Raw genomic sequence first — 135,713 nt, 5'->3', positions numbered from 1 at the left:
TGATTGTAGCTGAGTAAGTTGTTTAAGGGGCCAGAGGGACCCTTCTCCTCAGAAAAATTACTTATATGAGTCAGGGGTACAGGATGGGACAGGATCATTTCTGTTTCTCAGTACTGTTACAACTTTGCCCAGGGGTCTGATCTGACAGCAAAACCTGAAAGCAAAGGGTTTAATTTTGCATTGGTTTTGGTGTTAATGGACAGAACAAAGTTCATTAAAAATTCTCATTGCACTGTGTTCAATCCTTCCTATCATCTGTGTACATATCTGTGTTACATATTTTAATATTTTATCTCAAAATAAATTCTGGATTATGCAAAAAAAGGGAAAAGAAAATGCAACGACATATTAGAAAATATTATCAGTTACTTGGGAAAAAGTGATTTCTCAAAGCCCTGTAAAAGTCTGGAAAGTATTCTTTTTATTCCTTAGGAAATAACCCTGGGTATCTAATTAATATCATGAAATTAAGGCCATTTATCTGAAAAACTGAAAAAAGATCTATATATGCACCAAAGTTCAGTGTTTGTCCCTGAGCTCTAACACAAGATATACTGTGTGAAAGTCTAACATGGGATACACCATATATCATCTCTATTTAGAGCCCCTAGGCAGGAAGTATGGATAAAAAAAATAATCAAAATTACTGTTTTTCTTTACTGAAAGCCCTCTAAGGAATTCATTGGAATGAGTTCTGTCTGCCCATCTAATTGATAATTATTTAATTAGCAATTTATAATGATAATGGGATTTTACCCCCCACCAGTCCATCTTGTCTGTAAGAAAAATTTAAGTAGACAACCTTATGTATTACTTTACCACTTTTGGCAGTTGGCACAAGATATTGTGGGCCAGCGTTGTGATTTCCTACAGTTAAACCATAAAAGCAATGTATTCATATATTTCCTTTGCCTACAGTGTTTCCTTTTCTCATTACCGTGGGTGACTGGCACTCTCACAATGTGTGTGGGTGCACAGGCTTGTTGTGTCACCGTGGACAGTTCTAAGAGCAGCTTCATTAGTTCTTTTTACAACAAAAGCTAGGTTTTTTTTCCTGCCTTCTCTTTCTTTCCCTTAGTTGGCATGCGGGTTGAATTTTTCTTGGACCCCCTGTGTCATGGTTTGACCCGGAAGGAGTGGGAATTCTGGGAAGCTGTGGTCAAACCAATGAAGGTTTTGAGTTTCATACTGACACCTGGTGTAGCCAGTGGGGTTTGGACACACCTCCGAGAATACACAGGGGTTAAAAGCAGGGCACTGCCCTGGCATTTCCTCTTTGGGACTCGTCGGGCGAGGAGGTCAGATCTCTCTCCCCCGCCCGGCCCGCTGCTGCTGGGCGGGGGAGGGACAGCCATGCGGTGAGGCCTGGGGCCAGGGCCTGGACAGAGGGGGCTTCGAGGATGGAAGGGTGGGGGAGCCCCAAGAGATATCGGGCAGCCAGCCCCTTCCCCCCCCCCCCCCCCCGGAGAGAGAGAGAGCCGGCGGCACCGAATGTGATGGCAGCCCGCCAGGAGGAGAAAGGGGGGAGAGAGAGAGAGAGCCCGGCCGGCCGCAGCAGCAGCATGTGTGGGAGTATCATCTCCCAGGACAGACAGAGACTGAAAACTTTTAACCCTTTCTTGCATGATTGGGGCCTTGCGAAAATGCTAATCCTCCTCGAAGCTGAATAAGAAGGGAGATGAGAGATGAAATGAGATAAGACTTTGGCCCGGAGATTGTGGAGATGATTGGATGGGGAGAGATGATTTGGAGTGGCCTTTTAGCTGGACTTTTCTTGCAGCCATGGACTCAGTTGTTCCTGTGACACAGACTGCATTTAGGGGGAGGCAGTGCCTCAAACCCAGGAGGGTTCATTTGTGAGGACCCCCCGGCCCCAGGGGGTTGGAAATATATGGGGGGGACAGTTGTCCCAAAAGCAGAGACTGTGCCTTTTTGGAGTGAGACAAGGCATCCTTGAAAGACCACCCTAAAAGCAGCTCTGGCCATGTCTCGGTGGTGAGAGCACTGAGCATGGAAGGAACGTGTCACAAGCGGCAAATGGACTTTCCGGGCGGTGCCGGAGTGACAGGGAAGCACACGAGGGTCTCAGTGTGTCTCCACGAGAAGCCTATGGAACAAGAAGGACTCCTTTTCCTCTCCATGAACTGCAGTTTGAGTATACTAATGTGTGGGGCCAAGGCTGAGCAGTTGTTTTGAGAGAATGTATTGGATTGGGAAAGTCAGGGAGTGGGGAGGAGGAAAAGTGGTTTTTGTAAGGTTTTCAATTTTTTTTTCTTTTCCTTATAGTCTTTCCTATTTTTTCCTGTAGTTTTAGGTAATAAAGTGTTATTTATGTTTAAGTTGGAGCCTGTTTTGCTTATTCCTGGTCACATCTCACAGCAGACACCAGGGTGGGGCATTTTCATGGGGGCACTGGCTCTGTGCCAGGCTCAAACCATGACATTTTTTGGTTCCCTGGACCGGGGAAATCGAATCACGGGAGAATGATGAGGTAAAGCTGTGAGATGAGACCAAGAAGAATAAGGAAAGCATGTACTAAGTTAAGGTAGATAAATAGTCATAGTGAATCTAAGGTATTGTTGTATGGAAGTGTTTTGTAATTTTGTTGATAATTTTAGAAAGTGTATTCTCGGAGGTGAAGGGTGGAGTGTCATGGTTTGACCGGAAGGAGCTGGGAATTCTGGGAAGCTGTGGTCAAACCAATGAAGGTTTTGAGTTTCATACTGACACCTGGTGTAGCCAGTGGGGTTTGGACACACCTCCGAGAATACACAGGGGTTAAAAGCAGGGCACTGCCCTGGCATTTCCTCTTTGGGACTCGTCGGGCGAGGAGGTCAGATCTCTCTCCCCCGCCCGGCCCGCTGCTGCTGGGCGGGGGAGGGGACAGCCATGCGGTGAGGCCTGGGGCCAGGGCCTGGACAGAGGGGGCTTCGAGGATGGAAGGGTGGGGGAGCCCCAAGAGATATCGGGCAGCCAGCCCCTTTCCCCCCCCCCCCCCCCCGGAGAGAGAGAGAGCCGGCGGCACCGAATGTGATGGCAGCCCGCCAGGAGGAGAAAGGGGGGAGAGAGAGAGAGAGCCCGGCCGGCCGCAGCAGCAGCATGTGTGGGAGTATCATCTCCCAGGACAGACAGAGACTGAAAACTTTTAACCCTTTCTTGCATGATTGGGGCCTTGCGAAAATGCTAATCCTCCTCGAAGCTGAATAAGAAGGGAGATGAGAGATGAAATGAGATAAGACTTTGGCCCGGAGATTGTGGAGATGATTGGATGGGGAGAGATGATTTGGAGTGGCCTTTTAGCTGGACTTTTCTTGCAGCCATGGACTCAGTTGTTCCTGTGACACAGACTGCATTTAGGGGGAGGCAGTGCCTCAAACCCAGGAGGGTTCATTTGTGAGGACCCCCCGGCCCCAGGGGGTTGGAAATATATGGGGGGACAGTTGTCCCAAAAGCAGAGACTGTGCCTTTTTGGAGTGAGACAAGGCATCCTTGAAAGACCACCCTAAAAGCAGCTCTGGCCATGTCTCGGTGGTGAGAGCACTGAGCATGGAAGGAACGTGTCACAAGCGGCAAATGGACTTTCCGGGCGGTGCCGGAGTGACAGGGAAGCACACGAGGGTCTCAGTGTGTCTCCACGAGAAGCCTATGGAACAAGAAGGACTCCTTTTCCTCTCCATGAACTGCAGTTTGAGTATACTAATGTGTGGGGCCAAGGCTGAGCAGTTGTTTTGAGAGAATGTATTGGATTGGGAAAGTCAGGGAGTGGGGAGGAGGAAAAGTGGTTTTTGTAAGGTTTTCAATTTTTTTTTCTTTTCCTTATAGTCTTTCCTATTTTTTCCTGTAGTTTTAGGTAATAAAGTGTTATTTATGTTTAAGTTGGAGCCTGTTTTGCTTATTCCTGGTCACATCTCACAGCAGACACCAGGGTGGGGCATTTTCATGGGGCACTGGCTCTGTGCCAGGCTCAAACCATGACACCCTGCTTGACTTTTTTTTTAGAGCTCCTTTTGAACAGTGCAGCAGTGTGAACACTAGGAATTGTAACTGATAGACTGTTTGCAGGAGAACTCATGAAAGTTCTCTTTGTTCACTTCACATCAACCAGGTTTATGCAGACCCTCCCCCATCTCAGGGAAAAGGAAATCCACTTTTAATTATACATTGATGGGAATCACTGTATAGTGAAATTGCATCAAGTGGAGAATGCCCACTTTATTCTCTTTTATCTGAAAATCCAAAAGAAGAACTGGAGTAAAAAAAAATGGATATGCAAGCATAGACTTCCCAATACAGAGCCAGGCCTGCTTAATTTAAATCAATCTGCCAACTCCACTTCCAGTCCTGATTAAAATTTTCAGCTGAATCTCTGCACTGTGAGGGTGTCTTGTCCTTAGTCCTTGAGCCTGGAAGGTCTTCTTTTTGAGAGCTTTACCAAAAAAAAATTGCCAAAACACTATTTTTTATTTGAAAGGAAAGAATTGTAAGCATAACATAATTTTAAAATTTGAATTGAATATTTTTTCCCCTTTTTCTCCCTCAGATAAGCATATTGAAATTGTGTAGAAGACTCCTGAGGGCAAAAGAAAGAAGATATATCTGGTGGCAGAATGAAGAGATAACATAACCTGGTGAGAAGTATAAGTAAACAAGAGAAGCACTTTGTGTCATTTTGTGTTGTTATGTCCAGTGAAATGAATGGTAGCATTTTCAGCAGTACTTACAGGAACCTCTGTGATGATAAATCATTTGCGTAATCTGCTAATAAATATGTAATGTTAATTTTCTTTCTTTTTAAAAATAATATCACAAGATACCATTAGTAGAGACAACGAAGCAGGATATTCAGCTTTGTTGTTTATACTATCAAAGTTCACTATGCTCATATTTACCTTTTGAATCTTCCAGTACAAAAAGGAAATACTGGTGTTTTTCTCAGACATTTAGTCAGGAAAGAAATACTTTTGAAAATTTTCTTGAAGATAATTTTTTATATTCTTTCTTAAATTGCTTTATCTTCATTTTTCCAATTAATTTTTTATATACAATTTAGTAACTGGGGTATTTTTTAATATTTCTTGGGGGGGGGGGGAAGTTAATGCCCACAAAAGAAGTGTTGTGAAGACCAAAGAAAAGGCAGCCTGCCTGGAAACTTTGTATGATTCTGCCCTTAGAAGTTTAAGCACACTCACCTAAAGGGAGCTGGGTAAGACAGAAATGTTCTCCATGGATATTAGGAGGAATGTGGGACTGGTAAATGGAAGAAAGTTATGTTCATAGATCTTACCTCAAAGACAAAATCCTGATTACCTCAAGGTCAAAGACACCACGCAGTTCTGTCTAGCAGTAACACCAAGAACATGATGAGCTGTTGATGGTCCCTTGTCTTAGGAAAATAATATGTGCATTACATCCAAGTAGAACCTAGGAAAACTCCATCCAGTTCACACCATCAGGACTGGATATTTTCCTCTGCTGTTTGGTCAAGTCACAAATGACTGACCAATCATCCTTTTGACACCATTCAGATTGAGACCTCTACTCCTCTAATGTCTCACATTATCCCAGATTTTCTTCCACGAACCTTCAGACTTTATTTCTCAGCAAAAGTCTGAACAAGTGAAAAGCATGTAGTTTATATAATAATAATTTATGTAGTCTTAAAGACTTAGAATGAATCCATGACTAATCTTCTAGTCTAGAATATCCAGTAAAAGACATCCTTGAGCCCAGAAACTCTCCTCTGAACTTCATTTCTTTACTCATTTGCAGTTCTCCAAGTCATCTACAGATATGTGTAGTGACAGAGAAGTTCTAAAAAGACCAGGAGTTTTCTACAGCATTTTTTACTTATTTGTCAGAGCCACAAGTTTCCAACTTGAAGGTAAGTCTGGATCAAAGTCTGTAAGATTACATGAGTCTGTCCATCAGGGTTCTGCTATGCCAGAATGGGAACATCATAATTTTCCAGGTGGTCATACTTTCAAAGAACAAGGAAAACAGGAGATGTTTAAGAGCTAAGTACTAATTATTTTGGATATTTTTTGGCGAAACAAAGGCACTTTGTGATGTTATACCAAATAAGACAATTTGAAAAGGTTCATTAAACCCCAGGAAAGAAAGGAGTGACTCTTAAAACACAAATCCCAGTCAGATCCCAGGACTAAATCTAAAATTATTCAGAATAGGCAGCAGGTCATCTTCCTACCAAATAAGATTTCACTGTAGCCAATCACTAAATGACACAGAAGCGTGGAAATTGAGGCCAAAGTTGCTGAGGAGACTGATCCATGTAAAGGAGCCTCAAGAAAAAGACTACAGTGGAACAACTGATGCACAGCAGGGGTTGCCTGGAAGTGGTGCCTTTCTGCCTGCTGTGAGGGAATCATCCAGGGAGAAAAAGATGGGAATGGAACTGACTTGGGAATGGCTGAAGGCAGAAGCCTGAGAATCAAAAAGGTATCTTAGAAATATGGTAAAAAGTAAACCTTAGGTTTGATTGTTCTGGTTAGCTTCCTTTTTACATCCATACTGGAGGTTATTTAAGAGTCCTCAAAGACCAGTCTAAGGTTTGCTGCTGAGAATAAAGCTACTGAGATGGATAATGTTCTTACAACAAAAGAGTTAAAAAAAAAAAAAAGTGGGAACATTTTCTTGTCATGGCTTCGTTACCTGGATTTTCTATAGCTCTCCTAGAATAGACCAGGGCCACTCCTGCTTTCAGTGAAGTTGCTCATTCATTTACTCCCTCATTCAGTTTAGAATCAGGACTTTTTCCTTTAAAGTTCAGAAAAATGTAGTTCAGCAAGTTTCTGTCTGTGGAGAACTTAGGCTCACTGTTTGAGAGAAAAGCCCTTGAGGCTAACATGCTTTAGTTGGAGTTCTGCTGAACTGAACTTGCACATTAAGTACTGTACCTTGCTCTTTCCTCCTGAAGCATCCCTTAAGACTACATGTGTGTGTAAATAAAGGAAACTGGGATACAGCCTCAGGATTTATGCTGTGTCATCTATGAAGAGGCTGTTTGGGTTGCATGGTGAGCCAAGAATTGCTGGGTGGTGGATACAGAAGCCATATCATCCATTCTCAGTGGTATGCAGTGGAAGACAGCCATACCAATAGAAAATTCACCAAGCCAGACTTCCACAGCTGGGCTTTTCTAGTTTTAACTTACTTTAGAACCAGGACTAATGTAAAGCTGATTTAAAATATGTAATATATAAGCCTATCGGTTCTTCAGTAATCTTAGGTCTCTCTGCAAGAGCATTCTATTCCATATAATGAGATATTATTATTAATAATGAGAAGACAGATTTTTCCTGCTTGTACATGTTGATGTAGTATTGCCCAAGTCCTCACAAAGGTAAGGATGTGAAATTGGATTTTAGATTGACAACTAACACTGTTGTTAAAAGCTCAATCTTAAGCAGATTTCCTGAATTCAATCACTTCAGTCTTTAGCAACAGTTTTCAGGTAGCCATCACCATATTTGAGGAGATAGGAATGAGATCAGAATTCCTGTACTCTGCTTGGTTGTGTGTAGCTGCCAAGGCTGACATCTATTAATGGAAAAGCCTTTGACAATAACACTTCTCTTTTCGTGAGAATCTGAATAGCAGTGACAGATCAGGAACCCCATTTTGATGCTCACTGCATATTTTTCTTTTCTCCTCAGTTCAGACATACTCGTTTCATTAAGTTGGGTCAGTTAGGTCAGGCAGCCTTATAATTATCTCCCAGGACCAAAGCTCTGGCTGAACTTTTAGTTCAGAACATTGTGTCTTTCCTGGGACCTCGTGGGGTTATCCTCCATTTCACTTCAAAATTACGAGGATGGATTCTTCTGTGCTTGTGTATACTTTGTGTACCTGCCAAGTCCTCGCCTTCCATTCCTTCAGGTAGTCTCAGAAGTCACTGATTATAAATGCTGATCTGACTCTGTAAGCTTTCAGCAGCACACCTGAGGTTCCCATTTTCTTTCATGGTGAACAGTTTTTCTTTCTTTTCTTTCTTTGACTTTTTTGAGGAACTGATTCCAAAGATTTTATTCACAGTAGTTAACAGGTGTGAATTGGTGTTTGCTAGCATAAGTGTCGTGCTGGGTAGCCCTTTGTTCCCCTCCTGCTGCTTCCCTGCTCTATTATGGCAAAACTTACTTTAATAGGAGTTTTTTTAAATGGTTTGTACAGTGTGTATTTTTAAAGCATATTATGGAATAAAAGTGAATACCTATGAGAACAATGTGTTCCTCTGAACCTCTAACAATTGGGCAGGTTTCTTGATTTCAATGGATACACTCCAGAACAAGGGACTTGTACCACCTGAGCAGGAGTGCTAGAATCTGGCCCTCAACAGATGCAGTTTTGTTTCCACCAGCATGTGCCAATTAAAATGATTCTGCTGTAATAAAATATCAGGAGACAGAAAAGGAACAGCCGTGAACTGAGGCAATACTGAAGAGTTGAGAGCTTTTTCAGCTGACACAGATCTCCTGCTCCACTGGCGATCAATGGCAATAATGACATTCCCTTTGCAAGGTAGTGCTGGGCTGCTGAGGGCTGATTCTGATGCCAGTGGCTGGTGTGAGTCGTTGAGGGATATTAAAAGATCATGTTGGATGGGTGGCAGGAAGATCTGAAGCCACCAGAGATGTGGAGCAGGAATAATAGGAGGAGTGGTAAGAGTGACACCATTTCCAGAATACCTGAATTAAGAAGGAAGGCAGGAGAGGCTGAGCTGTGTTTGAAATACTTTGTCAGCTCAGTTACAAGTAATTGTAGATAGTGTAGATACTCGTGCCTCAAAAATGAGAATGTACTACTAAAACAAAATTTTAGTTTTACAAGTCTTGGCAAGAGTGGGTTTAGCCAGCAAACAAAACCATAAAAAGTGTTCCTTCTGATAAGTATTTTCCTTTCAATGGGGATATATAATCTACTAAGTTAACTCTATTACAGCTGTTTTATGCTTTTGTAACATGACCCAGCCTCATGGATGTTTCTCCTGATGTCCATAATTTGAGAAGACACTGAATCCTGAGCTCATACTAAAAGACATATCTTATCTAAAAAACCCTGTAGAGATAAGAATGTCTATGCACTGTGGCTATTTTTTTTTTTACCTATTTCTCTTTACTGTGGCTAACATTTCTTAATAAGAGTTGCAATGCTTGTATTTGCTGAGCCTTTAAGTAATTACAACTTAATTTCTGTGCTGTGGCACAATTGCAAGTGGATTTCACTGCTACAGATTCTGCTACTTTAATTGTCACATTTGCCCTTCACAGCTCAATTTCTTTGTTTTCCTGCTTGAGACTTTTAAGTCTAGGTTTTTATTTTTCATACACGTCTGTTTAAAATCTCATTGGGATGGGAAATCCAACATCAAAAAGTTAAAAAGAACCCCAAAACCAACCAAAGAAAAGTACAAAAACAGAAACAAAAAAGCCAATCAGAGGGGTTTCAGGAGCAAAGAAAAAAATGTTTACCAAAAAAAGAGGAAACTTTGCTGAACCACCAATATGCCAGGGCACACAGCACTCCTGTATTCAACCCTATTTTTTGCCTCACAAAATTCTACCTGTTTTAAGAGCTCTCAAGCTTCTTGTATTCCCTATAGACTTTGTAACAAACCTTGCAAAATGCCTGGTGCTAGCAGAGGCAGAAAATATCTAGATAAAGAAAAGGGTTATCCTTGGAAGTAGAGAGCTCTTCAAAACTGAAGATCTTTATGGATTTGCAGAGGTCTATTCCCAATAACTAGAACCCAGATATAGAAGGTTAATTTGGTCATCAGACACTGGAAGGGATACAGCAATATAGTGGCAGGTGACATGAAAAGTCTGGCAGAAATGAGCTATAGCAGAAATTATTTTAAAATAAATCAGTTTTTTGTTGAAAGATAAATGTTTGGGGTGGTTTTTTTTTTGTTTTTTGGTTTGGGATTTGTTGCTTTTTGTTTGTTTTAACAGGAAGCTTGCTTTTCCTCTTATGTCCAATTTGGATGCTGAAGGAAGAAGGATGGGGTCTTGCAATCCCTCCCCACATGCAAACTCACATTTTAACCTCCAGGATCACTTTGCCTGAAATCCAGCAGTTTGACACTAAGAATTTTCTCAAAAATAGTCATATAATTGTTTTCAAATATTTAGAAGAAAAATCAACATTTTGAAAGATGATACCTGTGTTCTCCAGACAGGTCCATTCATGTATTCTTTAGCTGTCAGAAGTAGAACTGTAGTTCAGCAATTACCTGCATTACATTCACATCTTCCTTTTTCTGTTAAATCATGCACACACATTTTCAATTTATTAGTACTGGATAAGTGGCCAACTATGTCTAGAAGCCTTGTAATGTGTAAATTACCCTAGCCAGTTCTAAGAAAGAATATGTGTCCATGAAAGTGAATTACTCACAGATCACAAATTAAACCACCTTTTCAAAATTATTTCAGATGGTCTAATTATCTGCGAAATGTAGGATTGGTTTTGTACTGTTGACATTTGTTAATATCCACCAAAAATGCTAGTGGCATTTTTGTATGCACAGCAGGAAAATCAGTATGGAACTGGAACTTGTTGTTAATAAAACTTGAAAAGCACAGCTTAAGGTCTTTGCTGATCTATAAATGGTTTAGGCCTCTCAAGCCTACATACTGTCTTAGGGTGAGAACATATGGAAAATACACATGAAAAAGCAATTACAGAAAGATTTGGATCCAGGGTATTGATATTAATTAGAGGTGAATAATACTGATTTGAAAACTTGACACTTCAGGAATGGCAAAGCAAAGCAATCACTGACATGTCTGGAATTTGTATTACCTGTCCAAGCAATTTTCTTTTTCCTTCTGTAAGTGCATGGTATTGTTCATTTCAATAAGATATTACAGACAGAGACTAGACATTCAATTCCCCCTTCTTCAGACAACTGGGATTTAAATATCCATTCAGTTCAGTAAGTGGTATGTCTATCATAAAACTGCTTTCTAACTCCATGTCTGTGGTTGCATACGCACGGTTGATATATAATTAATAGGCATTTTGCATCCTTCTGAAGAGCATTTGTACAGTAGTCTTTTGGGTTCTTTTAATTTGTGATACAGGCAGTGAGTATCTATCAAAATCATAGTGCTACACATGTAGAAGAAAAAAGATCTTTTTCTTTTTCACATGTAAGAAAAAAGATCTTTTACAGAGTTAGAGCAAAGACAGTAAGGTTGGTGATATACTCAAGATTATGTTTCATATTAAGACTGAGTAGGCTTCTCTATCCATTAAAATATTTTCCCTTGTTATCATATTCTTGAAACAAATTTAGTACTGATAATATGTGTGTGCTGGGAGTGGTTTGCAAAGAAGAAAGCTCTAATGGGTTGTGACCTGACTGTGTTTTTGGGTAGATGCATTAAATGTGGTTTTCTATCTGTTCATCTTCAGAATCAATACAATGGGTGCAGCAGAATCTGCTGAAAGTCCTGAAAGGAGTTCCTGGAGCTCAGTGTTGAAAGTATAAATGGAGCACTTAAGTAATGTCAGGTCACAGCAGGAAATGAAAATTAAACTTTAGAAGCAGCCTTCAGCACGGGGCTATCAGGAGGCTCCTCCAGGCTTTCCCTCACAGGACATGAATATAAGACACTATTTTGGATTGAAGAGTCAGTGGAAGAGATTTTGCAACAAATTAGAGAAAATAAACAGGATCTAATTATAAGTATCAGATTATGTGTCTCCAGACAGAATTCAGCAGGGAAATTGCTGAATTTTAACTCTGATACCAGGTAAGATAAGTAAGTATGAACTCAGGTTCTGTGAGGACAGATATAATTTTGTAGGAGCTCAATGAACAATGTGAGATAAGATGGTATGATCAAGGTACTATATCTTTCTTTTTTAAAGGCCTTATAAAGGATCCCTAATCCAAAAGATCTAACTTTTTAAGAAATAAGAAAAACCAGCTTGGATTAATAACCAAATAATAAAACAGGAGACAGCAGGTAGAAATAAAATAAATGTTTTCACAGCAATGAATGATTGCTCATAAAGCACAGAGGATTTATGCACTCCTTATATTCATAAATAACATTTATTTAGGAAAGGGGATGATTCAGAAGCTTCCAGTGTCTACAGATGACACAAAATTATTTAAGGTTGACAAATCTACAGCTGACTGTGAAGGTTTGGAATAGTATTTTCTAGCCAAATGGGGAACAAAATAGTATAGGACATTCAGCATGTGTTTCAGTGGCTAGAAATAAGCACCAAGAGTCATCTGAAGGGGGACATGTCCATATGATGAAGGCAGAAGCCACACACATAGCCAGTCCTTGGATGTGACATTATATGTCTATGTTTGGGAAACTGAAATATTCTAACTTATGGAGAAAAATAGTCTTAGGCATATGTAAAAGTGGCTTGCAAAATATTCAGGTAAGAGGTTTTGGAATCAATGTGTATGGTTCTCTGAAAACATCAGTAATAGTCAAAATTGATTGTTAAGCATTATTAGAAAAAAAAAAAGGGGTATGCTTCTGCATAAAACTGTTCAATACTGATCTTCGAACTTCTAAAAAGATATAAGAGAGCTGGGAAAGGATTACAAGGGAGATGGGAAGAATGTAACTGCTTTCATATAAGCTCAAGTACATTAGGAGTCTTCATCTTGCAAAAGCCATGTCAGAAAAGAGATATGACAGAAAACTATGAAAAAACATGAATTATGTCAGAATGTGAACAGGGAATCATCATTCACTATTTCTCACAGTATGAGATGCAAGGCTCCCACAGCAAATGAGCTTTTAAGGTTTAAAATTGAGAAAATGCTGCCAGTTGTGGACTTCATTTCTATACAAAACTATAGAGGTTGAAAGTATAGATGGACTGAATAAAACAATAAGGGAAAGTAATGTAGTTTTGGTCCATCAGTGGTTCTTAAACAAGATGACCTGGAGGCAACACTAAGCTGAGTAACTTTATAAGTCCTGCTTTTCTGGAATGCAGGAGGAAAAATGGCTTTATGCATGCCCCCGTCTTTGCATCTTTCTAGCCAATGACCAATGCTGGAGCCAAGGAGCAACTATGGAAAATTTAGTCTAACCTGCATAACCAGAGTGATTCTGCATTTTTATTATGAGATCTGAGATCCTTCCCTTTGACCTGTAGTGCACTGGCTTTTCTGCAGCATAAGAAGTGGAGTAAATAGGCAGAGTCTCTTCTTCAACATTGAAAACCAAGAATAATTTTTTTTTTTAAATCATAATATGCTAAGAGAAACAAAAGAACCCTTCAGGAGATTCCTTCAAAAAAATTTCATTGTCTCATATTTGGCTGTATTAACTCTGAATCATAGAATATTCATAATACTCCTTATGCTGACAGCTCTGACTACAGAAACAGCCTGAAATCATCACCAAGTTAGAGAAACTGCTGGAAGAGAACAGTCTTTGAGGAGTCACAGAAACTTTACATAACCAGTCAGGGTAGCAGCTGTGTAAGGGAAATTCAAGATAATGGTAGATGCACATACTGAATTCAGAGTTGTATGAGTTAGGTAAGAGAGTAGGTATAATACCACTATGGGGAGAAACAGAAACACAGAATAAACAATTCCAAAGGTCAAAATCTTCACGGATTTTAATGACCAGAGCTACTAGTTGTTGATTCTAGTACTCCTATTTCTGGTTGGCAACCCCCATGCAAACACATTCCCACACTGCCCTGAAATACTTGTCTTGCCCCTCTTATAGATCCCTCACAGCCTTTTCCACCCAAGAAAAGGCACCTAGAGCTTATTCATACTTGTATAAAACAGTTATGCCCAATTCTGGAACATTCCAGGATGTGCTGAAGGAAGCATTTTTGCCATGTGGCTCACTGAGTGAGCACTACAGGGTTTATGTCAAATCAAATGCCACTAGAAAGGCTTTATGAGAAGTCATTTTTCCCTGACATGCCTGCTAGATGTTTCCTGCCATCTGGGATTGTTCTGAGCTTTTGCCTGTCCAGGTAGATGTGTTTCTCTTTGCAAGGACAAGTGACATCAGCTGACAGCCTTTAGAGAAAGCTCTTCTATAGTCACAGAATACAGATGAGGAGTGTTCAACCTAGGAGCTGTAACAGCTTAAGGTAATATAGTGGTCACAGCCAAAATCCTAATGTGAGCCACAGGCAAGTAATGGGATAAGGCAGGCTCCCAATATTTGATATGGCAATGTTCTAGGACATTCATTTCTGGAATCTGGATAAGAAAAGAGGAATGTGCCTCAAACCAGGAGACACATGAGACCGACCATACGCCTTAGCAGATAAATTACAACTTCAGACAGTGTGTGAGAAATAATAGAAACCTGATGAAAAATGAAGGCAAGGTAAGAACAGTTTAGCAAAGAAAGGACTTCTTAGCAGAATCAGACCTTGCAAATCAAATTAAACAGATGGCAAAAGCTTTCTCAGTCATATGAGGAGAAAATAACCAAGAGAATCGCTGTGCACTGAGGACTGAATAGAAATTAAATGTAATCTAGGTGTGACCCAAAATCTAAATTTAGATTTCAATAAGTAAAAAAATGATCAAAATGGGAAAATGAGATTAAGTAAAACATGAATTTATTTTTTTATAAGTCATTCAGATAAACTTGTTATCTCACGCCTTTTATTTTGATGGTAACTCGATTGTTGAGATAAAGCAAATGCAATAGATTCAACCTTTCTGCTCTTCAGTAAAGCATTTGATACATTAGTACATGGGGAATTATTAGTTAAATTGAAAAAGATAAGAGCAAGTATCAGGACTGTAAGATAAGTAAAAAAGTGACTGAACAAGAGATGAGAGTGAGTTATGTTGAAAGGATTTCTCTCTCTCCCTGGAGGAAAGTTGCTTGTAGAGTTCCTTTAGGATTGGTCTGGGGATTAATTTTATTTAATATTTTCCTTAATGGCCTAGGCAGAAAAAGTAGGAGTGTACTAATTAATTTGCTGATGATACAAAACTGGGAGATGTCATGAATACAGAGGAGGATTGGAATATTATACAGGAAGAATTAAATGACCTTGAAGACTGGGGTAGTAGAAATGGGATGGAATTTAAGGTCGTGCGCTCCCAGGTCATGCACTTAAGGACTAATGAAAAGAACCAGCTATGAACTGTATGCTCATCAGTGGGAAGTGACAGAAAGAAAAACCACATCGTTGTAACAGTCAATCACAGAATTACTATGAACTACCAGTGCACAGAAAAAGAAAACACAATTTGGAGATATATTGAGTAAAATACTTTTAATGAAGCAAGGAGAGTATTTATGTCAGTGACCAAGGTGCTTGTTAGACATCGCCTTAAATTCCAAATCCCTATGGTTAAGGTGCAAATGTTCTGGCTTTTTTAACAGCTGCAAAGGTATGCTGACTAGTATGATGATCAGAGGAAAGGATGGCCTGTCTGAAAAGAAGCTGTGCCCAGCAAAACAGAGGTTGGAGAGGTAAAAATTGCTATCTCTAAATATACAAAGAGGTAAACACCAGGGAGAAGAAAAAGCTCTTGAATTCACACAATAATTTTGACATGAGAACAAATGGCCTTAAAGTGGCTGTGAACACATTTGGACAAGAAATGGAGGAAAGGAGTAAACACAGAGCGAGACAGATTTATTTGCTGGGCTTATGTGATGTGATTCATGTCCCGGCACAGCCTTGAACCTGATGACTCCTAGTCAGCCCTGTGCCCTATTTGTCAGCAGTCTTGCTCACAGTCCTTTCCTTGGCTGGCTGTATTTTCTGTGACATTCTTGGTTGTACTTGTGGGAATATATTTTATAGCATAACCTCCTTGATATAACATGAATATTAGATGATATCTTTAGCTATCCATTCTCTTCTTTCTTGAGAGGAAAACAGCAATAACAGCCCATGTCTTGCACTGACCAGAACAATGAAATGAAGCAGAAATAGAATGGCTGTTTCTCTACAAAAAATTTGTTGTATTGAAGCAAAAAATCTAAAATAAAAATATAGCCATACAGAAAGTAAGTACTTGAGTCCCATCCACTCAGAAAAATACATTTAGAATTAAGAACTTCACTGAAAGACAGTCTCTAATTTTTGCCTTTTTGTTCCCATTCAGTATATTTGTACACATTTTTGTATGTTCCTCAAGTACGTTTCAAATGTAAAACTAAATCAAACCATTTTTAACATAATTTAATATTATGGTTACTAAGTTTCTTATATTCATGTAGTTCCTTCTCAGAGAAGAATTATACTTGCAATATTGATAGGAATCTTGTGAGGATTACAGACTAATATTTCATAACAATAAGTTGATTCATTTCTCAGAATAAACATTATTTTCTTATCTCAACCAGACCACAATTGTGAGGTTATAATTCCCTAGTTTGATGTCATTGCTATCAACAAGAATAACTGGAGGAGGAGGGAGCCCTCAGTTCTTTCTCTGTTGAGTGATGTGACTTAGTCATAACAAGTGGAAATTGTCCCAAGGTTCTGTACTGTACTTGTGGTATAAAATCAAAACAGTCATATTGCACCATTAATGCCATCTCAAATGGATCTCTTATTTCATCCTGAGAAATTCTCTCCCTAGTATGTTTCAAATCTCATTCTAGTATTATAAATTAGCTATGCAGGTGTTGAGAAGGAGCAGCACATTCTGACATTGGGTAAATACCAACAATCCTGTGGATCCTTCCTTAATGATAAACTAGTAAATTAAACAGGTTTATCACTGACTAAGGAGTTACAGCTATTGAAAGTTTGGGATTATTTGTAATGACTGCTGCATCTGACAAATACTGAATTATAACACTTAGTCTGTATAACCAACAGCTTATTTCCTTTTGTCATGTGCTGTTGTGTTGTGTTTCATCAGCTTCGGAGACGATGCAAAATAATGCAAAGTGACACCATGAAATACAATAAGATGTGACATAACACATTAGAAATTTAAAAAATGAAAAGCTTCAGTCAATTCAGGAAATAGGAGCCCTGTCCAAATTTATTGTGACAAGTAAGAACAGTGCAAACACTAAACACTGTTTTCAAACCAGAGGGCACCATTGTTTTTTGACCACCCAAATTGCTTGCAGATACTGCCATCATCTTTATTTTTAGTTTAATTTAATAGCACAGAGCTGCGAGCTTTTTCAATTTGGGTGGTGTTTTTTGTTGTTTTGGGGTTTTCCTCTCCTCTCTCCCCAGCCTACCATGAGTATCTAAATATCTAAATTGGCATCTGAGCGACTTGGCGTGTTTGTCGGCAGCTTTCCATTCCAAACAAACCCGTTCCTTGACATTTCAAAAAATGTATTGCTAACATGTTTCCAAGAATTCTGTAAAAACCCAATTCTGTGAGCAAGGGCTCAAAATGGGTGAACAAAAAAGCATCTGTTAGTAGAAAAGAAGTGTTTTTAGTTCATATCTAGGGTATGTTAATTGAAAATCTAGAAACAGGCTGCTTTCCTGTAGAGTACTAAAATGAATTCAAATATGAAACAACTCTCTTAAATCTGACTACTCCAGACTTTTCTTTCTCACATTTTCACTGTCATCTATTCATATCTGTCTGGTGATATTTAGGTCTGCATTAATGGATTAAAGTCCACATTGATCTCAGTTGGAAAATATGAGTTGCTGTTGCTGATCACCCTATGCTATTGCCAAAGCCTTCTCCTTTGCTAGTAAAGTCAGATTCTATTGAAGTCTATCCCAAATAGTCATCTGTATAAACAATGATATGTGGTTCTAAACTTCAAGCACATTTTCTGACCAGCTGTACTAACCATTTTTATGTAAGTTTTATTAAGGGCAGCACTACCATGCCGTGAAGTCAGACAATGAAGAGATTAAAACTATTTTTTTAAAAGCCTTTTTAGGGCCTGGATGGCTCATTTGATTGGACACCAGCCTTTCATTGCAGGGAAAAGAAGCTCATATCTAGCCCTGACTGTTGTGTTCAGAAGTAATCTTTATGGGATGCTTGCAAAATGTTTATAATGAAATGAGTACTGGGATTCTTGGTTTATTGTCAGGACAGTGAAGAAGAACAGGGAGCTGTCAACTAGTGCATGTGCAGGTGAAAATTAAGTCTCCTGAAAGGGATTTTTAAAAGTGCAAAGCTCATACAGGCATCTAGCTAAGTGAATAATAGACAGGTTATTGCTAAAAAACACATCTTCCCCAGCAAATCAAAATTAAATTGTATAGCAAATCCTTCTAAATCAATAAGTGCTATAAAAATCTCTGTGGAGATTTATTTTTGTGCACAAAAGGATAAAATCCAATGTTAATTGAAATGGATGAAGAAATAAATGAATTAAATATATGCTCTTCTGTCATACTCCTGACATTTAAAAAAAAATAATGATTCTGAAGCAGATCCTTAGCTGAATGGTACATCTGATTAGCTCCAATAGCCAGATTTTGTGTAAATCAGATAGCAATATATAACTATATAACAATTTTTCAGAGCTGAATCTGCCATTATTTGAGCTTTGTGTATTACATCAGCTGAAAAAGTAGCAAAAAATGTTCATCTACATTTTAATATGAATTGGGATCCAAATTGGTAACATTGCAGTAGAAAAAAAAGTTGTGTAATAAATTTAAGGTTGCTTGAGCAACCTTCCTGAATTTGTTACTGTCAGATATAATAAAATTTGATACTGATGCGATTTAAAGCCAGCTTTTAATGTATTTATGTAACTAGCCACAGATCATTTAAAATCTGGCCTATAAGTGTTATTTTCTGTTTCAGGAATTACAACTGTGGTTGCCTTTTACTTAATTTCAGTACACCCTGAAAAACAAGCCCCAGGAAAGCAGTCTTCCAGCTTTTTGTATTCACTAACTGTAGCCTAAGAACAGCTTAGTGTTTTTCAAAATCTGGTTACAATTATTATTTTTTCCTTGAAGTTTAATAATTATTAGAACTTGGCAAGTTAAAGCTGAGTATCAAAAATCTATAGGCTTTCCATGAGCTAATGGTTGGCTGATACATTAAAATTAATAAACTTTTAAAAGTACAAGGTCTTAGTTTCAAGTTTTATATAGAACTTAGTTTCAAGTTTTATAAAATAGCCAAATTGTTGTCAGACAGTGAGATACCACATATCTCCTTATAAACACATGTATGTGAACACGTGTGATGCATTCACACAGGCTGAGTTTATCTGGTTATGGAGAAAGGTTTCAGGGCCGTACCTGTGATCCCATGCTGTTACAAGGGTGCAGTGCACTGAGCCTCTCCATCCCTGTGTCCTGTTTGTTCTGCACTCTGCAAAGCAGAGGAGGGACCCCAGGGATGGTTAGTGATGGGAGAAGAGCCACGGGCTCCATCCTTAGCTGGTGGCCTCAGAGCTGGCTGCTTGCATTTACAGCACTTCTGAGAGCCCTTTTGCTCTGCACAGGGAAGTCATCTGGGGGCTGCACGCCTCTTCTCACCCCCCCTGGGATGGCCTGGCTTCAAACTGTGCCTTCAATAGAGCAACTTGGAACTGGCATGGCAAACTGCTAATATTGTAATTTATTAACTCAGTGGTGAGTAAAATTGTCATGTATTCTCTATTCTTGCAGTTTCTAAGTGCAGGTTCCTCAGTAATAGCCTGCCAGTTTAATGAAAGTAAGGGGTGGGAGAGAGGAGTGTTTTGTCCATTTATTCCTTGGTTCCTCCGGTACAGCTGCCAAGAGAGTGACCTGAAGTGGGGTCTTTTGTGATGAGGACATCTGCCCACTGGCTCTGGAGCAGCCCACCAATATGTTCCATGTAAGTCACCATGAAACCATCACATGGTAATGTGATGTCACCAAGGACCTGTCCAGATCTGAACTTGTAACCCAGAGGTGAAAGGTTTTCCAACTCAGCCTTCCCCTGGGCCTACCAGTATCTGACCATTTCACAGTCAGAAAAGATTAACAGTCCTCAGACTGTACTGATTTTATGCACCGCATTCTGGAATCACTTTTTCAACTGTGTTTGCTGCACCTTTGGTGCCCTCAGCACAAATGTAAGTTGTATAACAAATACAAAGATGTTCTACACCAGCTCTTAGTAGAAACCATTGAGTTTTTGGATTTTTTTTTCTTAATATGAATGTGTACCTCCTCATGCTGGCTTCTGGAAAAAGCTGCCTTGCAATTTATGAGGATAATATATTTATACAGAACTGGCTATGGGTCGGATGAGGGATCTTAGTACTTTCCTGTACTGAAATTAGTATTAGAGCAGGAAAGATCTGCAAATTGTATGGGATTTTGAAATAAACAGGAAACTGAATGGCAAATGTTGTTCACATACACCAATATGAATATGGATCAATTGGGCTTGGAAAGCAGTGGAAATTCTGATTAAAAAAAAAGGCTGAATTCGCCCCACACAACAGATGTGAAATAAGTTGCTAGTACTTTAGGCAATATTAATATTGCTAATGTTTAGAAATATGTTTAAAGTTCAAATTCAAAGGATGGCAAAGGCTTTTCTCTTATTCTTTCATGTATTAGAGGTTCCAAATAGGGAATCACATACTGGGAAACAGAACTTGTTCCATCTTCAGTAGCAAGGAATTCTGAGAAAGCAATATGCAACCACTGCTACTTTCAAAGTACCACACTATAATGTGTGTATAGCTTCAGGTCCCACAAAGGCAAACAACCTCTTGACCTCACACTTTCGTTTATGGGAAAAAGTTATTGAGCCTATATTTTGCCATATTTCAGATTATTACAACATACAAAAGAAACATATCCATTGAGGGGGAAAAAAAAAAGAAAAAAGAATTAACGAAATCCTAAATTCTCAATTGTTAAACCACTCACTCCACTTCTAATTGTTTTTAAGTCCTGTTAGAGCTCAGTATGGGGAACTGAAAGGCTGAATAAAAATAACTTTAAATCCACATAATGCTAGTTTCTGTCAAATGGCAAGGAGATTTTCAAATGGCAAAGCTTTTTTGCATTCTCCTTTGAGTATTCTGCCTTAGTGTACAAATGAAGGAAAAATAAAAATCAAACAAAAACTGAAGTTTGCTGTGGTGTCCAGATTAGAACCATGTTCTGCACAGAAGTGATGGGCATGTAAGCCCTTCGTATCAGGAGATCTGTCTGGCACTCATCAGGCAGTGTTACTTGATCACAGCTGGATAAAAATGCACACCCAGGGCAAATCTGTAAACACCAGCTTAATCTGCATGGGAAAAGTTACTGTCATCTCCTCCGACAGAAAAAGCCTCCAGGACATTCCAGCAGTAACAGTCACTTCAGTTTGTTACAAATGTTGTCAGATTTAGACACAAAACCATTATAGATGTCAGAAAGCTACTACTGAAAAAAAAATAAATGTATTGCTTTTTAGGTATTTTGGTTTAGAAATATGAGGCAAGTCAGTAGTTTTATGATATGACCAAAGAGTGTGTGTGGAGGAATTCCTATTATACAGCACTTGCCAACAAGCTATGTTTTAGACTGTAATTCACTATTCTCTAGGACATTTAAAGAGATTTTTCTTCAGGGGAGGGATTGTAATTTGGATAATATTTTGCAGGAGTCTTCTTAGTGCATAAACTAAAAACAACTCTATCTTTAGGATGTGCCAAAACACGCTTCTGACTTTTTATGGCTTTGAAAACAGTCATATTTGCAATTGCAAGACCAGAGCCCTTTACTCTTGTAATCAGCCCTGAAAAACACCCTAAATCACTTCATCATCAGAATAGCTATAAACTAATGCAGAAAAAAAGGGCTTTAATCAATTCTGGGCAGTTTAGATAAATAATGCAGTTAGAGATCCATGGTTTGCTTGTCTTTTTCAACAGATATTCTCATTTTCTTCAGAGAGAATATACATCTACAAAAAAAAAACTAAAAAAAGAGGGAAACTTTCATTTAAATTTAATGTGAGCTGGACCAGACCCCAGAGCTCTCAATGTGAAAATCATAATGTAACAAATTCCCACTCCGACCTTGTATCGTCCCTTCTACCCTCCCATGCCCACACTCCTGCATAACAGAGATGTAGAATGACTGGTTTCTGCAATGTGTTAAATAGGAGGAAAGGGAACATTCAGAAGAAAACTAGGTATTTGGGGCTTTCTTCAACCCAAGATTAATGTCAAGAGATTTTTCTTAGCATTAGTGTCAGTGCTAGCCAGGAAAAATGATCCCATTAAACGGCCCCTCATGAATAATTCATGAGGCCCAATTTAGCGTTAGTACTGAGGGTGAGAGATAAACAGGTGATAGAGTTTGTGGGGAAACCATTGCACTTGACATGGTATTTTGGTGTTATTAATATTATTTTTTTTAAATCTGTATATGTATTAGAGGAAGGAGACATAACTTGTGTATTAAGACTCGGGTTACTGTTCAACTTTGAGTTGAGGATTTATGTGATCTGTGTTTCCAAATCATTAGTGATGAGCTATTCCCCCTAAGTGCATTAAACTAAAAAGCTCCATAGACAAGCTGGTAATTTAAGGGCTGTGTTTGGCAACAGGATTCTTCAGTTCTTTGCTGTTCTCTTCTAAGTCCATTGTAAGTATGGAAGAATAGTTACTGAATATAGCAATTAAGGGTTTTTCTGTCCCCAAATTAAAAGTTACATTTTTGCAATAATTGTGGTAGTTGAATAATTTATGTCCATTTAAATTGAATAGCATTTACCACTGATGTTTACTGAAAATCTTTTTGTGTTTAGTATAAAAGGTGAAAACAAAACTGGCATAGAAGTACAGGGAGGGCTGTGAACATGAGATTATTATTGTGGCTGTGCAAACTGTCAGACTTCAAACTACTACTAATTGACTTCTTTAAGTTATAGCATGTATTGGTAGATTCCAATCAAACAGAAGTTACTAAAGATGGGGCTAGAGTTGGTTGAACCATATCAGCTGGTCACAGAAAAGCTCCTAGTAAGGCCATAGTAAGAAGCCTTCAATTTAAGCACTGTGTCCTGCTGATTTTCATGCTTTTAGGAAACCAAAAAGAAGGGAACAGAGTCGCTTAAAGTCTGAGTGTTGCATCTTTTCCATGCTGACCCTTGGAAGGCAAGGCACAATTAAAATCTCTCCTCACCAGTCATGGAGAAATGACCACTAGCCACTCAATGAGTTTGCTTAATTTCTCACTTTTAGTTAGAAACACCAATAGAAAGAGGAATTCTAAATCCCCAGGAGCTCCACATACACAAAATTTGAGAGTTTACTATGCCTACTTGCGCTGGCCCTGGCAATGTGATTGTTTTTGTTTTATCATACCAATTTTTGCATTCAGCCATAGGAAATTACTCTGATTTTCATGAGTAGAATTCCATTGCTACTTCCAAGTTGCAAGGAAGGCAAATGAGATCAGCATACATCCCCCTGGGTTTATTCTGATAAATATTTACTGAAGATTGAATTCTACCAAAATGCCACTAGGATTTTGCTCTAAATAAAAATTATGTCATTGGACTTGTGGCCTCTATTGCCATGATCTGTGATCTGTCAATCCCAGATGCTCATTCCCATGCAGTGGCTACAGTCTGCATGGTTGAGCTGGTTTAATCCAAAACTAGGATGTTTCCACCAGTGAGTGATTGGCCTAGAGGCATGAAGTGACAGGACAGTACTTCAAATTTAATTTACTTAAGTGATGTTGCTGGTCTTTCTAGAGTGGTCACCTCTGTGGGACATTGGTTTTGTAAGCTAAATGCACATTTCTCAGTGTATAATAATCACTATACCCTTAAGCCCCATAGGGCGACATAAATCTACTTTAAAAAAATTCTGTAGTGACATGTCCATGCAAATGATAGTTTAAATTCCTATAGCAAAAACAGCATCAACCTTCCAAGTTTCAGTTCTTGAAAAAAGCACCAATATATCAAGTGCGTAGTAAAAAAAGTTGTACATTTGTAATTGTGCCTCACGAGCATTGAAAAATTTGGGCAAATAAAAATATTCTCTGATTTGAAATTTCTGTTTTACCCTCAAAGTAGTTAAAAAATAAAAGTGAAATGCCATCTTGTGATCCAGATATTGAGGTGAATAATTATACACCACACAGACAACAGGTTTAAAGCATCAGGCTGAAAATGTATTAACCTGATTTTGTAATTCCAAGCACCAATCAAGCAGTCCTAGAGTCCCAGCTGTGGAAGAAAAGGCCTCATGCCATCGACAAGGGATAGGTTATTTCCTGCCTTTGCTTTTCTAGTTGCCTGGGAGATTCAGCTCACTGCTTAGCAGGAATAGGGACAGGGATAAAGGATTCCTCTCTTTGCTTGGCTTTAATGTTTCCTCCTTCTGCGAGGATCATGATCAACTGTGAGGTCCCAAATTTGAATTCATCTGGGGATCTACTCCATGGGTTGGTTGAGAAGCTGAAAGCATGATGAGGACACAGTGCCCCATGTTCCTATATATACCTTTAGCCTAAGGAAAAAAGGAGGAATGGGCATGGCCAATGAGGTTGGTTGCTTCCTTCTGGTGAGTTCAAGGTCTTGTGAAAAAGGAGTAGGAAAGATCCACTTTTCACTGCAAGGAGGGTCTCCCTCTCCTCTTCCCTCCTTCCCTGATTCTCTCCAGAGCTTTTCAGGCTGCTGGGAATATATTTTCTTGCTTCTCTGTTGAAGTATTATTCCCTATGGGAGGAAGAATGGCATTCTGACATATTGGCATTTGGGCATACCTTTCTCTTCTGTAGGACAACTGTGAAGCCCAGTAGAACAAAATTTGTGTAAATATGTATTTGATTCTTTGGATAGTTGATAGCCATGTCAATAGTATCATCTATGTCTTTTCTCAGGTATAAAAATTATGTACTTTTACAAGTTTGGGAGCATCTGTGTTTTCTGTTGCATTTGAGGAGCTACGTAAACATTATTCTGTAAAAATGCTTCTACCTTGGATTATACTTGGCACCAATTTACATTGTAATATTACTGACGCTGCCATTTAATTTGCCTGCTTGCTATGGTCTAAGTGTAGGTAATTTACAAACCTTTAACAATGTTCAGCTTTCCTAAATGGTAGGGAGAACTGCAATTACACTTAAAATGCACTAGTGCACTATGTGTCAGCAAAAAAGGACCTACAAAAGACATAATTACAATGTAATTGCCCACAAGTTCATGAAGTAAACATACATTATTAGAAGGCACTCATCTATTCAATTTAAGTGACATTACAGATAACACATTGCATAAATAGGAAGCCATTTTGTGACTAGTTAGTATAATAATAGGAGTTGAAATTAAAATGTGGTATATGTATTCCTAAAAGCACTTCAAGCTTAGCATCTGCTCCATAGTGCCTTGCATTATGCTCCATTTCCAGTTTTAAGCATTTGAATGTTCTCTAAGGACATACACCAATAAATAATGACACTACAAGGTATCGCCTTTAAAAAAAAGTTTCAAATAAATATTTTGGCTGCCTAAGGCAATTCTTATCCAAGAAAAGACATCAGAAGAAGAAAATGGTTAGCGGCAACAAGGAAAAATTCCAGGAGTTATTTTTGATGAGCAGAAATGTTCAAAACTGTACAAAATTTAAGCTCTATTTCAGTTTTGGTCATTTGATGAAACCTGGATATGTATGGGGATCATGGTTCTCCCACATCACACCAGAAGGAAGATCTAAGGTGTCTGAAAACTTTCATCCTAATTGAACCTTTTAAAGGATTTGTCCTTGTACCCTTTTAATGAATAGCAGCTGAATATGTATGTAGATTAGATTTTGTCACTGGAAGCTGATGATCCCTCCCAATCCCATTCCTTCTGGACTGTCCTGGTTGTTTCTGGCAATTTCTAGAATAGGATTTGCAAGAATTCAGAGCAAATAACTGGCTTATTCTCACAAAACCACTGGAACACCCATTCCTCACATGATGGCATCTTCCTAAATACTTTTGCTGGTTTTCCAGCTTGCTAACAAAATAATGTGTTTATCCTGAGTTCCCAGTCCTTGGCTCCATCTCAGCAAAGAAGTAGAGCCAGAATTATGAAATTGGGGCCTGTAAATTTACCAAAAGCAATGATCTCCCCTTAGATTATGCATGTGCTGTTAAGGACTTAATTAGTGTAAAAAAAACTCAATTAAAAAAAAATCTTTACTGTTAAACTCTTCTGTACTGTGCTCTCCCACTGAAAAACACAGTTCAGTTTGAAAGCCTGGCAAATATCTTAGGGCTTTTAGAGCCCCATATTTAATGTTTGCTTTTTTTGTATGACCTTACAAGAAGTCTGACACAGTGTTGATCCAGAGTAGATTGTTTACTTTTAATTTGCTTATAACAATCTTCTTTGCCAACTTTTACAAACAATGATATCATAGATTTTTACTTGGGATTCCACACTGTTGAACACGCTCAAATTTTTTTTCTCTTTTACCTCTTTCATAAGATAAATATCATGGTGAATTACAAACTTGGTAAGTATTTCCTTTTGGAAAACATTGTCTGATACTTGATATTGTACCAGGACTTAACCTAAATTGTTTTAATTCCTTGTACCTGCTGTGTAGTTAGATGAGATCAACTAGACAGACCTTTCCCATTGGTTAAAGGTCAAAAATAGCCTAAAGACATGTTGTTTACAGCACATCATATTGAGAAATATACTTTTCATAGAAGGTATAACCATATTTTCAATAACAGTGATAAAAATGCTTAAAGCGCTCTGTGGATATAACTACAGAGAATTATTTTTAATCACAAATCTATTTTTAAAAAAATGTAGAAGAACAAAATTCCCAAGAGAATATTCTCATTATTATTTTTCCGTAATTATTACACAGTATGTAAAATGTTGTTCTATTTTTCCAATATTTTAGTACATTTGAAAAACTCCAGACACTTCAGAGTAAGAGTCATATTCTGTTGACATTTATATAACTCTAAATAACTTTAGTGAGGTCTGCCCTCTGCAAAATTGTAAAGGAGTCCCTTATGGATGAAGTTATAAGTGATATTCTTGGGTTTTCTCATTTTAATTATTGTTAGATGACAAGATGGAAACTTATTGGTTTATTTAAACTATTCAAATTATTTCATCCTTCCATAAAAGACTGAAGTTATTAGCAAATTTTTAATGCTTTTGCAAAGTTGGATTTTTTTAATGTTTTGTGATCTTTTTTAACAGAAGTAAATGAAAAACAAATTTGCAAAGGGTATGAGCTATGAGTTTTTAAGAAGTTAAAAAAAAAAGACCAAAATTAGGATATGTAGAGGCTGGGTTGGGATTTTACAGCTTGAATTTTACACTCATTAATAGTAATTGAGATTCAGTGGTCACCAAAATGTTGATATCATCCTATTTTCAGGCACTGATATTTCTTTTTATTTTTCTTAGGAAAAGCTTTCAAGATTCTTTGTTAATTAGTATAAGCTTAACAAAATGCACAACAAGAACTTAAGCACTTGAGTTTGTATTTAGTATACAGAGTTTCATAGGAAAATATTTATTTCTATGATATTTTCTACTAAAGACAGACAGTACAACTTTTTCATCAGTTACACTGGACCTCAGAATCTCAGTATTTCACTTCAAAACGGTTTATAAGGAGCTACTAATAAACAATTGCAAGTTTTCTTGAAGTACTTAGGCTGGAAAATCCCTTTTTTTATTGAGCTGAAATGTTTAACATGCTTGTTGAAAAATTCAAAGCAAGCCAGGAATGATTTGTATTTCAGAAGTCATGTTCATTGGTAGGTAACTACTCAGTTAAGCTGGCCTTTCTTTCTTATGGGAGAACCAAGAAAGACTCCAGACTTGGATGTAACCATTAGTTCTTTAAAACTGGGGATTTTATAAACCTTCATTTAAGGACTGTGCTTATATTAACTAGAGTTTATAGAAACTCTTGAAGTTGTTCCCATGCCGTGTGATTTGAAGGCAACTGGATTTAGAAGCCTTCATTCCCTCTACAGCTGGGGTAGACACAAACATCTCCAGAAAAATGTTCATCAAAGTTAAATAATTACAGGGTTTCTTTACAGTGAAAAGGGCTGCAAGAATGCACATGTCAAACAGTGCATTACTAACAGACCAATAGTTATTTGTGAAAAATATGAATAATGTGAATATTTTGTATTTTGTGGTAGATGGCAAGATGATGAGTTTGTCAGAGTAAAAATAAAGCAACTCTATGAAGACCAAATGCAATTTCTGAAGTAAAAATGGGCATGAATTTTCAAAACATAGAGACTTTGTTGTGTGGTGTTGAGTCTTATCTGTTCACACAAGTCATGTCTGAGAAGAGGGAATAATATTTTTGAGCTCATATGGCTTGACACTGTCAGAAGACTAAAGAGGGAAGATCTGGTAATCCTGTAATTTACAACATTAGTTAAATGAAGCACTGAAGAGGAGGAAAAAACCCCACAAAATTACGATGAAGAATGACTTTCAGATATTTGTGGTGGTAATTTGCCTCTTAGGTGAAATTCCCAGAGTTTTCTTAAAATATTTGTGCTTCAGCCTTGTATTTACCTGAGTGGTACTATCAAGTCCAATGATGTCCACCCAGCTACTTGACAAAACATATCTTGATGCTGACTTTTGAGATGCTTTGGCAAATCGTGATTTGCTAATGTTTTGATGCATTTGTTGGTACTGGAAACTACATTTGTCTCTAGATGGGAAAGCAAGTCATTTGTAATGTCAGATACCTTAGCATTTTTGAATATTCTTGATGATACCTTAAATTCCTAACTCTGCTCCATCATTCTTGGTTTAACTTTTTCAATAATTGTTTACCAAAAAAATTGGTACATATTTTAAAAGAGAACTTCAATAAAATTAGTGTATCTTGAAAATTTAGCAGGTGGAGAGTATATGGCTAACATGGACAGCAGAGTCCATGTTTGTATTTTATATGACAAGAGCACTAACTTGGTAATTAAGTAAATATTGTAATAAGTATGGCTCTGATATCCACTTGAAGGTTATAACTCCCCAGGGAACAGATGCTTAATTTGCGGCCGTGATAATAACAACCTAATGAACCTCCCATCTTTCTGGATAGCTTAATAAACTTCAAAGAAAACAAAACAAGAATCTATGAGTAAAAGTACATCCTTAGCTTTTCATTAAGCAAAATGAGCATGAGTCAAGGCCCAGCATGGCTTCCAAAGTTAAAGCTACCAGCTACAAAGCAAATGTATGCAGAGAAATGTACAACAAAAGACATAGCTTTTAAACCTCCAGTTGAGTTTCCATAAATGTTGCTTACAAAAGCTACCATTCTCTGTGTTAACAAAAAGTTGTGGATATGTTCTTCACTAAATCCTCTTTTCTCATATAATCCACCTTGTGCACTTTATCTCAAGTGTGTTTTATCTGATCTAATCCTGGGTTCATTCATTCTCAGATAGAAGCAACAGGATTATTTCACACTTAAACTAGGCCCAATCTTTCTGGGTCCATAAGAGGACACCTGGGTAATGAGAAAATATCTGTGGAACAAAAGATTAAGCAGGTGCTGGGGAAAAAAATGTTCTTTAAAATACAGCAATTTTTAAGGAAAAGATAAAACATTTTTATTCAGAAAAAATGTTCAGAGGAGGCACTACATTTTTTAAAGAAATAAAATTACACCATTAAAACCAGTGTTACTTGGCACAAGTTTTATTAGAAAAAAAAATCTCTTTCAGTTGTCCTAAAATGACATAGATTTCCCTGGGAATCTAGTCTGGATTTTAATGGGTGTAAAGTGGGCAGTACACAGATATATCAGAACATAAGTTTTAACCAGGTCAAAGAGGCCAGTCATACCCAGTCACAGCTTCTTCCTTGTTCTACCGGAACTTATTTTAGCACACTTACAGTTAGGAGGAGGAAGAGGAGGAGGAGGGAAGATTCATGGCTCAGTAAATTAACTTCAGATTTTTTTTCTTTGCAGTATACTGGGCAAGACAATTCAGGCATAAAAATAAAACCCTCTGCTCCACCCTCTACCCCCTAACACCGGGACATGGATTAGTACAAACCAAGTTCAGTCTCCTTTGCTTGACTTATCCATATCTATAGCTATATCTATATATCAATCTCTGTTCATCCCCATTAGCTTTTAGAAACCACAGGATCACCTCAAATCCTGTCTTCCATCGGTTTCCAGTGTTTGTCAGACTCTTGATGTGAAGGTGTGAAGGCAGAGGAAAAATTTACTGGTTTAAAACAGCAGAGCAATTTTAAACTGATAAAAAAATATCTAATAAAATAAATAATTATTCCCCTATCTTTCTCTCCTTCCCTGTTGTCATCAGCCTCCTCATGGAGCATTGTACAACAGCAGAGATTTCATCCCTTAATTCCACAAGCCCAGTGGGACCATGGACTGATGACTTGACTTTCTGCCTGGTGGTCTTTTGAGTTTTTTCCTCTCCAAAGAAATACAACAGAAGCACAGTATGTAAGTAGTTTCACAGGATTGAAATGAACACATTATTGAATTATTACACTAGAGACTGAAAACAGATATATAGTGGGAAAAAAAAAAAAAAAGAAAGGAAAAACAAGAGTGGAAATTATCTAAATCCTCAGGACTCAGGATGCAGACTAATCTGCCCTACTGGCTAATAAGGAAGAAATGTCCAGTGGGTTCTCATACAGCTGCATGGTAGAAGTTTATTTCTTTTTTCTTTCATAATATACAGTGCTACATTATGTTGTTTACAGAACGAAAGATTAAATGGTCAACAGATGCAAGAATTTTATGGTCTGTGTCTTGCTCTTTTTCCCAATAAGTATTTGGCAGTACTTAAACAGTTCCTTTTACTTTCAGTAAAGCAAGCTTTCCTCACCATCTTGGTGTCCCCAGTTTCTCCAGCTGCTGGCACAATCCTCATGCACTGACCAAAAGGGTGGAGGCTGAAAAAAGGCAGTAAATAAATTAAATATCCAAATCTACAGTTAATAGTGTTTTCAGAAATAACTAAACATGGAGCAGCAATTCTCTGTCACATGCAGGAATTCCTCTAACCAGGGGCACATCTAGATTGATTTGATTAGTTATCTTCCTCAAAAGTGAGAGCACTAATTCAGCACCTGCTGCTTAAGGTTATTTAACTCAGGATGTGTTTTCCATGACACTTGCAGAAAAATGTCATAACCATTTTTTGACTTGTCATCCAACTGCAGTTTACTGAAATGCAAGCAAAGTCAGGCCCCTTGACTAGGTAAGATGAAATTTAAAATTAATTTAATATGTACAATTTCATATAAATTTCAAAATTTTATACATAAAAGTTAATAACACCCATTAAATGTCAGCAGCCTTTGAAGATCTCATAACTTTTAAAAATGTATGTTAAAGCAAGTTTTTGCTTTTACCTATCTCACAGTAGTACATATAAATCAATATAAAGTATATTTATTAAACTTATGTATGTAGGTATTTCCACTTCTTTGTTATAAAATGTCACTTTTAACAGATGTGCTCTTGACCAACCCTTAGTTTGTATATAGAAGATATGTGGCTGTAAAATTTTAGGCACAAAAACAAATAGCCCCTCTCCATGGTTGGGGTTTGGAACTAGGTGAACTTTAAACTCTCTCCCAGTGTAAATCATTCTATCATTCTGTGATTTGACATTCAAGAAAAACAGCTTTCTGGACTCCAAAAGCACAGTTATTGGGCAGGGACAGTCATAAGATATTTCATGGAACAAATATCACCCTTAAGTACTCGAGAATCAACATGGAAAAAAGCCCTGTTTCCTAAGGACTGTAATTTGTGCACCAGTTGCTTTTCTCTTTTATCTGAATACTGCAATAAAACAGTGGCTATTTCTTTTGGAAAATTACAAATTTATTAAAGTTAATCAACCTTTACAGTCTAGTTGGAAAACAAAATCTTTTGATCTTTTGAAACAGTGTTTTGGAACAATCATACAAAAGATACTAAACTGATATTGTCATACTTAATTTTTGATTAGTTAAAAATTATTTGCTCTTTCTTTCTCTATAATGCTCTTCCAAGTATGCAAGTTCAAACAAGTTATTATAGTTTCAATATGAAGTTTAAGGTCTAAAAAAATTGCTTGCGAAGTGATGCATGAATAAATAAGACAGAGCTGGTCTTATCTGTATTTATATGTATATATATATAGATGTATGTATATATGTATAATAATATAGAATTATATGCTATAATCTGTTTATCTTTATATTATGCTACATGCTCTTCTGACCAGTAGATAGTGGTAATTATCTGTGCATAGGTACATGTATGAGAAAGGGAGAACAGATGTCCATGATTATGTAAGTTATGGTAATTAATAGTACATAAATGAAACAAGTTTGTTTTTGTTGATGTGTCACTTGCACACTGCTCCTCTTGAGCATTGGGTTACATCCTGTACACGATCGCCTTATTGTCTACTGTCATAAAAATTCCAGTTCTGTTTCTGAGCAGCCACAGAATGGGACTTGCCAGCTGTCATGGAAAATGTATTCAGTTTCATTTCCACTTAATTTATCTAATCTTAATTCTATTATTATTTTATTACAATTATTTAAGTGCTTGGGGCAACAATCTAAAGTAAAAACAAATAAACAGTAGGAGTTCCAGATAATTTGTAAGTGATCTGAAAGGTCTAATGGAAACAACATCATTATTGCAGTTTTATTTTTTGAAAGGTTAATATTATAGAAGCTTCATCATTGCTGCTATAGTTAACAGTCTGTCAACACTGACACGTTAAATTTCTGCTTCACAAGATTAAAGGCTAAACTATAAAAACTCACCCTGGACAGGGAAAAAAGAAGTTGTGAAATCGTGTTTAGATATTCAAAAACCCTGTAACTACAGGCCTCACATCACCTTCATTTTCAGCACTGTCTACTTGAAACACAGAAGAGCATCCAAGCCTGTGATTAAGCCCATTTCTCTTCTGCTAAACACTTTCAGACAGAGGCCCCTGCCAGCTGCCGTGGCTGTAATGAAATCTGAACACACTCTTAAAGATCCACATTCCATGGTGTCTTTCACCACCATTGATGTGAAGTTGGTGGTTTGTCATCCTGGCCTTGGCTGATCATCTCCTCTCATCCTCTTCAGCAAAAACCGTGAGTAGCTGCATTCAAGTCATCTGTCTCCCAGTGTAAACATGAGTTTGTTGGGTTTGTGCTTAGTCACAACACTTTGCTTCTTTTTAATTGCTGAGCCCACTCACAGTGGCTGTCACAGTCTGTGTAAGCACAGAGTCCTCACTGCCACTCATTATACTTCTCCATCACCTTTGCTGCCTTGCCTAAATCCTCCCCATTGCATGGCTGGTTTAGGGTGCCTTGCAGAAAAATTTATTTTCTCTTTTTTTCCTTTCTAATGCAATGAGCCATTAATTTATGATGTCCCAATCTCATTTAAATATCTTTTTTTCTCTTCTTTTTGTACTCATCGTTTAGATGGTCTGGTACATGTCTCACTCTGACTGAGCAAGAAAAAATGCATAATAAAAATACATAAGGGAGGTGATAACTCAATCAAAAATAAGAAATTATTAATGCACAATTTTAAGCTTATTCTAGAAATTTCTGTTAAGTATGAAAGTAGTAGTCAAGTATTCTAGTGGCCCCATAATGACATCGTGGTTTAATTTATTCCACTGTGTAACAAGAAATTTGATTTGACTAAGAAAATGCAGTAAAATATCGTGAGCCTGATCTAGTTATCACTGAATATGATGCAGGGTTTTCCAGTGGTAAAATGTAAGGGGAATCATCATGAATGACTGAATCTGATGCAATAAGAATTCAAAAAGAAGGTTTTGAATGACATCTCAGCTTCTAACTTCTGGAATTTTCAGCAGCATTTAGCATTTCTTTAAAAGAAATTTGGATTTAACTGGATATAAGCAGCTGCAGATAGCATTACTTATCTAAGATGATTCTTCTCTTTATCTGAAAGGAGACACAGGAAAGAAAGGCATAATTCCAGAGCGATGACTCCATAAATGGTTTATTTAGAAACTGAAACTTGACTTTGTTTTCTAGCAGAAACCAAATGTGTTAGTTTGATTTGGATACAGTATATTGACAAAGGGTGGGTTGTTTCTTTTTTTCATCTAACCCTGGTTGCAGAGATAGAGAAAAAATAATCTGTCCTGAGAGTAAACAATGATCCAAACTCTTTGTTTGCTTGAAATGGCTGACCTTGCTGTGAAGAGGAATCTGCAGAGAGGATGGTGCCTCCAGAAGGAGTGACGGAATCCTGGCAAGGCACTGGATGCCTGTGCGAGCCCTGCCAAGGCTCCGTTCGGCCCTGACCCAGAAGATGTGCAGCCCTGGGGTGCCCGGGGAGGTCTGCTCTGCACAGCCTGGCCCGCATCTCCTCCTGCTGCACTGCCTCTGAGGGGAACTGATATTGCCTCACCAGGGGGAGCAGGAAGGGGCACGATGAGCCAAATTCTGATGAGCCAAAATCCCACGAGCCAAAATGCCATGAGCCAAAATTCATGCCCCCTGTAGTGGCACAGGCGCAGGGGAAGCTCGCTGATGGCCGCCCTGCCTGCAGGCCAGAGCTCTCGTGTCCGGCTCTCTTCTGACGATGGATGCTTCATCTCCTTCTCTGGTTGGTGTGAGAAAGCTCTGAGGCTGTGACACAGAAATCACCTTCTAGCTTGCTATTAAGAAAGTTTGGCAAATTGACTGCTGCTAAAATAAGAGCTATGAAAGTTCCATCTGCAGTTCAGTCACACGGGGCAAATCTCGCAGGCCTTACGCAGTCGGAACACCCATGGAGCGCGCTCAGCAGGAGCTGACCCGCAGGATAATAGGGATGCATACTGAATGAATTGGAAGTAACACCTGGCCTTTGTCTGGAAAATTACCATTTTTTTAGGCCAGTCTTCAAAGCTGAACATTTCTTTAGGACTCTGGAGCCATTGAGGAGGCAGACAAAAGGAAGAGAGTCATGGAGAGACATGTAAAAGCTGTAGGCCCAGCAGAAAGGGCGAGAGGGTATTCGAGAAGGCTGAGGGAACAGAAGTTAAAACCTCAGCATAAAATTCCAGTTCTTCCCATGCGGATCAGTTTTTCCAAGGGTGAAAGGAAAATGAATTTTCCAATGCATCTAAGTGATTTCATTACACAATTGTGTGCTTGCCGAAACTTTAGCCACATACTGTTACCCATCCTTGCTAGTAATCGGTGTTTGGTCTGTGCTTCACAACATGTACTTAGTTTAAACATAAAATACATTCATGTCTGTGTGTGCAAAGAGACACTCACCAAACTCTGTGCCCTGCCTCTCATTACGGAGAGAGGGAGTGCATCTTTTCTGGGCAAAATAAATACTGTAGAGGAATGAATAATGGTTTACCTTTAGGAACAGCCAACATCTATTTACTACATAAATCTAATTGAGGGAAAATGCCACTCTTCTACACTAGCATCCAAGCTTCCAAACAAATGCTCAACTCACTACATTCCAATGCAAAAGAAATCACTGCACAACCCAACTGGAGGGGTATATGCAGAATACTGGGTAGTTACATTCTCACAGATATCTCACTCTAGTCTGAGACTGATCCAGCATAACATAAGTATGTTGAAGCTGATAGAACTACCCAAATGCTTAAAATTTCACACTTTCTCAAATGTTTACTTTTCTGGATCCAACTCTTGTGAATAACTGTGCCTGAAGCTTCTTGGACTATTTTTTGGGGAGGGGTGTGATCAGGTCATAAAAATTAGAATACCATCCTTATAGGGTCTTAGCAGTCACAAACTGCAAGCTGATTATCAGCCTAATTGCATGTCATCCTCCCCTAAATCAGATTAGTCACAAATGCTTATCAACTGAGCCCTAAAATCCTGATATAACTTGAAAACATACAAGTTTTTCTGAAGGTTATCTTGGAGACCCAATAAAAAGAAACCAAACATGGCAGCTTTGAATATATCTGGTGACAGTGCCTAACAGCCAAGAGGAATCAGGGAGAATTGCTATGTAAAGCTACAATCTTTTCAAAAACAAGCCAGTTAGATGACTTCCAGATCTGGAAGCTGCTGTCATTGCCAGCAGCCACCCTCAATATTTTTGCTTTGTTTTGTCTTTGCTAGCTCACAGCTTTGTGACAGCTATTAGTATTTTGAGTAAATTATGCAGCTTTGATTTGCAAAGGCATCTGCTGGTGGTACCAGGCCTGCCCAGCCTGAGCAGTTCTGTGCAGTCTGGTGTGAGCTGTAGAGGTTACATCAGCCTCCGGGTTGGACCATTAGTCTCAGAAAACCTCTTCAAGCATTTCATGCATGACAGGATGCTGCTGTCCCAGGAGAGCAAGCCTGTGCATGGGTGTTAACCCAACTCTGTACAATACTCTTTAGTTTGGTGCAAAGCAAGGAGCCAAAGCCATCATTTTTCAGCATCCCAGTGACATACTGGTAAATCTGGCAGCTATTTCAGGTTTTTACAACCAATATTGTAATCACAGCAGCATGTTACACCTTTGTAGAGATACTTCTAGAGAAACAAAGTCTATAGTATGGACCTAATAACAGGTTCTGTACACCTGTACAGTACACCTTGGTTGAGCAAAGAATTTCTGGTTTACTTTTTTTTTCCTCTGCCTCTTCTACTACCAGAATTGATTTTCCCCCATATTGTCTCTATGTCCAAAATTAAAGGAGAAGATCTATTTCTTTTCTGAGCACCTGTTTCCTGTTTTGAAATGTAGGGTAATTGATGGTGTATTTTTACTTCTAGAACACAAATAAGGTTCCTTATATCTGCAGAACAATATCAAATGCCAGAATGTGGTATACTTATTCTCTAGTTATCCAGCTGATTTTCTGTGTTTATTAGATGTTTAGTACTGTATATGGCATTATAATCAATGCACTATTGACAAAAGAACTTGGATCACACACTATTTATTTAATTTACTACACTGACTCTAATTTAGTAAATTTAATTCATACATTGTGTTTTCCTGGCACATTCAGATACAATATTCAAAAAGGGCACATGGATTGCTTAGCAAACCACTCTTAAGTTATGTCAAGGGCCTTGTTTTTAGACTGTTGATCATTAGCCTATTTACTAACAACCTTGCTTGCTGCACATGTTGGGTGGTAACTTGTGAAGTTTGGCCATAGTTCTGCAGTGTTTCTAATGTCTACTGAAGTCATAACACAAGAAGCATTTTACTGTAAACTGAAGGTACCATAAATTCTAAATCTCCAACATTTTTAGAACCAATTATATCAAAGCAATCTGATTGCTACTCTTTTGCACACAGGATTCTCCCAAGCAGTCTCATATTACAGGCATAAAACACTGATAAGCATTTTAGCTCCAGCAAACTAGCTGCAGCTGTGTCACATTTGTGTTTCCTTATTTTATGTGTGCCAGTTATCTAGATTAAAGTTGGAATAGCATAGCACTCCACTAGATGACAGGCTTGGTTTAAAGCCAGGCCACTTACTGATGTTTATCAAACAATTTTCAGCTACATACAGTAGCACAATTCAAAAACCTGAGAAGACCCTAAATTACTAGGCATGCCATGAGAGGTCATTTTGGTTTTGGATGGAAGATTAAAACATTCCCCTAACAAATACATGGAGTCTCCCTAGTCAGGGGCATCAGTGAAATAATCTGATTTCGTTTTTCCACCCAGTTTTGAATGAATGTGTGACCCTCATGTTTCTGAACAATCTCACCCACTCATTTGAAACCAGAGATGGAAAACATGTCAAATAAGTGGCCCAGGAACTTCAGAAAGTCCTGCTTTCAATAGCTTATTTTTCTGTTCTTTGTTCTTATGATCATTTACTCTTTGTTTGCTTGGTTGTGGTTTCTAAGCTATTAATGACCAATGCAACTCCATGGGCTACCCTGTGCATTAACTTACAGCCCTATTGGATACAAGTTCATCCTGATCTTCTCTTTACCTAAACCTGTACTTTAGACCATCACAGGTATTTGCAGGAAGAGCATGACTGCTGATTCTGATACATCCTGAGAGAGGATGCCTCCTGAGGGGCAGAGGGCAAGATTTTCCTGGATGCTGATGACTGTTGGGACTGATACCGTGACTGGCCTTCTGGGTAGGCTGTGATAGGAAGGAAAACCTGGTTTGACTATCCAATGCTAACATTACCTGCTCCAAGGAGCTTCTTTAAAGCTAGATTACTTTCTGTGTTAGAAACCAAATTGAAGTAAATTATGTGGAAAGTAGACTGGAACTACGTTCTGAACTTACAGGTTGGCCTGTTGCTGCTGTGGAAAAGAAATCAAGAACTTTGTGCTGTACAGAGAAACAAATCAACAGCCTGACTGCATCATTGCCATCTCTGTCCCAGCTTGGGATGCCTGTACTGACCCAAGTTGTGCTTAAAGAGGATTCCTTGCACATTGAAGAGTGATGGTGAACTTGTGCTAACGTCAGAGAGAAACGAGGCTCATTGCCTGGTCCTTCTGAGGGAGAGGAGTGGCTGCTCATTTGCTTTGCCAACACCATGATTTGAGCAAGAAAGCTCTGAGTTAGCAACTCCATCACCTCTTCACTACTTTTGATCAAAACACCTATTATGCAGTAGTTTATAGTAAACAAGCTATAATTACAGCAAAACCAGCTAGCACTTGGCAAAGCTCCATAAATGGATGGAGTTAAGAAATTCCAGGTAACTTGAGCATCTGTAGCAATGATTTTACAATAGAAAACTTTCTCTGATAAAAGTAAACAAGCAAAATACACCCTGATGCTCAGAAAGGTTAAAGAGCTAATGATATGATCCTTGCAAATTCTGGTTCATCCATTATTCTCTTCTTAGTAAAACCAGTGAAACTTGTCCTTTAGGCTTATGTTGTATGCATTTATATTTTGATCTTGAGTAAAAATATCCTGTACACTTTCCCTTAGAAATATCTCTCTGTGTTTTAATATTACAGGATCTGATTGTTCATATTCTGGAGTAAATTTTCCCACTGTTACCAGTGAGAGCAGAATCTGGCTTCTAATTTTTAGAGGATTGAAGCTATCCTTAAAACAGCATATGCTCTACTCTCCACTTTCTTTGATGACTTCTAACATTCTTTTGATGTGGACTCCAGAATAAACCATTTTCTTCTTTAGATATATGTGCTGAAAAAGATGCAAAGCATTGAATAGCAGAGTAAAATATTTTGTGTTTCAGGCCACAATCACATTTAAACCAGAAGCTGCTAATACCTGTTAGTTAAAAGAGAAGAAAATATAGAAGAATAAAAATGCTTGGCAAATCTCTTCAAACTCGTCATAAAAATGTCACTTATGCCCTGGTGTCTGTCTACAGTCATGAGCTGGATATTCAAGCAAAGGTCTTGTGAGCATCCTGATTCTGCTTCTCTACACTCTGCTGAGAGAGTACTTAAGCAAAATGGATAGATAGGAGGGCAAATGCCATTTATGAACACACAAACTCAGTGCTCTGACATGCTGATGGTGGAGGGAGGGGTACAGGCAGATCAGGATTAGATTCACTTAGCATTTACTTTCTCAATGTTATGATGAGAATAAACTCTGATGAACTCAGATGAAGTTAAAAAATATATCCAGTGGCTAGAGAATTGTGAAAGATGCCTGGCAGTCCTGCATGTCACTGAGATGTCACAGCTCTGATTGACTTCATGGAATATAGTTGATGGAACAGAATGCAATCATGTTGTTGAATGTAGTAGTCTGGAAAGATGCTTCAATGTTAAAATAATATGTGTAATGTAAAATCTGGGAAAGAATAGAATAGGATATAATTGAGTAGAACAGAACAGAGTCCTTTCAGAGGTTGGGGTTTTGACTGCAGCTCTGAAATGAATTGAATTTTCTTCTTTCTGTTTTTTTCTTAGTGATTAATTATTATCAGATATTCTTTAAGAGCTGTGACATCTGTTAAATGTAATTACTTTCTCTTCCATATGTAAATCAAGGTCTTTTCTTTAAAAAAAAGGAAGAGGCAGTTTATACTTAAGTGTTTTTATCTGCAATTTGCAAGTTAAGGTGTATGTAAAGCCTGTGGCCATACTGAAGGCTCCGTTGTGCCTCCTAGGCACAGCGTTAATTAAAGGGTGATGTGGCTTGGTACAACTCTGAGGAGAACGCTGGAAGGGATTATACCTTGGAGAGGCACAATGCCTCCAGTGCAGCACAGCATGTCAGTTAAATGCTCACGCTGTGCACCGCCCGTGCTGATGCTGCTCAGCACCTCTGTGGGCCCATCTCCTTCCCACCCCCTCATCCACCTGGCTGGGGTTCCCACCCAGGGGATAACGGGAAGGGACACTCCTGGCACCTGTGTCCGATTCCTGTCTGCCAAGGGAAAGGTGGTGCTGACATCCTTTACATTGCTGATAACTGTTCAGGCAGGATACGACCTGGCCAAGGATAAACAGAAATTGCCAAGTGTCATTCTCTTTTTACTGTGTCAGGTCTTTTAAAAGTCTGACAGCATGTATGATGTTTGACAGCTTCTTACATTTTATCTAAGCCCATCCTATATAGCTAATTTTGAATAATTCTATATCCATGTCTGATTTTGTTCTCCTTCACATTTTTCATCAGGGATCATTTTTCCCTGGGGCAGCTCTCTTGACACTAGTGTAGTTTTAGATATGCAAATAAGATCAGCATCTTACCTATAGACCTTTTGTTTAGAATATTGACAGTGTCCAAAAGATTTATTCCAATCTCTATGTAAATAATATCTGTGATCAATTTAATACACATTTAAGGGTTTTTCAAGGCCGTATTACTCACTGGATTAAATGTACATTTTGGTAATATATTATTGCTATTGTACATCCAATAGATCTAATTCAGCCCAGGGTGATTTTTTTTATAACCGGGTAATAGACCACTGAAAATAGGATTTATTATAGAAATGCCAAGACATTCTTATTTATAGTCTAATAGTACAAATTGCCCCCATAATAAATACTCTTCAGTTATCAAATCATCAGTCTTTTATGGTAACACTGACAAATGATCCCACAGGCAGTATGATATTATTAATGTAATGTATTAACTTTCAATTTTAAATTGGTTATTGGATCTGGAACAACTGTACATTATATGATGTAGTTTAAGCAGGACTTGTGACCTAAATCTGCATAGCTTTGCAGCACTGTATGACTACACATAGTGCTTTAGACTACCCTCATATGCAATGTGAGAACAGTATCACTCTGAGCCCACAGATCTGGAGATTGCATCCACTGAGTGGAAACTGTTACCAAAGAATGTCTAAAAGGAAAATTTTTAAATCATGGAGAAAATTTTTGGTAAGTCATTGTCATTATTAGTTCCAAGAGAAAGCAGGCCAATTGTTAAGAGCTAATGAAAATAAAGACTAGAAAGAATATTCTTTAAAATTAATTTTTGAGGGTTCTTTTCTTACCAGCAGGTGTTTGTTTCATAAGCTGTTCACTGTTGCTATTGAAGAAACAACATTTAGGTATGTATATTTGGTCTGGAAAAAGTGCAGAACCAGGGTCCTTTGTAGAGATTTTTCATTTGTATAAAGTAAAACAAAATAAGCAGGCAGGATTAAGAAAATGTTATAAAAGTAAGCTTTGCAATAAGTATTTATTTTAACAATGAGATTGGCAAGTCTAACAACATAAGAAATATATGCTTAGCAACTTTTCATAGCTTAGATTTGTAGTACTCAGCAGATGCAAATTTATCCTCAGTTCAGTCCCATATTTCAGTACTAGAAATCCAAATAATTTAAATCATTATTATTCTCAGAATGAATTACTATTTAATTATATAAATTTTATGCTTCAACATCACCAGTAATTCATTCAGAATTTTACCTGCTCTTTTACTGCATCAAATCTTGACTGGAAATAAGTGAAAATTTTCTATTTGTCTTTCTGGTCAGTTGGATTATATTTATTTTGCTTAAGAGAAATTTAGCCCATTTTTTCCAGCAGCCAGTTAGGTGTGGTCATTGTTGGTGGCAATGCACTCTAGGGATTTTAAAGGAAGCTAAATAGTTTAGACAGTCTATTGAAAAGAAAAAAAAAGTAGTAATCACAATGGGGTGTTGGGAAGATTTTTTCCCTATGTCTTTCTTATGTTATGCACTTTTCTGTAGTGGAGAAATCTTGGTTTCTTGACTTGCTCACTCTCTTTCCAGCATCCAGCCTCACAAATCAAGTAGAGCAGCTAACTGGCTGATCAAAGTGAGGGCAGCTGGCTATCATCCCCAGACCACATTGTAGTATGGAAAATTTCATCCTGGATCTCCGTCAAAAGTCTTTTCCCTGTCTGTCTGTCCTCTCCCAGTCAGTTAATATAGTCCCTTTTCTTCAGAAGTTCCTGCAGCTGAAGACACGGCTTTATCCCAGGTGGAGATTCCAGTGTTTTTTCACTCTCCACCTGAAAAACATCTACAGATATTTCTGCAGTCCCTTCTACTCACATTTGGTCAGCAGAGCACATCTGTAATTTTATTAATTTACACTGACATGACTTTAGACTGCAGATTAAATACTCATTAATAGGCAGTAAAAGTATGTGTTTATATCTGTCTGTCTTTATCAGAAGAAAGCATCTCTATTTATCTCAGTTACTATGTCATTCATGGTTATCCAAAGTGCAACATCCTTCACTCATCCTGTAAGAATGTTCTCTCTTCAGCTTATCTAAACAAACTCTTCAAATACAGAATGCAGCAACTTAAAGTCCAGTTCAGCATCCCTTGTCTTATCAAAGTTTTTGCCGAAATGAAATCTGAGGTGGCTCATGGACCAGTAGTTGGTATGAAAATTAAGAAAATGGAATCACCCAGGGCACCAAAATGAGCCTGAAACCACCCTTAAGTCCCATTCTCTGCTGTCTGCATAACAGAATTCATCACCAAGGCTTCATTTTGACATCAAACTTTAGATCTAGGTACAAAAAGAATTCAACACTGATTTATATCTGCAGTTACTTTTGGAGATACAATTATACCCACTATCCCAAAGCTAGAGGCCAGGTCAACACACATGCTTAGAATCAGATGTTAAAATGGTGGTGGTGATCTAAAGGCCTTGAACAGTGTTCCATGCTCAGCTCACACTTGATCCTAAGCCCATTGAAGGCACTGTGAATCTTTCCTTTGACGTCAATGGGCTTCAGATCAGGTCCTGAGCAATTTTTTTTAAAACCTCAGAGAAATCAAAACCATTTCCTTTGGAATGAGACTGTTCACACCCCTTGGTGAAGACTATTTCCTTTCCAAACACAGCTTTCATACCCAAGTCACATCAGCTGAATTTCTATTTTTACCAAAAGCTTCATTTTTTAAAGAAGCAGGAAGTATGTTTTTACTTATATTTCATCTACTAGCATCTAAGCTGGTTTTGTTCAACTTTCAAAAATATCCCCAGCTGGGCAGACCAGACCTACAACCAAAAGTGCAAAACATTTTAGAAAGTTATGGTCATGTAAAAAACCCTTTTTTAAGTGGACACTCCTTGCAGAGGGGTTGCCCCAAGCATTGCAGCCAGTATGCTCCAGTAGATTATTTTGTCTAAATTGTACAGCACCATGGCAAATGTTATAATAAAAATGTATAATATAATATTTTGTATATATATAATATAATGTTTTGTATAACAAAACTGATACAACATTAACTGTTATTCAGAACATCATGATAAATACTATATAATTTATAAATTTTTCCAAAATTCAAAATATATTACAAAATACAGTGGACGAGGGAGAGAAGACCTACCTGTCAGGATCCAGTTCTGTCTAACCATTTCCTGAAAATGATGGGGAGATTTGTGGATAATTTTGTCCATTAAAAACAATGCTTGTGATGACCAAGAGAAGAGTGAGGTGCTCCCCCTTTATTGAAACTGTGGGAGTGGTTTGTGTTCACTGCTTAGATAGAACAAGAATGCAAAGACAAGTTCAGAGACACCATGCTGATGCACAGAAAAGGCCAAGCAGAATACAGCAATTTGAATCTATTCCCTTGTGTAAGCAGGTCTCCCATAAAGTTTTTCCTGGGGATATTTCGGAGCAGTGGGCTGTGGATATTACCTGGGAGACTTTCTTCCCTTTGCTGAAAGCCAAAATTCCTGTATTGTTTCATGAACACAAACCCTGCCATATTTAACTGTAAAGATTCACGTGTGCCAGAGTTTAAGTATTGCCATTTCAAAGGATAAGGGTATAAAGGATCCTTGCTCCTTGAACTGAAATAACAGTTTATGGTGATGGAGAGACTATCTTAATTAGATTAGCTGAGTTACCATGGGAAAAAAAGATTAGATGAGCTGTGTTTTCTTTTCCTGCTCAAGCATAGGCATGACAACCCCACCTCAATGATGGCCATCTCCCATTTAATGTGTGATTGCAACTTTACTCTGGAAAACAGCACTCTCTAGATAAGCTGCTTCCTGAGGAATCTCCTATAGACACTTCTCACCAGCTCCACTGCTGCGTTCCTGTTGTATTGGGCCTGCATTCCTTGTGAGAACATCTGTGTAAAACAGATGGACAAGGTGATCTTCATCTGCAGTTTCTGAGAATTCTGAAAAGATGTACCTCTCAGGGGCTCTAGACCTGTGATTTTGATGCAGAAGCAAAAGCATTTATTTTGCAGAGGAAGAACCTAGATCTTATGGGATAACTTATGATGCACAGTAGTCCTGAATAGAAGCTAAGTGAGACAAAACCAGATAAATCCCTTGGTGAAGGATAGTTCAAGCTATATGGTAGATAGTCTTGGGATGAGATAAAAGAGAAGAACTCAATACAGAAAAACAGTCTAAGAAACAAGCAACCTCTTCCAGACTGAAAGCAGCAGTTGAGAAGCCTGAATGAAAAGCATTATCAACTGCATCACTTTCTCCTCCTATGCTAATGAAAGAGTTAGTCTAAACAAATTTATTGTCCAAAAAGGGCTTGTTCTAGAACTTTAAACAAGACCAGTAGAAGGGACAGAGATGACTAGTTTGCTATAATATGTGAAATTGCCCCCAAAATATGTACTGTGCCTCAGATCAAAAACAAGCAGACCAGAAATTATAAAATAAGCTTTGAAGGCAGTGCAGGGGGTCACAAGTGTTTTTTGGTGTGAGGGTCTTAGTGGCCTCAGCTGATGTCAATTTAAAGAGACAAATGATTATACCAGAGGCAGAAAAAAATAATGTGGTATTATTCCCCGAGGTATTGATATCTCATCAGACACATTTTTTGAGTTAAGCAACTAGACAAAAAGGATTTGGGGGGGAAGGGAAGCCAAAAACCAGCCCCAAACCCCCAAACCAAAAACGCCACAGTTCCTCTGAGTATGAATTTAAACAACTAGTTGCCTGGCTTTATTATGTTTTTTTAATCCCATGAAAAACCTGACTTGCTTAGCTGGCTAATTGGGACTCTTCTGCATCATGACAGTTCAGGAAGCCTAAAGAAAAGGGCTATAAATACATACAGAAAGAGAAGCAATGAATAGGCAGTCATCCTGTGGGCTTAAGAATTGCCCTAGCAGATACCAGACTCCCAGTTCTAACTCATTTCTTTAACAGCACTGGTGAACATCAAAGGGTACAGCACAGAGCATGCTGAGTCCCAATTACACACCTCAAAAGTAAATGTTACTTCAATGGAAAGTCTTGGGAAATTCAAAACGAAATAAAGGCCAAGATACCCAAATGCTCTGTAAAAAATGTACACCCTTACTGATAACAATTGTTTCCTCAAAATACATAGTTATTAATATACAACACTACATCATTTAATGAAAAAATGTTTCAGAAATATGTTAAGAGCACATATGGGTATTATACTCTGCAAGATATCAGGAGAAGAAGTGTCAAATAATTAATTTCAGTGAATTTCTATTGTTTTTTAACAAGCCATTTTTAGACACAGGAAATCTTTTCTGAACATAGATCGTGTTTAAAGGAGAAATAAAGTTGGTACAAATAATTGGTGTGTGCTGAAGCTGAGCAAGCATGAGCTGTTTTATTTTTAAAAAACCCTCTTTAAAAGCTGTGTAAACCCTCTGTAGCTAAATACAAGTTCAAAGAGTTATGTCTTTCACATCATTTAGCAAAAAATCATTGCAACAACCGTCTTTGATTGTTGGGTTGGTTTTTTTTCTTTCTTCCCACAGTAAGGAACAGATTTTTCTCTAACACCTTAATATAGTGCAAGGAAACAAACTTAGCCATGTGGCCACAATATTAATTGAAATAATTAATGGATATGGAAAATACTAAATTAGTTGGTATTTAATTTCAGTTGTACAACCTCCCTAACCTTCATGACAGTGTTCACATGCATACTCCTATCACATACACTTGCCTTCCTGCAAGTATATCCAGTATCCAATGAACTGGTTATGGTATGTAATGAAAGTATAGCAGTAACATCTACAGTCACCAGTACACAAAATGTTACTAATTGAAATGTTTTCATAGAAAACAATTTGAAATTGAATTATTTTCACAGAAAAATATGCTCTGCTATGGTAAATATGCCAATACTACCTTGGGTATTATATATAAACTATATAAAAGGAGTATATGTGTGTGAGTGCTGTATTAACCCTTTGCATTAAGCTAACTACAAGAGTTTGTGCCCTTTTCTCCATAGGGTGTTGGTGTTTATTTCCTATTTACGTGGTCCTACCTCTAAGACTGTGAGTAGTTCTGGTTTTGTTCTCAGAAAAGGACAAGAATAATCTTTTCCTAAGGAAATTAACATAAACCAGGATAAAGAAAGTGTGTTGAGCCTCTTCTACTATTATTTGGATTGTAGACTGGATGCACTGCAAATAAGATGTAGAAGATGTGCCAATACAGAAATGCACAGGATCATTCATGCTGAATATCTTCACTGATTGTCTAATTTTGCAAGGCCAAATTGAAAGATTTCCTTTTGTCATGCGGTAAAAATATTGATCATATTTTCATTTCTTCAAATATATCTGAATTATCATTTTTTTAATGTGCTCTTCATTGCTCTATTATTCCCTTCCTCTCACTGTTTTTCTGAGACACTTTTCTTGATTTTGTTTTCTGTGGCCTTTCTTCATTCATTTATCTCTTTCAACCCATGACCATGATATCTTTCCTCATTGTAATGAGTTCCTCTATTTTTTTTCTTTCTTTTCTTCTTCATTAGGCCAGCTCACAATGATTCTGTAATTTACTTTTTAAAAGAATGGACAATTGTACAAATGAAGGGAAGGAATTTATGTTAGACTTCATATTAAAAAAAAGAACTAAGCTTAACTACAAATGATCTAAAATCCTTCAATCACACACTTTTTAAAATAAGTACCTATGAGTAATGCCCTATAATGAGGACATCTGTATTGTGTTAACCCTCCTTTGTGTTGTGAAAGATAGCAGAAAGTCATCTGCCTTGCCCATGTTGGCAGTCCCCAAGCTGCCAGACCAGAGCCTGGGTGCAGATTGCACCAGGTGCCAAAAGACACAAGAGGAGGAGCCAACAGCTGAGATTGCAGGGCAAGTGCTCAGCAGAACCTCTGAGCCCCTCTAAAGCAAATATTTAGATGTAAAAGGAGCCATTTGGGTATAAAAAATTATTTGGATACATCTGCTTGATGAAGCAGCCATTATGCCTGTCCAGGGCTCTTACACATCTCAGTCTCAGGTGTGGTTGATCAAAGGTGAGCAGAGGCAGGTTTGGATACAGGATCAGTCAAACCTATGAACCTCTCCATTAAGACAGATAGCAGCCACAGCAGTACTGAAGCTAAAACAGAGAAATCACACAGCAGGGAAGCAATGCACAGTAAAATGTGAGGAGCTCTGAAGTGTGTGTTCTTCTCTTCACCCCTTTTTTTTTTTTTTTGCATGCTTTTGATCATTTTTAAAATAGTTCAGAACTGCCAGTTAATGCTGAATCTAGATAAATGACAGCAGTTCCTGCATGTCTTAGAACATATGAGATGATAAGGGTTGCTCTAGGTACACACATTTGTGGGGGTAGTTTTGCTGCCATAAGGGCTATTTTTTTTTTTACTTTTTTTCCAGGAAGTCTTGGATTGTGGACCACAATTCATTAGTCATTCCTTGTGGCTCAATATCACCTTCAGCATGATCCAAACCAGAAATATGAGTCACTAATTATCTTTCCTTTGTTTCTTTAGAATCAAGCCTTGTATTTAATTTTTTTGTTTTATTACTTATCAAGTGCACAAAAAGCAAAATTTCTTCTTCATTGATACAAGAACATGTGCACATTTTTATTTTTTGTTGCTTGCTATTTCAGTTTTTCAAAAACACAGAATTATCTGCTTTGTAAGGCTGCAATGTCTCTTGCTGTTTTACAGTAAATCACCAGTTTCAGGACAGTCAGAATTTCAGGAAGATTTATTTTCAAAGTTGCTCCAAAAAAAGGATTTTTCAGGTCAAACTTAACAGGGTAGCCATGTGCCTAGACAATATCACCATTTTTTGCTATTAGCAATTATAAGAAATTTTCTCTTAGTGCACTTGTGCTAGGCTAGTACAGAGTACTTTTAGATTTCGGGCTACTTGGTTCAAACTGCCGTATGTGGAACTTTTCACAAACTACAGTGCACTCAGCCTGTTAAAAAATTCTGATTTAATCCAATTTTATGGATCACTGCTGCTAAAAACAATGATTTTCAAAGCATACCTCTAAAGCCCTCTTATTTCTTAAACCTGCTCTACCTTTCCTTGCACTAAGACTGCCAAGATAAACTGATATATGCCCCTGTAGTTAGAATTGATTCAGGGAATATACACAATATTCCTGCATTTTAACTCTACAACAATTCCCCCAAATTATCTGCATGCGTGGAGAGCCCTGCTTTAGTTCCTGTCAGCCTAAGTAATGAATCCACATCAGTACTTCCATGTTTCTGCCCAGGATTTCCCAGACAAAAATATGCATTCACATACCCTTAAAATATTTGAGGTATGCACAATAAATCCATTACTTTCACAACACTCCAGACGTAGCGGTGAATGTGCAGAAGAACTGGACACCACATGCTAAGTAGCTGCTCTGCCTCCTGGAAAGCAGAGATACCCTGTGCATGTCAGAACCTCCTGGCAGCACAGTCCAGCACCCTCTGGAGCCATCAGGCTTAAGGGAGCAGCTCGGTGGCAGGGCTCAGGGATCCTGCTCTCCCCAGCGCTCTGAAACTGCCACAGGCTCAGGAAAGGGAAATCTCCTCCACCGCCCTGCCCTGCCCGGCCCTGCTGGGCTGCAGAGCAGGGAGAGCCCTGGGCAGCTGGAGCCCCTGTCAATGCAAGATCACATGTGTGCAGCCTTCCAGCAATTCCCACAGAAATGATGGAGCTGTGCTGGTCAGGGCAAGGCTAGGATGTGACTCTGCCACTTTTTCTCTCAAGAAAAGATGCTGGCCTTTGGAATTGGCTGTTGCCGTAGATCAACAAACAGAACCAACAAAGGGCAGAACACGTATCGACATAAGGATCATAACAGGCACATCAAGAAACCCAAGAACAATTTAAGCCAATGGAAACAAGCAAAGCCAAAATATCTACATCTATACACAAGCAGTCTGGTGAAAGATAATATTTACAACAGATGTTCAGTTTCTTGTCCATTTTTTGCAACTCCAAATTTCAGGAGACAAACTCTGCTTTGGCAATGTTACCACACATATTTAATTCAAGGTATTAGAAAAGCATGTATCCACTTTAAAAGTTTACATTCATGTTGTGGGGAAAAAAGAATTTAAAAAGAGAAAGAAAAAAAGAAAATAAAGAGAAAAACATAGGTAAGATGAAGGTGCTAGAATTGACTCTGTTTATTCATCTCTACATGTGACTGTTGCTCTGGTGCACTTCTTCAACCTGAACACACTGACATGTACAGACAATCAGGCACATTGAGCCCAGCAGCAGGGGACAGGGGAAGCAGCTGAGCCAGGGAGGAGACAAATTCAGGGCAGATCTCAGGATGGCAGTGGAGAGTATGTCAGGAATAGCGATTTTACATCCTAGGAAGGATATTTTGTTCTTTCAAGAAACTTCTATTATATAGTGCAAAAATGGGATGTTAGGAATACAAGGTTTAATTCCTGTATTTCAGCACTCAAAAAAAGAGAGAAAGAAAGAGAGAAAGAGAGAAAGAAAGAGAGAAAAAGAAAGAGAGAGAGAGAGAAAGAAAGAAAGAAAGAAAGAAAGAAAGAAAGAAAGAAAGAAAGAAAGAAAGAAAGAAAGAAAGAAAGAAAGAAAGAAAGAAAGAAAGAAAGAAAGAAAGAAAGAAAGAAAGAAAGAAAGAAAGAAAGAAAGAAAGAAAGAAATGTGCAATGCAAATTAGAAAAAAAAACAACCTATGTCCCTTGGTCTCATCGGACAGCTATAGTAAAAATGTATGCAGAATGTAACATATCTTCCTTGTATTAATATACAGTATAAAGAAATAGGTCTAGAGCTCAGGACACAAATGGAGCTTTAGATTAGCTGTCAACAATGTCATATCCATGTTAATAATGCCCTATTCATGCCTGAGGCTGACACTTTCTTATTTTTATTCACAAATTCCATTTAATAACAGCAATAAGTCACTCTAGACAGTGTATTTCTAAGGGATTTCTGCACTTCTCAGGTGGTTAAAGTCACTTGACCTTCGGCCTCATGCCTTAAAAACTCCCTTAGAGATGTGCTAAATTGCCCAGAAATACATTGCCTGTCATATCTTGTTGGTTAATTAAGGGCCAACCTAGATGGCCTATAAGGACTGCCCTTAAGTAATTACTAATTGATCTCCGACTCAAGAAAAATGAATAAATTCCACAGCAGCCACACTGTCACATGGCATTTACTCAAATTCATATTCCTCCAATAGAGGATGAAAAGCACACAGTACAATCCACAGGGTGGATGCAGTGCAGCAAAGTCTCAGTCCCAGAGTTTGTCGTGTCTTACTGGTTGTAACCACTGCTCTCAGCCCTTCACTTGCATTGAGACAAAATGCATTGCCTGAAAATCAGCATTTGTAGAGTTTAAGAAATATCTAGTATTTCCCATCAGGATTTAACAACTTTGAAAGATATTTAAACTTTGTTGCAAATATCCAGCCGAGGAATCTCAGCAAGAGTGTTAAATTGTCACCTGATGAAAGCCTACCAAAACAGCCAGAGGAAACACATTTCAAAAGTCTTTTCTGAAGAAAGGAGGTGGGATTTAGGTTGGTACAAGGAGAGGTTTTTTGTGGCTTTTTTGAACCCAAATTGTTAATCAGTACTCATGACAGAAGTTTCCTGGCATTTTCTGTTTAAAAAAATCCAAAAACCTGCTGCTATCATTGTTTTGATAAGACAACAAGAATGCTTTGAGTTGCATCAGAAATCTGGACAATGTGTAGGAAGATATTTTCAGGTATAAGTAATATGAATACAATGCTCTTAAGAAATGTATACATAACGATATTTATTAGCCTCAGTCAGCCTCAGTAAGAGCACATTTGTATATTATCCCATCCAAGCAGTTTTCAGACACTGACTTCTCACACCTATATTAGCAGTTTTCATGCCTCAAAATTACTCAAAGGGACCCACTGCTGAAATATTTCCCTTGGACTCACTGGATGAAACAAGGACTCATGGGAATCAAAGAACATTTCTTTTTACTTCAGTATAAGGCCAAGACTTTGGTCTTGTAAACATGAAGAGTATAAAATTTTTAAAAATTCAGGAGACACTCCAGTACATCACAGCACATGGTACAGGAGGATAAACCAATTTTTTTAGTGCCTCATATGAAAAGCTGCAGTGGCTCCATGCTTCAGCTGATGCTTTGTGCAGGGCTCTCCACACTCTCCTAAAACCACATTAGGGGAAGAGTAGCATTTACCCTGATTGCATAGAAACAGGGACTCTGAAATCTGGAACCACACTCTGATCACTGCAGGGGTACAAACACCACTGGCACAATGCTAGGAATCACATTAGGATACCTGTCTCACTTACTAAATGTTTAACTGCTTTATCTTCCATACCTTTTAATCTGCTAAATGTTGTGGAGTCAATGTATGTAAAAGAGTAAGTGTGAGTAAGTAAATGGGTAAAAGTAAATGGGTAGCTGAGACAAGTGACATAAATACACCTTCTGGTCATTGTGATTACATAACTGATTGCTAGTGTTTGACTCAGTGTACAGTACTGATTGTTTTAAGATATCAAGAGATTGATAAATTAAATAAATGCAACAGGCATTCCTGAAGCTTGTTTGAAACAAACAGTGAGCTAGGAAGGCCTGCTTCCCCCACCAGGATAAAACCAAAGGCTGAAAAGCACAGTCAAATCCAGCAACTGCCCTTTCAATCAGTCCCCTGGTACTCAGTGTAAAAATTACATCCTGACCTATTTCTGCAGTTGATGCAATTCTGGTATGTTTGATTAAGGTGGCTACTGACAAGATGTGTAAACATACATAATGTAAGCTAATTTTTGTGATATAACATTTTTACAGTTACAGGCAGCAACAAACTGGCATTTCTAGTGTGGGGGTTTTTTCAGAACCTTGGGGCTAAAGTAGATTTTTATGATGTTAAATTAATCTTTAACAAACATCACTATTTATGCAGCCTCTTGCTGTATCAATAAAACCTATTCCTTTTTTAAAAAGGGAATAAAAATAGTAATAATTCTGATTCCTGGATGTGCCTATTTTCTTGCAACTGAAAAGACCTTTGATGTCATCATATTCTGCAATGATTTCTGTGTTTTTCTATAACATTTTTCTCCCTACACATGTGGATTTTATATCCTCTTCATGTTGGTATAGCATGAAGTCTTATGTGGAATTTAGAGGATCTGAACTAAATGTAGCTAAAAGGAACTTTTGGATGAACTGCCTGGGATTTGTTCAGATCTGTTAAAGTAATGGGGGAAAGCACAAAAGGATAAAGAAAGAAAGGCCTTAATCTTTGTTCCATGAGTGATAAAGCAGCATCACATGGGTGAAAATTGGCCTGACCTTCACCCACATGATGCTGCTTCTGCCTCAGCCACTCTTTCTTTGCTCTGATTAAGTGAAGATAGCCTCTTTCTCTGCAAGGAAAAGTCAAAGAACAAAAAGAAAAAAAATTCTGTCTTAACTATAAAAGGTTTATTTTTTTAATCACAGTTGGGCTCATACAAGCCAGTTTCTAATCTTATTTTTTTAAGTCAAAAAAGTGCCTTTTTAGAATTTCTTTGGCTCGGTTTCTTTAGCCCCCCCTTCAAACCTCAGGGCCTAGATCTTAACTTGCTTCCCTTGGATGTGCTTTGTTGCTCATCTCCACTTTTACATGATAGCTGTTTGACTTAAATGGGTTGTGCGCCAAAGGATTGCCCCTTGGGGAATGGAAAAACTGGAGGGAGGGAGAGGAAAAGCAGTACTCAGCTGGTTTAAATGGCACGTACAGTATATCTATTGGCAGGGTATTGCCAATGCTCCAAGGAAACTTTCAGTGCTCAGCTTTCACCACTGAATGCCAGACTCTAAGAGATGATTTCGTGTATCAGGTTATCCATGTTCATACGGACTAAAAAATTTACTGCAACACTGTTGTCAAGCAGCTCCTGTGACTAATATTTTTAACAGCAGGATATTTAAAATTTGACAAGGATATAATAATTCCTTGTCCAGATAGTCAACATGCTTGGAGAGCTGCTAATGTCTTCAAAGGTTTCAAGAGGGCACACTGAAATTAATCTCTTTTGCAATGTGTGCTACATAAATATTTTTGTTACGCTATTGCACCAGGATTAAAATGTATTTTTAATTGGATGTTAATCTACTAAACATCACTTAAATTCATGATTATGTAGGTGTATGTAAGTGAGAATGTATCTGGCTGAGATCCAGTGAATTATTGGCTAAGTCCATGGGCTAGCTTCAATTTGCACTGGTCATTTTTTCCCTCGGGAGCTAAGAATATATGATGCTGTGCAACATAATGGAATGTCATTGTAATGTGCAATGTCTGTTATTGTATTACATATCTGAGGTAGGGAATGAGGAAAGACCTCCCCAGCTTACCTACAGCAGGCATCAGACACTGCAAACACTCTCATATCACTGAGACATGTTATAGTATGAAATAGCAAATTACTTAATAAATTCATGGTAGTTTCTAGAATTGAAATCAGACATGCCAATACAATCATGCTCTGAGTAAGTCTAATGTGACTACTACTGATTAATTAGTGTTAGAAACAAAAAACACCAACTTGCTCTGTTTTGAAATTTTGCAGCCGCTCGTTACAATTTATGAGTACATTCTTAAAATAATGCTGATTCTAATTTTAATATGTGAATACACTGACTCAAACAACAACTCTTTGGCAGTGGTTTCAGAAGCATCAGCATGAGCGCTTTTCTGGCCTGGACAGACTCTGCCTATATGCCCTCACATGCACAGCTGAATCAATTATTTTTTAGTGATATAACTGAAATTCACATGACCAAGTTTTGAAGTGTGTAGTAGTACCGGTCACACCATCTAGGAATATGTTTCCATTTGTTTTCCCAAGTAAATTGCACCATTGTGCCCACAGAGTGTCACACAAAATGTTGTGGTTGTAAATATGTTCAGCAACAGTTAGTATTTGGATGCTGATTCAAAGCCCATTGAAGTCAATGAAAAGACTCCTATTGATTTCAGTGTGCTTTGGCTCCATCATTTGATTCTTTGTTTAGAACTTCTAACAATTATTTAGTGGAAGAGGCAATACTGTGAGCTTTGGGTGCTGCAGTACTCTCACTAAAAATAAAATAATAGGGAAAAAAAATTTTTAGGGGGAAAAATTATAATTTGTATAGTAAATTTAAGTTAGCCATTTAACACATCTAATCATCAACACATACACATTTCTGAACATTTATGGGCATTCATAAATGCTTCCATGGCATGCTCTGTCCATTTTCATACAAATACTACTAAGAATTCAAGATATAAACCTCTGGGTACTGATAAATAGGAGAGTCCTGTGATATCCAGGGGGTCTGCAACACCCACTGGCAAATGTATCAGAGGGTCTGTAGTGTCCTTTTTTTTTCTGAATTGGCACTAGGAGGCTGGTGACATCCCCAGGTTTGCCAGATGGCATCAGGGTCCTGGTTTGAGGCAACTGAAGACAACCCTTAGCCCCAGCAGTTAATTACCAACAACAGATTTTCAAGGTCCTGTATATTTTCTCCATAATCATTTTACAGAATTGTTTTTAAGCTCAGAATTTGACAAACCAGCTGGTTTTAATTTTGTGGCTTGAATCATTATTTCATTAACAAGAGGACAGCATTCATGATGACATATAAAATATTGACGCAATAGGCTAAATTTAAAAAGATGGAACATACTGAAAACCACATTAAAAAACAAGAATGTGTTTTTATTTAAACCACTAAAAATACTTTAAAATACATTTTTGGTTGAATTGTCTGGTTCTTTTAGTGTTTTTCAGTATTAAGAGGCTGCTTTCATACATCCATGAAAGCTCACATTGTGCCTACATGGTACCACCCTCATCAGTAAGGAGGCAAAGTAATTTGGTAAATTCACCTGCTAGTTAGTAGCTATTGACAGGACTAATCTGAAGCCTTCCTCACCATTAGAAGATAATGAGGTCCAGTACTTTTTTAATTTAAAATAATCTGAGCCAGCCATTGTATTTTACTGAAAATGCACGTTTCTACATATTAAATTGCTCTACATACAGCTTGTTTTGTATGACTTTTTCAGTTCATGGCAGCTGCCTTAAACAAGTTTGAAAGGCTCCATTATGGTCTTTTGGGTCAAAAATGGCTTTTTTTAAAGTGCCAAAGTACTTAGTTACAGTGAATTGGTAACACAATATCCACACCATAATATGCATATTGTGCATGACAAAAGGCGGATAATTTGTAATCCCCATTTAAAATAAAAGCATAAATACCTACTGTATTCAGCAAATCTGAAATATTCTACCAGCACATATTTAAAAGAAACCCAATGTGTTCATGTGAAAGACAACAATAGTCTGCACTTTTTTTGTGCAGCTTCCTGAAAATTTATAGCTCTTTATAAATTTTTGGGCTTTTCCCACTTCATTATTAACATGGTTTCACTATTGAAATGTATTTTAGGAAGTCAACAATTTAAAATCTATGTGTAAATAACAGCAATGGAGGCAGGAGAATCTATATTAAGGGGTATCCCCCAGCTCAACAGAAGTTCAGGTCAGGATGGTGTCTCATCCCTCTTGGAGGGCCCATTTCTGGCTCTGCCATCACACCAGGGCTGTGCTAGTGAGTGCTATAACTGCATTGTACATCACAGTCCTCTTGTCCTTCATACAGTCCTTACTTGTCACAGATTTACTGTGGCTGGTGCTTCTCACAGATTTTTATTGATACCGTATATAAACACCATCCTTCCTCCTGTTACAATTGTTTAGTGATCCACATGCAGTACACATAACACAGGGACCTGCATTCATTTGCAAGGCCTGAAGATATTGTTCATTATGTTTTATGTGCCAGAATAGATAAAAATTATTCCCAGAAGGGTGCATGTTTAAACTGGCAAAGAAAGATGATTGACATCTACCATAAGTACTTTTGTCAAAGCTTTGGCGTGTTATCAGTTTGCAAAGCTATTCTAATGAACAGTGTCCATACTCACCAGATGTGCTATCAAGGATATGCCAGATACTTGCAAAATTCTGCTGCAGCCTTAATGCCAAATGTGTATGACACAAACAAGTCAGGCTACAAGTTCTGCTAGATAAATTTGATTGGATAAAGAGTTGAGCCTAAAGGGTCAAAGAATGTAAATAACTCTAGACAGGAGCCTACCCTCCTGGCTAATTTCACTAAATGTGGATTATTATCTCTCTGCTCAAACACTAAATTGCCTTGGATAAATTTGCAACTTTAATACTGATGCAGACAGAAGTAGAAAATGTTTAATTAAAATAAGGCTTTATATCTGTAGCTCAGAAATTAAAAACTACAGTATTTAATATTCCTGTTTGTTTATCCTTTTATTCCCAAGTGCCCACTGCTAGCTCACAAACATTATTGTTTACATAGGGTACAAGAACAAGAACTAAAACAAAGTCTGTCACAAACACATGAGGGAGGAATTAATTCTTTCAGGCTTTCAAGATACCAAGAGCTTGGCAGAGGTTTTCAGCAATGCCTTTTAGTCCCAGTTTTGAAACAAGTACATACAGAGAGCTTTCCAAACTCCCAGCACACGGCAGGCCTGTGCTTGGGCTGGGTTCACATCTGCTCTGACTACCTGAAATCTGCACAGCTGTAGAAGATATCAGTGAAAGGGATCTTGATTTCTCCTGTGACTTTTTCAAGTATTCCCTAGCCACTCATCATTCAGATATGCATTTATGAATTTCTAACATTTAAAGTAGAAAGCACCAAATGAATTATTTTAATTAAGTCATTAATATAAAATATTTTGTTAAAGTTTAATTCTTTTGGGAGCTGTTGGGACTGATAGGAACAGAACATCAGACTTTTGTTTGGCTTTGTTCCAGGAAGAAGGTAACTCATATTTGTGGATTCAGGTAAGAGCTGTTACACAAACTGGGGATATTTTTATTTAATTTCCTTGACAATCTACTGTAAAATTCTGAAAAATTTAACTAGAGTATCATCACTTTCTTATCAACCTACCACCAATCATCCAAACAGATTTTAGATAACTGCTTGAACAATCTTGAAAACTGGCCCAAGAAGGTAATGTTTATTTGTTTGTTACTGATATTTGTTTGCAATGATTCCTCCACACTGTCCCTTGCAAGGTGAAGCTAAAGAACATGAGTTTTGTAATGGAGACTCTACATCTGCCAAAATACCAATTAAAAAGTTTCCTTACTCCTTCTCTGAACTTAGGAAAATTCCACTGCCATGGGATATGAACTCCCATGCTGTAGATGTCTAAAAACACTATTTGTACTTGTATTAAAATATGCACTGTCAATGGTTTCAGGGGTGCCCAGATGCCCCCAGCTATGTGGAAGAGTTAATATTTGGCCAGTGTCTTCCCACTTGTCCCTTCCATGGGAGGAAGATGCTCCATTATGGCCTGGAGGCTCAGTGACAGCACTTCCACCAGCTTCCCTCCAGTTCTCTCTCAGAGTTACTGTGCATTCATACAGAATAATACTTTCAGAGTATAAGTGAATAAAACACCCCAAGTCTATTAGGATGTGTGTCAAAATTACAAACACAGAGATTGGTATATATGCATGCTAATCATTTCTAGTTATGCATGAAGTTAATTTACAAAAGAAGATTTACATTATTTTAATGGCATTCTCTACAAATAATATTCAATTATTTCAGTTTGGTTTTGATGCCTTTTTATGTTTTGCTTGTTTGGAGATATGTATTAATTTGCTTTATCAATAATATGAAAAATTAATGGAGCTCTTATTAAGGTTAAAAGCACCTCAGAGAAGTCATCAATTGGCAGCTCTGTTTTATTACTACGATTACAACAAAGTTGTGTTGCTATCACTTGGCAAAATAGCTATTCCCTTTTCCCTGGTGGTTTCCACTTTTGCTCCTGGAAAGGAGTATTTGGGTGCACTTGCAGAGCAGCACAGAGGAATGGCATCCATGTGTGCTCTGTGACTACCATACCTGGGAAATCCCAGCCTCTCCCTCATCCCCTGGGCACACAGGCACTCCAACTCTGCCGCTCCTGCAGCTCTGCTTCCCCAGCACGACCCTGCCAGGCATCCACCTCCTACATCTCTCCTTCCATGGAGACAACACCAACCCTGGCTCTCCTTGGCCCTATCTATCTCTTCCTGAGCTCAGCTGGGCTCAGCTCTCTGGCCTGAAACAGTGGCATAAATCTGACCATTTTTATCCTACAAGGCCTAACCCTTCCAGTTTCTTGAAGGTGATTTTCGTGTTGATATCTGAAGATGAATGGCAGGATAATACCCATTTGAAATATAAGTGGACTTCAGCATCAGATCAGAAGGGCAGTGAGAAGAGAATGAAAGGAAAATGATGACAGGGCACTTTTTGTTAAGTGCTGATCCAGTGAAGAGGGTCTCTCTCTGGTTAATGCAATTTAGTGATAATTCTTTGGAAAGGAGAAGGGACTCTGTCACAGCTGTATCAACAATAGTCACTTAAAAAAAAAAAAAAAGCAGCAGCTGACTTGACATGTCAAGCATCACATATTTGGCTATGAAAGCAAAGCATAAGCCATGCTGGCCAATAGCACAGACTTGGATTGATGCCACTGAAAAGCTGGTCTGTAAACTGATGCTACCTTATTTCTTGAATTCTAAGAGGGCTTGCTGAGATTTAACAGCAATGCAGAACTACCACATCCCTCATAGACATTTCTTTTCTTGTTACATGAGATCCATGCATGAAGTGAAAAAGAGCAAATGAACATCAGGTTTACATCACCACTGATATGTGAATGATTGATCACCCATTAAATCACATACAGAGCCAGTAACAGCACACGGGGTAGTGTTAAAGCAAAATGTTTGATATTCTGTACTCTAATTAAACATGGAAATAATATGATGCAGTCTGTATTGTAAATGTTATTGCAGATTATAGACCTAGAGGAGAGGTGTTATGCCACCTTTATAGCCTCCAGTTCCTGAAGACTGTGACTTAGAGGTGCCTCAGGGCTGCCCTAAATTACACCAGTTGGTAATGACTCCCAAAGGGCTGCTATGCATCCAGTGGTTGCTGGAGTGTAAAGCACTTTGGCTATGCCAGCAGCCCATCATTTCACAATGGAGGCTGAGAGCAGCTGGCATAGTGCTTGGAGGAAATCCCCAAGTAGTGGTTTAAGACATTTTTCTAACACTTTTTGTCATGAGAGTGATAAAAAATAAAGGCCAGATTTCACAAACACACAGGGGTTTTTTCATTTTTATTTAAGCATCTGCAGTTGTGGTTTGATAAACTGGGAGATGATGGTTTCTATAGGATTTCAGAACAGGTATCAACCTAATACTGCTTCAACTTGGCAGCATTCCAGATCTCTGTTCTGGCCCCCCATTCCCTGCCCATGCAGTGTAGCACCACCAGCTGTCAAAGGCATATTCCTGATTTACATCTGTGTTACCAGAAGTAGCTGGATTTTCCTTGTATATGCAAGCTTTTCAGTTCAGGCCTATATTCCAGCCTTTTCTGGAGCTGCCAAAGACAGCAGTTTGCATGTACAGAAGATCCTTCAAGTATGTAAATCTGCAGCTCCTTCAAAAGTTGGGCCAATTCAGGCAGAGGAGTGATGGGTGCTGTTTTTTTCTATACAGTGTGTGGGCTGGGCCAACCATTCTTACACAAATATCTCAAAAGGTCAGCTGTGAAATTATTACTTAATACTGGCAGTTTGAGGAGTTGAAATTTCATCTATCTTTAGGATGTTCTTAAGTGAACATCCTGAAGACATGAACATCCTGAAGACAGTAACTGTCTGCTGGCAGCAGAAACTCATGACTCCCAAACTAAGCTAATGCAGTCCAAAATTCAACTGACAGTGTTTTCAAACCTCTGAGGCAAAAATCCACCACTTATGATCTTACCAACTGTTCTATGAAACACAGGGGAAAATAAAGTAATTTACAGAGATATACACAGCACAGAAAAGTACCAACCCTCTGGGAAGCTACCCAGGGAGAGGGAATTACCAGTTCTGAACTAAAGATATCTTTAAAAAAAATGTCCATAAGCCCAAATAACATCAAGGAGAAAAATGATCTTATGAAATGTCCTGGATGTGAACTCATAAAGGACTGACTTTCAGCTTCAATGGAGAAAGGTGAGTGTGCATGCAAGGACTGTGCTGTAACCTTCCTAAAAGGAAGCAAAACATCCCATCCCTTTCTCTTCCACCAAGTCTCTCTTTGAGCTAGTGCTGGCTGGCAGGTCTGCACAGGGTGGCAAAAGGTCAAAAGGACGATGGATGAAAGAAGTTAATACTGCATTTTCTCTGTTCCCTACATGTACATCCTCTGTGCAAGCAGGACATGGTCTAAAACTTCTGTCCTCTTCCTGGAAGGTTCAGAAAGCTGTGAGAAAATTTCTTTAGTGCTCTGTACATATTCACAGATAGACATTTTATTTCCCAAAAGAAATTGAGGAAAGTGGATCAGAAAATCATAGGATGAACCATACTATAATGATCAGAAAGGGGGATCATCTAGCCCATCATTTTGCCTGAAGGCAGGATTGATTTCAGTTAAGTAAATTCTGATAGTCTCCTGTCATTCTATTTAATTATTAAATGATTTTTAATATTAGTAGTTCCTGTTACTATCCTCTAAGCATGCCATTCAGTGTTTAGCTACTCTTTCTGGGACCTGAATTATATAATCAGAATTAATATAGGCCTAATACCAGGGGTCTGCCACAGTCTTAATATGCTTCATTCTTTCACTAGATCCTTTCTGGAGCTTGGAAAGCAGCCTAACTAAACTTAAATGTCTTGTACCCTACATATCAAATGATCTCAGCCAAAATTTCTGTTCACTTTAATAGTGTAAACTCGGAGTAAACCCTTGTAAGGCCAATATTTCACTCTACATTTCCAACAAAACTGGAATACAGCACCTGAGTACAGGAAAATCTTTTGCTGTGATGTAAAACCTACAGATTTTTTTGTCCTGTGTACTTTCAGAATTTGTTCTTGAAGGCAGAATGGCTGGGATGGACAAATAAGTAATTAAATGGAGCTAAAGCAGGGACAATAACGAACTAATGCCATTATTTTTACCATAGTTCTTGGGGGAAGCTAAGGTAAAGGCTAAGGTAGAGATATAGAAAGTCAGTTACAGTGATGCACTTCACTTAGCATGGGTTCATGCAGTGCAAAGAGCTTAATGTCTGCAGCTGAGCTGGGCCTAATGGGCAGCAGTTGTTATCTGTGGAAATGGAGTCTGTGAGAGGCAGCCTGGCTACTGTACCTGTCTGTGATGGCCAGTGGGATTTTCAACGTGCGCCTGACCTTTTCTTACTTATTTTGCTTAATTTTCATCCAAAAAAAAAGCCATCATCTGACTGATCATCCCAACCCCGAATTTTGCAGTCTGAGCCCATTGGTGAAGGTTTAGTGAGAAGAAAAAGGGAGAAGAGGGGGAGTCTGCAAAATAAATCTGGGGCTGGGGACAGAGGGGAGCTGCTGCAAGATCCATGCACCTGACCAGCACCCACATTTTTATAAAAGCTTTTTTTAAAAAAGTTTTTCATACAGCTTTTATCCATCAATGTATGCACATGTACAGGCAGTTCTTTGTATGCTCATTTGTCCCCATAATAACCAGCAACTGCTGTGAATCTTCTAACAGGCTAGCAGAGACCTTTGCATGCTGCCTTACAGCACACAGACTGAAAACCCTTTCCCACTCTCCCTGTGCCACAGCAGCCTCACAGGTACTGAGGAGCTCCTGCAGCCAAATCCAGACGAGAACAACCCCACCAGGGCACCACCAACCACTCTATGTCCTGCCAGCTTTGCAGGCTGGTTTATAGTTGATATCCACCAGTAACTTCATGGCCCTTTTAGGACACCAAGCATAGGAAAGATCTTGTTCTCCCCAGAATTAGGGACTCCCAGGCCTCTGTCCTATCTGAGAAGGCATTAAAGTAGGAAAGAAGGTTCCCTGTATTTTCTTGCCCCATATAGAAAGACAGGAGTATAAACTTACCTCTATGGAGGCAAGAAGTTTTAAGAATTTATATCTTGAAACAAGCATTCAACTTAGAAAAAAGCACTGTGAAACCCATCGTATTAATCACCATAAACTTGCAATTTCTTAAGGAAAACACTTACTTACCTGATATAAATTGACCCAGTTTAATAAGAATCTCATTTATTATTTATGTACCTTATAAAGATCCTAACACATGACAAAGCTGAGTAACTAAGTAAGGAAGTTCACACAGCAAAAACTTATTACCTGTTATTGCTATTCCTCGACTGTTTTGATGTTTGCATGCTGCGTATGTTTACACAAAAAGTCAGACTCTCCAACATGATAATGTGAATTTAACAGAAAGGTTGCTGGCTTCATTTTTATTGTACAGCAAAACACTGCTCTGCAAGGTTTAAGTAGGGATAGTTGGTAAGAATGAGGTCACAAATACCAATACTCCATGGAGTTGCAACAGAAATACAGTGACTTCATAGCTTTGTTTTTTCTAGATCCTGACAAGGCTTTGATAAAGTGTGAAAAGAAATACAATTTTATTCCAGACCATGTAGAATCAAGGCATTGTTTACTTCCTCCCCCCACCCCTTTTTTTTATCAAACAAAATCTGCTTCCATCTTATTTAGGTCACCATTTGACATTCCAATTGTATGGGTGTCTTTGCATAAACACAGAGTTTTTTCAGTGAGGTTCAGCTCTATTTACCAGATGAAAGTGGATTCTAAATGTTGAAGTTCTACCAACAAAACTCAGAAGAACAGCAATTTAACGATATGCAGCCAAGTAAAATACCTACACTGGGCTGAATCCTGGCATAGGACAGCAGGAGCAGGATCAGGAGGCAAATCTGGAGTCTGGGGGTTACAGGGAACCCTTATCAACAGCACAAGCACACAGATTTTAATTGGATTGGTTGTTTCCTCAAGGAAGGAAGATCTGTGCTTGAGATTGCTCATTTGGGGGAGGAGTGAAGGGAGGTGGAGCAGACACATAACACCGCATTTTGGGGGTATTGTGGGAAAAAGCCTTTGCCAGTCCTAGCAAAGAAAAGATGCTGCTTGTTTTCCTGAGTGTCCTGCAAAAAGGCTGCTTGACAAGTGCAAGGATTTTTGACAAATTGTCAAAATCTTTGGGGTGGCTCGGATCCTGTCAGAGCATTTTTCTCTCACCTCACACAAAGCTTTTCAACTCCTCCTATTTTAACAATCCTAACAACAAAAAAATCATCAGATATTCTTTTGCTATTTTAAATGGCTATTGTTTCACTGTATTTAATCATTAAGGAACCAGAAGGGACACATTTCATTGAAAAATGTTCGTTTGACCCTCTGTAAACAGCAACTTGAAGCATTTTAACAGGCTCTTCAAACTGTTTGGGCAGAAATAAAGAAGCATCTGGTCTGAAGCACAGTTTCATATTGTATTGTTTATGTTGATAGCTTAAGTTCTTTGCTGTGCATTGTTATTTATGACAATTGAATGTAGAACATTTTTGGTTCAATAAAGTGCTTTCATTCTGCAGCATGGGAATAAGGCAATCAAAGCTGAGGTGACTTGACTGATTTCATTTTGAAGGTGGATTCCAGCAGGCTATTAGTGTTGGAGAAGGGAGGGGGAAGGAAAGGATGGAGCAGGTAACTAGGGGATACAAATTAAAAAGGGTGAGAAATCTGGGAAAGAATCCTGCTGATGGTATGGACTATATGAGAAATTTCCACGAGTCACTAAAGCCATGGGAAGAAATTGCAAGAATCTGCCCAAACAAAAAGGCAAGAATTCTATATAGATGTGTCTTTTCTTTTTTTTTCCTTTTTTTTTTAATGGGAAACTTGCAAGAAGACATCAATGGTTCAATCCTCTTGTCCCTTAAGCCAATAAAACACACAAAAATACATACATTTAAAAAAATATTTTCATTGTGTTTTCTGCATTATTTCAGAGTTAAGCAGCAAACCAAATGATGCATATTATAAATGTAAAATGAGAAAAATGCCAAAGTAACAGTGAAAAATAAGTACCCAAAAATAACATGGAGTTATACCAGTTGCAGCAGAACTGTCCCATGTCAATGATAGTTCCTAAAAAGGCTTTTCAGGACAGTGTTTTCACCAGACATTACATTTATATTAAATATATGTATATAAATTTAATAATATAGATTTATCAAAAATATGTAAACTCAAGTATTAAATATATAAATAAATTAATTCATAAAACCTTAATGTTGATATTCAGGAAATGTAAAAAATGGAACAATGAACTGCTTAAGAGCAAATTTTGTGATTATTAAAGACATGTTAAAAGCCTCTATTTGCTTAGAAGGGAGTGCAGTAAAAGGACTCAAGCTCTAAGGAAATGTTTTCTAAATATTCCAGGAAGGCTTTAAGGGACAGGAACAGGTTTAGGAACCATAATAAGCCTTGCACATTTCCAAAGCAGCCAAGGAAGGCATTTATGATTCTGACTTTTCTGTTTAATTTATTCTGTCCCATGTTTCTGTTTACTGCACAAAGTGCTGGTTGTGAAGCCAGAGCAGCTCGGTTAATTTGATTTCAGAGCTATTTCCCATAGATCATCCACTAGGACACAGCTCCTGTAACAGCAAGCAGAAGCCTGACTAGCCCTAGTGCTTCCTCCCAGGCTATATATTATTATCTTAAAGACTTATTAGACTTTCTCTTTTCAGCCATGTATTCCAGTAGTATTCCAGTCAAAGGAGTATAATGCAATTAACTGTTTTTTTCCTGTTGTAATGGTAGCATCCTCAACCTGTGGTTTGACAGAGCTTTTTAGTCAGGGTGAATTAAGCACTGTATGCTTCCTTTGCCTGTTCTCTCCTCAAGACTTTGGCTCTGCTATTTACTTCTCTCTCAGACTGTTTTCCTTTCATTTGCCTTATTAGTAGGTAGGTCAGTAGCTGATGCCACCTACTGTGGGCATCCAAAGGCTTTTCTTTTGTTTCCTTTTTTTTCCAAAAGCTTGAGAAGTTGCCACTTTCTTTAGTAGTGATTCACAAAAGATATTAAAAAATAATTTAAATCTCTTGTTAGGAAAAAGATACTGCACCTTCCTTTACAGCTACGTACACACCTTTCTTTAAAGCATGTATAGTCCCAGTGCCTCATCTGAATATCTTAAGCTGGCAAAGGTAAGTAAAAATCCAAATGGGTTACGGAGATATGACGTATTAATTAACATTTTTCCATTTTCAGGGCTCTTTTCATCTATAATAGTATGGTGATTTTTTTTTTTCTTACCTTGCTCTACTCATAAACCCCTGGAAGCTGGGGAAGGTCAGACCTTGACTGTGTTGTTAAGACAGAGGGACAAATTGGCATCCATATATCAGATCTGCGCTGCCTCCCTTGAGTATTTTTCCAGGAATCTGAACAAATGCAGAAAATAATGTTGTACTCTGGGTCATGCTTATCTGTAGAGGAGTGTGAAGCAGTGTGTACATGTGCATGTGTGCATATCTCAGCAGGAACAAATAAACTGTTGTAAGAAAAAGCCATTAGTATAGAAGGAAAAAGAAAAAAGAGGTTAGTACGAAACGTGTTCTCAAATACTGGGATGATCAGACAGGTCTTGCATGTGTCTTTTTACTTTTCAGTCTAAGGTAACTAAGAATTTTCTGATACTCTACCATTCTTGTCTTTAATGCTCTGCTGTCATTATATCTGTCCCTTTCAGTCAATCATTGGCTTTGAGAGTGGTCCCACTAATGCCCTTTTTCTATATTACATCCTTTTTCCTACTGGCTACTATCTTATAACATCCTCTGAGTTCAAATTTGAAGCTCTCTTCCCCTGGCTTTCTTCTACTCATGGGCACACTATGCAGCTATTACTCTGTACAGGATCACTCTTATCCTGTTTAAGTTTTGAATTATTGCCCCATATCTACCCTGTGCAATATTCCTTCATCATGCAAGATATTTCTTTGCTTCTATTGCAGCCCTTATTTTGTCTGTTTCTATACCTAGTTTTTGCCAGCTGCCATTGCTCCAGTGCAATTGATAAAGGCATAGCTACAGAGTATAATTAATAGCCTTTTGCAGATTTAAGAGCATATTTTGCACATACCTCACACATGTATATTCTCTGCTAAAAAGAGGTTGCTGACTCCAAAGAGTTAGCAGTACTAAATCTGTACTGATGTAGTAACCTCTGAAGTTCATGGACAAGTTTCTGAGCTTAAATCACTGATGCAAAATGTGAGGTTGGAGGTTTCCAGATGACAGTTTCAATAAATTTGCTAGTGAGAATAGCTCCATGAATTGAATTTACTGATACTGGAATGACAAGGAGCACCACACCTAATTCATTAGGCTGAATTTGTAGAATGACTGTGGTGATTTCCAGTCTGTACAATCATGTTCCCTCCTCATTTTGCTGGTCTTCTTGCACTTCAAGCCCTGGGAAACATCTGCACAATTCAGTATAGATGCCCAGTGGTGTGTGGCCTCTGGGAGGCTTTTACAGTCATAACCATCTGCTCTGTATGTGAAACATACCTAGGCAAGCAGCTACTTTGCTGCATGACCAAACCACTGTCAGGAATTTTTTATACAGCAAAACCAGGCCTAAAGCACAAACTAGAGCTCAGACAAAAATAAGTGTGCACACTCAAAGCTATATTAGTAGACAAAAACTATGTTGAGTGCAGAGAAATTGCAAAGGAGTAATGAATAGCCCTGTAGTACAACACAAATAAATTCCTGTAATAGCTTGTTTGCAAAACTCCATTCACCCTGCTGCATTCCCTCCTTCCCCTTCCAAACTGAAGCTGCATTCAGAATACCCATGCAGAATGACCACAGTTGCTACTACATCAATGTAAACAAAATTGCCCCAGCCTGCTCACAAATGTGTAAGATCCACTTGGTTGTGTGTGTCTGAACATAAGAGTAGCCATAAATATATATGCAATCAAATCAGTTGCAATGTATTGCAATACATCCCCTGTCCTGACTGGTTTCCTCTCTATAAATATGAGATAGATAGATAGATAGGTAGACAGGTAGGTAGGTAGGTAGGTAGGTAGGTAGATAGATAGATAGATAGATAGATAGATAGATAGATAGATAGATAGATAGAGAGATAGATAGTAGATGATAATCTCCCTATTTCATACCTCTCATTTACTGCATCCTAAAATTTTATTCCACTTTATAATCTCGTTTTATAGCACATACAATTTTCTCATCTTTTTGAACACTTCAGGAGGCTCCTTTTTCTCTAAGCATATCTCGTCTCCCAGTAACTCACAAACATAACAATTCAGATTTCTCTGTTGCTTCCTTACTTATAACTTTAATGTTTCTGTTTGAAATGAAACCAAGAATAAAAACACTCCTAACAGTGAATTAACTTGGACATGTAGATGTTCTCTCATGATGCTTTCGCTTTGGGGACTGTATTTGTCAAGCTTTTTCCTCTCACTCCATTTTGTACAAATTTTGCTAAATTTTAAATTTTCTAAAATTATTACATTTCATTTACTGAGAAACAGAACAGTCATATTTCAAAAAGCATTTATGCAATAAAATTACATCTTCAGCTGATTCTGATTTTTCCATGAGGCACTTCTTTCTGCTTTTGGAAACATTGTACTGTGACTCCAGGAAAAAACTTAAGTATCTAAATTGTTGCTGTTGGTGGGAAGTGGGGATCCAAAATTCTCATTTAGAGATCTTTACTTGCAAATTCTGAGCACCACCAGCCATTTTATAATTTCCATTGTGGTATTCATGCAAACAAGCCTAATGGTGCTCATCATGAAGACAGAGCTGAGACCAAACTAAAATGCAGAGAGTAGAAGAATTGTACTCCTGATTCACTGTGAAAGTTGAGTTGCTGAAAAAGAAATTCAGCTGGCAATACAGAGTTCTGTTCCAGTTTATTCACAGGAAGACCAAAGGCTACTATCCTGCTTCTACCAGTACAACAATAATTTGGACAGTAGGTGTTTTTTAATTTCTTGGGTTTGGAATCTTGACAGCTGCTGTTGCCAGATCTTGCCTTCTTGCATTGCCTTTGACGCTGGAAAAAAAATAACAACCGCAGCATGTTTAATTTTACTGTCTTAGAAGGAGAAAAAGTCACTTAAAATTACTTCTGGATTTTCATTAATAAGCTCAATAATCTCTTAAGAAGTCTTTGGCAAGGCAACCAGTAAGAATGAAGGGATTACAAACTTTAGGTTTTAATGAGAATTGGTTGTTTGGGGTGTTCTTGTTCTGCCACAATCTATTGTCAGAAGAATGTGTAGTAAGATTTCAGTGCCTAGAATCACAAAATCAAAGTATGGTATTTGCATTACTCATGTAGGATTTGAATTGGACTAGTCAGATGAATGGTTTTAAATGTGCACATTTGATTTTGTTGGCCATTTTTCCCTTTGTTTTTAGGCAGCACAGATTTTAAGGAAGGAATTCAGTGGCCAGCTGCCCAAATTAAAGAATAGTGAAAAGATCAAAGTAGTGCATATTGCTACTGTGGTAGTTATTAGCATTTGTGATACCTTATTCTCATGACAGAACAGAAAGTGGCATAACATCAATCTTGTTTTGTTACAAAAAATAATAAAAAGGGGAATTGGTACAAGTACAGCTGTTTTCATTATAATCTCAAGAAAGTAATGTCAGAGTCCTCTTCAGAGGCTGTAATGAAAGGACCTTTGAAGAGCTGGGGTATTCTTCTGTTAGTCACAAAGGTACTGTACGCAGTAATTCCTTTTCTTAAGAAATGGCTGTTCTGTTAGACCAACAGGAACTGATCACGAGGGTCCCACTATTGCTGAGATGGGGTCATGTAGAGTGGAAATATGAGCTCCATAACCCTTGACCCCTTTCCCTCTTTATTTCGATTCCTTTAACAATGCATGGTTGGCAGACAAAAACAATGGAAAGTTCCAATCTCTTTTGTTTGGCTTGGGAAAAACTCAAGCCAGCTCAGTTTTGTTTTTACCTAAAAGTATGTCTGGGTTTCAATTAAAAGGAGCTACTTTAGGTTTGCTAGTCTGTGAAACCCTGAAAAAAGCCATTGTTGCCCATCCATGATCTAAGCAACAATGAGATACAGATTCTCACAGTGTGTCAAAGTAAAACTACATCTCAGTTCTAACTGCAGAGGCCAAGAAAGGATGGGGTGCTAGCAAGCTGCATTTTTGAACTACACACCCATTCATGTCTACTTATTAAATCATTATTTTTAAAACAGAACATAGTATTTTAGAAAGTCTATGTCAAGGAAATACTGGCAAAAGGAAGGACCACAAATAGTACAGTTGCTAGAACAGGTATAATTTGAGAGTTTAGCAGGTGAAGCCGTCAACCAACTGTCCCTTACAGAAATGTCATCGGTTTAATTGCAGAGGGACTGAGAAGTCAAAAGCAGTTGATTCAGGACTCTTAGAAAAACAGACATTTGATTTATATCATAATCTAAGATTAATAACACCTATTTCTAATCTGCTAAAATTTTTATGAACAAATGCATTCTTTTACAAGTGTAGACTCATGAAGAGGTGGCTCTTTAACTTCATACTTTCTCTTGTTTTTATACAACAACTCAGTGTCTCCTTGATATCATACCTAGGTGCATGAAACAGTGATTTCTTTTACAAACACCTCCTCAGGGTCAGCTGGTAAATTGATGCATCCTAACTCACTGCTAAAGAGCATTTGAAAGAACCTGGCATGATGAAGCAACGTTCAGCTGTAAGAAGTTTCCTGTGAAAATTTGTAGCAAACACACACATTGCAAATCACCTGCAGAGAACTGTATTAGCTGACACAAATGTGTCCAGCACAAATTTGTCCACACAGCGGGTAAGATGAAATAAAGGAAGAGCACAGTTGAAGTCCTTATCCTATTAAAACATCCATGATTTTTATAAAGTCAGCAGTTTATCTGTGCTCCATTTTGGAATTTACAGTTTACAGCTTTGGGTGAGTTCCCAGCTATGTGACCTATGAAAGTAGATCTCTTCCTGTCTCCCTGCCAGTGGAGGCACTGGGACACTTTTTAAAATTTTCTTACAGGAGAGTTACTTTTGCTTTGTATCATTCTTCAACCCTAAAATTAAGAATAATTGCTTGATGAACTTGATGAACTTTTGCAGTTCAGAAGCAGTTCTTAAGATTAAGTTTGCAATATCATACTGTGTCCTCAGTTCCACTGATAGAAAAGAATTTATAAGATGCAGCTCTGAGGAAGAAGTCACTAAAAAATAAAGTTTCAGGGTGAATTACTCTATCCATCCTTAGTACAGTTTTGTTATTGGAGTAACAAGTATTTAATTTAAATCCAATTACAGAGAAACGTTTACATTAGGGATTACTAAACTTGGGATTTCTATGAGTTGTTTCAGCTTAAAACTCAGCCTGGCAAGATAATAATATTTATGGCTAGACTTAGTCCAGCTAAAAAGAGTTTCCTAGATTCCTTCTGAATAAGACAAAGCATATAACTTGTTGGCTATTGCCAACCACTTGACCAGGTGCAGGAAAGAAAGAAATGTTGTTTTTAAAAATAGAGCTAAATAAAAGAGGAGATCAAGTGGTCCACCTCCCACCTTGTCATTCCAGTGTTGCTGAAAGGAAAACACGTACTTTATCCACACAAAACTGAGGTACAGAAGATAAAGGTACCCCATTAGGGAATTTCTGCAGGCACACCCATGTTTCTTGTCCAGACGAGTACCATCTCATTATATAGGAAGTAAATTCCTATATAATGCACAATTCTAATATTATCAGATTGTTGGAATCCAGTAGTATGATCAAAGCCCACACATTATTACCTTGTTGCTTGAAATAGAAGTAATCTATTTTTCTTTCTTTTTTTTCTCTTTCTTTCATTTTTTTTCCTTTTTTTTTTTTTATTCAGAATTTAGCGAGGCTATGGACCAAATTTTTCTCCTAGATGTGTGCATGGCTTCCATTTTCTGAATTTTGTGAAATCTCTGGATAGGCCTCTGGTAGGCAAAATTTAGCCTGGTGCATGATACTGATTCATCCTGTATTACTCTAATGTTCAAAATCTGAAAGAATATTTGGATATAATACATAAAAGGAAAGACAATATCTGGAAAAGGATGGAGAAAAATTATTCTCTGTTTCAAGGGTGAATTGCCTTAAGTGAGCAGAAATCAGTCACAGGAGGCTGCTTGCTTCACTTATTTTTCTAACTGCTCTAGGCAAATAAAGATTAAACCATTCTTTTATCAGGAAAGCCCTCTCCCCAGTATAAAGACATAATCAATCTAAATTGAAGGAAACTAAGAGATGCACAGAGGGTTTGTTGGGCAACTTTAGGCCATATAAGGACAGAAAAGTGTAGGGTTAATTTTGATTTATATTTACTCCAATATATTCATCAGAAACTGAGGTCTAAGATAAATACCTGAAATATTTTATGATAATTTACTGAATAGTTGATAAAGGAGAGTTTCCTGTCATCTGAATAAATTTTCTATAGAGAGTCACTGTTTTAAAACATGGGTAGCTAAAGTACAAGCTCAGCTTAGTTCCTCATAGTCAAATCAGGATGAATAAAAATAATTTACCCTACCTTGAACCACTGCTACTCTTAATCAAATTTAATCCTGTTTCCCTCTTTTGAAAATCTCAACCAAGTTATGCTTCAGAGAGAAGGCAAACAGTTCCGGTACCCTGGGTTGTCAGGAAAGATTAAAAAGGCTAAATCTTATTTTTATACAAGTCTATACAAGTTCATGATTTCGATAATAAGCATGCATTATGCACAAAAATATCAGATTTTTTTCTGCAAAACCAAAACTTAACTTATACGCTATTTCCAAACCCAACTCAAAATCACATTCATCCCAGTTTTCTCATAATAGAAATGACAAAAATAAAACCTTTTTCTGAACTCAAGAAAAAGTGTGATTTTCCTCAACCTCTGATGATCAGAATAAAAGCGAACAAAGGCTCAAACTACCCATATTCTGAGTTTTAAAAAAGAAAATGTGGCTGTTCGGCCCCTCTCCTGGTCCTTTTTTGGCTAGAAAAGTTTTGTTGAATCCTAGTTTTGTGTATTTCTGAAACTGGGACATAGAACCAAGAATGTTCCTTGGTGAAAGTTTTTTTTTCTGCTTCAAAAGTCCTATTAGTTCTGCCAGAACAGTTCATATTTACAGGAAGGAGAGATAGCAACAGGGATGGAGAACAGCACAAAACCACTGCAGCAGATAATTCATCAGTTAAGTAGCAATAAATGTAAGTGCCCATGAATTTTACTTTTGTGTAAAGTTACACCTTCATTGTGTTATCTCTTCAATGATGTAGCTTTCAGCTTCCCAAAGGAAGTGATAGCATAGATTTTGTAGCATTGATGAACTTCAGAGGTGAATTGAGATTTTAATAACAGCTGAGTAAAATAGAGGCACCAAGAAGCACCAAAGAAGCACCAAGGAGCATTACTGAGTGCAAATTTCTCTGTTCTACTAACAAAAGGACAGCTTCCACCATAGCTTTTTCTTGGAGCCATGAAGAGCTCTTTGGAGCAGCAGTGCGCTTCCAGGAAAAAGACTGATAGGGCTGGAGAGCTTCCATGGGTGTTTCCCCAAATACCGAATGCACCTGGGATTGGAGCCCCTCTTCCTGTCTCACTGCAGGGAAGATGGGGATGGAATTCAGAAGTTGTGTTGGCTGCAGAGGTTGCACTGATGGATTTACAGTTCCACCACAGCAGCTGCCTTGTCTGGAGGTGAGGCACACACCACAATTTCTCCTTCTATGTCTTGCCTTTGTAGTCCTAGATAAACTTTTTTTTTCATGAAAACATAACATTTTGCAACAGTCATTGAGCTCAATCCAAAAGATGCAGCCTTATAAAAACCACAGAATCTCAAACACTGACAAATTCACCACGTCACCAATTTTTAATTGGATTGTTCCATTTTTTTGACTAATCTCTGATGCTGAACTAAATATCCACAATAAATATTGAATTGTTCCAGTTGTTGGTATCAAAAATCCAGTTGTTGGTATCAAAAATCCAGTTGTTGGTATCAAAAAAATATTAAAATCATAACTGCATTTAGTTATTCCTGCATGTACCTTTACTGTGTGCTGTAAGTTTACTTCTAATGTCAATCCAAGATGAAGTCAACTGATCCTGCATTTTTTGCAGTGATTAGAGATTTCAGTGCAGATTTTCTTTTGTGGAAAGTACTGTGAATTTAAGCATTCTATAACAAAATAATCAAACAAGAAGAAATCAGTGAACTGAAACACTGCTAAGGGTAAGCTAATTTTTGAAAAAGACTTTTTCAAAAATTGAATGCCAATTCAGCAGCCCATATTCGTTAGCTGGTGCCTTTTGAAATCAGTTTTTGTATTTCATTCCCACAGCAAATGAAGACGGTAAATTAGTTCAATTGCAGATGAGAACTCAGAGCCCACAGGAAGCTGATTTGTTTATCAGCATCCAGGAACTTACAGCATGAAGCACATCTCCCCCCACCAGGTTCTGTCATGGGGAAAGGAATACTGGGATGTGTGTGCCAGTTTGCTAGCCTGAAAAATGCCCTTCACTTCTGGTGTCTCCCACTTTGCTTGTGTCAATTGTCTACAATTACTTCAAATTTCAATAATTTAAAGACAAATTGATGATATGCAAAACTGTGACATACCAAAGAGAGCTCATTCTTGCTCACTGAAGGCAGGAAATTCACTTCTCTTAGGTTTCAAAACGCAGAGAGAAAAGCTGCTTTGAAAAGAGGCTGTCACCCTAGGATGAAGGCATATGGCACATTTATTTTTTACCTGGTTGTCCACCTTATTGTCCCACAACTGTGGAAGAAGGGGAGCCCCTTTTCAAATCATGCTCTTAAGCCCAAAGTAAGCTCCCCCAACACTGTATAAGGAGTGCAGGAATGTGCTACTTACACTATCTTGGTGGATTTCAGGAAAAGATCTGTTGGGAGGGAAATGAAAAGATAGAGGGCATTTGGAAATGAGGGCACTTACATCTTCGTTTCACTTTTAAGGAATGGAAAGGTAATGGAAGGAACACCAAGTGCTAGTCATCTTTGACACCCTCATTATTAGGAGGTTTTTAAATTTTATTCTTGTGGCTCATATTCAACCTGACAAGTCATGTAGCGATTAAAAATTGGAATGCTGCAACAACAGTGTTAGAATTAGGATCAGTGACTGGTTTAACTCTCCCTGACAAGGAAAGCCTGGCAAATGACTCAGTTCCAGCCAGTAGGGAATCTTCAGCCTCACTGCGCACTACCAATGCATCCTGACATGTCTTGCCAAGACAGCCAACGTGGGCCAAGCAGATGCCCTAGGAAAGTTTTCTCTTCTTACCTTTCTTGCTCCTATGCTGTTCACCGTTGGACTCTGAACTAAATGTTAGGATGTGCTTAATGGGGGCTAGGTGCATTTTCTAGAACTTGAAAAAAGCCGGGAGGTAAGGAATTGGGCTTATGGAAGAGTTTTTTCTTCCTTAACCTTCTGGAAAAATAGAATTCTTGCAATGACTCAGCTACAAGTGTGCGAGGTTCAGAGCCCAGATTCAGATCCATTGAAGATTCTAGAAGGAATTACTGCGGAGCAATTGCATGATCACAGAGGACTGAAGCTTCCTGGGCTCTGCCATGGGTTCTACAACATTAGACAGCCTCAGTGATATATTCAGATAATGATTTTGGCTCCCCTGGTATCTCTCTCTCTCTTTCTCTCTAATAACGTGCTGCCCTTTCTGCTGTATGGTTGCAGGACAGACGTCTTTGACTGATGTGTTTAAGACATGGGTGGCTTAATAGCTGTGTTGTAATAATGACTGATTTTTGGTGTCCTGGGAGAACATCTCTCTTGGCACTTTGGATATAAAAAACAAGTGACATTTTGAAATAAACAAGGTCTACAGGTGGTAGAATTAGCACTCAATCTGTCATCCTGCATGCAAGGTAGAGCCACAGCCACCAGAGGATACAAAACAGAAAATATATTGAGGTAAGAGAATAAAATTAGGAGTTTATTATGAAGCAACTAAAATGCAAACCTTACTCTTCCTTTCTTCAAAGTTGTTGCAGTAACTGGACACATGCATTAAATGGTATTTCCTGGGCAGAAGGGCAAGGATGGGAACAGAGTTTGAGGAGCCACAGTGGAGATCTTGCATTCCCAGGCAAAATGAGGCTGGATTCCTTGGCAGTTCTCCTGGGGGCAGTTTGCAGCATCAATTTTAGCAGGTGGGCAGTTTATTCACTTCCTTCATTTTCTTCACCTCACACAAAGGCTGCAAGGGTTGGATCTCGTCTTGAGGTTTGCATCCTTTCTGTGCCCCTTGGGAATGGATTTCTTTCCTTCCATGCCAGAAGCTGAGATTGGTGGTGAGATTTTAGCCAAATATAACACCAGAAATATCTATGGCTCTGCTGGTTAGAATATCTGAAAGCAAGTAAATAACCATGTTACTGAGGAAAAATACATGAGTGTTTTGAGAGTTATTTTATTCCATGTTCCTGGTTAGCAAAATTTATTTCTAGATGAGAAAATCCAAAATTTTAGTGAAGGACTTCAGTCCCTACTCAGACAAACTCATGAACCATTCCAGCGTAGACTTTATATATGCAATTGCAGACACAATCTGTCTTTGATAAAATGTTTTTGTATGATGGCAGAAAAGATACTAATCAGCTCTTGATTAATATTCATTGTATACATATATGTATTCAGGAAATTAAAAGGCATTTTCAGACAATAAGAGAGCATACAGCACAAAAGATATTCCCAAATAAATTGAAGCAAGCAGTGGTCAAGGCAATCTCTTGAATTCAGAGTTAGCAAAAGACCAGGCACTTCACTTTTTCATTTAGGCAAGAGGATTAAGAAAAACTGAGCTGATAGAATCTTGTGATCCCACCCACTTTGGGTGCATGTTTTCTAATTAATATGGAAATTTGATCAATTATCAAAATGCACTGGCTGATAGAGATGTGCCATTCATCTTCTTTTCAATCCCACATGTGCCTTGGAAGCAGGAGAAGTGTTTCCAGGTTCTGCACTAATTTTGACATTAAAATAATCATTAGTTTTTTAATTATTATTATTATTTTCACATTTAAGGCCATCATTATTAGTATTTTAAATGAGCCAGATCAAGCTTGGTTTCGACAGGACTCTCCTGTCCTCCACCAAGATCATGCAAAATAGCACACACATAAACATATGCACAGAATTACATATAGGGAGATAGAGATATATGACATCAACATAGTTATCTTTAAGTATCCTGGCATTTGCAAAGGCTAATCATTTCATAGACCTATTTGCAGAATCAGCTACTTCTCTGTGAAGTCGCAATAATCATTAAAGTAAATGAAGAAATTTCCACTTCTCTTTCAGCAGGGAACAGAAATGCAGTACTCAACCCCAGCTCCCATTGGACCCCGTGGGACTCTCAGGAGGAGCTGCCCACCCCCAGGAGGGTGCTGGGCACACCCTGCCCTGCTCCTGCCACACTTCCCACACATGGCAGTCCCTCATTAGGAACACAGCTGAAACTGGATTGCTGGGCAAGGAGCACAGGGCAAAGAAAACATTTTCACCTTGCATGTGTTTGTGGTAGTCTACTAGATCAAGGGTCATTTGTTGAGGTGTATGTTTTTCTAATCCCTTTTTTCAAAGACCTTAAGAATTGGATGTGGAAAGACACAGGGGAGCACTGCAAGGATAACTGTAAGAGACAGAGACAAATTAGTGAGCCAAAGTCCAGAAAATGGGTGCTGCTGAGGCAAATTAAGAGGAAAAATGTCAAACCATAAAGATTTAAATGAATGCTGAATGTTTATAGGGACACTTTCGGCCAAAATTTTAAACAGTAACTAGGGAGACCATAACACCCACTGTCACACTAACATGAGAGAACTGGAGCACGTGAGATGGCTGGTTATGGTGTTCTGTTGTCCTAATCCCTCTCAGACTGGTTACAGACCCAGTTAAGAAAGTCTGAGCTCATACAAATCAACAGCTCAGATGGCAAAGGCCAGCCCTAATGCAGTAGGAAAGCAGACTGGGAAAAGCCACTGTTAATTTGCTGCCTTCAGTGACAGGAATCTGCTGGTTCCCACCAGCCAGGCCCCAGAAGCTCAGCCTGCTGAAAAAGTAGGTGAGCAAAACAGCCATCACATTGAAAACTGAGAGACACAGCCTGAAATGAAGCAGATGGATGCTCAGAAAGCTCCACACAGGCTGAATTCAAAATACAACAGCTATCTTCTTCCTGTCATGTCATGTATTGCCTGGGAATGCCCTTCAAGTGAAAATTTGATGAAAGAGAGAAACAATAGAAGGCTTGAATGAAAATTTCATCTTTTTTGTTTATTTATATTTACTTAATTAAAGACTGTAGCTAACAAAAAGTGCTGTTGCAAGAGATAGGTATGTGCAAAACCCCAACTCAAGACCTTAGTGGACAAATGGATCTGACAAAGGCAGCAGGATTCAGATTAACCAGGCTCAGAACAAAACTGAGGAATCTGCCTTGCTGGTTTGAAGTAAGAAGGCTTCAGTAAATGACATTTTTCCATATTAGCCAGAAACCTACTCACTTTGTGTTTCCATAGCCAACTTCCACTTAAAAAACTCTCTGAAAATCTTAAAAGTCTAGTCCTGGGGAAAGATCTCAAAGCTGCTAAAAGTGATGGTGCACCCTGGCAGGGTGCTAGGGAATTATTCTAGAGCAGTAGCTCAAATTATTCATGTGATTAATGAAGATGGTTCACATCCATACTGTTCAATATAGATCCCTACCTAGGACCTTCCTGCTGCAGAGGGTCTTTTACAGCGTAAGGTGAAGAGCAACAAGTCAATGCCAGATTTCTTTTTTTTTTTTTTTTGTATCAAAGACCATGCTGGGATCATTACAATGCTGTTTTCCATTATCAGTGTACAGTTATTTGGGATTGTTTTTAGTGTTTGTCCCATCTCCATGGGTGAGCAAGAGCAAGCGTAATCTTGTGTGTTTGCAAAATACAGTGAGTTTATACTCAGCTGTTCCCAGAGTTTATTCTGTGTGGACAGAGTAGGAATGAGAGGAACAGGAGCCATCTCTTTCTGTCCTTTTAATTTAATTTCTTTTGTTAAGAAAATACTTTTGTCATCAATGAATTTCAGTAGGGATTTATCACCAAGCACAGTAGTTGAATTGTGGTGGGTGAAATTCTGACTGTCTTGATATCAAACAAGAATTACAAATAGCATGTAATAGTTTTATCTAAATTGGAAGAAAGGATTATAAAATTCCTTTAGCAATAACTAGGGGGCTTATGCTTTTTAAATTTCATATATCAGTTTGAATCTCCAGAATTAATGGGAGCATGTTGGAAAGAAACCTCAAATTAGATTACATTGTTTATTTTTGGATAACTCAAAGATTATTTTTCTATCTCACATTCACCAATAAAGAAAGAGTTAAATATAACTTTGGAAGGTATTTTAGTCATAACAGTAATCTCTTTATATATCAGTGGGTCAATAGTTCAGTAAAAAAAGGAACTATAACTTGAATAGACACTAATTAAAAGAATCAATTCTTATCCTACTACATATGTCCAGTCATATTAACACATTTCTAGATTTCTTACTCAGTGGACTAGTCAAGATTAAAGGATTTGCTAATATGGATGAACTGAGTATGCTTCCAAACTGACTGAGCAGATTTGTGAACAAATTAGTTCATTTAAAATTGACAGTGAAAGATTGATTTTGCACAGAATGAGTTACCTAAGGTATTCATCATTTCCTCTGCTTCCATGCACAAGACAGAGATCTGCTTCTTTTTCTTTCTGATTGTAATAGGACTGCTTACTGAGCACCTTTATTTTACAGCCATGATTGCAGCCTGTCATTCTTTTAATTTAGACATATTTTAGCCTCCACAGACCTTCAGAAATAACTTCCTTAAAAGCCTCAGTCTAATGACTCATTACATGAGTTGCTCAATTCATCCACAGTACTTTAAATTATAATGCAAGGGGAAAAATTGCTAATTACACAGAAAAAGATCCAATTACTCCTGAGACCATTTGATTCATTATTCAGATTGTTTTGGGGGTGGGGGCAGGAGGAAGGGTGTCTCTAAACATGGGGTTATGTATCAATGTATTGTGAATGGCTCTTAGATGTCAGATTTACCATCAGTTATCATCATTCAGAGGTATCCAACATCTCTGTATTTTCCTCTACCAATCAAAATAGACTTTCCAGACAGTGATTCATGCATATGTGCCAGTATGCAGTTCTTAATCTTTAGCCATTAAATGCCATTAGAAGAAAGCTATAACCAATCGTTTCTTAATACTGCTACATGCTATGTCACTCACAGAGCTGCCAGGAGGACATCTGTGACCACAAATGCCACAGGACATGACCCACAACTCACAAATCTCTGGAGAGAAGAGTTCCTCCACTGATGAAATGTTGGTGCTTGATTTTCTGCCAGTCCAGACAGTCTGTTTGTGATTTGCTCATGACCAGGTCCCCCCCATGGTTCAGTGTGATGTTTACTGCTGTATAGGAGATGAAATCAAAGGGAATGGCAAAGTTATCAATGTCATCCTCTTCAGAGCCAAAATTACTGAGACTTAACTTGTTTCAGCTACCACCATAAACCCCTTTGGACTCTACAGAGGTAGATCACATTCAGTCCAAACTTGTATTTTGCTTATGGGACATTCAGGGCTCCCTTACCAGGACTGTAATCTCCTCAAATCTGGCTCATGTTTAAAGCAGAAGAGAATTGAAATCAGCTAACTACATTCTGCTCCCTGTCTAACAGTCCTAGTTACTATATAATAAAATATTTTATATGTATGTGTGTTTTTAGTTTAGTTTGCCCAGATGTGAAATGAGATCAAATTTTGATCCGAAGAAGAACATTTGAATGTCATTGTCTGGGTGTTTTCATACCAAAATTAACAATACAAATGAAAGTGATTGTAATGTAGAAAATTTGATAAAATCCTACTCTTTTATCCTACTGCAGACTATTGTTTGCAGCTATACTAATGTGAGATGGAACAATTTTAGAGCTCTCAAAAATAACCATTTTTTTTCAAAAACTTACAGTCTGCTCAGTCATAGCTCCAGTTTTCTATAGACTTTACTAACTGATTGAGCACTGCTATTGTTCCCTGAAACATGTGTTCTTCCATAACAATTACTGTTTTGCAGTGTATCCATTTTAGTCATCATTAAACCCATCTTGCCTACAATGTGTGAGCCAAGCATTCCCATTTTTTGCAAGGTGTCACTTTCTAGTCCGCACTTTCATTTTGTGTCTAACTGTAATCAGCTCATTTTTTTCTCTTCCATTCATGCTTCTTACTTACTTAATTTCCTTTTATTTTACCTAAACACTTCAATACTAATTGCTATTTCTGATTGCAATACAGCTCTCCTTCCATTTTCTAAAATTTTGCAGAACTTCTCCTGACAAGAATGTTATGTTACTTATGATGAATTATGCAAGAGCAATAAAATGCAAAATATGTAAATGGCACACGATTGTTATCTCGCTATTAGAGTGAGACAGTAACAGAATTTGTAATGTCTATTAACAGGTTGTTCACATTTTTAATGCAGCAGAGAATGAGAGAAAAAAAATTCTCTGGACTTTGTTCTGCAGTTGCTGGTGAGAGCAAGACATAATGAAGACACTCTCTCCACCTTCAGTGATTTGTCTTTCACAGTTCAATTCTGCCATTTCACAAGCTTGCTGGCTCCAGGGTTATGTGTCCTGGCAAATTGTTGTCTGTCACTTGTTAATGTATTTCCTCACTTACCTGATTGACAAATTCCCTGCCTTGGCCATTGATTTGTGCAGATACACATGAATGTCTGATGAATTCAATCAAAGACCTCAACACTTTGGGGTAGTTTATCCTGTAGAGGTTTATCTTTAGTGCATTTTGAGAAGTAATCCATAGCTGTTGCCAAATATTTGTATGTGTCAGGGTCAGCAGTGAGAAAACAACTATCACCATTAATTTGTGCTACCTGTACAGTCCCTGTCCTGATGACCCTGACATGGTGCTCCACTGGATCTCATTGTCTACCTGCAGCCAAATCTGACAGCTAACAGGCAAGTTTTGCAAGAGAGTCTCCTGTTTGCTGAATTTAGCAGGACCAGAGACAGTCTCCCCAGGCTCCACAGTAATCCACAGACATAAGAACTGAAGCAGATGCTGAGCAGAGGGAGCCCATCCTTGTGTCCACCCCAGCAAGGGAAGGCTGTGGGTTTTGACCAGCCAGGGGTTTGTAGAAGCCCCTCAGTGGAGAAGGGCAGCATGGTGATGGGCACAAGTATTTCTGTGCCAGTCTGACACAGAGGCAGGTCCCCCTCATCTTGCCTGACAGATTGCTCAGCCAGACTGAACAGAGCTTAGTATGGGTTTCAGCTCTAAGATGAAAGTCAGTGCTCAGGAGCTGAGTCACAGGACGGGAGAGGATGGGAGAAACAGGAGAATAATTTAGCAATCCTGAGTCTCTCATGTGCTACACTTGTTTCCAAATTGCATCCAGTTTCTGTGTTAAGAAAGGGATCTCGATTCAAAAGCCAAATATTTCTGCATCTGCATGAGACCAAATTTTTATATCATCTTTCATTCAGGTCATGGGGAATATCAGTATGAGAATGTCAATGTATGAGAATCTGTGGGACTAGCACCAGTTCAAACCAACTTAAATACTAGTCAATGCTGTTCCTGAACTATCAAATATGAATAAATATAAATAAGCCCTTCTAGCTCATTTTATTGCTAGGGAAGCCTCACTTCACGGACAGCAATGGTGATTTCTGCTAAAATAGCATTCCTTTTGGCATGCTATTTACTTTGAATCATTCTGCCTAGACAGTGACTCCCGGACTCCTTTGGAACCCTCAAAGTCATCACTTTTTTGGGTGAGTTCAGTCAAGCATTGCTGTAGCCTGGGTCAGCTCTGCCTCTGCACTGAAACAGCAGCTTTAGCAGGCCTTGAGCTCAGAACTGGGCAGTTTTTATCCAGTCATAGCAAAGTCATATGGTGAGAAGCTTGAGTAATAAAGTTATCGCAGTAACACAGCACTGGCATTAGCCAGGATTTGCCTTTCTGTAACTATATCAAGCTCAAAATTAAAAACAATGTCACCTCAAAAGAGTCACCATTTTCCTGTTTTTCAGCCTGATTACTTTCCTTTCCCTTTTTTGCAGGTCAGCATCATGAAGAATTTCTGCTCTCTTCAGGAGGAGAGCCTGCAGCTTTCACATTTAAAAAGCTTCTCACTTCCATCGAAGAGATGGAGCAGGTTCTTACCTAAGCCTACTGCTGACAGATTTACTAGGTCTGAGGGAACAGAACAGGCTGTTAGAATAAAAAAATCAAGCCAGATTTTCTGATCTGATTAGACAGGAGGAAGAAACCCAGGAGCCTTAGCTTATTTGTTTGTTTTCTATTTAGAGTGATATTTATTTTTTATTCTCATAAAGCTAAAGGATTAATAGTGGGAATATTAACTGAAGCCAAGCATAGTGAGAGAGCAGATGCTTTGCAAGCCTCTCCATACAGCCTTGCCAATCCTTCACAGAGCAGCTCTGGGTTACCACACTTTTCTCCATTTTTGTGCCTCTTTTCAGCAACCAATGCTAGCCAGAAGGAAATGAATGATGGCTTTGTGATTTAAGGGAGTAATCAGAAATACTAAAACAAAGATTATTTGGCATATTTTTTTTCATCAACACAGGCAAGAATAAAAATTGTTTATTATGTGCGTGTGACTAGACTGTAAAATGCACGCAATAAGAATATGAATAAGGATAATTTCAGGTTTTGATGATTTTTCAGAACTTCAGAATTCTCTCAGGCCTAGAGTGGGAGAAATTTTAAGGAGCGAGGATTTCAGAAGAGTTTATAAGCCAAAGTATGTTTTGAGTTATGCTTACAAACAAAGTGGTAGTTTGTACAAATAGTGTATTTTAAGGCCATTTTTCCTCTTTGCAAAGGACCCCAGAAGACAAATGCATGCAGATTAGCACACCCTGAAATAATATGCTGTAGCTGTAATAATTGCTACTAATTCCCATACTGGAAAGGAACAGAGTACAGGAACACAATCCTGTAAATTGGGTCCCACAATATCCGGAGGAGATCAAGGCCTAGAAAAAGGCACCAAAACTGGTGAAGGGGCTTGAAGGCAGGTCCTGTAGGGGGCTGCTGAGTCCACAGAGTTGGTCTAGTTTGGGGGAGGCTGAGGTGACCTCATGGCTCTCTACAGCTTCCTGAGCAGGGGAAGTCAAAACGGTGGTCCTTCCTGTGCCCACTGGACACCAGTGGGTGTTCAAAAACCCTGGAACCCCTGGCACCATCTGCAAGTCCTGTTTCTTATGGCTGATTCTCCTGACTCCAAGTGTTAGGGACAGGGCAAGCTCTGCAGTGACCCTCACCTTCCCTTGGCCTTGCCCTGCCATCCAGGTGAAAATGCCTCACAGCCTCAGGCACCTCCCAGTGTTGGTGATTCTCCTCATTTCCCAGAGCCTCCTGCCCCTCTGGCCTTGTGGTCCTTCATGGCCAGGCAGTGACGCAGCTGCTGGGCACTCCTGTAAATTCATTCCTATGCTCAGGCTGGGCATTTAAGGTCATTTATACTCCAGATATTCATAAGATTGTGAGGATGCCAAAAGTGCAAGAAATTATTTACTTCTCTTTATGCAAACTTTGAAGAGATGTAGAGAGCAGACAAGATTTCCTCACCATTTCTTGCAGTCACAACCAGAAGATCTAGCACTTAAGTCTTGTGTTGTCCCACGGATTTCATGTCCATCATGGAAGAGTGAGGCATTAGAGGTATGATCTGGAGAGTGCCAGAAGGGGGAAGTGGCTATACAGATATTTCTGCAGACAATTTTTGCATAGTCTTCTTTTGTGCTACCCAGAAATTATTATTCAGTTGATACTTTTCATTTAATTTTAAGAAAAACATTGTCCCTCTTAAAAATAAAAATATAGAGTACTATTTTCTTAATACATTGCACTTGACTGACGAAGCACAGGTTTTTCCAGCTGAAGTTTCTGCTTTCATTTTTAAATTTAAGTTACATTAAAGTTAAAAAAAAAAACCTGTACAATATAAATCTGCTTGATATTGTTGCTCATAAGTAGCAAATGATGCCAAAACCATGTGAGCTGTACAACAGGAATAAAACCTCTGAAATGGATTTACGTAAATCTTAGAGTCAAATTATTGCACTATAAATATGCAATGCACATATTGTTGTGTTCATTTTTTTTTTCAGTGAGGTTTTTCCATGTCAAGAAATCTCATCTAAAAATTTGGCTCAGTCCTGATCCTTTAAAATTCCACTAGCTCTTATAAATTAGCATTTTCATACTTCCTATTTATCACTATGCTTAGAATTGTTGCAGCATGATAGAAAGAATTATTTTTTGAAGACATAAGTAAGCCTGTTATCCACATGAATAAGGAAGATAATACGGTGAATCTCTCTGAAATGCACAGCCTTAGTGTACAATCAGTGTATTTCTTTCATGTTTATTCCTTTGTCACATATTCATTTGTGAGGGTTCCACAACATGTTCAGTACATGTCATGAACTGGTTTACCACAAGTTTTTCCTTTCTGTGCATTTTATTTCACTGGTAAGGCAATCACTGCACATTGGCAGGTTTTTATGCATCTAATAACTTCATTCTCTTATCGAAAATTCATTTAATTGAATTTCAGACTGTTTTCACATAGGATTTGGATAAATGGAACCATAGGTTGCAACCTATGTGTCCCTTAGCAGGAATTCATGTAAGTTACTTCAATTGACATTTAATACACAATTACTGCTGCGCAATTTATCTGTTTGAGTGTTGCTTTTGACAATAGGAACAGTTTGGAGTATTAATGTTCCTGTTACTTGAGTATGCAGACAGTAGACTATAAAGGCACTGGATCACCACCCGCAGCAAAGCTAAGCAAAACTGAACCTTAATAATCTTATTTAATCTTCTGGTGGTCCTTGAATCTTCTAAGTCAAAGATGTTTACCCCTTGGAGTTATGGATAGTCTCTCTTTGCAAGATCAATTTAACTCCTGTTTTGCCAGAAAATACAAAACACCAGAAGCCACCTTCAGTGACATTTACAGAATCCTACCATCTTCTGTTAGTGCTTGGGCTGCAGAGTGGCCTTTTTCTGTTTTCCCTTTGCATGTCCCTCCCTCTGCAGCATATCTGTGCAGGGATTTTAAAAACTGCATCTATTTCATTTGGGTTATCTGCTGCTGCTTTTTATTTATTTTTTAATGAAGCTTTTATGAAATTCTATATTGTACATTTTTCTGCCTATTGCAATTCCAAGTGCATTTATTATTAAAGTTGAATAACTTACTAATGAAAAAAGACAAGAATTCAGCTGCAGGGTACTTGGTGTTTGGGATATTCAACTTGCATGGTTATCTTTAGATTTAACAACACATGCTCACACCCACATGCACACTTGCACACACAGACACAACACCCAGTCGACTATACCAGAACATAATTTTTAAATTTACCATTTTAGCAATAAATTTCTAAATTGCTTTTGGTATACCTCTCAGCTTCCCCTGGATACTTTATAAGTCAAGATTTAGTCATAAAGGTGATTTGCCAACATTAAAATCCTGTGCAAGTGAAGAGCTTTTCCTTCTCCGGTGTTGCACAAAAGTAACTAAGGACAGAATTTAGCCTCATGTGTCAAAGAAGGATTAGGCCTTCCGTGGATTTGGTTTTGATTAAAATCATCATTGTTTAGCTGTACAATATATTTATGAAGAAAAAACATGAAAGAAAAGAATATATTTTGAACATTAGGAAATTGAGGCAAATAAAAAGGTTAAAGAAAACTATTTCATAAAATGGCATGTAAACATGTGGAATACGTTACCAAAGACAAGAGAGGTAACTTAGAACATATGTTTATGAATCAGTATGTTCAAAAGAGAACAAGATGAGTTTCTACACAAAGAGAGAATAGAGTGTGAGGAATGCAGGAAATTAGAGATGGGGGGGCAGGGGGAGGAAGCAGAAAGGTTGGTTTTATGAGGATTAGTAGCTTTTAAGAGAGCAAGGCTGTGAGCAGGTGGAGTTCCCACCCTAGTCTGAATGACAAATGCAAAGCTTGTACTTCAAACTCATATCCTTTTCCAAAGGGGTGAATGGGGTGGGGAGGAGAGTCTTCAGCAGCAGTTGAAGACTAGCAGCTAAATATAATGTTAAAATCTAAATATAAACTCTAGGTTGAGATCTTTAATGCTCCTGAGGTTTTACTGTCAGCATTGCTATCCCAGAACATTTTTGCTTCTTTTGAATGGGGTGCTTCTGCCCTTACTGTTTGATAAAATTAAGTCACAATCAAAAGGCAGAAGTCACTCAATGGCTTCACGGACAATAAAGACCTGATAATCAAAGACATTGGCTTACTACTCTCCCCTTTCTGCAGGAAAGTCAAAAGTAAGCCAGTCACTTTAAGTGTCCTCTTTTCTGCACAATCCTTTCAGGTCCCTGTCCAAAAGAGCTCTTCTATACACCCAGAGGAACACCTGGGTGTACATTTGGGGGCACATCATGTCTTGGCATCATCTTAGAGGTCAGACAGAATATTATGCTAGAAGCCATGAATGCAAAGCTGACCTAAATGCAGTCCAGAACACACAAAAGATGCTTCTGAAAAGCTTCTCCTTGCCCTGATCATCTGGTTAAGTTTTGACTCTCAGGACTCTTTTCTAGAAAGGCCTACACAAGACACTGACTGCACCCCTGGCAGGCCAGTCTGCTTCCCAGAAGTTTCAGGTTCTGTGAGAAGGATCTGTTTTTCTTGATGAACATGATGTCAGCCATCACTATAGGTAAGAAGAGTGACCGAGTGTTCCTCTGCATTTGGGATGTGCATCTGCATTCTTTTACCCCCTTCTTTAGAAGTTCTATATGCTTTAATATTTTTCCGTAATAAAGCCATTGTTTTTCTCTCTGATTGATTGTCTAGTCAAAATGCAATAAATGGGTATGTTTGTATTGCTGGCAACTTCATATCTTTGTGTTTCTTTGCTGGCATACATCCTAGATCAGTTTTGACCTGATTAAAACTTTTACCATTTCCTTTAAAAAGAAAACTTATGTTAAAGTGGGGAGGTTTTAATAAACCAATGTCAGATCTTTTTGTTCACTTCAAATCTTCTCTGAAAAGAAAGGATATTTTTCCCACGGCATTGATGCAAAATAAAGATTTTAAATTTCCTTGTAAAAAGAAAAGTAAGAAAATATGCAGAAAGCAAATTCATGGAGGGTAGGTTTATAATCAGGCAAATCTCTGGGTGAGTGACGTTCGCAGTATGTGTTCACTATCCTCTGTTCAGGCATCAGCCCAATATGGCATGTGAACATGTACATGGACTGACAGAAACACCAAAATACCATGGCGAGGATCACCAGGAGATTCTGCACTGTTGAGGAGTGATGCTGTTGAAAGGCATCGCCCTGTCTGCTCCTACACCAGGCTTAGCGTCTTTCAACATCAGTGACAGCAGAGGGCTTTCTCTGCAGATGGGGGAGGCCACACTCCCTCCCTCCCTCCATTCTTCCACCGCTGTGGTTGCTGTTTGCTCCCCTTCGTCTGCCTGGGCTGTATCAAGCCTCATAATAATGTCCTTGTACCTGTTAGTGACATCTAGGGGAAAAGCCCCCAGATAGGCTTACTTACAGTGTTTGCTGTCCTCTCTTCACTGTAAATTGTATGTGATGAAGTAGCATTGCCTTTATGCCTCCATTTTGTTGCAGGAGGTGGGATGCTCTACGAGTGGATGCTTTTGTTCAGTGGTGGTTTCCTGTGCTGTTAAGTGGCAGCAGATGGTCGCCCCGCAGTGAGATGAGCCCTGGCCATGGTCCTACTGGCAGGGGCAAGAGCACTCAGCTGTCCCTTGCATCCGAACTGGTTTTATCAGGAAAAGCTGGAGAACAAGATAAAGAATCAGATTTCACTAAAGGCTCCCCCATCCCCCCGCAGCATCTGTCAGGGCCTGCTGGCTAAAGCTCCACCACCCTGGGAGGCTTCAGACTCCGAGGGAGAGGGTGTGCTGGGCCGTGCCACGCTCACTCCTGCTCCCAACAATATGGTTCTTGCCTTATATTGCATTACTATGGATGCACAGTTTCCATGAAAGGGTTTTATTTTTTCTTGGCCGCCTGTCCTTGCAGGTCTCCCTTTGCTTTCCCTGAAGTGATATTTCAGACCTGTCTGTTACCATTTCATTTCTGACTTTCCACAATTCGCACTTTTCTTTCTCTGACTCTCGTGTTAGATTTATTCTATACCAAAGGTTCTCTTACATGAACATTAACAATGGTTGAGTTCAAGTTTGCTCTGTGCTGCTCTTCTGGGTACCTACTTTTATTCCCTGGCCTTATGTCCATTCTTTTATAGCATTCAATGTTAAAAGTTTTCTTCTCCTTGCTACACACTTGGTTTCTGGCAGCCTCATTCTGGGCACTGTGTTGACACAACAAATTCTTTCCTCTGGCAGTCACATTCCTGATAACATTAGATCTAGAGCTTGCCATCTGACTGTGAGCTCAGCTCTTCCTGCTACACAATGCACTCCAGCAGGACATTGTGCAATACAAAACACAATTTCCATGGCATTCTCCCAAGATGTGCTGCTGGTTTTCTCTTTGGCTTACAGTGTAAAGCCCAAGCAAGTTCCCCTACCAGAAATATCACTAAATTGATCACTACTATATCATTATTGCAAAGTGATCAGTCAGAGTGACAGATGGCTAATTGGTAAGTGCAAGTGGTGCCCCCAACTGTTCCCTGGAAGAGTCTTGTTAGTAACCCCCTCCAACATCAAGAAAGATTGGATCCCCAAGGTGGGAATGAGTGCAAGTTTAGAGGGGGTACATAATGTATTAAATCCCAGCATTTCATGGTGTTGTTTGCTGTGTCTCAGTCACCAATGTTTCCCTCAGCACCATTCAGAGCTGAGTGGTAAATGAAGCTGCCTGGCACCATCCTCTCCTTGTGCCAGGTAAACCCTTCTACCCCCCATTTATGCACAAACCACTCCCCCAGCCCCAGCATGTGCACTGGGAACACAGGCAAGTAAATACACCCCTGCTGCAAACTGAGACCTGACATTTTTGATGACAGCTTTTAACACAGCTCTTTGAATTTCATTTCCTGAGAAGGTTTCAGCCAGTGAAGCTGAGCTATTCATGCAAAACATATGCAAAAATGAAGCAAGCCCAACAGATGAAATCACTTCTCAAAACATGAACAAACTTTGGTGGAAAATGTTTGCTATTTTTCCCATGATAATTGAAATTTTGTGCCTGAAAAAACAGTATCTGCTTCTGAGCATGGACAGCCAAAGTGCAGATCAAAATGATGACTGGAAGAGCTTTGCCCACCTCTCTTATTGTTTTTAGTTTTGGGGGAGTTTCTTCATGTTCAAAAAAGCAAGGCAAAGCTGTTATGCTTGTTTTTCTGGATGATATGCTCATTTTATTGGGAAGTTATTTGCACACCACTGTTTTCTGCAGCAAAAGTATTGAGCTAAACTAAAAAAAAATTTGGTTTTCAATATTTCTGTCCAAGTTCAGTCCATCAAATTTGAAAGTAAGAGCATGTTCCTGTGATATTTCACCATTTCTACTTGATCCTATTATGCAGATTTTCTTTGTTGGAGGGGATGGCTGGTTTTGGTACTGGGCTGTTAAAGGATTTTTCACAGTTGTGTGTTCAATCATTAATTTGTACAATCTAAAGAAGGATACATTGCTTTAATAGTGTGGGAGGAAATGGCACAGCAACGTTTTTGTCTTCCAAAACATTCTTTCCTGGGTAACGCTGTCCTAGAACTATTGCACCTTCCCCAAAAGTAGTTCTGATTTAAAGAGGAAGGAGTGACATAAATCTAGAGAAACTTCTTGGTCTGCACTGCAATTACATTTGCATAACATTGGCCCATTCTCTTCACACACTTTTTCTATCTTATCACATCAGTGTTGTAATTTTATCGGTTTCCAAATGAGTATAGAAAACAGCTAAAATCTTCCAGTAAAGTTTCAGCTTTGCAAACATGTCATTCATCACCTGACTGAGAGTGTTTCTGTAATCAAAATGATCAACATCTGCTACCTTTGCACTGCAGATATTTCCATTTCGCAACACAAATAATCTCCATTTATAGAGAGCAAATTAAATACATATATAAATAAATATAATAAATAATGCATCTATTATTTCAGTTTGCAGTCAATTCTGCTTTAATTTTTTTTTTCTCAAGAAGTGATTGAACTGTATCACATCATTTTGATATAAGCCTACACTTTAGATGCATCCAGTAACTGTGGTATCAACCACATGGAAAGGTCAGCTCAAAACACCAGTCAAGGTCACACCAACCTCCATGACTGAGGTGCCTTAAATTTGGCAGAACTCAGGAGCAATCTGACTTTTAATTTAAGCTCAGGGTAATCTATATTAGACAGCCATCACCAGCTCTGAAGATTAAATATGTAGATTTAAAATGTTTAAGACTGGATAGGGGCAGAGGAATGTGAGTCTTGGAATCAGAAAGATGGAAATCTTATTCCCCACCCCACAATATTTGGTGCAAATATTTTTAGGCACCAAATTTTAGCAGTTCACAATATTTTCTCATAGAAAATTTTCTTGAGGAAAAAGTAAAGGAAGAGGGAACTTTTTTCTCTCGAAACCTAAATTACTTGTAGAGAGATATGATTTGAAGGAAAACTCAGTAAAGTTTGTTTTATTCTGCACCCCTAAAAGAGAGAAGCAAAGTCTACCGTAAAGCAGAGAAGCAGGAAAATAACTGTCAGACATTCTTTCAAAAGGCTCTTCAAAGGTTTTATACACAGATGGATGAATAGACCTCTCTATAAATCTCTAGCCAGATTCAGATAAGTGCTTGTTACACTAGGTAGATGCACCTAACTCAGAAGAACTATTTCGGGTTATTTACTTTGAACAAAGAATCCCCACCAGTGAACTGGAGATAGCAAATTAGTAATTTCAGCTGCATTTACTGGCTCATCGGCAGCATACAAACCATAAAATGGGACTTGGGAAAACTAATACTTCTTCACTCCAAGGTGAATACACTGTGCTAATTACAGCTCCAGTTTTCCACCAACCATAAGCTTTTTTAGATTAATTGTTTCAGTGCAGTAAAGATTGCTGACTGTGGCCTTTAACAAGGGTGTGGGGACACTCGAATGCCTTGAGCACTATGCAACTTTCTCATCATTCAGATGCTATTGTAATAGCAGAAATCTCCCTGCTGCTGCTCTTTGCAGACAGTTCTTCCACATCCATGGGAGAGAATGTTCTCATCAGTGGAGGGGAAATTCTTCCTTCCCAGTCAGTGAGTTGATCAGCAATAACATCTTCCCACTGCACTCCTCTCTCCCTTTCAGTGTGCTTCTGGTAAGGTTGTCCCATGCCGTGACACAAAGGAGGCTGTGAATAATACTAACATTCAACAAGACTGTGGCTTACATGGCTGTGGTCTAGATGAGGTTCTGATAAACTATCGATGAAATGTTGTGCTGTAGTGTCAAATTGTTGTGGTGTGTCCACAGTATTTCTGTTCTAGGACATCTGTATTAAAACCTGCAGTGAGTGCCTGACAGTCTTCAGTCTTTCCTTCAGATTTCTGCTGAATTAATTTCAAGTACAGTGATTGCTGTATGGTAGGAAAGCGCATCTCTTTAATCAATATAAAGATTGAACTGTTTTACTCAGCAGTCTGTGTTCTGCATTTGGGCAGAAAAATGTGGACATGCTCCTCCTAAACAATACCTACGCATGCCATGCTGGGGTGCTGACAGATGGACATTCTGTATTTACCAACTCCCCCCTGTGGTTTCTTTGCTGTTAGATGTGACATTCTTCAGATGTCTGTTTTATGAATGTCAAAGACCACATGGCTATTTTGCAGAGTGGAATTGTTTAAGCAAAATCTTGGCCTTGGTCCCTATTTTAGTTTTTATTTCCTAAGTTCTGCTACTGAGACCGGAGCAGGTCTTTCCAAAAATGAACATTCTCAGTCAGTGTGACACCTTTTAATTCCAATAATGAATAAACCTGGTTGTTTGCTCTGTTCCATACTTAATGTTTTCACCTGATCTAGTTTCTTAGCAGCAGTGCCACAACAGGAGCAGTATAGGATCTTACTTGATTTATCAAACTAATGAGTTAGTTTTATTGTAAGTGATTAAATGTGTTTTACTTTTTAAAGCACAGGAACTGAAAAGAAATGCATTGTTACAATCTGAAAATAACTAGAAAGATAAGTTCATTAACTTGCCTACACTTGTGCATCATAAAAACCTTGTTAAAAATTACTCCCTAGCCTGCTGTATTAGCTTCTTTATGAGGTAATTTCTCCATACAGTAATAAGATTTTTCTTTTACTCTCCAGTGCATATTAAACCCACTAATCTTCTTTTATAAACTATAGTTTCAGCCACTTTCTCAATTTACTCACTTTAAAGATATTCTCCTATTAATATTAAAGGTAGCAAGCACAGATACGAACTTTGCAAAACAGTCTTTCAGATTTATGGCACAATCATACCACTGCATTGCAATGGCACAAAAGGGACAAAGCAGTAACTGTCAAGTATGTCTCATGACAAACCAAACAATGTTTGTCCCCACAGAATTATTTTCCCATCACATTTATTATGCGAATGAACTATGGGCGTGTTTTCCCCTCTCTGAGCATAAATACAAAGTCTGAATATTCAGTTCTCTGAGGTCTGCACAATTTGCATGGATGTGGTGGATTAAAGACCTGCTCCACCGGGGTGTTGCTGCAGTTTTACACCAGTATCCACGCCTCTGATTTAGAATGGATGCAGTCAGAGTCTTGCCAGAGAGGAACAGGTTCTAGGTCACCAATTCTGTTTTCAATAAAGCAGTGACCAAATTTCCCTTGAGCCATAGTGAAGTTGTTCAATTGGTTTAGTATTGGCTTGAAAATGGAAAATACAAATGGGCTATAAATTAACCTTTGCTTTTTCTCAGCTATAAAATAAGAGAAGACTTAAAATTTCAATAAATTATCTCTGTGCTGAGTACCAGTAATTTATTATTGTCCTGATTATTGTTAGCATTTTTATTGTCATTTGAAGTGTGGCCATCTCTTGTTATGGCTCAGGAAGCCCTGGGGTCAGAAGCTGTGCAATTGTTGAGCAACCAGTCAATCCATACAGTACTTAAGAATCATATTAAATTCAATCCTGTGTCCTGCAAAGTGTAAGAGTCAGTTTATCCATACTTCTTTTTCTTCTTTTTAACATTATCCAACCTATTTTGGTGTTCTAAGAGAGGCTTCTGAGACACTGGTGTAATTTCAATTATCACCTCAAATATCATCGGAATTGTTTCAACATAGAGGTTTAGGTAGACTACAGGCTATGCTGCACATCTGACACTAGGACAACCTGCAAGCACAGGTTCTTAATACTGGCATCATTCCAGTCATTAAGAGATACCTAACAATTAAACCATGTGAAATTATACTTAGAAAAAGATGTGACTAAGGTGATGCTCTCTCAGATAACACCAAGAAACATGTTCTTCATTAGAGCTGCACCACTCACAAAGCCCCTCAGCATCAGGGAACTCAAGCAAGGAGCCACCCATTAGTTGTAGGGCATATCCATTATGAAATGAGTCAGTGTAAGTGGTAACAAAGTGGGATGGAAATCTATAACCCTGTCTTTTTCTAAGCAGATTGTTGCTGTAGCAGTGCATGCATTTACAAATAGATATGAAGGCTCTTGATGAGTTCTGTGGAGAAGCTGGTGGAAAACCAAGGGATATACAGGAGTTTTGTGCTCCTATTAGTAGGAAGATACAGATATTTTTGGTCTTACACAAACATGCAAATTTTGATTGCTGTAATTTCTGAGGTTAGAAAATTACATTTGGCTAACCAGATTTATATTTCTTCATAGTGTCATGCAGTGAATTTGAAGTCAAGATATCACAGAAATTCAGAGCTCTAGTATGCACCAAATATGCTTTTAATTCATTAACATCAACATCCCACCAAGTTCAGTGTAACCACTGCTTTGAGTCAGAGCTGACTGAAGAGTTGTGGTATAATAGCACAAGAGTAAGAATAAAGCCTCTTGTCAGTGTAATGTTTATATAACATCTCTAGTATTTTGGAAGGGAAGAATGTCTCTCTGAAGTCCTGCCCTTTCCCAGAAAAAACTTCCATGGATAATCTTACACATTGAAAAAGTCGCTGGACTAATCCACAACATATTTGTTCAAAGTTCTCCTCTGGCAAAATTCACACAAATTAGATCATCATAACAGGGCTGCTCTCTCTGAAAACAGAAGTGTATTTACAATTTTAGAGGACAATAAGTCTACTGAACACTACTGGAGAATTTTTTAGTGCAAAGTTTTATTTCTATTCTTTAGATTTTAAAATGCACCCTAGTAATTTGTTCATGCATTCAGTGTTGACTTGTTATAGAAAAACACACATGCAATCAGACTGGTGCAATTTGATACCTTACAGCTAAAAAATTGAAAAAAGTGACTTGTTGAAAACCATTGTTTAAAGATGTTCCCATGACAGGAGGACAGGGGGAGAATGAACACAAGCTTATGAAATGAACATTCAAGTGTTTGCAAAAAATGGAGAGCACATTTATTCATTATTTGATACTTTCTGAAAAAATATTGCCTATATTTAATTTCCAGTAATGTGTCATTTTTGATTATACACAACCAGATGGGCACCTTCCTTGTTTCCATGAACTACTCTTTAAGGAAGGGATATAAGTTCAGGAAAACTTACAAACATTTTTCATGACACTTGTTACATCACACTTCAGTAAAAATTTACAAACTCAAATGCATATTTAGTTCCAAAAGTTATTTGATGTCTTTTTATTATTAATATGTTTGTATATTAATAAAATCTTACCATGTCTCTGGAAATGCATGTGCCTGAGAAATGTATACCATGTGCCTGAGAAATGCATGTGGTCAAAAAAGAGGTTTCATTTTCATTTGATTTTTTCTATCACTTCTCATAATATAATTTTGCAATATTTCCTGAGTTACATAAGTATTATGCCTTATCAATGGTTGTATCACCTTGCAAATGCCTAGAAGAGGAAAAGAGTCACAGTTAAAATTTTAATTTTCAAGAGACTAAATAGATCTAATTTTTGCAATCACTGAAGACACAATAGAAAGGAATTCAATGAATTTGAGTCTCCAAAACTAAAGGTAATTGCAAAGAGCTCTCTTAACTAATCTGTCTTTTATCATGAAAGAAGCTATTTTATGATAGTGGCAGGGAGCGAATTCCACAGTGATATGAACAAGAAACATGTAATTTTCACACGTGTATGGTGAAGACTGGCAATAATATTCCTTAAGGAAAATTTTGCCAAAGTACAAATTTTGCAGTGCTTAGGTTTAATTATTAACCTTAGTTCTTTCTTATTTTGGGGGAGAAATTGCCTTGAATTAGCACCAAATCTAAAACTTGGTGCAGTTTTCACAGAAGCACTATTACAAAAAGGAAAAGACTCATGCTGCTTCAGAGAGCTTTCACTTGCACCTTTTCCTTTCCACACAAAGAGCTGGAGCAGTTCTGATGTAAGTAACATACGGCTAATTTGCTGTATTTATGTCACATTGATATGATACTGACAGTATTCACACAATGGAGCCATTATCTGTTAAGACATATGTCTTCCTGGTGTCGGGTATGTGCAAGGGTCAGAGGAGAACCTGGGCTTTTACAGACAGTTTGAGAAATCCAGGATCTTAGGAAAGTGGAGAGGTATAATAGACAGAATTATCTCTGCCCACTCAGAGGTCATGAGCATGATTTTCAGACATTTAGCCTCATTTAGACACAAAGATAATGTGAGATGCAAGCGCTCAGTTTTATTTCCATGCATGGGTGAATCTATAGTGTTTGCTGATGTAGGCAAGATTGAAGGAGCTCTGCTTTGGCCCCTTCCACTTAAATGAGTATAAATCATGGTTAAATCTATTTTCCTACCAGCAAAATTGAATCCAAACCTGCAGTCAGGTACAAGACAAAGACCAGGAGTTTAGGCACAGAGATACATAAAATACACAGGGGTCAGCAAAACACCACACCTGAATGGAACCCTTGTCAAGAAGAGGTGTAATGCATAGCAGAGTTGAAATTGCTGTCCTTACCTCCTTCATTTCCATATTCAAAGCTGCTCTTCTCTGCTGAGACACAGCACACTCACAAAGTAACCCAGCAGACTAACACTGTGTCTCAGGGACTTGTAAGAAGTTAACTGAGTTACATTAATGGGTGATAAGCCTTCCTGACCTAAAGCACAGATGTTACTCTCTTTCATACATTTTACATCCTATGTGGACATCTTTTTAAAGGACCAAACAGTTCCCAACAGAATATTTGTACCAAACCTTTTAAGGTTCATTCACATTTATTTTCTTTTTATATTTTTTCACCCTTAAAGGTCATTTCACAAAAGAGATCAAAAGGAACCTTTTCCATTCCTCCTCTGCAGGTGGCCAGCAGCAGATTAACTACTAACAGAGACTTCAATATATAAATCTGAATGACTTGTTTTACATAGCAATGCAATGCTACTGTCATATGTTGTGTTTGCGTACATTAAAGTGTCTCCCCTAATTTCCTTCCTAAAATGATCCCTCACTGTTCTTTCTCCAGAATAATTGCTTGCAAGAAATCATCTGTTTTGATATTTATAAAAAGGTACCTTGAAGCTGAATAAGTAACTCATTTTACCAAAGAAACAGAATGGCTGCTAATAAGGTCTTGTAAAAGCAAAATGTGCATCAAAAGCCTTTGTCCCAGATAGGAATTAGTTCCTGTAATCTTGTTTCTCCAGAACTCTTCCCAAACCAAAACTGAGCCTGAAATCGAAGTAATACAGATTTGAATGTGCTTTCCATGAGTTCTTGAAGCAGAAGTGTTCAAAACAAACAAAACTTTATTCATATATCAAACAAAAAAAAAAGTTAAATTCAGTTAGTGGAAAAATCAGAACATTCCTTTAAAATATCTTTTTATTCTGCTGTATGCTATTCAAAAATATTTTTTTTAAAGAGCCTTTTTTCTAATTGGGCCACAGTTTAAATAATATTAGCAGGTCCTTGCAGGGCTGAATACCATTGACTACAGTGCCCTTCAGCAGGTAAAATTGTGAATCTTCTTTAGTTGTGTTGCCCTATTTCTTTTAAGGTAAAGACTGGTGAAAGAGTGAGGACTCCTCTTGTAAAAAAAAATAAAAGAATGTCTGAGAAGGATTCTGTGAAGAAATCAGCTGCTTATATATCCATTTTGCTTCAAAGCTATAAAAATAGGATGTTCGCTTCCTGACCCAAGTATGTAGGGCAGAGAATAGAAATGGGAGACTTTTTCACACTAAAAAGAACAGTTAAGAAATAGATTGGCAGTCTCAGAAGGCAAAGTGATTATCAAAACTTAGAGATAACTTTCCAAGTTGTTATACTCCTAAAGAGGGTCTATCAAACGATCTGCTCCTGCCCTAGACATCTGAAATTGAACTTTCCCATTGCACTACCCTGGTACTGTGAGTGTGCCTTCACTCACAATACATCAATCAGAGCATATTATCTCCAGACTTCTGAGTATTTAGGTAGTCTGCATTGAAGACAATTTCTCACTTCCCACCATTGATATTTCAATTAATAGAGCATCGCCCCACTACAGGGCCTACCAGCGAGCCCCCCTGACTTTATGTGCAGATTTGATGCCGTCTTTTAATTTTAAAACAAAAAAGAATTCTTTCTTCTATCTGTTTCCTGGTTATGTAAGCCATGCAACACCCCTCCATGCAGAGCCAGCACATAACACCCCAAGTTGGGCCAGGGACACAATCATTTCTATTCATCTGGGATGGGCTTCAGTGTCACAGCATGGCCAACGTGACTTCAGCTTGCACAAACGAAAAATAAAAGGTTCTCTGAAAAACTGTTGTATAAGGTGTGACTTTTAGTGAACTATTCCAGGCTAGATCCACTTTTAAGGGAAGGGCAAGGGGGCAAGAAAAGGTGAAGAATAATTGGCTGCTCTTTCACTTCCTACCACAAAACAGTATTTGTGTAAGATACGTGTGCCTGGGCTCAGGAGAAAGCAGTCTCCACCATCCCCCACTGGGAAGAGTAAGGTTGTGTTCTGGTTACACCAAGGCAGTGTGCAGGTGGTGCAATCACTACAGGAGGGACAAGCTCTTGGGCTGCAAAGAGGAAGCTGGGAAGTCCAGGACTTCCAGAAGAAGCCAGAAGAAAAATCCCCAGTTATTTTTACCACCACAGTCCAAACCAAAGAATGTCCCCTGGAGTTAGAAAACATTAGGTGTTGCTTTCTAGCTGGGCAGGAAAGCCCAACTTCTACCTGAGCTCTAGAGACAGTTTGGGCAAACAATGTAATGAATAAGGAATGACACAGCTGGAGAAAAATGGGAGACCTGGTTTTCCTTGTAAGTGGTATTCTGGCTTTACCACTGTGTGAGTGATGTTCCTAACCAAGCTGTGTGTGACACAAGGCTAAACTGTAACATGCATTTATGGGCTGGAGATTTTCAACATGCTGACTCCTACCCACAGCACCCTTTACTCACTACCAAGGTGACACAGAGCCCATTGTTTTCTCTCACTTGCTGAATCTGTCTCACATCTCCTGTAGCACAGTTGAGCTTGACCTGTTGAAATCAATTGAAATAACTCCACTCTGTAATATTTTCTCTGGCAAGTGCAAAGCAGGATCCCCTAGCACAATAAGAGGTGTCTGTCTAACCCCACTGTGATGTAAGTCTGAGAAAGTGTCTGACTGGCTTTGACCTTCAGGGAAAGTAGGTCACTAGGAAATCTGGCGGCATTTGGCATAAGACACAGAGTGTATTATTTGTGTTTTAAGACACTTAGGCAAATTCAGAAGTTAGTGGTATTTTGTCATGATAGTTTAGGGCAATCTATAAAGTCCAGCAAGACAACACTTTTAGTAGCATGAAAGCTTCCTCATGGGAATATTGCACTCAGGCAACAATGCCCACAGAAACACTCAGTGTTGACTATGATGAAAATCATGGTCAAACCAGGTCCTAAAGCAGTCTGTGTCAGTGAAGGTGCTGAGAAGCCTTGACTGTGTGCTGTTTTTTTCTGATTTTTGTCACACGTATTTTGTGAAGGATCACACCAAATAAATACCTGCACTGTACCTGTGACACTCATCACCTGATACTGAATTCCAGATCCACAGAATTTCAATAGAAAATACTTGACGTTATCAAAGTGTCAATAGGACTGAATTTTCAGCATTTTCTAGACTTATGTGTATTTAATGGCATTACTAAAAAATCTGGTGCTTCTACTGTAAATAACATTTGGATTAAACTAACATTAATAGCTGCTAAAAATACCTCACTGAGGCAGTGGGAAAGTGAGACAAATCCCTCTATTGCAGAATGGACAATATTCTTATCCAATTCAGCAGCAGAGGAAGAGATACTCTCTCATAGTGGAAAAGAACTATTTTTAGGAAGCATGGGGCCGGTTGTGAAGAGATAAAGCACAGGTATAAGTGTAAGAGGTTTAAGCTTATTAAGAGAGTGCATTTAAGATGACAAACATGAAATTAATGCTTTTTATTTTATTACTTGAAGACTAATGCAAATGCATGGAATATCATATACAAGTTAGATGTGTTCCTGCAAAAATGCACACATGCATTCTTGTAAACCTGCCCACGTTAGCACAAACAGAAGATTGCTCTAGCAGAAATGGTACAGCCTCATCTGGAAGTAGCATGGGATAAACCTCCATTGCAGCCAAACATCTCCCAGATAAGATACTCAGATATGGTCCAGCTACCAGCCTTGCTTTCAGAGAGAGAGAAGAGATGATCAGCCGATGACTAGGTAATCACTGTTTACCTAATGACACATCTCCTCATTTAAAAATGAATTTAAGAAAGAATTGACTGTTTCTGACAAGGTACCATAAAGAAATGTCCTGCAAAACTGATTTCTACATGTTTTATTTTAAATTATTGTCTCAGCAAAGATATGAACCACTCTTCAGGGAACATATCTCAACTAAAAATTGCAATAGAATTGCAATAGAAGTAGATATAGGAGCTGGATCTTGCAAACTTTGCATTTAGTCACACTAAGAAACCTAATCTATGGTAGCAGTTACAGTCATATCTGTGCTAACTTCAAAAAGTCCAAAATTGCTGTCATTTCCAGTAGATATTGAGACTTTTGAGAAAGATAATTTTTAAATTAAAAAAAAAAAAAATCTTCTTTTTTTTATTTGCCTTTTCAAGTTGGGCCTTTGGGATACATATTTTCAAGACTTTTCCTCTATCAAGAAGCACTGAAATTTAAGTTTTAGCTTTCTTAATAGAAACTAAGACCCTTACACAATGACATAGCTTCAGCAGTTGGGGCTTTTAGGAAAAGACCAAATATTTTTAGATGTGCAACAGTAACAACACACATAATGACTTTCAAAGTCTGTCTCCTATCCAGAAAATGTAATGATGAATTTGTTCAAGACAGAAGTCAGTGTTTGAAGGGTGTTCCATACAGAAAAAGACCCCATACTTGCCAATTGTTATTTGTTCCATAGCCTTTTCTAATTAGCAGGGATCCTTCAATTAGTAGCTGGAATCGGTTTGCATACATCCTCCAAATTGCTGTAATCAAGCCTCAAAGTAGGAGCCTGAAAATAGAGGGTGGCAGAGTGGTAATAGAGGGATTGCTGGTGACTGACTGTACATCCAGCAACAGCCAGACATGAATCTCACAAATCCAGACATACCTTTGGCACCCCAGGCACCTCTGTGGGTTTTGTTGCATTTCTCCACTCTTTCACAAGTTGCTACAGTATTAGGTCTACAGCATGACAGATAATATGGATTAGAATAAACTGCCTTTTTTCAGGCAGAAATTCCCAAAAGAGGTGCTCAATTCCCCTAAGAAACAGTAGTAGACATAAGTATTTCTAATGATTCACTTTCCTTTGCCCATTTCCAGGGTTCCTAATGAAGGGCTACACTCAGTGCTCAAACACATAGTTAGAGCAGGGCTGGGAACTTGGTTCTTTTCATTCAAAACTCCCTTTGATAATAATTGAACTGTTAACTAATTAGTATAAACTCTGTCTGCATGGAAAAGAATGATCAAAATGATCAAAATGTCAAACCAAAAATCTCAAAAGCAAATACAAGCGAAGGCAAAAATCTTTTTTTTTTTTTAATAGGAAACAGCAAATTCTCAACGTACGGAACAACCCACTTGACACGTCTTTTCCATCATGTCAATTCAAATTGGACACACTGCAGCTTTTTTGACCAGTCCAGCAATATAATATGTTATACTTGTTAGACCATTACATCAATTGGTGTTAATATTCTCTCATAGCCACGTCTGTCCTATTCAGCCAGGTCATAAATGACAGCCAGTTACAATTTTGTAGTAGTTTACATCAAACAGTCCAGAATAACTTTCCCTACTGTTCAGTCAGCCTGTTTTTCAGTCCAGGAACTGACAACCATCAGCACAACCACGCTGTCAGGAAGAGCTCAGCTGCCATTTAGGGCTGCATGAGCTTGGCAAAAAAGCTCAGGAATTATCAACTTTCCCCCAAAATTGCAGTGAGTTTCACCCAGACTATGTCAACCATTGCACAAAGAGAAATGTAGGTTTTGTGTAAAAAATAAAGTATTGAGAGGCACTCCTGCTTGGATGACTAATATTTTATAAATGACAGGAGTATCAGATGAAAAATAAAATAGGGTCAACTTCTGCTGTCAAAAAAAACAGTAATGAACTCTGAAAATAATATTTGCCAATTTTCATGAAGGTTTGTCCTGTCCACAGCAGACCTGAGAACAGCCAAGAAACATGACATACTAAATTGGAAATGTAGCATGAAAATTGTACTGAAACAAGGTTTTATTATTTCACTTTGTTCCTCTCCCTTTGTTCATACACCTTGTCAGGAGAAACTGAATAAGCAGGAAGAACCAAAACAGCAAAGAAAAAATTCAAAATATTTCAAAAATATATGGACTGTAGATCTTCAGCTGGTTTAAATTGACTTAGCTGCACTGATTCAGTTAAGTATTAAACATAATAATGTTTCTGCAGATTTCATAGCAGGTGACGCTCTGCCGGTGCTCTTCAAAAGGGACACTTTCCAAATTTAATTTTTGATTTAGAGCAGTTAGACAGCTCCTGTTCTCCATCCAGGGAGCTTGCTGGGCTGACGAACGAAAACTGCCTGCATGAGCCTGACTGCCCCCAGTCCCACAAAGCCATCTATGTTCTTCAGTTGCTCTAACTCCACTGAAGTGGATGGAGTTGGAGCAATTTAGCAGCCGCTAATGAAACACGTTCACATATCATAGCCCACAAAAATGTTCGTGCTGTATCTGTGCCGATAAACTGTGGACTCCTTGGTAATACTGACTGCCTGCAAACAGTAATCACTCAGGCACCATAAGGTTTGTCCTTAGAGATTTGCAACAGATTTTGCTCTCCAGTATTGAAATGCCATGTGCCTAAAAGGAGAAAAAGAACAGTAGGACTAAAGTGTGTTGGACATGCCAATAAATTAATGATAAATTATTAAAGCGTGATTGGAAATATTGCCATTTTTCACAGCTGTCAGTTTAAGTATAAAAGCATCAGCACATTAAACTAGTTACTGCTTTTCCATAATTGAGACTTTAGCTTCTAGCTGTGCCCTGCAGCTTTTCATTAATCACTGGGACTGAAGTTCAAGCACAATGACAGCTTAGAAGGCATTAAATGGGCAAAGTATTTTCCAGGTACAGCTAGTAAAGGCCTTTTAGTCCTATAATCCTCAGCTAATTGTTTTTCAAAGTCTCTAAATAAAATCTGCTCATGGCGTCTCCTAGTGACAGAATTAGCAGCAGACTGGTTCTTTTTATCTTCACACTCTTTCTCTCACCAAAATCTATTGAGTGTCTCTGTGTTAGCTGGACATAACAGGTGCAAATGGATTGCGATATGTAAAACTGTAACCGATACGCAGCCAGGGACACATTGATTAGATTGCCTGGGAAACAAAACTTCCTGAATGCTTGCTCGAATAATACCATTTAATTTGTCACAAAAGAAGCAAGATGGCATGGAAGGCTTCTGCACAAGCTCCCTTTAAAGATGGCAGAAGGAAATGTGCAGATTTTAAAGTTCAGTAAAATTAGTATACTCAGTGCCCTGGAATAAACAGAGATTTCTTCTGCTGTAGCAGAGGCTATAGGTTCCCCTCTTGGCTTCCTAGTATTCCCCCCTTTGCAAAGATTTGTACATCAGGACTTAATAGATGTGCCAAAACATTCTTTCTTTTGTATAACAAATTATCAACTGCACCGAGATTCATTAATTATGTCATCTAATTGGATTGAGGCAGGTGCAAAATACCTCAGATGAAGTGGTCACTGGCAAGAAGGCCTAAGCACAAGTTTTTCTATTAGAAATCAGCATGTCTCCAGACTCCTGGAATTACTTTGTACTTATTGATTAATGGCCATAATTTATTACAGTGCAGAAGATCTTGCATTGAGTTAAATGTGTGATTAATCAATTTTCCATCAAATTATGAACAGCAGAACAGTTGCAAGAAAGAAAATACCAAGTGAATTTTTCCCATGGTATATGAATAGAGGGTATGAGGACTTCTGCTTGAGGAGAGCTAATAACTGTCTAGCACTTGCTTAATATTTCCTGCCATACTGATGAATGCCATCCACATAAATAGGCCACAGGTAGCAGTGATTGAAAGACCACCAAATAGGTTTTATAGCTGCCTCTCTTATATAATGAAATATTCTTTAAGCCCATCTCAAAACAATTTATTAATGCAAAATGCATTTCTGCCTTCAGCCTGAAATATATCATTGTTAAGTCAACAATATTATATTAAACCGATAACTGATATTGCAGAAGGAAAAATCCCTAGGCAATGTAGAGATGAATTTGAGATTTTGTGTACAGAAGCTCATTTTTATTTCCATCAGAAACACAGACATGTGACTAATTGATGTCACTTCTAATCAGCTAGTAATGCACATTACAAGTATAGCATGAGAACATTTGGGGCCCAATTGGAGGGGGGAAAATCCCATGGTATTTCTATGTCTTTTATTTAGTAGAGTGACAAGCTTCCTTTCCCTGGTGAAGCAGCATATGCTGTAGAGTTTTATATTACCCTACATCTTCCATTGGCTGTTTTGCTTTGCTATACATTGAAAAGATGCACCTCCCTCACTGCAGGAGGATGACATAAAATACAAGGTGACAAAACTTCCGGGGGGCGAAAGAAATGTAAATATTTTTTTTTAAATATGAACAGCAATATGAAGTATTTGTAAAACAAAATTGCAAAGGACTTTTTCTTAAATGTCTCTGTGATTGATCAAATTTTTATTTTCAAATCACAGTGCCAGATTACTCCCAGTGATTTAAGCTGCAGAAGCTGCCTGGCCGCCTTGCAGTTCATTTTCTAAGGTATGTAGGAGTAATTTCTGCTATCTTTGATGTCTTTTCTTAGTAACTGCCCAATTTCCAGGGTGTAGAGTAGAGTCCTCTTGCTAGAGACTACAGGAGATGGGCGCTGGTGACTTGTTACTGTTTCATATACACAAATTTCCTTTTTGCTGCACTCAACTTCCCAACTAGGACAGGGACCTTTCTTCTCTGCTTGCTGCCTCTGTTGGCACTACTTCTGAGGTAAGGACTTCTGTTTTTAAAATCATGACCTCCAAAATGTCCTACCAAATCCTGTAGATGGTGCAAGGAGGCCATTCAAAATTATGCTCATTTTTTTGGTTGGCCAAATGTCACAGGGCCAACTGTTCAGAAATCAAGTGGAGAACAACGTGAAACTGTGTTCTTTTAAAATGTCTCCAGTAGTCTAAGCTGTCTGTAACATCCAAAAGTGACTATTTTTGGTGGCTTTTCTGGGCTTTATTGGAAATTAACTGAAAGTAATCATGCTTGGCAAACAGATGGCTATATCACAACATCCCACTGAAATCAATATTCCTTGCCTCTATTTGTATCATCACAGAAAGATAACTTCAATGGATCTAAACTAGATTTGTTGCCAGAAGGAGAGGTTAGAAATTTAAATCTGAGAAAAAAATTGCAAAATATGTTTCCTATTGTATAAATAAATTCTAATGTGGTATTTAATCAACAAATCATTAACTGCAGGAATGTCAGATCTCACTTAATCTGCATGTTGAAACACTGCCTGTGGATGTGGGAGATCTTGTTTGGAGTTTCACCCACACTTCAGAAAACTGAACCTGTGGAGGAATTTCCTTTCCTATTCACATTGTCTTTAATAATGGGAAGTGTGGGATGATTTCACCTACACTGGGTTTTTCTGTGACACCCATTAAACGGCTGTTTGCATTCCCTGAGTGGCTAATGTACTGAACTTACCTCCCCACTCCAAGGAGGGCTATCATGCAGAAGGAGAAGGATGATGAATCCATACACATATACTCTGATACATACTCTATGATTTTTCATGTGTGTGATCATCAAGAAACATATGGAACATATTACAAAAAGTGAAGACTGGAGGTTACTGCTACCCTGGGAAAGTTCAAAATTGCATCGCTGTCTAGATGAGTGAAAAATTCCTGAAGGATACAGAAGGGCAGTATGTGAGGAGCACAAGTGTTTCACTGTAAGAAGGTGTTTACAGTCACAAAGTGCACAAACATATCTCTTCTAGGTGAGATGGTTGCATGTGTGTGGCCACACACAGTGCAAGAAGCAAAAGCTGATTGCAGGAACAGAATATTTCTTTCAAGTATTCTGAACACTCCCCCAGTCTCCCAGTCCCCATTGATTCAGTTTGAGCCCTGGGGCCAGGTTTCTCATAAGCATCCAGCAAGGTGAGAAGGAATCATCCTCACGTGCAGTGAGGCTTTCTGGGAGGACTTGAGAATTTCAGTCCCCCCTCCATAGCTCATCTGAGAGCCCAAACTGAGCACTGCACTGGAGTCCTAGCAGTTCCTTGCTGGCCCTTCATTTTCTCTTCTCCTGGGCAAGAGAAGTGTTTAGGACTTTCTCTCCTCTCTGGGAAACAGGGTGCAGCCTGGCCATGTTCCCAAGCTTCAGCACTCAGAGTAACCCAAGTGGCACCCCAGTAATGTTTTGATCAGTGCTATCTTCTGCTGCTGGTATTTGATACTCTTGCACTCTCCGGTGTGCATATTTTTTCTGATTCTTTTTAAAATATTAATTTTGTTACTAATTAGAAGTCTGCTCCAATTAAGTGAAGTCCTACAAGTGAACTCCCTGTGAGAAAAGTCATTTTGAATAGAGTCATCTGCTGAAGCTCCTAAAATTTGAAGATACAGGCAGTCTAAATGCTACAATATGTACAACAAAAAAAAAGTGCTGTTACTTATTTAATAAAACTAAAAGCTCTGTATTAGCACTACAAAAAAATTGTTTTGAATCCATTATTAATGACACTGAACAGAAAGTTCATGGAAGTTCATGGTGTCAGCTGTAGGCATTAGTCTGTAGCATGTTCTGAACACGTGTATTTGCCTTTGGTTACTCAAAGGAACAAACAGATGTTTCTCTTGGAGATATAAACTCTAAATGTATTTATTTTGTTGCTTTCCTCTCACAGTCTTTTATAGTTCTTCTGAAAATCTTTGTTTAAAGGTTATTTAGGTTCAAAGGCTACAAATGTGAGAAGGTGTTGAAGGCAGGACTGATGCTCAGATGTGCTTCTTGGCTTTTCCTGGACTTAGGAAGAGCTCTGGGAGATGCTTCTGCAAGGGGCAGGCAAAAGAACCATGGGGTCATGGAAAAGACTGTGGATGGCAGAATCAGGTGAAACAATGTGGGAAAGACACAGATCTAAACTGGGAATGGCTCTGGGAAAGGACAGACAGCAAACTTGGGTTTTGGGGACTGAGTATGAAAGAGTCTGAGGTAGGTTTGTATTTGGGTTACTAAGGCTATGTCAATAGATGGCTGGAAGTCAGATTACTTCAACCACATGAGTCTATGTGCTTTTTCTGGAACAACAGAACTGCAGAAATTGACACAATGGATACATGACCAGATGGGGGAAGCAAACCCTTTTACATCATGAAAAAAAAATCCACAACTATATTCATCAAGCAGAATGACTCCACCTAAATCTCTTGAAATGAAAACTTCAAATAAATATTCAAAGTCATAAAAAAAGCAATCTGCGTGTGGTATCTCAGCAGAGTTATATCAGCACATCTATGGGACTGTCTTGGCTCACATAAACTCAGAGGCTTCTAAATAAAGTCAGTGCGTCACCTGGAGAACATGAAACTAACGTACGGATATCATCATCCATGTTAAAACCAGAATTAATTAAGTCCCTTAAAGGCCTTCAGCTTCAAAGAATAAAATGCATTTTACATATAGCTTCTTACTGATACACAGATTTCCAGACCTTAAATAAAGGCTAAAGTTCCTTGAGGAAACTTATTCTTAAATTAAACTCATGAATGCTTCTTGCAGCTGTCTCATGAACAGGGAGGCAATATTTTACAGCTAGGATTTCTGAAGAATGACTCCTCTGGCAATTTCATCTGGAACTTGCCTTTATATGATATTTGCCTAGTTGTGTCATTCTGAATGTCCACTGCCATTTCAGATCAAATAATTTAGATTTGGCAACTATATATCAATAAAAATTGAGGTAAACTAAATGTTTGACCCTTAGCTATATCTGTCACAGTTAAAGCTGATTCTTTCAATGTTTACACTCCATCTGTATTATTTGTCATAGAGTGTAAAGTCCTTGTCCTTTCTTGAGGACCAAGAACGAAGCAGAAACAAAACAAGGAGAAGCAGCAGTTGTGTACTTTGCAGAAACTGTAGCTCCTGTGTTAGGTCACAGCTTGGTCCTCAAAATACTGAGGAGGAGGAGGAGATGTGGTACCCTTTGGTTTATTGATGGTCGCCTCAAGGCATTCTGCAAGTCAGCCCCTCCAGCTCCATCTTTAGCACCTCCCAGCCCATTGTGCCATGCCACAGCAGCTTCAGACAGCTGTTCACTTCATCCTCTACTGCTGTTCGGAGAATCAGATTATCTAACTTTTGCTTTAATCCTTAAGAACTTAAGCCTGTGTTTATGACATGTTAGATACCTCACTACAGCCAGGCCTCTTGAAACACCGAGTTCATCCGTGAAAGCAGCTGCAGCCCTGATGCCCTCAGCCTCGTGCAGGGAGTCCAGTGAAGGGGAAAAGCAGCTCTGCAAAACTCCTCCTGGCTCCTCAGGACGGCTGCCAATGGAGGCTGGCCAGGGGCAGGGCTGCAGCAGCCTCTGCCCGGGCCTCTCCCCTCCTGCTCCCCTCCTGGCTCCTGCGCTCTTGGCACGGGCTCACCTGGCTCCCAGCCCCTGGCACCGGGCGATGGGCAGGTGGTTTGTGCTGCTGTGACCTTGCTCCAAGCAGACTTCTTATCACCAGGGGTCGGCAACCCAAGGAGTGGAGCCGGTCCTTGAAATGTAACCTCTGACTTTTGGGGGCAGGGTGCCGCTCACCGAGGCCTGACACAGGCTGTCTTCAGGCGTCACGCTCGCCCTCAGACACACATGAGGTGTGTGTGCCGCTGGTAGAGGCCCCAGCTCCAAAAATCCCTCTCAGCCAGCTAAACCAGCATTTCTAAGACAACTGGCACACAACTAGTGAAGCATCCTGCTAAAAGGGGGAGAACAAAATTATCCACGACTCTCAAAGGAGCATGTTTCCCAGAGAGCGTGAATGAAGGGGATAGGCCAAAACTTGGTGCATATAATGGCAGCAAACCACAAGCATGTAAATATAGCATGAATATAGCGAGAGTATCATTTGAAGGAAAATTTTAAGCCTCATTAGTAAATGATTTTTGCATTACTCCCTATATTTACAGAAGACAATACAGGACAGCTAACAAGGCAGAGTATATCCTGGGGTGCCAGTACACTGTGCTATGAGGGGCTGTCACACCAGCATCAGACCAGTTCCGTGTGCTGTCCCCAGTTTCCACAGGCTCCAGCAGGCAGAATGCCCTGGGCTGACTGCTTGGGCAGCATCCAGCACTCAGTGAAGTCACGAAGGATCCTTGTCATTGAGTCCTTGCCCTCTGGCACTCAGGGAGAAAGCAGCAACTTCAGCTTCCTCAGCCTCAACACCCCATGGGGTGCCTTGGGGTTTGCTCTGGGGCAAATCTCCAGGGCACAAGGCAAGAAAACAGGAGAGGGAGGTGAGAAGACTTCCCTGAAACTCTTCATTCTCCATCCAGAGATGGGGAGAAAAAGTGTAGTTCTACAACAGGGGATATCTTGTTATATTTTTTTTTCACTCTCTCTCCCTTTGGCCAACAGTAGCATTAAGGAGAGTTGATTTTTTTTTTCCCTGCCATCCATGAGGTGTTCATTATTGCAAACAGTAGGAACTCAGTCTCCAAAAATATATTTGGATCTTAAGAAGAATAACATACAGACTTTTAAAGTTTGGACATCCATTTTCAAAGAAAAATATGAGTAGGCTTAACTGTAGTTCTTACGTGAATTTTATATGTCCCATACATTTTTTCATATGGTTAATATCAGTCAAGCATGGTTGATATTCTAGTAAAGCCATTTCTTGTTATTTTTATTCAAAATATCCTCCTGAAGGTAAGTTAAATGCTCCATAGTCCCAAATCTAAAATTAAATTTTAGGAAAATGTCCTTTAAAATGGCGTATTGTGTTAAGCCATAGATGCAAAATGTTATTCCTGGCATGACACATCACCACAAGTAACAGAATTAATTTTTCGTTTACAGAAATTACTAATTAAATAAACATAATATAAATCCTTACAACCAAATTCTCCCCATAGTAACAAAATCTGGACTGGGCTAAAAAGACTGAGAAAAATTGTTATCATAAAAGAATTTTGTTTTCAATTGCTTACTCAAGCTTACTTTGGGCCAGATCACCCTCCGTTTGGAGAGAAGCAAGAAGCTGAAACTTTAGGGGAGTTTCAAGGAAAACATTTTGGTGTGGTGCTCTACAGGGAAGGGGAGAAGAGTTCCTTGTGGCAGGGGAAAGCAGGCTGGGCCAAAGGGCCCCAGGCAGCCCCCAAAGAGCCTGGTGCTTTGAGCCCAACATGGAGCCTTTGGGAGATGAGGCTGAGCCACTGTCCTGTGGACAAAGGAAGAGATCTGCTCATAAACTGACAACAGACAATATCTGTTCATTAACAGACGTTTCCACACGTGCACCAAGGGAGACTCTTCCACCACGAGCCAAGAGCAATCAGAAGAAAAGTTGGAGTAAGCCTGGGATGAAAGGGCAATAGAGCACTGCTACCATGACCTCATGGCTCTCTACCTTGCATTTTTAAGATTTTCATTCAGCCATTTTATGTCCCTTAAACTTTCTACTGCCTGCAAACCATATTTTATCCATCCCTTATCAAACACTTTGTGGTTACACTTCAGGCCAGATCTAAGCAAAGTTATTAATCATCTGTCAAATAAAATTGTCAGTCTGCTCCATCCTTATTCTTTTTCAATAAAGATCAATTGAAACTGTGAAAAAAATGTCAACAAAGTAAAATCTTTTAAAAAGAAAGCAAAATGAAATAACTCTAAGCTGTGGCCCACCACACTTTAAAGTAGCTTTAAGCTGTGGTTTTCTATTTGGACATATCTAAGCCAATAGGGGTGGTATTTGTTATTATTTATTGCTTAAATGTGAATCTTTGTTTTCCTCTAATATGCCTTATGGAAGAAAAAGAGACATCTGTGCTAAAGTAACCAATCCTTATGGGTGGGGAAGAAACCATCTGGGTTAAAGTAACCAGTGTTTCACCAATTCTAAATCAAGAAGCAACAGCTTCATAAAAAAAATAATGGTGTCTTCTTTAAATTAAAGCACTGAATTTGAAAAGCAGCATTCTAATCATTTGGTACAACGGCTTTATTCACAAATATGTCTCTAACAGAAATCATGTTGTAATGCAAAGCTGATGTGTGGACAAGCTAAATCCCTATTTCTATTTTAAGCTTTGTCACACAAACATTGAATAAGTTTTGGACACATAAAAATCAGCAAGAATGGCTATTGTACTTAAAGTGCTGAAACCACTCAAACTGACTTCCAATTAAAAGTCAACAGGATTTTTATGCTGAAATTTATCAATTATTTTTTGAAAAAAATTGTATTGCAACATTTGCCTTTCAGTTGTTGTTGCCTTGTTGCAAGAATCTCCTTCCCATTTTCTGTGATCTGTGTAATTGTCTTTGTCTCATAGGGTTACCCACTTGGCCTCAAGTCAGGCAATAATTCCCTAATCCCATTGTCAATGCTCCATTTCCTTCTACCATAAGCGATGTGGCATTGACTGTCCTCTTGCATGTACCAGCAAGGCTGCAACCCTCTCTGCACTTCCCAGGATCTTTCCAGCAAGGTGCCCACAGTGCCTTTTACCCAGGCTGGGGAATGTTCAGGAGCAGAAAAGCCCTTGAGACACCTGACCACATTTCCCAGCCCAGGCTGTGTCTCCTGTACTGCCAACAGCCACAGGGGTCACTTCTGTTTTCCTCCAAATGGCATTTCCTTCTGTGTCCAAGAGCTTTGAGTCATCTTAGCCTGTTTTTCATGGGAATTAAGCCTTTGTCCCATGATGTTGAAGTAGCAGTTGCTATCCACCACTTCTTACTTCTGTGACATCATTTCTCTCTTCTGTTTCATTATCTTACAAGGTGAGTTGCAGAGCAAGGAATGAACCATCTATCTATGAAAATAAGTGCCTGCTATCTAGGGAGAAGCTACATTTGTGGAGAAAATGCTACTTTTGGAGCAGCAGAGCAACAGCAAAGATGAGCGCTGAAGGGTTCTAAGCCAGGGTGGTGTGTAGCTTTCTTTGTGCTGTGAGGAGGGAAGAGTTTAAGACCCAAGTAAATTAAGAATTTGGGTGTTTATCCTGGTTCTTTGAAAATCTCTGACTATCATTCCTCAGCTCCAAAGATACTCTTTATGGCAGTGACAACAGAACAAATTAGCTGCCAGATGATATCAACCTAGTGATAATTTCTGCCTTTTGACAGCCTAAACCAGGCCTTGGTTTCTTCCTTCTCCTCTAATTGTAATCTGCATATTCTCATACAGGAACATACTTCAGTGAAACTCTGCCTGACCTCTACAACATCAGGCCCTTCTCTGAAAAGCCAAAGCCCAAATGAATATCTGGTATTTATTGCACAAAATTCTTCAAGAGGCACACAGCCTTTCCATCAAACTTCTTGAGGCACAAAAGTACCATGGAAAATTATTTATTGATATGGCTTGGATCCAAAATTATGCACAAAATAAATATTCATATCATAGTTGTTGCTCAGCTTTGACTGCTGTTCTCATGAGGCCACAACAACCTAACTATGACTAACCTGGCACAGGCCTTTCATTGACAGAACTGTATGCTTGCTCTGTTTTATACTGTCAGTGATGTATAATCAATTGCTGCTGCTTGATTTGTACTGCCTATGGCAGTAGGGAAAATTAAAATTAGCATAAATTATAACATTTAACCTTTCAGTACTAGCATGAGATGATATATAGGCAAATGGCAGGGTAAAAGAATCATTTCCACAACGTACCTTTGAAAAATGCATGTAAGTGAAATGAAAGAACTTATGACAATGTTAATTAACATTATGGCATCTTAATGGACTCATTTCATTGTAATGTTTAAAAAATGAAAAATAAGATTATTAGTCAGGTGAAATCCAACTGAGAAAAGTGCTGTCTGGATATCTTCTGCCAAGTGGAGATTTTGCTATGAACCCCCTGTCTGTGTGGTGTTGCCCTCCCTGGTGCTGCATATCAGGAGGCAGCAGCTTCAAAGGATTGCAGAAATAATGTCCTTTTCTGATGCTCTTTGGTCCTCATATTTAAAGCAAATGTTGGGACAGAATTGGCCTTAATTAAAAATAAATGTGCTTCACCGATGCTTCCTGAGGTATGCTGAAAAGTTGGGCTGAAGCAATTGCCCTTTGTTGTCAGGAAAACACCTTGCTGTGGCTGAACACTGCTGCACTTCACATCATTCGTGCTATAATTCTCTTTTTTTTCTAAACATAACTTTTTCCATTTAAATAATGTTTTCTTACACTTATGATTATTTCTAAATCTAGAAGGAGAGGAACAATACAATCTAATCCCTTTAGCTGTTAACAAGTGAAAATGTGATTGAAAGAAGACTATAAATAAATATAAAATGTATTCAGTTTTCCACATTGTTTTATTCTTTTCATGAATGTCTACAGCAGTTAAAGTATGAAGCAAGTGATCTAATCCCACTTACTTCTGGAACATATAAAGGATAGCCATAACCTACAGAGAGACAGACAGATATATGGATGCATAGACAGGATAACATTTTCAAGGTTTCTGGTGAGAGAATCCTTGCAACAGATGTATTTTTTAATTTAGGATTTTCAGTACAGGCTTAGATCATTCATAATTATACCCTCAGACAAGGAGGGCGGTATAAATAAACTTTAATGGAAAGGAAACAGTCTGTAGAATAAGCATTTTCTTTGAATCATAACAACTCTTTGAATTTAAAAAAGAGGCTTTCCTTGAGAGATTGGGTGAAAAGCATTTAAAACACAGCAATCCTTCCCACTTTCTTCTTTGTCTGAGCAGATGGCTGCTGGTCAGAAAAGGCTGAATTTGAAAAATATTAATTTGTCAGATTGATTCTGGCCCTCAAACATATAACAAATGACCAGCACAGAAACAACAGCAGAAGGAGGCAGGAAATCAGACTGGTGTCTGAGATCTGGTGCTCCTACTGAAGAGCTGAAAAATTATGTAGAAAAAAGGTGCACTAGAAAAATAGCTCAAAGAAAGTAATCATAGGGCCTTACTGCTCCAGACTCTGGCCATAAACAGGCACTGGGACTTCCTTTGAGCTGGAAGGATAACAGCTTTAAGTCTCAATAGAGGGAAAGATGGTGCCTGGAATCAGGCTTTTTTTGCTAGGGGCTCTGATAATCCAGAGACAGAAGTCGATAGTGAATTCCAGAGCAGCAGCTGTGATGTTTCCATCTGGGGACCAGAAAACATCTGAATGAATGAGAGAAATGATCTAACAATCAATAACTTTTTTCAAGGCATCACAAGAAGCCTTTGAACAATATCAGAAGAAGAAAAAAAAGAGAGAAATGCTGTTCTAATGGAGGGGAAAATGAACCCACAAACAAGACCAAATTGACACACAGTACAGCACTGTGTTCACAGGAGTAAAAGGGAGAAGAGCCTGGGAACTGAGAGTTACAGTCCAGAAAAATATTATTTAAAATGTTCTTAGCAAGCTTGATTATGGAAAAAAAAATCCACTGGTTGTGGTGACAAAGTGTTGCTTTATTTAATAGAAATCAGTACTTCTTCAAAAGTCAAGCTTCACATTTTACTAGACCAAAATTTTGTTCTATTATGCAGATGACTACAACTTGATCAAAGGAAAAAGGTATGATGAAAAATCATAGGGTGTTAGGGTGGCAGGGGGAAAGGGTTAAAAAAAGAAAATGTAAGCAACAAACCCAAGATCCTGGTTCTTTCTCCCTGTAGTCCTTCCTGGGACAGCAGTGTCCAGGCTACACTGGTGGAGTTTTATAAATTTCCCTTCAAAATGCAGTGTGGGGGAAGTAGAGGATGGTGAGGTCAGAAACCTTTTCTTGTCATCTCATACCATTCTCATAGGGAAGGTGTAAGCTGAAAAAGCAGACAAAGGAAGAAGGAAGAAAAAAAAAAAAAACGAAAGCCTGTTTCAGACCAAAGCAAGCTCAACAGTGGAACAACCTGCAATAGAACAGAAATCAGCTCAGGTATTTGAGGTTGAACAGAGTTCTTTTATAACTTACAGATGGCTGAAATCATTCAAATCATTCATGGGATTTAAGAATTTGCTGGTCTTGGTTAATGTCCAGAAAGTCAGGAAACAATAAGAAAAAACAGCTTTTATATGTACTCCTGGTTTAAATAGTTTCCAGGGATCATTTATAGTTGTGTAGAGATAAACTTCAACACAGAGTGATGCAGTTGCAAAGTATTAATCTCCCTGCTAAGGTGGGATATTAAATGGAGGTGTTTTCATGGAGTAAATGAGACCTGCTTCTTTGTGAAAACATCAGAAAATAGCTGCCCGGCCTTCTTCTAGATAAACCCTCTGGCAAGATAACTGGTAGAGAAGCCACAAAAAAACCCCTCAAACACCAACTAAACAAAACAATCAGCAGATGTCAAAAAATCCCAAATGCAAAATCATTTGGTCAGTCTCAAAATTCCTCAAAATTTCTATTGTAAATTCTCTCAGGCCTTTCTATGTGATTTGGATTTTTTTAAAATAACTGTTGGTGGTTTTGTAATAAGAAATGTATTTCATACTTCATACTTAGTAATATCACTCTAACATAACCTACTTTATTTATAAAAGGAACATATGTAATGTCTAGTCCATATAATTACACCCCAAAAAAAATTCTGAAAACCAAATGGAATTTTGACAGGGTTTGCAGATAGTCTTAGGGGAATGGATTCCTCATTAAGTTCATTTGGAGTCCAGCAAACTCTGCTCTTTCTTCACTGGAAAATTGCAGGTCTTCAGGACACTGTGGATTTGCTGAAGTCTTGAGTCTCCAGCATTCTGGCTGACTTGTCTCATTTAAGTGAGAGATAATTACATTACAACAGATAATGGCATCCTCACTATTTTGCAGAATTATGAAAAAAAGGAGATGAACTATTGTTTGAAGAAATAAGAAAGCCAGTTCTCAGCAGCCAGGTGCTGTCAGAAAGCACCAGTCTGTGGGGCAAGGGCAAGCAGGGAGGTCGATTTCTGGGAAGGATCACAGGAGCTCCTGCTAAAGACCAGAACTGCTCTGCCTACTAACCATCCTGAGAAACACTTCCTTGAAACACAGTTGAAAATAATACTCCTCATATTTTATGTCAATGGGTAATTTCAAAGATAAGCCACAGATCACTGTGTATTTTTATGAGGGTAGGAAGCAGGGAATGAAATATTTCAGAGCACTAGAAGATTAATATTACTGTGGGATTCAAAAGTTCTGGTGTAGTTTAAACACTGTTGTTATGAAACTTGGTCTCTCTGTGCTGTGAAATACACACCACCTAATTATTTCATGATATTTCTCACAGAAACACAAACACAGAATATTTTATCACATTAAATAATTTAAAAAGTCATAGACAGATGAAACACCATCAAGTATATGAACTTTGAACAACATCTTCTTGAATCACCTGAACTCTACAACCTTCCAACCTCCCCCTGCTACAAAAGCATAATTTAATGTTATGATTTTCAATTTCTAAATGTATGGCAATTAAGAAATGCTGAATTTCATGACATGGGATTCTGTAATCTTTCCAGAATGGATCAAGACTTAGATTTACAAATTATGCCTTACAACAAAATATATAATTCACATGTTTAAGGCTCCTGAGATGTTTAATCAATAATGCTCTGAAAAAATGTAGTTTTGGAGTCTGTGAGCCACTACCCATCAAAAGATGTAGTTTTGTAGCAGGAATGTCGCTGTCTTCATGTGAAAACTCATCAATGCCTATTGACATCTCTCTGTTTAATTGCAATTTAAATCATGGTGTATTTCATTAGATCACAAAATGGATTACAATGCTCCATTAACTTTGTAGTTATGTATGGGAAACTTCTACTAGTGACTCTATAGGTCATATATAGGCCTTGATTTGTGATTGACATCAGTGTGAGTTCTGCACATGGACTGAAGGCATGACACGGCCCATTATTCTCAATTTTCCATAGTACAGTTCTCTCAGAGAACACATCACAATAGAAATTGCTTATCTGGGATGCATTAATAAATATATTCCAGGTTTATTATCAAGATTGAAAAAATTCAAACATTTTCTGTATCCACATAGTCACACTTTTTCTAAATGATATTGTCTTTCCTTTTTATTCCTTTCAGATATAACATACAAAACCATCCGCATGAAAAAAAGAATCTGCTGGTGAAAAAACACATCACTTATATTACCAGAAGAAGAGGAAATCAACAATAGGTCTCAACTAACTTCAGCTGGGAGCTCTGACATTGATTTCAGATAGAAAGAAATAATTCCATGTAATTTTTCTGCTATTCTATTTCACAATAGTGAGAAAACATATTTTAAAAAAATCTTAGGTACATGTTGGCCAAAGATGGACTGGCAAGTAGAAGAATGAACTTGAAAGGTGTATTCACTGAGGAGAGACAGAGCATAAGGTGGTGCAAAACAGGATATAATTAGCAATGATGGCAAAAAACTCAGTAAACAAAGATATACACATATTCACCTTATGAATGACACCACTGCCCTCATCACCCAGAACCTCATTTCCTCACATTATGGCAAATCATTAGAGTGATACTAATCCCCCTGACAGAAAATGAAACCTGCCAGTAAAGTTGAAGTGGTCCTGACTCCCCAGAAACTTCAAGACACACAGCTCTTTTTTTTTCTTAAGTGAAAGATAGACTCATCAAGGATTGGGAAGGAGTTTGCTTGTGTAAAATGCATATAATTTAAGAATTGCATGGGGGGAAAAAGCAATGGACTATGACAGTGCTGAACTATTTCCTGTCTATCCAAATGATGTTTCTTCAGGACAGATAACCCATTGTTTACTTATTATATTGAACTTGTTAGTCACTGTGGTATGGATCAAAGAAATTACCATGGCTCAAAAAGTTGCTGCAAAGGTTTTTATGGATACTTTTGATGGACTAGATGTTCCCGTGCTGAAATATCATGGCCACATCTCTGATATTACATGGGGGAGGAAAATAAACCCTATGAGAAATAAACAATCAACATGGAAAATGCAGATGGATTTGAACAGCATTCTGACTCCAGTAAGAATTTTCCCAGTAATGAATTCCATTGCCACCATTGATTCCAGCTGGAAAATAGAAGTTTTCAACACAGTCAAGAAGAATCCATGAACAGTTGAAAAAGTCACTGCACCTATTTAAATCCGCACCATCTTGTGTGATCCATTTTTACAAAGCACATGCTGAGTGCTGTGTATGAACCAACATAGTGGTAAGTAAGACAGGAAGTGCAGAGAAATCTGATACTGGAATAAAGAGAGAGCTGAAGCTACCAGTGAGGATAATGCTGAACTTAAATGCTTGCTGTATTTCCTCACAAAGGATTGGGCTTAGCCACATTAGAGCCACCTACTCACCACTGAAACCCTCCCTCTCACTGTTCTCCTCAGCCCTTTTAGTCTTGTGCTGCAGAGGAGGCATGAGGAAGTTTTGAAAGGTGTTTCCTCTTAGTGTCAAGAAGCTTTCTCATCATCACCCATTGTCCCTGCTCCTTCATTGTGCCTGTGTCTGGGAAATTCAACACTTCTCAGCACTCTCATGGCTGGCAGAGTTGGATGGGAGGAGCACGGTGCTGAGCTGTGGGATGAGCAGATGAGTGGAGCCTCTGAAGAAGACCTCAGTTCTCTTTCTGCTCTGGTTAGTGACAAATTTCTATAGAATTGATGATTGTGAGAAAGAATGTCCTGTCTTTTGGCAGTGCTAAGATAGCACACTGGCTATCTTTCAGCTGCTGCATTCATTGTTAAGGCATCAGCCTTTTTCATTCAAGAGTGTCTTAAAAGTGTGGATTCTGCCCCTACTTTGAATCAGATGAATGGCCTTTTTCTCAGGGCAGGATACACCTGGGACCAGCAAAGTCTGACTCCCACCTAATCAAGGAGCAGAGGAGCTCTGTAGGAAGCCCATGCTCAGTAACTACTAGGCAGAAATGGGCCACTGGAGAGCCTGCCAGGTCTGGGATGGATCCACTGCCTCACACCACATCATGCCTTGGCAAAGGGACCAACCCCAAAGAACACTCAGGGGAAGGTCTCTTCTTTCAGGAACATCTCACACATTTGAAACAGGAATTGGTGAAGTACAGAAGTCTTAGTAGAGAGGTGTCAGTGTCAGAAGGGGGAAGGGAAAAATAACTAAATATTCACATTTAAGGAAGTATTAGCACTTAAATAGCTGTAGCTGTGGTATCTGATATCCTGCATGCTGTTAGGCAGCAGCCACAGAGAAATTAAATCTGTTCTCTTGCAGTCCATCTAATGACACCTGAGTATGAGTGGTAGTGGATCCAATCAGAAGAGCAGAACACTTTAGGTGGTGCATAGCCATAGACTGAGTGGTAGAATTTTTACTTTTTCATATACTTTTTAAATTACATAGAAATATTAACAGAGTTTCTTCTTCTGATTATTCTTTAATGACTGCTTTCAAAAGCTAGTAAATAAATTAGCCCTTATTGATCATGAAGTAAAAGAGTAGTTAGTACTTTTGATCTATGTAATTGACATAGAAAGATAATGTGTGAAATGCATGAAGCATGTGCATCATGAGTGGGTATTGTCATCAGTAGTCTTGCTTTTCAATAAAGAAAAAATTGTTTGGAGAAATTGGTCAAATAGCTACTGCTATTGCATCCACACACTGCTGATTTCTAATATTTTTTCTAAAGATCAGTAATGATATTCTATTAGGGTGATGAGACCAGAATTAATTTAAATAACTTTGTGCCTGATTCATGAAAAACAAAAAAATGCCTCCACAGCCAGGGGCCATTATTTCTGTAATTTTTCCATGCAAAAGTCATGGTCTGTATTCAACTTACAGCTCAAAAAGACAAGTTTTCAATTTATACAGATAGGATTTTATCTTCACAATCAGCTCCAGAGGAATGACCTAATTACTAAAAGGAAAAACCACTCCACTGTCTAGGTCAAAAATACATCAATCACACAACAAAACTCAAAAATATTTTCTTCTAAAATCTATTTATTTATACACACCCACTGCAGCTGCAAAGAGTAAAATAGGCAGACAGAAGAGAACCGATACATTGATATATTAATAGACTGTTTGCCTTTTAGACATCAGTATAATTCCCATTAGTAAATAAATAGAAATGCCAAAATTTTTTAAAAACATCAATCTAAATAAAGATAGGAATTAAAGTAAAACTCGGAGATGAGTTGCACTTCTCTAATGTTCGAGCAGTATGTTCTGTTCACAGCTCACATTTGCTTGTTTGCTCACAGCACATCTCAGCAAACTGTGGCAGCCTTGTAAACACCGCTTTCATTTTGCTCCTTCTCTTGCAATCTTTTTTTCTATCGTGAGCAAGAGCTGTGTACCTTGGAGAGATATCCCAGCCAGCTGAGAGACAAATGATGTGGGTAGCGTAACTTTATGAAAGTGCAGTGGTTAAAAGAGCTGTATGAGAGATTCTGCTCAAACAAAATCAGATGAGTATTTCCTGCTGGTTAGAATATTCCTGTGAAGGCCAAATCATATCATATTTCAAATCTGGCAGAATATTTACAATATTAGTTTTACATTTTCCGGTATGATTTTTATTAAAGTGTATACTTGTTCAGTAAAGAACAAGCTCAAACCACCTACCACAAAGATATTATCCACACTTGTGCTGGAAAGTAGTTTGCTTTCTAAAGTTACAAAGAATATTTGAAATTAATGGAAGAAAAACAACAGGGGAAAAAAATATCTCCTCAGTTTGTTTATAGTGTGCTTTTGACAGAGCTTTCTGTGAGGCCAGTGTTAGCGTTTCCTTTCGTTTCCCTTCGTTTGTATGTGCAACTTTCACAGCCACAGAGAGATTATTTGTAAAGATATATATGTGTGTAATTGAAAAACCACAAAACCTGGCCAAAAGATGCAGCAGAGGCCAGCTCACTGAATTTTAATCCTGTTTTTAAAGGAGTAGTTTGCAATTTTTTAGGGGTGGCTTAAACTTTTTGTACATAAAAACCTGCAAACTGTGATATTCCTTTTCTTCAGAAAAGTTTTCTTTCCACTTCAAATATTAAATCTCCATGGGGAAAATTTTCTTCAGGTGTAAAATGTTTCCTGAAACGAAACCTACTCCCTGCTTTAATATTCCTACTTCAAGAAAGTAACTTACTGATCCCAGATGACAGTGAGGATAGAAACAGTAAAATCTCTTTCACATCATTTGTTTAATGAATTTTAATAATACTTTACTGGGTTTTTTTCCAGAAAATGTATTTCTTTCTAAATGCTGCTCTCGGCAAGATAGAAAAGTGAAAAAGAAAAAGGTTCTTATTTGAGTATGGATTGCAGGATCAGGCCCATTGATCTTGGCTTACTTTCTGCTTAGCTTTGCAATACAGCAAAAAAATATTAAAGACTCCTAAGGCCTTTTTCAGGTACATATACTACAGTTTCCTGCAGCTATAAATCCTTTTGGTTTAAAGAATTTCATCCTAATTACCAAAAATGTATATCCAAGCCCAAGGCAAATTCTTTCTTACTTTTTTGTTTGTCATTTTAATATTAGCTTTGCTTACTAAATTATTTCTTCAAGATCTTCAGGCTGTTTTACACTTTACTGTTACCTTTTAATGCATTTTCTGTCGTTAGATTTCTATTTAATACTTGTTTATGCATTTCTCAATAATTTTAAAACATAACCTCAAAAATAAAATCATAGCTTTTCTGCTATAAAAACCCTTTGCTTTAATACAAATACAGTGATTTAAGCACCCTTCTGGGGTTTTTTAGCTGTTAGTGTTCCTGGTCTCAAATTTTAGCATCATTATTTAAAATGAAGGAAAAAAATCAACTTGCAATTTAGACAGTTACCAAATTACCAAAACTAGTGCAGCAACTCTTAATGAGTGAAACCATTAACAATTTTCTGACTGCAGCCCCTGTTCAAATACCTTGGACACCTTGTTAGCACAGAATGAGGTGTTCAATCAAGACACTGGGAATTGGAAGTACCAGGGCACAGTTTTGAGTGGTGATTACAAGGGCATGAGTGTGAGTGCCAAAGTAACAGTCTTCTACACTGCAGGAAGCTGAGAAACCTTCAAGTCTACATTTGTAAATCAGCCTGGATGATTACAGCAGTCACAAGCAAAGAACATATGAAACAATTATTTGCACCGTTCTTTTTTAATTTGCTCTTAAAATGAACACAGTGATATTAAGAGCCATTAGTGCTTTGTCTTTGAAAATTTCCCTGGACTTCATATCTTTCCAAGCAGCATCTTAAATTGCTTAAAAGTATAAATGTAACAAAGAACTATTGTTTTCTGATTGTTAAATCCCTTTCACATCAATAATCTAAGCTTATATTAGCATTCAGATATGTCTTTGAATTTGCTTAGAAAGTATTTGTTTCATATGCAGAAGCAATATGATTTTAGGCTTTCTACTTTTTTCCTTCTAATTGCTGTGACAAAGACAGTTTGCTTTTCTTAAATGAGTAAATTTTAAAAACAAATTTTGTCACATTAATATTTTGTTGCAGATGTAAATCTACTTCCATTTTATTTAAGCAAGAGATTACCACTCTTTGGTGTTAACTTTGCTACTTTAATTTTATAAAAAAGTCCTTTATAATAGTTTCCATACAATCTACGTATAATCCATGTAGAAATAACCCTAAACATTTCTAAAACTCATATTTCAGACACAATACTTGTGATTAGGAGTTTCTTTCATATTAAAGATAAGGAATTATTGACTAAGGAAGGGATGAGAAAAAGCAAAGAATTAAATTATTCCCAGTGAAAAACTGGAAAAAAAGATAATCTATTTTTTAAAAATTCAAAGTATCCTGATACATTCCTATACTTCATGGAGATATATATATATAATAAATGTATATGTAATTCTAATATTTCACTGCCTCTGGTTTAAAGAAATAAATTGTGGTGGAAAGTATCTAAAAACTGCTGCTTTAATTTAAGAGAAATATAATGTTTCTGCTGGGAGTTTTTTGGACAGCTCATCTAATGCCTTTTATAGAAATAAGCAAAGTATATTATGGGCTTAATTAGCATCTCAGCTGTACTAATTGCTTATATAAATAGCACATAGAAATTCATTTTTGTTCTTTTTGATCATCAAGAAACATTATGCAAGAACTTTTCACACAGGACCTTTTCCTTACATGTATTATTTTAAGAAAATTAAATACTTATTTAAAATTAATACATTTTTGTAATAATTATTTCCTTGCATAATTCTATTTTGAGCCTTGCAAAAATAGCTAGTTCTCCAATTTTAAATGCATCATTATGGCTAAAAAATCCTGAAATCCTGTCATATCAGCCTCTTGCTTTACTACTGGTTTCTGGAAACTCCTCAGAACAAATCCTTTAGCACTACAAGAAACAGATAATTCTGATTCTCTATCTAATATTTGAAGACTCAAAAATTATTAAAACAATACAGCCTGTCTGTACTAAAACAAAACTCCAGACTGTGATGTACTTCACTGTTAATGACACACTGGGGAACTAAATTATGCTGTAGGGAATGCAAAAGTGTAGCACTAGGAATCTAAATTATGTTGTGGGGAATGCAAAAGTGCAACATCTCTGCTGCTATTTTGCGCTTGTTTTCTTCCTACATAACTTTAAATTATGTATTGCTGTAAATTTTGTACTTGAGGGTGCTGACGCTTTCAGGTAATATTATAAAGTTACATAGCACTTAAAACATAGCTGAATATTCTCACCCCTCCCCCGCTGCCCAGCTATACCTACCAGCAGCTGAAAAAAGCAGTAATTGAAATTAAAGGCTCCTCCAGCACGTAGGAACGTCTGGGTTTAATAACCGGAGGGGTTTCAGGTGCAGAGGGCGCTGTTGTTCGTGTATTCTGCAAGCATTTCCTAAGCAAGGAGAAAAACAGGGATCCACCAGTTTAACGTCTGCATTTTTAAGGTTTCCATAAAATGTCAGTGGAATTGCTGACATATAGATGCTACCTTCCACAGTATGTGATGAGTTTCCTGAAATAAATCCTTTTCGTGGCAGTCTAGAAGGGAGATGCCAGCTATCGTCACCAAAGCGAAATGTTTTTCACTGTTTCCACTTTACAGTCCATTTACCAAGATTTCATAACCCAGCCACAAGGTTCCTTCCATCACATTTTCATATAAGGATATTTCAGTTATTTTCATTTTGAAAGCACACCAGATGTGTTTAAGTGTAACTTGCAATGAAAAGTGTGAAAACAATTTGAAACACATCACTTTAGTGGCATTCTTCAGCATTTCTTTCTTTCTGAAATATTATTTGCAGTTCATACCTAGTTATTTCAGGTGTTTTGCCCATGACAAATTATTAACTACCTATACCCACAAAAACCAGTAGAATATACCATTTCTATCTTGAAATAATCTTCTGCACAGTAACTTTTCTTTTGAGTTTTACATATGCATTTCTTAGCATTATACCTCTGCACATGTAACTAACAGCTTTAAAAACATTTTTAGCTCTTTGAAGTAAATTGTTTTCTAAATCCCTATAAATATACTACATCTTCTCATGCATTCACATTTTCTCTTTTCCCCCCACTGTTGGAAAAAAACTACCATGCCTAAAAAAGAGTGGAAAAAAAAAAAAGGTAGAAAATTTAATGACAATTTAGACCCACAGAAAGCCAGGAAACTTACAGTTACCGCTGAAATTTTGGTTTAAACTTGAATAATTCTAGTTAAGGTGTTTGGCTGAACAGGAAAGGATGGTCATGCTGCAGTCCTTTTCTGGAGTCACTGGAAGTTCGATCTCAGTGGGAATTACAGATTCAGGCATCAGACATCCTGGATCAGCTCCTGTGCTGAGTTTCCTGTGTTACCTAAGCCCAACAGGGTTTATTAAAGCCAAAGCAACAGGCTTTGTCCAGTTCCAGGTTGTGACTTTAAATTAAACTAAACTGCTCAAGCAATTTTATTAAGTTCAGCATTTATTTACCCATAAAATCTGACCTTATCTAAAAAGTTATTACATGAAAGAAAGGAATTGAAGAAGATTATGCGATATAGTGTATTTTTCTTCTCTAATAAATTTTATTGACTCCTGTATTGCAGTACAGTCTAATGCATCTGCATTCTAAAGTGTCTGAAAGCATCCACCTGGGAAATCTGATTTTTAAAATGAAGCTACTAGTTTAAACAATAAATTTTGGGAGAAATAAATTTTTCATGTGTCACTCCTGCCATGGGGCTCTCTATGCAAAACAAATTCCACATTTCAAAGAAACAAAAACCCACCAGAATATGTGGCAGACTGAAACTGCTCTTTGCATGAGGTTTGTGCTCCCCCTTAACCAAAACTTTACGTGGTTGAAACAGCACCTACAGTCCAATAAAAACCAGCCATTGATAGTTTTTCTCCTTGAATCGACGCTCATTCAAAAGTTTCCCACCTGATAAAGGCTTTAATATAACTGAGACAAAGTTGCATTTTATGATTGGCAAGTTCTTTGCGCCCCAGCTACCCCCCAGCCCGGTGGAGCGGGGCTCCGAGATGCATTTTGGCCCTGTCTTCATGTCAAATCACTGCCATCAAAACAATGGCGCACATTACAGGAAAATCTTGTGCAAATGAGCCATAATGGAAGTGAATGACAATCTCGTAAGACCGTGCAGCAGGATTCTCCTTTGATCTGAAATATTGTTAATCTTTCTCAAACATAACACTAAGTATACTTGGCAAATCCTGGATGAGAAGGTCCCCGTAGTGCGGCTCTGTGGACAGCCAGCCAGGAGCCAAGCACACCCCGCCACAAAAAGAGGCACAGCCACGAGAGAGGAGCACACCACACTAAGCCATGAGCTCTGCAATTGCTACAAATTTGTTTACAATTCAAAGGCCTCTTCACCCATTTTCCTTTTCCCGAAAATAAGCTAAACAGTATGTTTATTTATTCTTAATAATGGATATTTGCTGCTGGATCACAGCTACATTTAATTAAGAAGCTGCAGTGTTTAAGATATTAAAATCCATGTTTTGAAAAAGGTTTGCTTTTACAAAACACAGGCCTTATTTATTCACAGCTTAAGAAACAGCCTCACTCTAAATTATAGTTTTAATATGATGTTGTGGGGGGAAAAAATTCTAGCAACATAAGGCAAGATTTTTCATTGGTAACAAAAGCATGATATAGGAGTTTATACTTTCCTAATGATGCTTAAAGCAAAGATCTGGAACGGTATGTCTCAGATGAGGTCATGCATCAACTTCAGGAGAGTAAAAACCTCTCCTTAGACTACATTACAGCCAACTCACACCTTTTTGTTGTGCAGCCAAATATGCACGGCGTATGTAGACGAATGCAAACAGAGTAAATCATGTTGATTCAGTGCTAGTAGGAAATATGCCTCTTCAGTTGTGTGCTGCTTTTGAAGTACTGCCTAAAAATCAGTCTTGGGCTTCAAAGAGAGGGGATTATAGCCTTTATCCAGCAATTAATATGGCTGAAACTCAGAATGTCAGCACCTGATGACTATACAGGCTGGACAGTAGCCTGGTAGGGGTCCAGTCCCCCTCAAGAATTGGAATTTACAATAGAAATGAGTGCATAAATAGTAGAAATGATAATATATAAATTGAAATATTTTGGAAAGGGGGACAAAATTTTAACTTCTAATGACCTGTCTATATTTTGACATGTGGGGAAGAGAGGGAGTCGTGGTGTCCCTTGACCTTTAACCTGCCTTATCCACCTAGATCATTTTAATCTCCCACCAACTGTTAAGCAGAAAAGAGTGCTATTAAAGAGAAAGCTATTCCTTTTGCCTTCTTACATAGATCAGATGACAACCTCTCCAAGTCCCTCCTCTCTGTCAGAGTTCAAGGGTTCAAAAATGGTCAGAATATCAAGCAACAGAAAGCCAGCAGGACTGCTGCAAAAAGAGTTTAAGGACTTTACATTATGCAAAGGGAGATTAAAAAAAGGGAGATTCCATTATTTTGAAGTTTTACTCCCTGAATTATTTTTTTTTCCAAATAGGTACTTTCATTTCAGAAGATCATAGAGCTTCTAATTTGAGGGGGAGGAAAATTCTTACATTCTTATGATATGCTTCCAAACTTGTACATACCTAATAATCTTTTCCATATTAATTCTTTACATGTAGATCCTGAGGTTTAGGTCACGTACATATGTATTCATCAACAGTGTTGTACTGTAAATAAAATGAACACTTAACGCTCTAGTTCTAGCCAATGTGTCAGGGGAAATAAAGTAAAATAAGACAAAATGAAATTAAATAAATTGGAGCATGCAGTCTTTTACTTCATAACCATCCTCAGATGGCATTTCCACAATGCTACATATAGCACCCTATTCCTCAGGGAACATCCAAGCTTTCTACTATTTCTCATTCTTAACCATAGACAGTTGTTATAACACGTTTCTTCCCAGAATTTCCACTTGCTTTGAAGAAAATATCCCCTGAGTACCCATGCTTAATGTACTTATGGAAAAGCAACTCTATATCATGACAAGCTAAACAATATGGCTCTTTAATAAAGAATGTGCGATATTAAATGCAGAGTTGTTATTTCAAAATGGTAAAAAATCAGTTTGAGGGAAGGAATATAATTGCTCAACATAATATAAATGGAATGGGTGCAAGCTGAATATAATTTTTAACAGAGCACCACTTTCTAAATATACATATAATGTGTTTGTGTGCCTGTGTACAGAGACATGATAAACAATAGAATTTAGAAAACTGCATTAGATTTTGGCTTTTGCATTAGGCCCTTCATATCCTGTGCATCCTAAAATGCTTAACAATGTTTCCATTGTACTTAACTAAATACAGTAATGGTGGTGCAACAACACAATGGCCTGTGCTCTGCCTTGGACGGCCGAGCCTGGCGTGTGACAGCCAGTTTTGGCTGGGAAGGAGGCTTAGCCAGCCTCTTTTCACAAAAGAGCCACGCCAATATTGCCTAGACAGGCAGCAGGGGCAGGAGAAAGGGATTTTGGATTAACATCTCATCTCATGAAGGACGGCACCTCAAACAGTTCAACACCTCCCCGGTGCTGCGCTGCCATGTCAGCGTTAAGAACCAGCCCAAGTCCTGGTGGGAGACTTAAACTCGTGACCTTCTAGCCAAGAGGTAAGAGCACTGCTGGCTGAGCCACACTGTCATTGTTGGGATGTGCTTGCATGGGCTGGCATCAGTGTTGACTACAGTTTGACCTGAGAGTGGAAAATTGATGCCCCCACAGATTTCAGAAGTAACCCCATCTTGCAGAAAAGCTTAGGGTTTTTTTCCCTCTTGGAATTTACCTCTTCTACCAGAGAGCTGCACTTACCAGCAGAAGCCTAATCTCTAAATACTGACTTTCTAAACACCTGAAAGGAATTGGAATACCTTTCAGATATATCTGGATTCACAGTATTTAAATGAAAATTGTTGGATTAGTTTATAGTGTTTTCCAGGTGGAATAAATTTTTATAGCAAAGGTGGAGGAGGGAAGATTGCTATAGCATTTCAAATAATTAAGATTAAATATATATTTCCATTTTACAAGGTAGCAAAAAACCTTTAAAGCACCTTGCACCTATATAAGCCAGGGTATTTTTCAAGGACACTTTAATATCAGTAGGTAAGATACAAAAAGGAGTAAGAAAAGTGTTCAACTGATATCATGTGCTATGCACAGCAAAGGAAATCCCCTTGGGAAATGTTTTCATTACGTTACAACGTACATAAATTTGATAGGGAAGAAATTATCTGTCTTGATTCTGCTTCTGCTGAAGTTGCCATTACCAAATTAGACAGTTGATGATTGCAGACTTGGACCCAGTCACTGAAGACTCATTCCAATTTGACAGTGATGCTAACCCTATTTAGCAGATGTTAAAATTTAAGTATCTCAAGAGTATCTAGTTTTGCAAAGTGATGATGTAAAAAGGAATTTTCTAGGGCTGAGGTACATTGTGTGTATAGATAAACTTTGGAATAAATCTTTAGCCAGTAGTCCAGACAGGTTTAGATTTATAGTTTGATTTTTTTATCAAAACTTATAATTGGTACTTATCCCAAGCTCCTAGCACCACACCAAATTTAATTTAGAAGCACAAATCATAGCAGAGAGTGAAACTCTGCCAGATACTAGCAATAACAGTGCCAGCTAATTCTTACACATAAAAGAATCTCTCTCTCAGCAGATATCTCAAGCAATCATACGTTCCTAAATATACACTGAAAAGATGAACCAGTGATTTGACCGTGGGTAATATCCAGCAACCTTGTTTAATCAGATTTTAGCCTTCAAATCCTGCAAAGTCAGCTGGTTTCACGAGTTCCTGATTGCTTCAAAATCAGAGAGTGAAACAATGAATTAGAGCTGATCACCTACAGCTCTAATTCAGGACCAAACACTGGCAGTAAATACTCCAGAATGGGGATGTGAATGCAAGCCTCAGCCTCATTTCTCCAGCCTAGATAGGAGGTGTTGAACTGTAACATCTTTTTTTCTATCTGTTCTCCTTTTTTTGCACAATGTCTTTGCTTGTTTATTAAAATGTTCACTGCTGTGACCCTGTTTTTTACCTGGGGAGTTGAGTGGATTTAAGATGACACATAGCTGTATAAATCTTATGTTTCCTATGCCTTCTGTAAAGATGTGCCTGGCTGACCAAAAATAACTTTTATAAGCCAAGAAAAAGAGTGAAAAGGCAGGGTGAGGGAGACCAAGGGGGTTATGTGTTGTGCACAATGTGGTAGATTTACAGGCTGTGGAGTGGGAGCTGGGTCTCTTCCTCAGGAAGGCAGCTCAGTCCTGGAGAACAGTCCTGCAGCTCTCACTGCTGGATTCTGTGCTCTTACCCTCATGTCATTTCAGTTGCTCAAATTAAGTTATCCCTTATCAGAGATATTTAAACCATAATCAGACTGAAGACCTTTTAGTGAGATTTTTCTTCCCAGTAAAAACTGAAAAGTCTCTGCAAAAAATTACCTGAAGGGATTTTGAGAGGTTTGGTCCCAATCTTTGTGATGATTCCACAAATTCATTTTGGATAGATGTAAATTGTATATATGAAGCTAAAGAGTCCTGACTTGCAGTCTTTAGTTCACTGATATGGTTTTCTTCTTGTAAATGGATTCTTCTTCCCTGGAATCCATAGGCCAATTCTACTACTACTACTACTACTACTACTATTATTATTATTATTATTATTATTAATCACTGTACAAGGGCCTTTGATCTTCAAACTAATTCCCTTTAAGTTTGTCAGAAATAATAAGAGGAAACAACTTTTATATATTTCCCAAAACAAAAGCCCCAAAAATGGACATCAAGCAAAATATTAAAGTAAATACCTCAGATGTTTTATTTATACCAGCGCTTATAACTCAAGGCAATTGAACTCCCCCACTTCTTGGCATAAGTTTTTCTTCTGGGCGTTTTCCTTCCACATCTCCAAAGTGCAGGTCAACAACAACTCAGGCACTGCTTTGGGATGTGGAATATCATCATCTTTCTGAGTGCTACACCTTGACAGCAGGAATCACACCACACCTCATCATCAAGAGCTAACAACTTGTGTGGACTCCTTCCATGAGCTGACTGGGATCCCTGAAATCCATCCACCCTTGCTGAAAGGCAACAACGTGAGAGGCAGCAGCCTCCAGCAGCATAATCTTCCCCATATTCTGTGCCAGCCTTATTCTGATTTTGTCCTCTACACCAGTCTAGCTCCAAAACCTCACCTTTCCCTTCAGCTGTGCTTGCCCTCCCCCAGCACCTCGCCAGCCCAAACCTTCCCATCAAACTCACACATCTGCCCAAATCCATCTAGGGCACCTCGTCTTCTCTTATTTTGTAGTTTGCTTCCACCTGGTACTGTCTCTATCTGTACACCTTTATCTTCCACACTGCTTCTGCCATTACCACTACCTCTATGCTGGAGATCTTTCATGTCAGAGCCAATTGCTATGGTTACAGGCAATCTGCTGTATGTTTCATCTCCAGGAGCTGTAAATGAGGGAGTTTTAACAGCATTTGAGTAAGCACTGCCTTTTCCTTACATGGAGAACACAGCCCCACTCAAATTCATCTATCCACTAGTTGCTGTTGCATCATATATATTACACTAATTCTACCTAGATGTACAGATTGACAATGAGCTAACATCTTGTGAGAAACAATAGCTACAGGACTTTTATTTTATGATCTTTTTCATTTTAATGGCGTACGGTTACCATTTCAGTCACACGCCTCTCTCTCTCTCTGGCTTGTGTACACCAGCTCTGATTCTGACTGAAGTATGAGGGAGAAAAAGATTTTATCTTATTTGTATCTATATATAGTTCTGGAAAATGTTAGTGAAATAGAATATACACACTCTGCATCTTAAAAACAAACCCCGCAATAAAAATTACACAGTGTGTTCGTTCTTTGTGCTTTAAGAAAATATTATTGGTAGTCCAGTAGTTTCAGTATCATGGAGATGAAGTTCATAGCAATTGAGAATCAACTAAAATATAATCTTAAACACTAGTCATTCAATTTTATCTGTGCATGTGTTTGTAATAAGGATGGGAGAGTAGGAGGCATTTCAACTCTGAATTTGGGTCTATTTGTACCAGTCTAAAAGATGGACAAAACTGATAATTACTAATATTTTAATGTTTTACAGGTGAAAATCAGACTAGCTAGAAAAACTGTTTTCATAAATGCAAATGCAAAGCATGCCAAGAACTAATAGTTTGATGTTGCTGCAATTTTGCATCAGAATCTGATTTTTAAAGTTTGCTTAATTTTATTTTGCAACAAATCCAGCCACAAACTCCTCCCATGATTCTGTTTAAAAAAAAATCTGCTGATCTCTCATAAACCTCAGTGGAATCAGGATGATCCATACACTGATCTTCACACTTTCAGCTCAGTCCAGATGTCAATAGAGTAAATTCTGGTCTGTCACCCCTCAGATAAAATATTTTATTGCTCCTGCCAGACTAGAGGGGCACAAAGGGCCTCACTGTGAGCAGGAAGCCACCAAAAGTGGTCCTGATTAATGAGCAGCCATGGCCAGGCCAGAGCACAGTGCACACCCACCCCTCTGGGAGCTGGAGGAGGCTGCACATCAGCCATTCCCATTCATTAGTGAGGCAAGTTCCTGTGCTGCACAGCAGCTGTACTGGATATTCTCTCCTGGTTCTCTACAACATATATCCAGCTGCACTGGATATTCTCCCTCTATTCTCTACAACACCACAGTCCCTGCAATGTAGGGAGCTGCAGTTCGTGTCTCCGTGTACCAGAACAGCCCAGCGCAAAGCCTGCTCCCTGCACCCCAGCCAGCCTGCAGGTGAGGGGGCTGCTCACGGAAAGCTCATTCCACACTGGATTTGGCCGCCTTCCATTCCTCCCACACGGGCTGTGTGAAGCCCCCCACCAACACTGCCCACCAGGAGGGAGCTCCTCCCTGGAGACAGGCTCCAGAAATCCCCTCTGACACTCTCACTCCCTTGTCCTCTGCTATCCCCCATCCTCTACTGCTGCTCACCCAGCTGGTGATGCAATCTAGTCCAGTGTGAAACTGGAACAATCAATTGGAAAACAATTCTCATTTGTATTAGCAGCACCATATTTAGATTTGGTATAATGCAAAAATAAAACAAAGTTGGGCCTGAATTTGGCTTTCTCTCTGTAACATCTTACAAAGGGATGGTGACAGCTGAATGAAATCAATATATCCTTTAGACTTTCCCTTCCAAGAATAAATCTCTGCAAAAATAAGATTACTCACAGTCATTTCAAGTCCCCAAAAAGAACATGATCCACAAATACAATAATTATTTGATTATATATTTGAATAAGCTCTCTTCCAGTTGACAATGTGGCCTTTCAAATCCCTCCCTCTTCAGAGTTTAATTACTCACCATTCACCCCTGACTTTGCTGTGAGTAGCACATGGAGAAAGCCATTATGCACCCACCAAATTCCTGGAACTGGCAGTGCAAGGCTGACCTTGGGAGGAGATGAACCTAGAACAGCAGAAATACATCTGTAATGCACCGCAGTGTCCAGTGCAGGACATCCATGGGGAGCAGCTGCTGAGGGCTGCACCCTCAGCTCAGCAGCTCGTTCTGGCACCCTGTGAGCCCCAGAAGGGCCTGGGCAGGACAGACACACTCGGTTTAGGCTGCAGTCTCTGCCCATGAGGCCAAGGTGCTGCTTTGCTTTGCCATGGGCTACGGGGTAGAACAACTGCAGTGCAAGTCTTGGTGTACCTAACAAACAAATGCCCTCATCAGCTCCAGGTCTGTGCTTGTTCATCAAGTTAAATAAGGTGTGAGGAGGTTTTCAGCATGAATTTACCAATGCAGTTTGGAGATTTTCACCTAAAAATCTTAGGCCTGTTTTTTGGGGTTTTTTTCTTGCTGTTTTGTTGGGGTTTTTTTAGTATCAATTGATTCCTGCTTTTAAATTTATGGACCATTTCACACTGTTTCCTGCTGTGGTCCTCATCAGGTCTTGGTCACAGGATCGTGAGGAAGCAAGGCATGAATGGCAGAAAACCCTGTGGCTGTCCTTATCTACAGAATGGCAAACACAAGCTGAGCTCTGCGCAAAGTCTGCTGGGCTGTCAAAGAAAAATTACAAAGGATTCCCTTCTTTCAGTGAAGTAATATATTTCTGACTTTGCAAAAGTATTTTACTTAGCTACAATTGCATCATATCTGAAATTATTTTATGACCTGAGGCATGCATAGCAGGCCCATCTGTTCTCTCATAGTGGCTCTGAGAGGACTGCCACCATTTCATTCAGTGATTAAAAATGCCAAAAATGAAACAACTTCCATATTTGTTCGTGAGATTTACCAGAAAGAGAACATCACCAACAAAAGAGAGCACAAATACTCTTGGTCTGTATCTTTCCAAGCCAACATTTTAACTTTTCAAATATAGCCACAGAAACCCATGACAATTGTCACTATAAAAGCAACTGAAATTCAGCTAGCAATGAAAGGAAAAGTGGCTGAAGGTTAGGAGCTATTTGGTAAACTACAGCTAGCTTTTACACTTGTGATTTTTAAGAACAAACCTTTAATTTTGAAATTCACAGTCTCTCCACCATTACAAGCCCCTTCAGGGCAATGATCTATCAAGTTCTGACTGTTTCAAACTGTTTGTGCTAGATTCAGCATCTATCACTCCTCAGACTTGCTGCACATTTAGCCACAGAGCCAAGAAACAATAATTTTCAATTAAGAAACCTGGAGAAGACTTGGGGACTTGATTTATGGTGCATGACTAATTATCAAATAGCTAGCCTAATGAAAATTAAGCTGCTGGTTACTACAAAGATTTAACTTCATTTTCTTGAGAAGAAGCTGATATGACCCAGAATATAATTTATTGAAGTTTTATTATATATTTTAAAACAGGCAAAACAGCAGAAATTATCTAATTAAATTTTTTAATATTATTTAAAATTTTCTCATTTTTTACATTGTACACTGTAATGAAGATAGCTCATATAAACTTATGTCTAAATTAAAAGCTTTTTATTGCCTGAAGTTAAAGTGTTTCCTTTTGCATGGTGATGAAAGAGATAGGAATATGAAGGGCAATATGACAGAAATTGCTTTTAAGGCTCAGTGTGTTTACAAGCAAAAGATTCTATTCAGCACAGGGTTGATGCACAAAAATTAGTTTCAATACCTAGAGAATTTTATATGTAAAATCTTGGTTAGATATTCAGTTTTAGAATTAGTTCTGGCAATCTTTAGAAAATAAGTAGCATAATACTCCATGATTCTTATTTATTTTTAACTCTTTGTGGGTGAGATTCGTAGCTTAAAGAAATCAGTGGACTTTCTTCTCTCAAGTATTTTCTTCCTGCCTATAACAGTGTGTTTGGGCTGCAAGGGTCCAGCTCTGTGGTTGTGAGTAGCATACACTCATCTGAGCTGTCCTACTAGAAACCTACATGGGGGAAGAGGAAGGTTCATAATTAAGCACTAAG

The 135,713-nt window shown here is 38.3% G+C and overlaps 1 long non-coding RNA gene across 3 annotated transcripts; it reads right to left on the bottom strand.

Moving 5' to 3' along the window:
* Window positions 1–68,567: 68,567 nt before the first annotated feature.
* On the bottom strand, window positions 68,568–125,501 carry LOC135451578 (uncharacterized). Of its 3 annotated transcripts, XR_010441365.1 has the most exons (6): window positions 125,385–125,501; window positions 124,473–124,598; window positions 115,387–115,558; window positions 88,396–88,642; window positions 75,679–76,062; window positions 68,568–68,671 (listed from the first exon to the last, which is right to left on the bottom strand). It is a non-coding gene; the product is annotated as an uncharacterized LOC135451578 (long non-coding RNA). The 3 variants fall into 3 exon arrangements; XR_010441367.1 differs by lacking the exon at window positions 115,387–115,558; XR_010441366.1 differs by lacking the exons at window positions 68,568–68,671; window positions 75,679–76,062 and adding an exon at window positions 80,066–80,183.
* Between the last annotated feature and the right edge of the window lie 10,212 nt (window positions 125,502–135,713).

The sequence above is a fragment of the Zonotrichia leucophrys genome, chromosome 9 (genome assembly GCF_028769735.1).
Source record: "Zonotrichia leucophrys gambelii isolate GWCS_2022_RI chromosome 9, RI_Zleu_2.0, whole genome shotgun sequence".
NCBI lineage: Eukaryota > Metazoa > Chordata > Aves > Passeriformes > Passerellidae > Zonotrichia > Zonotrichia leucophrys.
The sequence above is the reverse complement of the archived record's forward strand: the minus strand, read 5'-3'. Positions and strand labels throughout refer to the sequence as shown.